General features: G+C 40.6%; 15 protein-coding genes across 31 annotated transcripts in view; 5 read left to right on the forward strand and 10 right to left on the reverse strand.

Moving 5' to 3' along the window:
- Positions 1-4181: 4181 nt before the first annotated feature.
- On the reverse strand, positions 4182-8237 carry LOC115756244 (proline--tRNA ligase, cytoplasmic). Its single transcript, XM_030695945.2, is given in 11 exon segments — positions 4182-4374; positions 5212-5276; positions 5407-5432; positions 5435-5528; positions 5912-5978; positions 6326-6513; positions 6632-6748; positions 7094-7186; positions 7595-7680; positions 7782-7835; positions 8072-8237. Coding segments are annotated over 10 exon segments (975 nt in total). The 5' UTR covers positions 7828-7835; positions 8072-8237.
- Positions 8238-10196: 1959 nt separating this feature from the next.
- On the reverse strand, positions 10197-15223 carry LOC115756261 (protein transport protein SEC23). Its single transcript, XM_030695962.2, has 6 exons — positions 14948-15223; positions 13820-14496; positions 11794-13614; positions 11053-11169; positions 10898-10969; positions 10197-10696 (listed from the first exon to the last, which is right to left on the reverse strand). Exons 2-6 carry the CDS (start codon positions 14294-14296, stop codon positions 10559-10561), a joined length of 2625 nt encoding a protein of 874 aa, XP_030551822.1. The 5' UTR covers positions 14297-14496; positions 14948-15223; the 3' UTR covers positions 10197-10558.
- Positions 15224-19986: 4763 nt separating this feature from the next.
- On the forward strand, positions 19987-23198 carry LOC115756241 (L-cysteine desulfhydrase). Of its 4 annotated transcripts, XR_004017211.2 has the most exons (4): positions 19987-21505; positions 22292-22414; positions 22805-22975; positions 23150-23198. XR_004017211.2 is itself a non-coding variant. In XM_030695939.2 (2 exons), the coding sequence occupies exon 1, from the start codon at positions 20121-20123 to the stop codon at positions 21498-21500; it is 1380 nt and encodes a 459-aa protein (XP_030551799.1). In that variant the 5' UTR covers positions 19987-20120; the 3' UTR covers positions 21501-21505; positions 22292-22652. The 4 variants fall into 4 exon arrangements, 3 of the variants coding, with proteins under 3 accessions (XP_030551799.1, XP_030551800.1, XP_030551802.1); XM_030695939.2 differs by lacking the exons at positions 22805-22975; positions 23150-23198 and having other exon boundaries at positions 22292-22652; XM_030695940.2 differs by lacking the exons at positions 22292-22414; positions 22805-22975; positions 23150-23198 and adding an exon at positions 21635-21759.
- Positions 23199-25862: 2664 nt separating this feature from the next.
- On the reverse strand, positions 25863-63734 carry LOC115756237 (ABC transporter B family member 4-like). 8 transcript variants are annotated; one of them, XM_048282874.1, is made up of 13 exons: positions 63664-63734; positions 31183-31558; positions 30933-30987; positions 30669-30844; positions 30335-30556; positions 30017-30255; positions 29257-29782; positions 28893-29166; positions 27851-28731; positions 27416-27682; positions 27021-27284; positions 26585-26878; positions 25863-26476 (listed from the first exon to the last, which is right to left on the reverse strand). In XM_048282874.1, the coding sequence occupies exons 2-13, from the start codon at positions 31483-31485 to the stop codon at positions 26120-26122; spliced, it is 3858 nt and encodes a 1285-aa protein (XP_048138831.1). In that variant the 5' UTR covers positions 31486-31558; positions 63664-63734; the 3' UTR covers positions 25863-26119. The 8 variants fall into 8 exon arrangements, with proteins under 8 accessions (XP_048138831.1, XP_030551796.1, XP_048138830.1 ...); XM_030695936.2 differs by lacking the exon at positions 63664-63734 and adding an exon at positions 32433-32516; XM_048282873.1 differs by lacking the exon at positions 63664-63734 and adding an exon at positions 31995-32402 and having other exon boundaries at positions 31183-31860.
- LOC125315862 (ABC transporter B family member 4-like) lies at positions 35950-36303 on the reverse strand. Its single transcript, XM_048281929.1, has one exon. It carries the CDS (start codon positions 36301-36303, stop codon positions 35950-35952), a length of 354 nt encoding a protein of 117 aa, XP_048137886.1.
- LOC115756238 (ABC transporter B family member 4-like) lies at positions 40696-63795 on the reverse strand. 5 transcript variants are annotated; one of them, XM_048282866.1, is made up of 13 exons: positions 63664-63795; positions 46248-46622; positions 45996-46050; positions 45734-45909; positions 45400-45621; positions 45077-45315; positions 44333-44858; positions 43967-44240; positions 42917-43800; positions 42493-42759; positions 42099-42362; positions 41664-41957; positions 40696-41554 (listed from the first exon to the last, which is right to left on the reverse strand). In XM_048282866.1, exons 2-13 carry the CDS (start codon positions 46551-46553, stop codon positions 41198-41200), a joined length of 3864 nt encoding a protein of 1287 aa, XP_048138823.1. In that variant the 5' UTR covers positions 46554-46622; positions 63664-63795; the 3' UTR covers positions 40696-41197. The 5 variants fall into 5 exon arrangements, with proteins under 5 accessions (XP_048138823.1, XP_048138826.1, XP_048138822.1 ...); XM_048282869.1 differs by lacking the exons at positions 42099-42362; positions 42493-42759; positions 42917-43800; ... (5 more) ...; positions 45996-46050; positions 46248-46622 and adding exons at positions 58482-58745; positions 58869-59135; positions 59300-60180; ... (5 more) ...; positions 62278-62332; positions 62515-62889 and having other exon boundaries at positions 63664-63780; XM_048282865.1 differs by lacking the exon at positions 63664-63795 and adding an exon at positions 47289-47447 and having other exon boundaries at positions 46248-46624.
- Positions 63796-65874: 2079 nt separating this feature from the next.
- Positions 65875-69601, forward strand: LOC115756243 (two-pore potassium channel 5). Of its 2 annotated transcripts, none has more exons than XM_048283037.1 (2): positions 65875-67052; positions 67166-67927. In XM_048283037.1, the coding sequence occupies exons 1-2, from the start codon at positions 66130-66132 to the stop codon at positions 67188-67190; spliced, it is 948 nt and encodes a 315-aa protein (XP_048138994.1). In that variant the 5' UTR covers positions 65875-66129; the 3' UTR covers positions 67191-67927. The 2 variants fall into 2 exon arrangements, with proteins under 2 accessions (XP_048138994.1, XP_030551804.1); XM_030695944.2 differs by lacking the exon at positions 67166-67927 and adding an exon at positions 67953-69601 and having other exon boundaries at positions 65885-67052.
- Positions 69602-70553: 952 nt separating this feature from the next.
- Positions 70554-73592, forward strand: LOC115756240. Its single transcript, XM_030695938.2, has 4 exons — positions 70554-70910; positions 71395-71975; positions 72490-73005; positions 73153-73592. Exons 1-4 carry the CDS (start codon positions 70646-70648, stop codon positions 73282-73284), a joined length of 1494 nt encoding a protein of 497 aa, XP_030551798.1. The 5' UTR covers positions 70554-70645; the 3' UTR covers positions 73285-73592.
- Positions 73593-73862: 270 nt separating this feature from the next.
- Positions 73863-77437, reverse strand: LOC115756242 (peptide chain release factor 1, mitochondrial). The gene is made up of 11 exons (XM_030695943.2): positions 77167-77437; positions 76566-76666; positions 76300-76398; positions 75913-76096; positions 75770-75818; positions 75601-75679; positions 75401-75475; positions 75226-75303; positions 74762-74920; positions 74332-74427; positions 73863-74238 (listed from the first exon to the last, which is right to left on the reverse strand). The coding sequence occupies exons 1-11, from the start codon at positions 77315-77317 to the stop codon at positions 74038-74040; spliced, it is 1272 nt and encodes a 423-aa protein (XP_030551803.1). The 5' UTR covers positions 77318-77437; the 3' UTR covers positions 73863-74037.
- A 2462-nt stretch (positions 77438-79899) lies between these two features.
- LOC115756267 (pectinesterase-like) lies at positions 79900-81858 on the forward strand. The gene is made up of 2 exons (XM_030695970.2): positions 79900-80971; positions 81074-81858. Exons 1-2 carry the CDS (start codon positions 79984-79986, stop codon positions 81757-81759), a joined length of 1674 nt encoding a protein of 557 aa, XP_030551830.1. The 5' UTR covers positions 79900-79983; the 3' UTR covers positions 81760-81858.
- A 6939-nt stretch (positions 81859-88797) lies between these two features.
- LOC115756259 (protein CAJ1) lies at positions 88798-90923 on the forward strand. Its single transcript, XM_030695961.2, has 6 exons — positions 88798-88914; positions 89518-89610; positions 89746-89776; positions 90245-90271; positions 90355-90487; positions 90591-90923. Exons 1-6 carry the CDS (start codon positions 88849-88851, stop codon positions 90643-90645), a joined length of 405 nt encoding a protein of 134 aa, XP_030551821.1. The 5' UTR covers positions 88798-88848; the 3' UTR covers positions 90646-90923.
- Positions 90924-91825: 902 nt separating this feature from the next.
- LOC115756256 lies at positions 91826-96033 on the reverse strand. 2 transcript variants are annotated; one of them, XM_048281689.1, is made up of 3 exons: positions 95648-96033; positions 93508-94963; positions 91826-91988 (listed from the first exon to the last, which is right to left on the reverse strand). In XM_048281689.1, the coding sequence occupies exons 1-3, from the start codon at positions 95973-95975 to the stop codon at positions 91862-91864; spliced, it is 1911 nt and encodes a 636-aa protein (XP_048137646.1). In that variant the 5' UTR covers positions 95976-96033; the 3' UTR covers positions 91826-91861. The 2 variants fall into 2 exon arrangements, with proteins under 2 accessions (XP_048137646.1, XP_030551819.1); XM_030695959.2 differs by lacking the exon at positions 91826-91988 and adding an exon at positions 92496-93383.
- Positions 96034-101989: 5956 nt separating this feature from the next.
- On the reverse strand, positions 101990-109283 carry LOC125315815 (pleiotropic drug resistance protein 3-like). Its single transcript, XM_048281688.1, has 22 exons — positions 109160-109283; positions 108511-108596; positions 108321-108405; positions 108021-108180; positions 107861-107937; positions 107703-107756; positions 107524-107614; positions 107106-107407; positions 106742-107023; positions 106333-106646; positions 106093-106253; positions 105913-106016; positions 105670-105823; positions 105224-105294; positions 104802-105134; positions 104095-104385; positions 103810-103893; positions 103474-103607; positions 103038-103265; positions 102742-102913; positions 102379-102633; positions 101990-102256 (listed from the first exon to the last, which is right to left on the reverse strand). Exons 3-22 carry the CDS (start codon positions 108402-108404, stop codon positions 101990-101992), a joined length of 3618 nt encoding a protein of 1205 aa, XP_048137645.1. The 5' UTR covers position 108405; positions 108511-108596; positions 109160-109283.
- Positions 109284-117600: 8317 nt separating this feature from the next.
- Positions 117601-125682, reverse strand: LOC125315814 (pleiotropic drug resistance protein 3-like). Its single transcript, XM_048281687.1, has 23 exons — positions 125283-125682; positions 125069-125192; positions 124182-124267; positions 123997-124081; positions 123761-123920; positions 123601-123677; positions 123448-123501; positions 123270-123360; positions 122860-123161; positions 122495-122776; positions 122086-122399; positions 121846-122006; positions 121666-121769; positions 121422-121575; positions 120979-121049; positions 120556-120888; positions 119799-120089; positions 119513-119596; positions 119133-119266; positions 118688-118912; positions 118395-118566; positions 118045-118299; positions 117601-117922 (listed from the first exon to the last, which is right to left on the reverse strand). Exons 1-23 carry the CDS (start codon positions 125672-125674, stop codon positions 117656-117658), a joined length of 4218 nt encoding a protein of 1405 aa, XP_048137644.1. The 5' UTR covers positions 125675-125682; the 3' UTR covers positions 117601-117655.
- Positions 125683-137474: 11792 nt separating this feature from the next.
- LOC115756254 (pleiotropic drug resistance protein 3-like) overlaps positions 137475-138136 on the reverse strand; it is a 9460-nt gene continuing 8798 nt past the window's right edge. Inside the window, exons 23-24 of the mRNA XM_048281686.1 lie at positions 137979-138136; positions 137475-137859 (exon numbers count right to left, since the gene is read on the reverse strand). The exon at positions 137979-138136 is cut by the window's right edge and continues 97 nt beyond it. Of these exons, the coding sequence (XP_048137643.1) occupies positions 137593-137859; positions 137979-138136 (425 nt within the window). The 3' untranslated portion in view covers positions 137475-137592. The remainder of the gene's footprint in view (positions 137860-137978) is intronic.

Consider the following 138136-nt stretch of genomic DNA (forward strand, 5'->3'; position numbering starts at 1 on the left):
ATGCCAATGCCAGTGCCTCTTGACTTCAAACCTATGCATAAAAAGGGACATGAGTGTCTCTCCATCATGTCCGATGAAATCATCAGACTTACTCTCTAGTCCTTGCTTGCGTTTCTTTCTTCGTTCCTAGCAGAAGACTCATTTTACATTTCGTAGTTCCATTTTTCTTTTCTTCTTTTTTGCTGGGTATTCTTAGTTCAATGTTGTTTGTATTTAAATAGTAAATTGCGCGGTTCCTGGGCTATTTCAACTTTCGAGATGATAAATTGCGTGTTTAGTTTCATGCGGCGTTGGCACGGGGCGAGTTCCAGGTTTGACTCCTACGGAATGTCCCGTTTCGCATCGTCTTGCTTGCACATGATGGATTTCGAGCATCCTTTCTCTCCTTTCTTTAAGGAGTAGTACATTGTTGAACAATTTAATGAGCATTTATAGCTTAAAGCTATGATACCGAAGTAGGGCGAGCTTTATGCGTCGCTTCACATGCCCAACATTCATATCGGCCTATATTTTTAAGGGTTTGTGTTGCGTTCTAATCATAATTTTAACTCGTGTGTATCTATCTTGAGCAGTGTGAGATATACCATGCCGCCGTCGTTCCTATTCATCTGCATACAGGAGAGATTGCTGCTTTCTATTCGACAAATAATTTAAAGTCGTTGAATGAACATGATATGAGAAAAAAGGATAAAGTTTCCTTCCGGAGCGGATCATCAGGCATGAAGATTATGGTCCTAGGCATCATCAAAGAGCTTAAGCAATCTGTTGCTTCGATTTGATTGATGTGGTGTTCCTTAACAGCTACAGAATAATCATCTGTAAACTCTAATTATGAGCGATTGTTCTGTGCCTTCTTCACCTATACACCTCCGACGCAATCAGTTTAACTACTCGGATGTCCCTAGACATGCATGTACACGCATAATAATTACAGACATTAGCTAGTGACGCGATTCTTGCATTTTCATGAATATGGGACATGCATTATCACCATCACTGATGTTATCATCTTCAACTTCACCAACTTTTGACAAGCATACACACACACATATATACATATAATTATTAAGGTATATGTATGTTCACTTATAAGTTTAGTTACCATATTAACAGAAAAAATTTCCTTGGGAATGTCCTCTTTATTATATTTACATAATTTGATGTACACATTACCCTACAAAGATCGATGCTTCTAACTAGTGTGCATTGAAGAACTTGCTCGCATGATTAGATTTGCTAAATCAGGGTTACGCCATGGATCAATCTTGCGGCTAACCTAACTATCATTTCTTTCGCGCGAAACGCTATCTTAGCTATCCTCAAGATAGCTAATGATTTGTTGATGCAATTCTTATGCTGCTGGACTCAAAGTCAAGGATCGAATCCACAACCATCCTCAAGGCTAGCTTCAACTCAATTGAGTTGGATCGGAGTGCGTTGACGCCGCCACTATTCATCTCCTAATTAAGTGACTACAATGGCCAAACCCTAATCACTCGTCGCTCGAAACAAGGGCCACTACATTGTAAACTCCTCATTGGGTAATTGAAAAGCCTAGTTATCATCCTAGTAATTAATCAACACAACCCCTTAATGGCAAGTCTATCTCGTAATTAGGTAGTGGATCGAGTTCAAAAGAAGGTCTCACGTACCCAAGATGCAAGCTAATACCAAATACTTGTAGCGCATATGCTTCAGGGAAAATCCTTCTATTCTTTTATCGACAAGAACCTTAACCAATGCTAAGGAGAGAGAGAGATCTCAAATCTTTATCCACACTGGTCAAGTACGTTAGCTAGCAAATACATATCCTTGAAATCACGCTCCTTGGTAGCTACCCAAGACATGAATAATTACACGTGTTGATGGGACAATTTCCTTGCTCTTATAAATATGAATCGTACTAGAAAAATGTCAATTATCATCGTCTGTCCGCAAACGCACAAATGGACCCCCTCAATGGGACACCAAGGCCAACCTAGTCTTGTCTTTAGCACATTAACAAACTTCAATAATGGAGATGGGAACATGAGCACCCATCACTATCCTCATGTGGGGGACACCCATAAATTGATTTGAATTGGAATTTCTTAAATAAATAAATAAAAACCACCTCTTACGTTGGGAATACGTCTCAAACATATCGTAGAATTCAATGTGCATCAAACCCTAAGTGTGAAATACGGTCTATAGTAGATTTATTTATATGGTCAATCCCATTAGGAATGGGGGCAAAAAATGTTAATGAGAATGACGGGCTTGGCTTATATCATTTAACTTATAAAGGAGGGAAGAATTCACATCCAAAAAAGGGTGCCCAATTTTACATTCTTTTTTTTCCGGACAATTCATTTTTTTCTCCAGTCGCTCATAAGGTATACAAGATTTAGCTGCTTAATTACGTGGAGGGGTCCTTTTGCTATAGGAACGTTATTAAACCTCTTCTAACATAGCCGTCAATCACGCCGTTAGCGATGATTAATCTGTCGATGGTACAAGGTCCTATTGGAATCACAATGACCTTTGCATCATATAATTGAATGGCCAAGAGTAAGAGTGGGGGTCTTATATCAGCAGAAGGAATACTGATGTTTGCACTTCGGAAGCATGGGTGTACACACGCACTTCACAAGACTTATGAACCTCGTCTTTCTATTAGGCCACCAATGACATATACATATATATATATATATACATATATATATTGACAACCGAGATGTCATGGCCAGCTTGCGAGCACTTCGACTATTCCTCGGGAGAAACTAGCACAGCAATCCACCGCCATGGTCCCCTACTTAAATCACAAGTGTTCAGCTGAGGAATCGAACTTAAAACTATTGTGCCTAATCACATAATTTCAAGTGCGCCCTAACCAATTGAGCCACCCATGGGTGGGTACCAATGACATATTTTATCTCTTCTTTTTCCGCTGAAAAATCAAAATTCTGTAGAAGAAAAAAAAAATCATCAATTGGTGGAAAAAAAAGAAAGGGAAGAGAATCACATGCTGTATTACCTTCCAAGTTCCAACCAAAGATTAATTGACAGAAGAGGCCAAATCATTCTTTGGGGAACCACCTGTGACTCCAGAACCCTAAAATAATTGCTCCAATCAGCAGCTACTGTTGTGTTTTCTATTCTTCTCTTTGCTGCTGTAACTTCAGATGCTAGGGTTTTGCCATTTGGCCACATTGCATTCTCCATTTTAAAAAACTCAGGATCTTGGCCGACTGTTGTTTGATGTTTGAATTATAAATTGTAATGGCTCCAAGATAAGCTGCTTTAATTTGTTCTCATGCTAATTATTATCGAATCAATTCGATAGTGGGCTCACAGCATGTACCAACTCCTTGGACCTTCCCAGATCTACCTACTCGTATTTATGCCTATGGAATCTGTTTATTAGAAGGTGGAAGGATGATCACGGGTGGGATTAGTGCCGCGGAAGGGATTAAAGAATGGATATTAATGCGATGTAGGAAAACGCTATTTCATAATTGTATAATGTGACATTCTGACATGACATCATAGATTCAATCAAGTTTTTGTTTTGTTTTTTTTTTAAGAATGAATTGAGGAATAAGTCATCTGGCTTCGTGGATTATGAGATAGATCATCGTGTTATGTGACGTAATGCAAAAGAGTTTCTTGCGTTGTTTTCTCACACGGACACGTACTTGGAATAACCACGTGAATTCCACAAGATTTCGACAAAGAGATGAAGGTTAATGAAATGACAGAAACTAGTGCTTAATCTTTGCCAATGTTCGAGCTTGATGCTTCATCTGCTACACAATATGGTTCAACTCTTTCTTCCGCTACTTCGTAACCTTTCACATGAGTTCCAAAATTCGATGAAATTGAAAACTTCTCATCTTTGTTTATGCAATTTAATAATGTGCATTTTGGGTGAAAAAGACAATAAGGAAGTCGAAATACGTAAATTGTTAGCATTTCAATATGTTTACGTTCGACCAAAAAAAAATATATATATGTTTATGAAATACTACCCAAACAGTCCCCGTAGAAAATATCTTAATAACTCCAACTATAAACCTTCCGTTGCAACATAAAATTATGTGAAAATTTCACAAACCATCTCCACCATGAGGAGTGATAATGCAGATCGATATGAGATCAAAACTTCAGGATGATCTTTTGAATTTCTCGTCAACTTTCATTTATTTCTTACTATACACATCTTGCTTGATCATGTAATCGATTACTATAAGTCTCAATGCCCATACATAAAAGGAGGAGTATGGAGTAGCTACGCAGACGTTCAGGGCTCCTCTTCTAGTCAGGTCAAAGCTCAGCTCGGAGGCTCGACTTATGATCGCTCGAGAAGCCGCTTCTCGGAGCAACACGTCGTAACTTCACACACATTTCCAATTATTCGATACAAGATCTCACAACATACAAGTACTTATAAACCAACAAGTAAGACTATGGCGAATACGCGTTGCAGATAACAAAAAAGTCAGAATTAGGACAGAATGTTCATTAGCAAACACGACAAGAAGAAACGAAAACATAACCGCACCTCTCTCATTGCTTGAAACTAGAGTAAATTATGTTTAAGATGTCAGAGTATCCACTCTCCAAAGACATTATCGACATGGAAAAATGAGTACCCGAGCAGCCTGTGGCTAGAGAAAAACTGATGTTTCACTTCTGGTTAACAAATGATCATTCCTATAAGGCTATCAAGTAAACCCGGCAATGAAGAAGAAAGACTTGAATTACTTCCTTGCAGAAACAAACAATTCTGAGGCACGTTTGAGATACTGAAACTAGCTGATCAACAAGGCCTAGTAACTTCTGCCCCAGTAGGACCATTTTTTGGCTGGCTTTCCCGACACAAAGCATTTAGTACCTGCATGCATAGTTAGATGCGGATATCATATGAATGACATTGCCATCTTATAACATGGTTGGTACGCAAATGAAATTTGGTGATGAAGGACCGAGTTAGACACACTCAACAATATGGATTGTAATATTACAACACCATGGAGTTTTGCAAGTTCAATTGTAGAGGTGCGTATGAAACAAGCAATTCATAATATAAATACCTTCGGATCTGTTAAATATGTCTTGAATTTTATGTACCCGAACCGGTTTATCACCCGACCCGAAATATTTTTGTGCGGCCCAAAAAAGTGGAGGAAAAATTGAGATTTAGTTCGCCACGCGGAGAATTGGCCCAACATATTCTGCCCCAGGCAATGCGAAGTTGCTCCTTGTATACCACGACCAGTGTCGGGAATGAACACCTGCCACATGATACCAAAAGGAAGTAATGGAGAGAATAATATTTGTATCAAAGCAAACAGCCACTTTGTTCAATAGAAAAGAAGAAAACAGAACAGGCACAAACTTTTTGCCATTTGGTTCTCAGGGTACCTCAACAGTCGTCGTGTAAGAACCACATCAAACTTTTCCAGCTCGCTTTTCTTTCCCTTTATGACCGGGACAGCTAAATATTCTTCATATATACGTCTGTAGAGTTCCAACATATCAAGAACCTGAAGAAAATTATGGACTACTTGTAAGTATTTCGATATGACATCAATTGCTCAGGGTCGCGCTTCTAACTGAAACTTAGTCAGGCACTGTTAGCAAATAATAAGTCACAAATAGAGGGGTCTAAGTCAAAGTTGACAGTGTTCACAATTACTTGTGAAATCTACTCAAGTTTTCAAGGGCCTTCTCATATGTTATTGGTTGTAATTTCACTTCAAATATATCATACACTTTACTAATAAAGAATTGCTCTTTTCCACAGAAATCTATCATAGTGTAGCACCGCAAAACCCCGAAATCAAACAGAGAAAATCAAATATTATCTTCTACACAAATTTTTACGCCAAAATCATATTATGAATCCAACAAATATAGAGAGGCAAACCTCTGCATCTGCCTCTTCTTTTGTTGCAAAAGCAGTATGACCTTCCTGCCAAAGAAACTCGCGACTCCTGCAGATAAAAGATTTATAGTTCACTCAAGAATCATCTTTCCAGTAGTGGACGAACTGTTATATAATGACTTATGCAATCAACTATGCTTGGGGCCAAAAGTAACTCCTGAAGGGGGAGAATTTTCATAGAAAGACTGTCAAACTATTTGGTGAAATAAACATTCCAGCTGACAAAACCAGCAGGATGTGAGAATCCCCAGTACTGTACCGTGTAGCATATACATTCACAAATTGGATTGTTGCAGAGCTTAAGTGATGAAAACTATAAAGCATCTCACTCTTTGACCTAACATCCACAAACATATGATAAAAACAACAAAACAGCCACATTATCCAGATAGAAACCTGATAAATGGAGTAGGATGGCTGAACTCCCATCAGACAACATTGCACCATTGATTGAGTTTCAAAGGTAAATCTCTGTGTCCTCTTATCCATTTTGAATAGTATGGGTGCATGACAGTCTCACTAGTTGGCCGGATCGCAATAGGCACTTCCAAATCAGATTCCCCTGATTTAGTTACCCAAGCAACCTGAAAGAGTCATTTTTATTCAGAAAAATATCGTGAATATTCCAGAAAAGTAACCCACAAGCTATCAATTTATGCCTACATTTTTTCAAGCATATGACAAGAGAGAAGCACATGTTACCTCCGGAGCAAAAACCTCTATGTGGTCCTTCTCCCTTTGTCAAACACCAGGAGAGACAAAAAGAGGGAAATAGCAGTTTTTAATTTTCATTTTCTTGATCTCTGCATCAAAAAATCCCTGCAAATAGAGCATTGCTATCAAATTATTTTCTTCGCCAAGTGAAGATAGCTTTGTGCCAATGGGATCAAGGTTAATGCATGGGAATATTTAGAGGAAAGAGAAAATAAATTATGACATAGATACTCAAAAATCAATATCACATAATTTAAGAAGAAAATATAGGTGAGAACAAAAGAAGGCGCTAATGTGAAACACACTCTTAAACTAAACCTGGAGATATAGCCAGAGAAATTGTGACTAATGAAAGAGAAGGACAGAGGAAAAAGAGTATGAATTAGCGAATTCAATAAAGAAAAAAAAACCTTTTTGACTCAGTTACAAGGAAACATGCTCAATACTCACTTGCATGATCTCCCAAATAGCCATTGCCCAAGGCCTCAAGATATAACAGCCAGATATATCATAGTATTCAATCATCTCGCCACTCACAACAACCTGCATTGTGTGAAGGAGCATAACCGATTAAAATGTCCAACCAAATATATCACTCCACATACTGCTGAGTGGCCCCAACCTGGTAAAATCAGATTTAATGTTTCTGAGGTCCCTACCAATATGCATGCAAGTTGTCAAAAAAATTTCATTTTCTGATATACCAAGAATTATGAATAGCAGATCACACTCCACTTCACACTCTGCAAACGCAATAATATCACAAGAACCCTTTTTTCCCTTAAACGGCACATGAAGAAGATCACAAATTTTGCATGAGTTCAATCTTTCTATCAAGATTCTTTAAGTAGATTATTTCCTTCGATTTGCAACCGACTACTCCATAGAAATGCTGGATATTTACAAAGTGATCGACACCACGTAGCCCCAAAGAAGGCAGTCAAAACATACCTCCAAATACCACTCTCCAAAGTTCTCATCCTTCTTGTTGGAGAGACCTAAACCAGTCTCCTTCTTCACCTCCTTCTTTTTCCCCCCTGTATATCACTAACACAGATCAGACACATCTTCACACCGAGCATTATCTCACAATATAATAGCACAAAACACCACTGCAATAACGTATGAGATCACTGACCGGCACCTGCATTTGCATTGGACTTCTTCGTTTCACCACCAGCCATACTCTGACCTGATCATTAGCCAATTCCCACAGAAAATGCAAAAGGGTTACCAAATTTACGCTAAAAATTGCTTCTTCACGACCAGAATCGACCGTCTCATGCATATATATCACAATTCTACTGAACTGTGCAAGGGAATTGAAGGTGCAAGAAAATTGAATCGACCCATTAATACATGGAAAAATTATTCATGCTGAGAGAGAGAGAGAGAGAGAGAGAGAGAGAGAGAGAGGAGGGTTCTTACTGGATAGTGTCTTGACAGGCCCGTCAATCGTTTCACAATCGAAGTGAAGGTGGTAAGATCACAGCCAAGCGAAGAAGTTGGCAGTTAAAAATAGGAGCTTGCTAAAACCCTAAATCAGAGGCTTCAAGTTCGTGAATCGTCAAAGATTTGGACAGGGCAGGGTTGACCAGCCAATCCCAACCAAAATGAAAATTAAAACTGGCCTATCTTTTCCTCTCTTTTTTTTGGTTATCTTTTCCTTCTTCGGTTTCTTAAAAAGTCTGCAAATTTCTTCTTCATTCTTCAATATTCCAAAATAAGCGTTTGGTGGTACCATAAGAAATTTACTTTAAGAGTTTTTCTTCTAGGTTACCACCAAGCCTACTGTTTGTTCATGGGCATGAAAGAAGATTCTTGACCTCCGCTCGGATTTTCACTTACAATTTCGATGGCGGATTGGGGATGGGTGCTCCACCTCGTTCTGGTTTGATCATTGGCACGACAGGGGTCCGCTGTACAAGTTCTTTTCCAATGCAGATATATATCAATCGGGCATCCCAAGGAAGGCCTCGGTTATGGACTTTGTGTCTTCGATGTAGCAACCTTCTTATGCGTTAACCACCTTCACTTCCCGGCCCGAGGATGCTCCAGTACTCACCACGGGACGAGTCGATCGATTCTCATGGGTGAATCATCACTCGGGCTCTTTCTCTATATCCTCGGCGTGGGAGGCCATCGGACACAAAGGGAATGTTGCCCCATGGTCTTCGTTCATATGGGATAGATGCATTATTCCGAGGCATGGTTTCCTCCTTTGGCTAGCCACCCTTAATCGACTACCGACCCGGGTATTTTTGTTAAATTACCGTAGAATTACGGAAGTTGTTTGCGGCTTTTGTCAATGTAGACCCGACTCGATCGATCATTTATTTTTCGCATGTAAAGCTACGGCCACCCTTGTCTTGGCCTGGGTTGAGAGATGCAATCTGATATGGCGTAACGCGAATTGGCAGGCCAATCTTGAATGGGTCATTCACAATACTAGGGGACAGCTTTTTCATCAACGGGTTGCTCGGTTATCCTTTGCGGCTACATGTTATATTATCCGGACAGAACGCAATCATATTCTATTCGGAGATCACACTTTCTATGGGCCCGCACTTTTGAAACATCTTGAGAGGGTCGTCCGAGACAAAGCCCTCACTTTTGATCATGTTGAGGATACCCCTCGTAATAGGCGGATGCAAATTAGTTGGGGGATCTCGTCGTCTATCTTTCACTAGGGAGTTCTTGCCCTTATTTGTGGCGTTTCTTCCCTGCGGGGTTGTATTTTAGCCGTTTATTACTATAGGCTGTGTATATGTGCTTCGGCCTTTCGCTTTGCTTTTGTTTAGCTGTAACACCTTTGCACCCACTATGAAACTTCCAAGTGTTGTAACGGGTACGAGGTTTTTGTGTTCGGCTACCCCTTTGTAAGTAGCGTTGTGAAAAGTTAATATATTTTTTACCTTACCAAAAAAAAAAAAGGAAATTTTTCTTGAGAACATTAATTTACAAAACTATTTTTGTCCTTAAAATAGGTTATTATTATCATTTTGCAAACACGTCCTCGAAAAATAAAAGATGAGAACATAATTCTTTTCGATACGTTATTAAATATATAACGAAATCGAATGAACGGCGACTAGTTAGCGCGGGGGCGTGACCAAGTACAAAAGAGAAGTATCCTTCGACTTCTCTCGTGTCAAATGCTTCATTTCCATTACCAGATGTTTTTCTAGGACCACGGGACCTTCCATATCCAGTGCCGTTCATTAGCATCTCCGAATTCTTCGTTCACTGTAAAAGCCAGTGGTAGCCTGACTTTCGCTGAATGGGTGTACCATCTGATGTTACCATGCCAAATGAGGGTGGTTGTCTTCCGGTGTTGTCGCCGTACAAAGAGGCACATCTGCCTTCTTACATTATGATTCATAGCTCCAACAAATGCTTACCAACAGACAAGCATAATTTGCATATGCCTTACCAATCTCTAGACCTTATAAATGGATGGGTCGAGTTGGATCGGCAACCTCATAGCCGTTAAAACTTTTCAATCTCCTACATGACATCATAAAACCTGAAAAGCATTGTAGTGCAACATTAGTTAAAGGACCAAATGAACAAATTTTTATTGCCCATGGGCTTCATAGAACTGTCATCTGTGAATTCGAATGGATAGACAACTTCAGCTACACATTCACCAACCAAAAAAAAAAATCAAATGTTTAGGGCAAAAATTTGTAAGGTCGGAAATGGTACTGCCAATCGATATACCCAACACTATCCCCCAGTGTTCTCGTATCCCCTGAAACTTTGCCAGGGAAAACCGAAAGTAAACAAGAAGAAACAGAAGTGGCCGAAAAACAATTAGGAACAGAAGATGGTCTCCTTTTGGCAATATGACGGTGCGAATCCAAGCATTTGAATTTGGAAATAACTTAGCCACAAAAAATCCACAGGACTGCATCAGCTGGCTTCGGGAGGAACCACCCTTAAGCTTCTCATCCACTCGCAGAAGCTAGGATCATCGAAGTGAAGGAAACTGCTTTTAAGCTTTGTCCTCTGTTCTGCCGTCAAACTTCGAAGTTGTTGGAATCTTGCTTCCTGCGAATCAAAATCAAATTGCATATTCAATCCACACTCTTAATCCTTGAACTTAGTATATCAAGCCTCACCTTAAAAACATGAAACAACATTTGGATGTACAGATAAGTGAGAGTAAATTTATGAATTTCCCATCAACAATAAAAAAACACAAAGGGAACGAATAAATAGTACGATGCGATGCTAGTTTTTACCACTTACCTGTTCATAAGGAGGATCCTTGTGTGCCGGAATCAAACGGGAAACAAAATACCGGGCCTGAGAGCTTCCCTCCTGTTGAACAAGAAACCAATAGCATTTTTATCACGTGAATAACGTACGGCGAATTAAACAAACGAGTGTGAAGGAGGAAAAACCTTAAATGCCAGTATTCTAGGAGCTGGAAATCGTGATTCTGTGATTTCTTCAGCCAATGTTCGGCAAGCAGCTAAAGTCGCTGCACTTTTCCCTTCGTCAGCAGCAAGTTCAGCACCCTTTATCAATAGATGGGAAAATTGTTAGCAAGCGGATTAGAAAAGAAAGGCTACAAGAGTGACAAAAAAATAGCGGGTAGCAATGCCCTATGCACAGAACTTATATTCAACAGTAAATTCAGGAATGTGCAGCAACTCCAACTGGGTTAGATACTAAGATCTAACCTTACATTTTTCTGTCATTTGTCAAGGTGTATACCGCATAATTACGGGTCTAACTGTTGCGTGAAGAAGGTTATATGTGCATGAAGGTGTCACAGGCATGTCCTTGCACAAGTGCTGTGGTGGAAAGACTAAAGGATTTCATAATTACGCATCAAACTCAAGCGATGAATAGGCTGGAGAAGCAGGCATAAACCCACTCAATACAAACAGATAAAGACTGTCTAGTGGTAGCATGAGGCTCTGGAAAAAGACACACGCAGACAGAGACACAATCCCACCCATGAAGACAAAGGATATGAAAAAATCCAGCAAGCAGCAAGAGAAGTTTCTCTGATAGTATTAAGAAAGAGCAAATTATTCCCAAGGACTACCCACTAGCAGCCTCAGATCCGACAAGCAACCAACAGAAAATGGCACCATCAAGTATGATAAATTAAGTGAAAGGTTGACATAGCTGACCATCCAAATGAAGACATCCGTGCCATGGTCCAGAACTACAGCCGTATCAGATTGCATTGCCAGGTCATAAGCCGGAAGTTCTTCAAAAGTGCCCCCATCTCGGTGCATAAGACATCGAGGAGCTACCATGCGAAGTGAGAGATCAAAAGATGCATTTAGAAACAAGTTCCTCAAGACAGACCTCTCATCTTCATGGCCAACTATGCTACCCAACAGAGGACCCCTTTTAAGATGAAACAGAAACTCCGGCAACGAAGAGAGCTCCTTTGGAAGCCGACAAAGCTTTGACTTTGGTATTTGGGACCCGAATTTCAGAGCGATATCCTTAATTCTTTCATCTATTGTTGCTCGCATGTCAATTGCATCTGAATGATTTTTCGCCCGCAATAGAGTTCGCTTGGCAATAAGAACTGCTGCCACTTCATCTTGGACACTCTCAAGATATGCTGAAACACTATCAACAGTGGGTAGTCTAACTGTAATCACCCTAGAGATATCGGCTTGATACACATTTGAATATTGTATTGCAAACTGAAAAAATACGTGATCACTTTTGATGTCGTTCTTTGTTTCCATGGAGATTGAGAAACTCTGGGTTTCTTCAACACTTAACATTTGGATCGATAGAGCAGCATCATTTTTAAAGCTTTCATGAGTGTCTACATGGGCCTCTTCACCGGGACCTACAACCTGAGAAATGAGAATATCATCTGAACAACGAATCTCCAGCAACCCGTGAGACCCAGCAGCTCTCGTAGCTGCTCTCTGCAAGTTCACACCAAATGCCTCCCCAAAGTCGTCATGAAGGATCAAGACACCACCAGAAGCTTTTGCTAGAGGCTGCAAGATAGGAACTCTCACAGGGCATGTTCCAGCACATAGAATATCAACCACTGTATTATTTCGATGAGCTTCACGACCCAGGTGTTCCATCCATTTTGTTGCTGTCTTTTCCATGTGGGCATAGTTAGGATGAGTGAAAGAATGTGGGATTGACCCAGGCCCGTAAGTACAAGGACCACCAGCACATACAATGATTCTGCCATTCCCTCCTGACCTTTTAACTATTCCCCGAGACATTTCTGCTGATGGCCCTTGAACTAGAGCAAGAGCAACTTCAAGCGCAGTACCGAGGCATCTGTCTCTAGAAACCTCGGGAACGTCCAACTTGTATGGCCTGAATGATGAAAACATTGAATGTGCCACAGGTAGTGAAGCATGCATTGGCGATAGGTATATCCCAGTCCCATATATTAGTGCTTTCAGGGATTCTTGAGTCGGCGATTTGTCACCAGGTAGCACATCAGCCGATGCAACCGACTCCTCTGAAAAGTCGTAGACTGAGACAGTGCGACCATAGAGTATAATTCCAATCCTTGTTGTGGCGGGAAGTGAATCAACGAAGGCATGTAATGAACTTTGTAAATGCTGGAGGTGCGGCTCATCTAGACACTCATCTATTACAAGCACAATGGGTGCAGACATTCGTGAATCTGACACTGGAATAAAACCGGGTCTTCTATTCCCTGTTTGCACATAATCAACCATTGGAGATGAAAGCTCCGGAAAATTCCTAAGTTCTTCCTTACTAGAAGCAATGTACTCTCCTTCACTAGCATTCAGCTTCCGACAAATAACACACTGCCACTGACCAGAGCCAATCAATAGGTTGCAATAAAAATTGGCATAAGCTCCACAGTTCTCGCAACGATGCGGGTCTCGTTGTAGTACTTGAGGGCCTGTTGATATCTCTCGTCCGGGAGAAACCAATGCGCCAAATGCCAAACTGGGCACATTAGCTTGTCTCTTCTGTTTCAATACCTAAACCAATAGCCAACAGAAGAAAAAAAAAGTGAGTGAGCAAATTGACTCTTCTGTATAGAATGAATGTGTTCAGAAACAAACTAATTATATGACCTAAATTTAACAGAAATAGTGACGTCTTTTATGACAAAATTTGCTCGTAGAAAGATCAAATGAATGACTAAAAAATTCAACTTTTAGCCAGAGAAAAGAGAACAGGTACCTTCTGAGCCGAAAACAATACATATGGTGCTTTCCCAGTAGATGTCAAGTCCTCTGCAGAATCAGAAACTTGGTGCTGCAAATCACCTGATCCATTTGAAAAGTGAGGAGGGGAAGAAGCTGGCAATGAGGACCCAGAAGAGAATGCAACAGGCTGTGGGGTTGCAGGAGAGCTTCGGAAAGGCACTGCGGCTGGCCTGACAGGCGAAGTAAAGACTGGAGGGCCTGGAGGTGTGCTCATATGAGGGGTCGGACTGCCAGAGTGAACTCCATTTGGTGGTGATTGCAAATTGGGGCTCCTGATTGAAGGAGAAGCGAGGTGTTCTTGCTGCGATTGCAAAGGAGGAAATCTAGGAGCTGCAGGAATCAACGGAGGAGGATGGATTGGACTTCTATCGGTATAAGAGGTTGACATTCCAGGATTTGATGGAGTCATGGTGATGGAGTATCCGGTTGAAGGTGGTCGTTGGTTAGCCATTGTAAGCGGAAGTTATCCTTATTGAAAACAACTTTCTCAAGATCTTCAAAGTATCTACACTAATACTTGAGGTGAACACACATGCCAGAATCCAAAGCTAAAACCATGACTCTTGACCATAAATAACCAAAATCCCCTTCAGAAGCATATGATGCAAATTGAGGATCTTGTTTTCTTGCGGAAATTTTGATGAGCTGAGCCTGTACAGTTGCAATCAAGAGAAGGTATTCATATGCAGCAATTAAATCATATCTAATACGTCAAAAGATTTCCCACCGTGAATAATCTCACTGAAGCTCATGAATAACCAAAACCCCCACTCAGAACTTCCGCCAGAGAACAGCAAAAACACAGAAAAAGAATGGATTTTGATCAAAACCCAGTTCAAGATACTAGCTGCACAGTCAAGAAGTCATTCATAAACTCAAGAAACACTAGATACCCGCGACCCCACATTACAATTCACCTCCTATCGAATCCCCATTCAAGAAACACTAGATACCCACGTCCCACATTATTATATAGATGCTCAATTTCAAAATTCCTAAAGAAGTCGGCACTACTTAAACAGAAGGATCTCTAGGGTTCGCGCAGAATTCCCGATCGCAAGCGGATCGAATGAGTCGAAAGGCGGGGAAAGTTCGAGCGTACCTGAGAAGGACGTGCGAATCCAATCCAGGCATAGAGCAACCTCAAACGAGAGCATCAGAAGGCCAATTGATCTTTGCTTGATCTTCGGTTTCCACTTCTGGTTTGACCCTTCGGGATTGACCTCTCTCTGACTTGGGAGGAGCCACTTCTCTCGCTCGCGCGCTCTCCGTTGGGCGTGCGCGTGTGCGGGGAATAATTAACCTCGTTCATCGAACTCAAAACATGGCCAAGCTTAAAGCTTGAGCCTTGAAGCGGAAAGTGCACCCCATGGAAACAAACGGTGAACCGAAGCGCAAACGAGGCCAAAAAGAAAAAAGAAAATTGTCATTGCTTGTGACGTCAGCCGGTCGAAGCTGCCTCGCTGGCAAGTGCTTCTGGATTCTGATTGGGCGTTGGTGATGCGCTGGCGATCTTGTGACGTGGATCGTCCAAAGCGAGGCCCACAAAGCATGATCGCCCGGCACCCTTTCAATTACTCACATTTTTGTTTCCAATCCATAGTATATAATGTGAAATCAGAAAAATGTCACGTTTGTTTGCGTGAATATGGTATGACTATGATATAATCATTTATTCATATTATACATAGAATGATATGTTTACGGTCGTTAATTACTAATGTAAAGGTATGAAAAACAATTGATGCATTTTTACCGGAGCATGATAGGAGATTGTTTTATGTCCGATTCGTTCCGTAAGTTTAGCAAACCTCGAAAAACGGGAATTCCATTGGAAATTACACATTATATGTATAACTAATAATATTTTACCGAAAAATCTATGAATTTTATATTCTATTTTATGATGTATTGTCCTGACAAAAAATCCAAATGACCGGACATAGCTCGAGATGAAGGTCGATATGTAAATGTTATTAGTTGCTTATAAAAGTTGGAAACTCTGAATATTATCGATAGGTTTTAGCAACATCATTGGTAAGACTCTAAATTACATTACAATAGGTTTTCATAATTTTTAAATTTGGAATTTGTCAGTGCTCATGGCCCTAGTCCCATAAATTAGATTGGCAATCATCCAAATTTATTTATGGATTATTTAATTGGTTCTACCCTTAACGTGCGCTTATTTCGAAATAAAATGAATGGTTTCGGAAATATCTTTCCCAAAGATAATCAATTGTATCACTTATAAAAACAATTCAACACAAAATATTTTCATCATTTACGAAAATATTTAGACATAAATTATAAGTATGTGCCTATATTATTGTCTTTTTTTTGTCAAGCTATATTATTGGCTTTAATCGGCGGTAATTTAATTTCTAGAAGGGTTAATATGACGAAAAACTTTAAACTAATACATTTGTGACAAATTTACTCCAAACTAGTTTTTTGACCACATAAAACTCCAAACCGGTACATATGTAATAAATTTTCTCAAAACTAATTTTTTGACCACCAAAAACCTTAAACTTATATATCTGTGATAAATTTACCCTAAATTGATACACTTGTGACAAATTTATTCTCCGTTAGTGTTACTTAAATTTTACCATCAAATTGCTGAATTAGATGATACGTGATAGTTGACGAGGTGTACCCACTTATGATTTTTATCATTTATTTGTCACATGTGTTTCAATTTGAGAATTTTCGTGATATAAACTCAATTTAACAAAAATTAACGGAATATAAATTTATTACAAATGTACTAATTTAGGATTTTTGGTGGTCAAAAAATAGTTTGAAGTAAATTTGTCATAGGTGTATACTTTGAGATTTTACATGGTTAAAAAAATAATTTGTGGTAAATTTGTCACGGGTATATCAATTTGAGGTTTTCCGTGATCAAAAAAATTATTTAGAGTAAATAGTAAATTTATTATAGGGTGTTTTTCGTGGTTTAACCCTTTCCAAAAATATGCTGCCAGTATATAAAAAAAAATTACTGACTACAGGAGGCAATTTTAGCACGTCTTGTCTATTTAAATAGATTTCAACTGGTATCTTGGTAGTGGCTGCCCTTGAATTTCTACTTGGATCACTAGAAAATTCAGTAATTATCATGTAAAAGTTCATAATGAATGATCAGTACTTTTCTCATTCATGCTTGATCAGTACTTTTTCTTCCGACCAAAAAAAAAAACATGAATCATACTTTTGACCGAAAAAAAAAAAGCATGAATAGTACTAGTAAGAACAATGAGCTACTGACCAGCGACCACAACATGTTACCTTTCCACTTTAAACTTATTAACCACTTGCAAATTTGATCATGAATTGTGTTCATGCGAAAAATCGACATTTGAAAGACAAAACAAAGCCATCTTGTTACTAGATTTTTATTTTTTTTTCCGTCGAATGTTACTAGATATTTGAATTGTTAAACGATTTGAAAGAAATTATGGGCAAGAAATACGAAACTTACAATTATTAAAGTGTGGGGAAAGATGTAAACATTTTAAGATTTCGATTTTTTTTTTAGCAAAATTATTATTGGATAGAAAATATTCAAATTTTGTTGCATGAACATGTGAGAAATTATCAGGGTGAACGTCCCATGGATTAGCCCAAATTGGCCGATCCTGGTTTGGTTCTCAGGGGGGATTAGGCCAATCCCTGATCCTGGGGCTGCAAACCTGTACTGTGTGGGTTAGGGGTTGTCAGCGGTTTGGTTCGGTTCGGTTTTTCAGAAAAACTGAATCGAACCGAACTGTTAGGATAAATAGCTAAGCCGAACCGAATTGCAAACCGAACTAAATATGAACCGAACCGAAAATCCAGTTCGGTTTGGTTCTGTTTTTCTGTTTTTCTTTCTATTTTTTCTTGCTTTTTTTTTTTCCTTTTTTGTTCAGATCTGGCATTGCTACTGTTGCATCTGCTAAATGCACTTTGAAAAGCCCTTTGTCGCTCCCAATTTTAATTCATCTTCACATATCCCAAAGTAAGATCGTGATTTCTTCAATCTCCCACCGATTGATCAATCATCCATGAGCCAGAGCCATCTCTACTTCGTTCGAATAGCAGTTCTATTTTGGCGTCCTTCTTTATTCCCTCTCGAGCTCTCCTCATGTGAAATCTCAGTTTTACTTCTCATTGTTTTTTCTTCTTTTGGTTCTCTCTTCTCAACTCCTTTTCCTTTTTTTTTCCTCTTAAGCAGATCCCATGACCACCTCCCCTGCTCACCCTGCTCCCTCCTTTTCCCTCGACTATTTTTGCTCTGTCTAGGTTGGACGAAGGATAGACTGAAAAATGAGGCCCCACCTTTTGTGGGCTCTCTGTTCTCCATGAAAGCAGACCTGTCGAGCTCTCTCATTGCTCAGAAGAAGAAGAAGGGCACTCCTTCGCTCTCTGTCTCTCACTAGCTCTCCCTGTTTCTGTTTTTTTTTTTTGTCTTTTTTGTTTCTTTCCCCAAGCTTTTTTGACCTCCCTCTGTCCGATTTCTTGAACTTTTGCCAGCCAACCTTGTTCTTTTCCCCCCGCCCCAGTAGATTCCTTTTAGTCTTATCTCCAACCATCTCAGCTTCAACGAGGTGCTGCGACCCCTCGCCCACGGCCGGCGAGGGTCGCCGGCCATCGGACCTCATCTAGTTTGGTCGGCGGCCCCTGGCCCTTTGCACCAAAATAGGGCAAAAAAAAAAAAAATGGAAAAGTAAAAAAAATTATTATTTTTTTCCAAATGGCTAATATTAAGTAGAAAAAAGATGTTTCGGTTCGCAGTTCGGTTAACCGAATCAAACCGAAATAACCCGAACTGAAAAATAAAGAATGGTTATTTTTCATTATGCGAACCGAAAACCGAACCGAACCGAAATGTGCAAAATTTTCGGTTCGGTATTTCGGTTTGGCTTTGACACCCCTAGTGTGGGCTGGTTTTTGGTCCTGTTGCAAATATATATATATATATATATATATATATATATATATATATATTAAAATTCTAGGTATATAACTTAAAGTTCCAACCCCTCCTCTCATTTTCTTTCGCCATTTTCCTGTTGCTTTCTCAAAGTCTCACTCTCACTCTCACTCTCTCCCTCAATCTCTTATTCTTCTCGACCTCTCGGCGGCTCTCTCTCTCTCTCTCTAGCAACAACTCTCTACCTCTTTGCGTGCTTGTTTATTCTTCGCTAGTGCCGATCATGAACAACAGGGACTCTAGGAACTTAACAATTTAGATTGGTCATCGTTCGCATGTCAAAATTTAGTATCTCCATATTCGGTTATGAGAGAAACAGAGGCCAATAATCTTAACTTGAATCGCCACATTCGTTGATGCAGTAGCCCCAAGTCATGTGATAGTCTCTCTCTGTTATTTAGGATTTCATCCGGATGTATCCGGGTTTGTTCGATCTGGAGGACGCTCCCGATCATCGGAAAAGATGATTTGTTATCTTATTCGGACTTTAAATTCGGATTGTCAAACGCACCTTAGCTAATAAAAAAACGTTTTAGAAAAGAAAAATAAAACGGCTTTTAAACGCGGCAGATCCTTCTTACTTTATGTAATAGTATAGATTTACTTAGACACAAAAACAGAAAAAGAAAAAAATCCGTGAAATCCATATTTAGAATGGAATATTGGTGGTGGACGGAAGGAAACCGTTTCATGTTGCCAATCCAATTTGAAGAAGGCTCAAATACCCACGTGTGGGGCAGAGCAAACGAATCGAAGATTATTAAGCTTTCCCAGATTCCCGGCCCGACTAAAATCCAGTTTTCACCGACCCGAGAAAAGCTCCAAAACCCGACCCACGTGTCTCCCAATCAAGAAGATGACGATTATGAGTCATCGGTTACCGGTCTGTTCGATTTTTATCTCCTAAATTAGAAATCGGACTAAAGAGATTGGTTTTTTTAAAAAAGAAAACTAAAATTAAAAACTAATCAATCCAGTCTAGACGGTTCGGGCGAACAATTCCACCTTATGAATCGAGAATCGGATCAACACTTCTTGATTTTTCATTTTGTGAAATCGGAATTCGAAAATCGGAAACCGGTTCGGTCCGATTCCATCGGTTATCTTTTATATCAGACACTAACGACGACATGGTTTTTGATTTAACCCCTCTCTCTCTCTCCTGTGGGCTCTGCAACAACAGTCACATGGTCTCCCACTTTTTAGCCCTAGACGTTCGCGGCAGCCCAATCCCGTCCGCTCGCGCTCCTCCGCTCCCCTCTGACTCACTGAGTCAAAGCGCCCCCTCCCCCAAATGGAGCGCGACGACCGCCACGGCTCGCGAAACGGCAATTGCGACCCCTGCCAGCGCTCCTGCAAGAAGGCCAGGCTCCCCGATCCTCCCCAGCCCATCTCCGACCCCGAGCTCCGGAGCGAGTTCTCCCACCACCAGCGCGGCGTCGCCCGGATCAACAACGGCAGCTTCGGCAGCTGCCCCGGCTCCGTCCTCGCCGCCCACCGGGACTGGCTGCTCCGGTTCCTCCAGCAGCCCGACGACTTCTACTGCAACTCGCTCCGTGAGGGTATACTCCGATCTCGGACCCTGATCAAGGACCTCATCAATGCCGACGACGTCGACGAGGTGTCGCTCGTCGATAATGTCACCACGGCCGCGGCCATCGTGCTCCAGCAGGTCGGCCGCGGGTTCGCCGAGTCGAGGTTCGCCCCCGGCGACGCGGTCCTGATGCTCCACTGCGTGTTTCAGGCCGTGAAGAAGTCGATTCAGGCGTACGTAGCGAGCGCAGGGGGCTCGATTGTGGAGGTCGAGTTGCCGTTCCCGGTGAGCTCGGACGAGGAGGTGATTGCAGCGTTTAGGAGAGGATTAGAGAGAGGGAAAAAGAATGGTAGGAGAGTGAGGTTGGCTATAATTGATCATATTACCTCGATGCCATCGGTGTTGATTCCAGTGAAGGAATTAGTTAAGATTTGTAGAGAGGAGGGCGTAGATCAGGTTTTTGTGGATGCTGCGCATGCGATTGGTAGTGTTGAGGTCGATGTGAAGGAGATTGGGGCTGACTTTTACGTGAGCAATTTACATAAGTGGTTCTTTTGCCCGCCTTCCGTGGCGTTCTTGTATTGCAGGAAATCGTCGGGTTTAGTGAGCAGCATGCACCATCCTGTGGTGACACATGAATACGGGAATGGATTACCAACAGAGAGCGCGTGGATTGGCACAAGGGATTATAGCTCTCAGCTTGTTGTGCCTGCGGTGTTTGAATTTGTGAAGAGATTCGAAGGAGGGATTCAGGGCATCATAAAGAGAAACCACGAGCAAGTTGTGAAAATGGGACAAATGTTGGCTGAATCTTGGGGGACGAATCTTGGTTCTCCACCAGAAATGTGTGCTAGTATGATCATGGTTGGTCTTCCTTCGAGGCTGTGTATTTTCAGTGGAGAGGACGCTCAGAGGCTAAGGTCGCATTTGCGGGTGAATCATGGGATCGAAGTGCCCATACACTATCAGCCTCCTGCTGATGGTGTTGATGGACCTAGGGACAAGGATGGAAGCATAACAGGATATGCTCGCATTTCTCATCAAGTTTACAACACTGGAGAAGATTATTTCAAGTTCAGGGATGCGATAAATGAACTGGTTGCGACTAATTTTACTTGCAAAAGGCTCCTTATCGAGTGAAAAAGGTACTCTTTTTCACCCATGGGATCATCTCATAAGAGGAACCATAGTATCTATTCTTCATGCCTTCAATGCCATGAACTTAGAGCCACTCATTTCCTACTTTATATCATCTTTCTTTTCATTGTGGATAGAATGTGCAGAGGTTGCTGTTCTATTCGTGGAACTGAGTTAAGCACAGCAGTTGCAATTTTGGACACATGGCTCATTTGAACTCTCTGATGATTGAAACCTCAGGTCTTTAGGCATTTTAGGACTATATGAGTTGCCTTTTGACTTTTTAGCATGAAGACGTGTAGTTCTTGGACTGAATGTTTATCTATTTTGTAATTTCTTTGCTCTGAGAGATTCCTATATTGAAATCCTTACGTTGAGCTGCAGTTATATGTGAGCAGTTTCCATCAAATGATTTACTTTCTTGAGGCCTATTTGAAATAAGAAAACCAGGACAATGGCGGTTTTAACCAGGCTGATTCTAACCCTAGGGGCGAGGTTTCAATCTGATGGCCTTTCACTTCTATCTTTGCCTAATTTTCTCTTTATGTAGGTTTCAAGTTTCAAGCATGTTGAAAGGTGGACGGAGAGACCACATTCCAATAGCTTGTGAATAAGTTATGGTTGACTTGCTGCGTGGATACTGATTTGCACTTAGAACGTATTTGAACTTCCTCTGCTTTCGTGCATTTATCTTAAATAAGTTGAAGGTGGAATTCATGTTTGTGAATGCATTTGTTTGGCTTGGCTAGAGTTTCTGAAAAAGCCTCTTCTTACTTTTCATGCTGTGGTGGCAGATCTGTTCGTGATTTGCAGTTGACAAGCCTTATTTGGGTTAATGCAACTCTTTCACCACAGTGTCAATGTCTGCGGCTTGTTATGGTTTGGCAACACGTGGATGGCCAGGTGAAATTGTACATGTGATCTTCAAATCCTTGATGGTTTTCCAAGAATAACTGCTATGAGCCGACACTTGTGGATGAGACATAGTCATATCGTATCGACATGAATGGTATATCTTAGAAATTTTGACCATTAGTTCCAATTGACTAAATCCTGCCAATGTGGTCCAACAGTAGCTTGGTAATTGACTTTTAGTTAGTCTTAGGGATTGATTGTCAAAATCTCTACCAGTGGAGACTATTCGATTATGGTGAAGCCATTTGCCTCTTCTATGTTGTATATGTGGTAATTCACTTTTGGATGTGAAATCCGGAATAAGGGTTGATGTACACAGATTCAACAATTTGCTGGAAATTAATTCAGCATGTTTTGTCAATGAATTGAAGCTTGGTTTCCAATGATTCCAGGGCAGACAACATTTTCATTTTCTTCTGCTCTCTATCCTTGTTTGTGATTGAAGATGACTCATCAAAGAAGACATCCATAAGGAAGATCCAGTAAAAGTTCCAAAGAAAGGTCATGAAACTGTAGAGCTCATGTGAAGAGCAACCAAGGATGCACAGAAATATGCAGCGGAGGTAAGAAATCTTCAAAACAGAATCAAGATTGTAATTAACTCGATTGGCAAAAAGTTTGATCCAATTGACAAGCAATGCGTGTATCGCATGAATTTTCTCGAAGCCAAATTAGTTGAGTCCCTCGTATCATCCATAACATAGATCATTGCCTAGCTAAATTCTGTAATGGTGAAGGGAAGTGTGGCTGAAATGGAGAGGACCGCCTAGAAACTGGATTCGGTTCTTTTTATTTTTATTTTTATTGGTCAGTAAGGATGGTTACTTTCATAAATAACTAGGTCGTGTCACAAGATTGTTCGAAATCAAAACATAATAAAGCCCAAAGATGGTTCGGGGGGCGGGGGAAGTGTTTAGTCAGCCAATTCGGAGCAAGAGAGTCCGTCCTATGGGTAAGTCGAGGACCACCGGAAAAAAAAGGGCCGAGGGCAAAGTCGAGGATGATGAGCAAGACTTCGCTCATCACATGCTTTACGGCATGGAACTGGAGGATAGGAAGAACTCCGTTCAAGAGGCTGATACTATCCTCTATGCCACTCGCTTAACACACCTGACAGTACTGGTCCGCGTTTGTGCTCCTAGTTCTCAGTCAAATTAGTAAGTTAAGATGTAGAAGTGGAACTATGCGATTTCCAAAACCAATTCATAAGAAAATTCAAACACGATTCCTCGTCTGTACCTCCCCACAACCAGCAAAGTCTAGCCAATCGAGGAAACGTCAGCAACGGCTTCAAAGGGACACCATCCATTTCAAGAAGAAATCTAACGGCATAACAGAGGGATGACCAGACATGCCGGTTCGATCCAAGAGCCGAATCGAACCAGCCGTACCTGATCTGTTTCGGACTTGCTCACAAGGAGACCTGTTTGGTTTTTGAGTAAAAATTGGAGAACCGCCCTTAACCGGTTCGTTTCCCGGTTTTTTGCTGTGAATTGGCCACCGGTTACACTGAGCACGGCCCTTGTTGGTTGGCGGGTATTCTGGGTAAAGTTGGTTTTCAACGGCTCAAAATCAAAACCCTGGGTATGTATAGCAGACAGAAATTGATGTAAAAAATGCTGCTGAGATAGGTTTGAGCACGAGGAGAGCCTAAATTGATGCGAGGAATGCTGAGACATTATCTCCAAAAACCGAAATATTATCACAGTGCGTACAGCAATATCAAAGGTTGCTCTTTTATTGTTGCATTGTCACCACTTTAAGCATATTGCAAGGAGACAATGTTTTCGGTAATTCGAGACATGTTGACTGCCATTTCATTTCGCTTGCATGCATGAGCCCTCCCCCATGTTCGCAGAGTTTCTCTGTTTCGGGCCTTGCTCTGCTCTCTGCTTTCTCTCTTCTCCATAGCTGTGTTGTCGGATCGGGCTACAAACCCGAATAGAAGTTTTCGATTCATCTTGGGTTTTGGTTCCTGCAGAGGTTTTATTTTAGGTTATTGTATTTTTACTGATCAAATGTTGCGACCAAACAAAAAGAGAGGGTGATTTAAGGTTTTCAAAAGTAGACTTGCCCTGCAACCTGTCTTGGAAGAAACCTTTCTTGTCATCAACATTCTACTCAAAAATGTTTTCCCTCTTAATTGATAGCAATTTTGGCCTTAACATGAATGCCATTCAATAATTGTGGATTAAACTGTGTTTGGCGCATGGTTTCCAAGATCGCATTCACTGAGATTTCATTGCAGGCAATGAACAGAACCATTTGCTGAGTTAAAAACCATTTTGGGAGCTCTGTTGTGGCATGTACACTTCGAGAAAATCTGGCCCTTCTCTGGGAGCATTCTCCATCTTCTTCTGTTGGCACGTACAAGATCGAGGTTCAATTCAACATTCTTTAGTTTAATATAAGCGAAGCTTGATGAATCTCAGTCAATGCAACATCACTCCGAACAGACGTAGACCATGCATTATCTCAGTGAATGCACTCTCACAAACCGTGCGCGATACTCATTTTCATCGGCAGTTATTTCACAGCAACTATATTTACTTAAGGCCAAAATCGCAATCAATTGAGAGGGAAAACATTTTGGAGTAGTCTTCATGTGGGATGAAGCACCTGCGTCAGGGAGCCATGCCTGGTCATCAGGATCAGAAGCCTTTCTGATGGCTCCGATACCATGAGTGTTCAGGAGTGGCTTCGGAATGAACAGGCCAACTTGCGGTCAATCTGAGAGCACTCTGCTTTGCAGAAGATATGCTTACAACTTCCAAATACAAGATGATAATACGGAGATTGCATGGATAAAACGCATAACAGCTCTCTCTTAGCTTTAAATAAATTAGATATAGAACAAAATAATCAACAAATTACTGTTACCTTGATTCTTGAGGTGGTTTCTTCTCAATCTACAGAAGCAACCACACGCCAAATCTTGTCTCTGCCCGTTTTTCTCAACGGTGAACCTACTTGAAGCAATGAAGCGTGGTCGATATTTCCGACCAAAAAAAAAAAAAAAAGTGCATGCTCGTTTTTTTAAGGCGTCATTATGAATAAGACAGATTACTAAAGTTCAGACATCTCGCAATGAAGCTGCCCTCTTCCTTAAGAAACCCAGGCAGTATAAGTTTGACCCTCTGTATTTTATTTTCTCTCAAAAGCAAACCCGTGAAGGCATGGAAATGTCTCCGTAACCGGAAAAACACCTTTGATTTCATCTCTGCATATATTATCAGCTAGATCATATAATGCGACTTTGACCGACAAAAGATAGTAAAATCCCTCTACTTCTTACTTTAATTTAGTCCTTCTCTTGGATATATCTTCCATTTGTAGCTTCAGACTTGAAAGCTAAAGATGCTCCCAAGAAACCATCAAATTTGAAGACCTCACCCACTGTATATAACTCCAGGGTATCTGCTGAACCTAAAAGAACATATCACTGGCGGTTTCAACAATGCCGAACATATTGTTACAGTTCCCTTCCCTTTAGATAGGACATACACAATCATGCCGTCACGAATACACTTATTCTTAAAGTTGCCATTTGCCACGTGTTTTCAATGCACTTTTACCATTCTCTCCCATCACCTTGCAGGTGATTTACATGAGGGAAATAAATGAACACCACCTACAAAAGAAACTGGTATGGTCACATATTACATGGGAAAGTAGGACACGACCGACATCGGTTGCACAAAACATAATTACGACGAAGCTGCGCTCATGTTAAGAGCAACCAAGGAAGCGTAGAAACCGTCTTTGATATTAATCAGAGAGTCGTGCTTTCCTTTCTCGACGATCACTCCATTTTTGACCACCGCGATCACGTCTGCATTTTTTATTGTAGATAGTCTATGCGCCACTATAACCGTAGTTCTATTGACCATGACTTTGTCTAATGCATCTTGAACCACTCTTTCAGATTCAGCATCCAATGCACTAGTAGCCTCGTCGAGGAGGAGTATCTTTGGATCCTTCACAATAGCACGTGCAATGGCCACCCGCTGCTTCTGCCCACCAGATAACTGGACTCCACGCTCGCCTACCAATGTGTCATAACCCTGCATAATCATTGAAATACCGGTAACTATGATTCTCTGCAAACATCCGTAGTTATTGCTTGCTTAACCCACATATGTCTATCTTATATAAGGGACGAGATAACTTGCCTGTTGCAAACTACTGATAAATTTATGGGCATTTGCCAACTCTGATGCAGTCATGATCTCAGTTTCTGTTGCCTCTCCATCCTTTCCATAGGCTATGTTGGCACGGATTGTGTTGTTGAACAGAACTGGTTCTTGGCTCACAAGGCCCATCTGCTGCCTAAACCACTTCAACTGAAGCTTCTGAATGTCGAACCCATCAAGTGTGATGTGACCAGAATCGGGGTCATAAAACCGTTGCAACAGAGCTATTACAGTCGATTTCCCACTCCCGCTCTCTCCAACTAGGGCAACTGTCTGAAAAAGGCAAAAATCACAGTCCATATGTGCATGTACTAATATCAGCACGTGTTTAGTGCATCATGGCTGGTCGGAACTCAGATAAGAATAGAAAAAGATCTTGCAAAGATAAAATGAAAGGGTTATCATAATGCTTTACTTTGCCGGAATGAATGGTCAAGCTAAGATCTTTGAAAATTTGTATATCCGGGCGAGAAGGATACTTGAAGCTGACGTTATGAAGGTCTATTTCTCCCTTCACATTTTCCAGCGTTTCTCCAGACTCATCACCAGGGTCTATTTTTGATTTTCTGTCTATGATTTCGAAAACTGAGGCAGTTGCGCTCCTGGCTTTGTTGGAGTCCTGAGTGATGGAACTTGACTGAGTAATTCCAACAGCTGCCATGGTCAGGGCAAAAAACACCTGGAAAGCACAAAATAGGTAAACCATCAAATGAATTACAGGACTTTAAATAGTCATATCCTTAATAATTTGGTGCAATGAACTCGAAAGTGTTTCAGGAAAACTGACAAAACAGGAAAAGATAATCTTACACGGAAAACTTCTGAAAATGTTGTCTTGCCATCCTGGACAAGTCGAGCTCCAGCATAGAAGCAGGTACCATAGACCGCAAAAAGTAAGAAGAAAGATAGGCCAAACCCGACTCCACTAATCAACCCTTGTCTAACTCCTGCTTTTATTGGCCCTTCACATTTTTTAGCATAAAGTTGCATGATCTTCTCTTCAGAGCAAAAAGAAGCAACAGTCCTGATGCTTCCAACTGCATCAGTAGCTACTTGACTGGCTTCCTCGTACATCATCTGTGTACATAGAAACTTTGATGAACACCGGTAATATCTAAATATCTGTCCAATTCACCGAAAATTTATGACAATTTTCAGCTGTTGGCTATCTAGAAACCTCAAGTGGACAGTGACTAGACATTGATAACTTATTAGGACCATAAATGGCAAACAAGGAATGCGTACCTTGGCATCTGCGCTAAATCCTTTCATGAATTTTACTTGGATGTATCCATTAACAAATATCAGAGGGAGCAACACAAGGACTATGATTGACAATTGCCAGCTAGCCGCAAAAGCGATGACTATACCAGCAACTGCAGATGCGCTGTTTTGAACAAGCTGGCCTAGGGCATCCCCAACTAAGGCCCGCACTGTTGCTGCATCTGCTGATAGTTTCGCGCCAATGACACCGCTGGAGTGCTCCGGCTCATCGAACCAACCCACCTCCATGTGTACCACCTTCTCAAAGCAGATAGATCTTATCCGCTGGATTAATCTGCAACCTGCTATCGAGAAGAAGTACGTACTTGCTGGATATACGACTAATGATGCCAGGCCAAGAGTCATGAACATCAATGCCCAAAACTTTGAATCTTTCCTCAGTTTATGAGGTACTTCATAAAATGTCTTGATCACAGTAGATAATAGTATGCCAAAAATGGGGAATACCACACCAGCAATGATCGCAAATATAGATCCTAGTAGTAGCACAGGAACTTCTGGTTTGTTAAGATATGCTAGCCGACAAATAGAAACTTCTGCAGCTGCTTCTTTTTTCTCCAAAGAAGAGGACTCTGTATTTGCTGGTGCACCATTAGGGACATTCAATCCTGTGGCCAGACGGAACGAGATAGATAAGGAATGGCGGCTGCTATTTCCCACGCCCGATGATCCCCGACTTATGGATTTCAAGGACAATCTTTGACTCGATTGTCTACCGTCAAGGAGATTTTCTGGTTTGTTTTGGTCATCTGTTGCTCGATCTTGCTCTGCATTTACTTGCTGGAGTCGTATTAGCTGACTGTACGCTCCATTGGGATCTTTTAGCAGTTCCGTGTGTGTACCTGACAAAATTTGCAAAAATATTAGCTCTAGCTCCGTTTGAGCCTGCACTCACTTATGTTTGTCAAGTTCCCACCGTTTAAACAGGATAATCATATCGGGTCAACTAGGTAGGATTGGCTTTCATTTGAGACAGGCTGGCGAAAAGTTCATGCTTTAGTACCTTTCTCCACTATCTTTCCTTGATGAATGACAGAGATCATATCAGCGTTCCTGATGGTGCTCAAACGGTGTGCTACAATGACAGTGGTTCGATTAGCCATTATCCTGTCCAATGCCTCTTGTACAATCCTCTCTGATTCTGCGTCTAGTGCACTTGTGGCCTCGTCTAAAAGCAAAATCCTAGGATCTTTTAGAATTGCTCTGGCAATGGCAACTCTTTGCTTCTGTCCTCCAGAGAGCTGAGTACCGTGTTCGCCGGCCATTGTGTCCAGTCCCTTGATGCAAAGATGCAAAAAAGTTTACTCACAATTCAATTAATCTCAGTTAGCTTAGAGGTAAATTGATCAAACTAAACATCTCTAGACCTTGGGCAATTTGTCAATGAATCTAGCAGCATTGGCTACTTCAGCGGCTGCTCTTATCTCTTCGATGGTTGCATTCTCTTTCCCATACGCAATGTTATCCTTGATGCTTGATGCAAACAACACAGGTTCCTGGCTCACAAGGCTGATCTTACTCCGTATCCATTTAAGCTGAAACTCCTTCAGATTTATGCCATCGATGAGCACTTCACCGGCTTGCGGATCATAAAACCTCTCTATAAGACTGATCACAGTGGACTTTCCACTTCCACTTTGCCCAACCAAGGCCGCAGTCATGCCGCTGGGTATGTAAAGAGAGAATCCGTTGAATATCAGCTCATCTGGTCTGGCTGGGTAGCTGAAATAAACATCATTAAGTTCTATGACTCCACGAATTTCGTCCAACGTCTTGCCACGGGTGTCGCAGGAATCAATCTCGGGCTTCCTGTTGATTGTCTCAAACATCTTAAATGCTGCAGCTTGGCCAGCGGCAAATGCGGTCATGCACGGAGAGGCCTGTCCTAAGGACCTGAGAAGTAAGCCAAACCAATTCACTTGTTACGAGTCTGCGGTAGCACAATCACAATAAAGCTACTCGCAATTGATTTACATTTGATCTCTCTTTGGTGTAAACATCCAATCTCTCGCGTGGTTTGTGAAAATAATCCATTATTAGCTTTTCCTTCCAAAAATAACAAGTATCCTTAACTCATCAAGATATATCGCGAATTGAAAGTTGAATGAAGTCCAAAGTGCAACTAACATTGAACCAGCTAAGACAGCGACGATGACATTAAGTACTTGACCCCCGGTATATCCTTTTTCCAGAATCATCTTTCCTCCGAACCATATTGCCAGTGAATAACTGCAGAAGAGAATCAACAAGGCTGTACCAAGACCTAGTCCAGCGGTCATGCCTTCATGAACTCCCGATTTATACGCATCCACAAGGAACTTGTTGTAAGTTGCTATCGCCAGCTTCTCCCCAGTAAATGATGCTACCTAATTGCACCAAGGGACAGCCATCATCTCAGAGACAAAATTATAAACCAATAGGCTTCATATATAGAATCCGACTTACTGTTCTAATTGACCCTATTGTTTGTTCTACAACATTTGCCGCTTTTGCATAAGCGCTTTGTCCTCGTGATGCCATCTTGGCTATGATCAGGGCCATGAGGCCACCAGAAACCACGATGGGAGGAATGGATGATAACATGACCAAAGTAAGTAGCCACCCTTTAGTAAATGCGACGACAAATCCTCCTATGAACGTCGACACAAGCTGTATGAACTTTCCTACCTGCAGAAATCCAAGAGATGTAATAAAACAATACACCATCACTTCCTGTATAGGAGGAAAATTTTCTGTGCTTCCTTCTCCGCTAGTGTCTGGCTTCAAGCTGAAATGTTACCTTCTCACCCATGGCATCTTGTATAAGAACGGTATCACCGGACATTCTTCCCACAACCTCTCCTGTGTTTGTTTCCTTATCAAAAAAGGCAATGTCTTGTCTCAATATAGTCCGCAGATACAACCCCCTAATCCGAGCGGCCTGTCTCTCTCCCGTGACCATCCAGAAAGTCACCTCTGACAAAACAACCGATTGCACAGTTCATTTCAGCTGGCTAACGAAAACTCCAGAACATTTTCTTCTTCAGGTGAGAGATATACTTACGAAGAAATGCCGTCACACCAGTAAACACTGCCAGGTAGATAAATTTCAGAGATACCTGAATTCAGAATATGGTGTAACATATCAGTAAGAAGGAAAGACCTGATCGTTACGAGAAATGACCCCTGGAATAGATAGTCCGACACCAATTTTTCATGCTTTTATTAATAACTGATTACTGTTGAGTACTCTGACGACTGGAACTCTAGCGTCCAGCATCAGGAAATGAACATTATGCTTCAAAGATAGTTACCTTGGAAACAAGATGCACCAAATTTCTGCTGTTCTGGTTAGTTCCAAATGAATCAATCAATTGCCCAAAAAGTACTGTCATGAGGGGCAAACCTAAGCCATTGCCAACAGCACCTATTGTACCCACAAGCATCAAAACCATATCGGTGAAATCTGCGAACAAGAACAACTTGTGAAATGGAACTGTATTAGTTTTCTCGTCTTCTTTGTTCTTTTCAGGTCTGTCCTCGGCCTTTGCATGACTCGTCGAATTAGTAGCCACACGCATTTCTATATCCACGTTCGAGCTGCGCTCCATAGACATTATACCAAATAGGAGATCACTCTATACTGCTTGTCGACTTGTTCATCCAATATGTCCACAAACTATCTTGCATCTGCAGAGCAAAGTCAACGACGGGAATCAATACTTAACAAGACAAGCCAGAAAAGTGGAGCTTCGAATGCTTTAAAAGATATACGTAAGTCATGCATCTGAATCAAACTGCCAGACCAGATCCGACAGCCAAAACACAGAACAAATATACTAGATGGCATGTCAATTTGAATGTTGTAGTCAGTAAACGATCTGAAGGAACTATCTTTCAGAATTGTAGGCACATCCAAGTAAATAAAGAGCAAAGAATGCTGGAGACACCAAATTTCCTTGCATTCGAGCATACAAGCCTTTGATCTGCTTCTGCTTATGTAAAAATGTCAACCTTGCAAGCAGGCCACACGGAACGAGTTAAACAGCTGTTGGAAAAAAGGAGGAAGAACCCCTTGGTTTCATTTCTTTTTTATACAGAAGCTGAAAAAGGAACACCAACCCACATCATCAACTAATTCAGAGTGGTTTCTTCATCTTCCTCCTTAAACCAATGCTCCTCCTTTTCCCATATGAAAGCCCTTAACCAAACTCGAAATCCAAGAAATGCTACTTCAAGAAATATTACAAAAAACGGGACAAGAGGTAGAATATAATATGTCATGATTCTCTGACTCTCTGATCTTATACAGACTATAAAATCACTAAATAAATGCAATGACCAACCGCAGAGGGTCCGATCTGATTGACCATCATCGAGATCCCCCCAGCTTAACACAATAATCATCATCATTTGACTGAAATAAACAAAACCCAAGATGCCATTTTCTTTCCACAACAAAGAGAAGAAAAAAGACACAGAAAGGAACAAAAATAAACCAGAGACAGATAGCTCAAAAAGGGCAGCTTTTAATGCAAGTACCAGCTGAGAAATTGTCACCTACTTCATCGAATGCTTTGAGAATTGCAAATCAGGGACTACTACTTCGCAAGCCCACTGCAAATGCTTGAGGACTAAGCATCATGGTTGATCAGTCGTTTGCTTGGCAGCATCATTGAACTCTCTCCTTTGTCAAACACGTGTATTTTTGTTTGTCTGAATAACTTCTGGAGCATGTCTTTCGGTGAGAATCATCATATTATGATGGTTTTCACCGAGCAGCACAATTAAACAACAACGCTAGAATATGCTTTTGGTTTTCAACTGTCATTGCTAGCGACATGACATTAGCCACTAAATTTTATTAATGAGTATCTTTCCTAAGAAACAAATAAAAAATTCTCTTGCTTGTCTTTACCGTCTACCTATTGGGGCATCAAAACCTGTAGCGGGCAGAAGCAAAGCCTTTCAAAAAATACGAACGACAGCTCTCGATTTCTGAGTAGCGTCATGCCAAAGCTGAGTGAATCTTGACTATCTGTTCTCCATTAAATTATTACTAATCTTGAATAATTTATTTCTAAAAGTTATTAAACAAGAAAAAGTTTTGTGTGCTTTCCCACAAACAAAAGTAGTCGCCATCCTAACGAGAGTAATATCTACTTAATCGCTGAAGTTCAATATTGACTTTATTTTTCTTTCTCCTATCAAACCTGCAATTTATATTGTCAAGAAAAGTTAATTGGCATTGAAACAATTTCTTGCCTTTTCGGATACATCTCTGTTTAATACCTTCTGATTTTATAAATCCATAAATATGTATAGAAGTAAGGGAAAATTTCAAATAAGAGCTTGAAATATTCTTATTTTCCCACATAAGGACCTGAAGTGGACCCGAAATGGACCTTATTTCAAATAAGAACCTTGAGTAGCCATGTCAATCTTAAAAAAGAGTCACGTTAGATCTTTGTCGATTTAGTCTTAAACTTTTTGCAAGAAAAGAAAGAAAATGAAAAAGAAAATAAATAAATAAAAATACAATAGTTCGAAAAAATATAAAAATATATTATTAAAAATAATGCTACATTAGCGTTAGCCACACTTCGTTAGCGACTTCCAGCCGGTATTGGTCGAAAAAGACTGAATTAGCACAAATATAAAGATTGAGGACTGAATTGACAAAAAAAAAATTTGTACTGAATTGGTACGATTACGATAGGTTCAGGGACTTTTTTGAATAATTTTATCAGACTTGGGAGATTGTGCAGATGGAGTACGTTTTGTTAAAATGGAAGCCAAAAAAAACCCTTTTTCTTTAAGAAAGAAAAACCTTGGCATTGACCCTTAAAGAAAAGAATGCAATCAATGATTACTTCCACTTCTTCTTGTAGCGGGTGTCTAAAATGATCAATGGCGATAAAACTTTGACAAAGCATATGATGTTATTATGCACAAGGGTCTTTTTTTTGGGGGGGTCCCCTTTAGGTTTTGTGATTTACAACTCACCGCAACGTGGCAATGCGACATACATCAAGCAAATAGATTACACTAAAAAATGGTTCTATGTCAACTCCTCTTGTAACATGGAAAAGAGTAATTTGCCGGCAACAGCCAGTCAAGAACGACTCATTAAGGTTAAACTAACACCAAGAAGAGGCAAAAAAATATGTGTGTTCTTCCGGTTTTCCCAAATAAGTTAATGCAAACAAGATTAAAGTTCATGATTTTCCAAAGTACGAATATATAAGATTAACAAGTCTCTGCTATACTTAGAGAAAATTACCAAAAAAATTCTAAATTTATTGCAATTGTATCAATTCAATCATAAATTTTTTTCTTTGCCAATTCAATTCTAAACCGTTTACATTTGTGCCAATTCTATCAATTTGACAGGTTGGCGCCGACGTGGCTAATCTTTAATAATCTCTAATAATTTTTTTTGACTTTTTTTTTTTTTAGCTTTTAACTTTTTTTCTTCCTTCTTCCTCCATCCGGAGTTTGGTGAGGTCGTTGCGCATCGCCATGGCTAGGCGAGGTGTGACCGCGCCGTCGCCGGTTGAGGTTAAGCCTAGCCCAACCATTGCGAGGCCGGCCTTCGCCTTTGGCCGGTTGCTGGGCTCGGAGGCCGGTTGGAGGAAGAAGGAAGAAAAAGAAAAGAAAAGAAAAGAAAATAAATAAATATAAGATTTTATGAAAATATTAAATTTGGCCATGTTAGTGCCAGCATCGTCACATCAGCGCTGGTTGGTAAAATGAGCTAAATTGATACAAATGAAAAAGGTTTATGATTGAATTGATAAAAAAAAAAAGACTTATTACTGAATTGATACAATTACAATATTTTTATGACTTTTTTTGGCCAATGGAGTATTGGACGAGTCGGTTGAGCTTCCCGAGCTTTAAATAGTTAAATTGATTAGGACTCGGGTTCGACTCCCAACGACCACGTCTTGGGGACTTACTTGGAGCCACTCCGATGAATAGTCCATTGCATATGGAAAACCTCGGTTATAAAAAAAAAAAAAAACTCAAAGAAAGTGAAGCAGTGAAGGGATAAAATTGACTTTTAACATTTTGTTTTCACAATTACCATTCAAAGATATCGATCATATCATGGAAAAAAACAATGATTTACGTCGAGTAAATATAGATGATAAATGAAAGAGGGAACGTTTTAGATGTTCAACAAACTCATTAGGCGTTCTCACCTCACTAAAAAAGAAAAAAAAAGAGAGCCCACCTTGCATTGCCTCTTGTGGATTCTAATATAAGAGAAACAACCACCAATCACTATGCAAGAAGCCATACACCCGAAATCCATTGTCCAAAACCACTGTTGAAGTCTAAATATCTTAAACCAAAGCAGACCTCTAGAGATGCTCATGACCCCTCCTTTTTAAGCTTTGCAAAAGTGGAAGCACCTTTGAAATCCGCCCATGTTGCTCAAGGCCCATCGGATATGACATTAGGGAGTTGACTTGGACAGGTAGGAAGCTTAGCTCCATAATTAGCATATTAATTGGACGAATAATAATGCTTAATTAGGCATTCTTTAACTGGTTGAATAACTGTTGCTAACTATTCCTGTTCACTTGCACATGTCCTTTCAAGAGCTTATGGCATCTTAGCTCTTTTGTAGGTAGAAAGGTTAGCTCAGTAAGAAGTCTGTCCTTTCATTGTGTAGTTTTCGTGATTTTCCGGGAAGTTAGTGAACATAATTCAGAAGAAGTTATGCTGCTCAATCAGCTTTTGGCTTGGCCGAAGCACGGTATGCAGATGGAACGTTTCACGTGCTAGATTGGCAGCGATAAGTAACGGTAAACTTGTCTCCTCATTGATTACTAGCCGCTGTCTTATGCAGTGAATCAAAGCATGTCATAGGCAAGCTGAAAGAAACATGCCGTTCGCTGATGTACTTACCGTTATAGTTTCCATTAGCCACCTGTTTCGATGCACTTTCGGCTTTCTTCCTCATCCCCTAGCAGGTGAATTACGTCATGGAACCCACAGGAAAAACTCGTATGGTCACCTGCTGCACGGGAAAGTAGGATATAAACAAAACAGGTAGCGTAAAAACATTATTAGGATGACGCTGCGCTCATGTGAAGAGCAACCAAGGACGCGCAGAAACCGCCTTTGATGTAAATCAGAGAGTTGCGCTTTCCTTTCTCGACGATCACTCCATTTTTTAGCACCACGATCACGTCTGCGTTTTTTATTGTTGATAATCTATGCGCCACCATGACTGTAGTTCTACTGACCATGACTTTGTCTGATGCACCTTGAGCCACTCTTTCGGATTCAGCATCCAATGCACTAGTAGCCTCGTCGAGGAGGAGTATCTTCGGATCCTTCACTATAGCACGTGGAATGGCCAGCCGCTGCTTCTGCCCCCTGGATAGCTGGACTCCACGCTCGCCTACCAAAGTTGACATCCACGGTCATAAACATTTTTTTTTTGAAAATCGGGTCAAAGCATTTATGCCTTTTTTGGTTAGGTGCATAACCAACAAACACACATCTTTTAGCTCTAGGATTAAGTTTACCACATTTCTATCATAGATGTGGACAAAGGCGGTACAAGATGGATTTTCTACGAGGGAAGCAGTAGCAAAATAATTACCTTTCTAGGCTAAGGAGCAAGATGGATTTAAAGAAGGTTGAATGAGTTCGTAAAAGTGCTCTAACTATTCCTTTGTGAATGGAAATGAAACTCACTTGATTTGCTCTTCCTCATTTGTTCCATCATCACCGCTCCTTCTCTGCCAACCTTCTTTTTTCCAATTCTGCAGTTTCCTATGAATTTTCCAATAGGTTTCTTTGGTATTCCATGGTTTATTGCAATGTTCACACCATGGTTTCTTCCATCTTCTTCATAATTAGGCCTCCGAGCTACAAGTACAAAATTTTCGGATATAGAGTTCTCATCTGTTTCCGAATCACACCTTCGAGCTTTTTCCCTTCTAACTTCAAAGAAAACCTTGCTAATGGATGACAAAGGTTTTTGACCAAGGATTCTACCTCTTACCTCTTCCAATCTTCGATTAAAGCCTGTTAGAAACATGTATACTCTATCGTTCTCTTCTCTCTTCATTTGTCGCTTGCAATTAACCGGACTTTCCCATGTATTATCATAGCATTAATCTCATTCGTGCCACAAATTCACCATTTCATTGTAGTAAACAGTGACCTCACGATCTCCTTGTCTTGATTGCCATAGCTTTGTCTTCAGTCCAAAGATTTGGGAAGAATTTTCCAAATCAGAACATGTTTCTCTCACATCGTCCCACGCATCTTTAGTTGTTGGAAGGAATATATGTGGTTTTCTAATTGCTGGCCCCATAGAATTGGTCAGCCAGGCAATCATTAAGGAGTTCTCGGATCTCCAAGATTTCCAATATAGATTGTTTTTTGCTGGTTCCCTCACCTCGCCTGTCAAGTGGCCTAACTTTCCTTTGCCATCGATTGAGCCCATTCCAAATAATTTTGGCCATTCAATCAGTGAACTGCTAATAGCAAGTTGGAGTTCTAGGAAAATTACACACCACTACTATTCGATTGTCCAGAGATATCAATTGAATATTTCTCTAGCACGACAACTGAAGAATCAGTGTCCTTAAGAGCTCTAGTGATTGCCGTTTTTAGTTTTTTTTACTACAGTGGGAGCCAGATTCTAAACCTTAGTTTTGATACCTTACATATTTCAAAGAAGAAAAGTAGTTTCTTCTAATTTTCATTGCTTATCATTCTTACAGAGAACATAGTATATAAATAGAACCTAGGACAGCTATGCAATAGAAATAGAATAAAAGCAGAAGAGAAAAAGATTTCCTACTTCCTAATGATCTACTTCCTAATTTTGAGAATTCAGAAATAAATGATCTCCAAGTCTAAGAAAAAAAAATGTTTGTCATGCCATATCCAAAGATTTTCTCCCGATTTCTCGAGATCTTCTCCTGATTCTTGGACGCTTTCTCTTTGTCAACTATATTATTGTTTGCAGGCATTTAGCAATGAATATTTTTCCTAAGAAACAAATAAAATTTCTACTGCTTGTCTTTCTCGTCTTCCCTTTTGGGCATCAAAACCGGTAGCGGGTAGAAGCAAAGCCTTCAAGAAAAAAAAAAAATACGAACGACAACTCTCGATTTTCGAGTTGCGTGAAGCCAAAGCTGGGTGAACGTTGACTTTCTGTTCTCAATAACACTATCACTATTCTAAGAGTAAGTTGTCTCTAAAAATATTCACAAATGAAAGGTGGGCGAGAGATTAACCCGAGGCGGGACCAAAGTATTGGAATTTACACGATGATTGGTTATGCCAGTCGCGACGACACTTATGCATAATTGAAATCCATAAAAGCTTTGAGATGTGAATACTATGATGATGATGATCATAGGGGAAAAAGAAGAGGCTCCATTCGAAAAAAGGAAGAGAGAGAGAGCAAAGCTTGTCGCAACTTGCAAGTGAGGTTTTTGTTTTTTCTATTTAGTGGCGACATCACATGTGATTTATATGGATACATTGTAAGAAAGATTCTCTTTTAAGAGTTGCTTTCAAGTGTGTAACCTAAGATTGTACACTAAAAGTGTCCCTTTCCTCGTTGCAAGGGACAGTTTTGCCTGCTTTCCCTAGTCGCCACCTCAAGGAGAGGTAATATCTACTTAATCGCTAATTTCAATACCAACTTTCCCAAGTGCCTTCCCACTTGAGAGAGGGGGCAGGTGGGGAGCTCGATTCCCCACCTTCTCAAGGGTTGAGGATGGAGACGCGTGAATGAGAGAGCAGCATTTCGCAACCTGCACACAACATATAGCGCATATAGATGTCAAGAAAAGTTAATTGGCATTGAAACAATTTCTTATCTTTTCAGATACATCTTTGTTTTAACCCTTCCAAATTTATAAATCCATAAATGTGTATATAAAAGTAATGCATCAAGCCATCTCTCGGTCATTTGGGAACAAAATAGAATAAGTTTTCTTAGAATGTCAGTAGGAATTTGAAGAGTACCCAGAAATCGTACATAAGTAACAACTATGGCAGTCATAGAAGATTGTGGATTTAAACGGCACAATTTATTTTTCTCTCAATTCTGATGGTAATTTCCCATTTATTGCTAAGATATACCTAGTTAAAAAATACTATAGATTTTCAATAGCTTTCTTTTTCTTAGTTTGATTTAATTTTTTAGAATGTTAAAACAGTTCACTTTGATTGCTGTTTTTCTTTGTTATTATTTTCCTTTTCAACTTTTCAACTTCTTTTCAACTATCTTTGAGATAGAAGGAAGGCACTAGTAAGAAGGTATGTGTGAAACAGAGCATTTAACTCTATATGTAGTTTCTAGACCTGTCAAAATGGGTCCAACACTCATTTAATAACCTACAAGCATTTAAATGAGTCATAATAAACTTAGCATGCCAGCATAATGGGTTTACAAAATAAAAAGAATAAAATAAGTGGGTTCTTAATTGATTCATTGTGAACTCATTTATAACCCACTTAAGATAACTCATTTAAAAGGCCTCTACCATTTCTTTTACTTTTTTTTTTCTTTCCTTTAATAAATCTGATTTTTTTTCTTCTAAGATCGGCGAGGGCCAATGATGACAGCCCTCGCTTGTGACGGTGAGGGCCCGATCCTCGCTTGCTGCCGACGAGGGCCCAACCATCGCCCAATACTCGGCAATCGTCACCGGCCCTCGCTGGTATTAGAATAGAAAATGGGAAAAATAAAAAAAAATAAACAAAATCTGATTGATAAAAAATTTAAGAAATCACATATATATTTTAAATCATAAGAAATATAAAAATCAGATCTTTTTAAATTATAAACAATGATTTAGCAATTTTTTTTTCAAAAATCTATAAGAAGTAAGTTTTTTTTTTTTTTTTTAGATTGGATTAAGCATAGAAGTGTTCTAGTAATATGAGTTGAGTCGGGTATGGGTTAAGAAATTTGCACTACACATAAATGGGTTAATTTGGCTCCAACCATTTATAATTTGACCCAAACCTGACCCAATCCACCCGTTTGAAAAGTCTGTTAGTTTAATTAACATATCGTTACTATATCATGCAATGTATATAATTTGTCAAAAAATTTATTCTAACAATTCTTTTTTTATTTATCGAGGATATTAATCCTGAAGCAAGTCTCCATCTAGTGAAAGAAAAATTATAATATAAAAACAGAATAGGGTGCCTATAGTGATGAAACAAATGAATCAATTTAATGATCCAGTAATAAATTGCTAAATTATGGTCTAGCGTATCCATGCATGCACATAGATACGCGCAACCTAGTGAGAAAAAAAAAGGAAAAAAAGGTGAAAATATGGTGGTATTTAGGATTACAAATTCCCATACTTCGAAGGGTACACTAACTTCGTCCGATTCGTATTAATCCGATTCAATAAGGAGTATCTGAATAGTAAATTTATTTGAACATTAATCGATACTTATGATTCAAGTCGCAAATTTTTTGGCATTTGTTTGGAATTTGGACGCTACATGGACTCTTGAATTTTACCATAATGAAAATATGAAGAAGTAGGGAGACAAGGGAGATTCAGCAGGTGGAGTTTGTTTTGTGTAAATGGAAGCCAAAAGTCCTTGTTCTTCTTCTTACCTTGGCATCGACCCTTGAAGAAAGGGATGCCATGATTTGTAGATTTAGGTTCTGCAAATGTGATCGCCTTCGGCGAATGAAGTTCATGTGCTAATTCGCCGAAGCGCTATACAGATCGGGGATCATAATCTGGCGAAGCGCTCTGCAGTGTCTGCACTTTGTCTGTTCGCATGTAAATGGCAGGTCTAATTTAGAAGACCACAAATGAGCCCCTCCTTTTGTTTGATCGCAACATTTGATCAGGAAAAGTATGGCGAAGCAATATAAAACACCTGCAGCAGCCGAACCCGCCATGGAACTGAAAACTTCAATTCAGGTATGTAACAACGATCTGAGAACACACCTATGGAGAAGCGAGAAAGCAGAGCAAAGCAAGGCAGGAACCAGAAAAGCTCGGCGAACTGGAGGGAGGGCTCTCAGTTCAGTTTCCAACTCATGGAACACAGGATGTGCAAGTGAAAGTGAGTTTAATATGCGGAGAAGAATCTAACTAGAAAGAAAAAGGGTCAAGCTGCATCAATCTAATGCTTTGAAGTGGAAACATGATGGAGCATAGGCCTTTCGATGCACTTTTGGCTTTCTTTCTCATCACCTTGCAGGTGAATTACATCATGGAACCCACATGAAGAACTGGCATGGCCACCTGCTACATGGGAAGGGAGGACATAAACAAAACAGGTAGCACAAAAACATAATTAGGATGACGCCGCGCTCATGTTAAGATCAACCAAGGATGCGTAGAAACCGTCTTTGATGTTAATCAGAGAGTCGTGCTTTCCTTTCTCGATGATCACTCCATTTTTGACCACCGCGATCACGTCTGCCTTCTTTATTGTTGATAATCTATGCGCCACTATAACCGTAGTTCTATTGACCATGGCTTTGTCTAATGCATCTTGAACCAGTCTTTCGGATTCAGCATCCAATGCACTGGTAGCCTCGTCGAGAAGGAGTATCTTCGGATCCTTCACTATAGCACGTGCAATGGCCACCCGCTGCTTCTGCCCACCGGATAACTGGACTCCACGCTCGCCTGCCAATGTGTCATAACCCTGCATAGTCATTGTGATACCAGTAACTACGATTCTCGGGAAACATCGGTAGTTATTGCTTGCTTAATCTGCATATGTCTATCTTATGCAAGAGACGAGATAAACTTGCCTGTTGCAAACTACTAATAAACTTATGGGCATTTGCCAACTCTGATGCAGTCAATATCTCCGCTTCTGTTGCCTCTCCATCCTTTCCATAGGCTATATTGGCACAGATTGTGTCATTGAACAGAGCTGGTTCTTGGCTCACAAGGCCCATCTGCTGCCTAAACCACTTCAACTGAAGCTTCTGAATTTCGATCCCATCAAGTGTGATGTGGCCAGAATCGGGGTCATAAAACCGTTGCAAAAGCGCTATTACAGTCGATTTCCCACTCCCACTCTCTCCTACTAAAGCAACAGTCTGAAAAAGCAAAATCACAGTCCAATATGTGCATGTTTTAATCTCAGCATGTGTTTATCACATAATAATTGGCTGGAACTTAGATAAGAACAGAAATAGATCGTTAAAAGAAAAAGTGAACTGATTATCATAAAGCTTTACTTTGCCGGAATGAATGGTCAAACTAAGATCTTTGAAAACTTGTATATCTGGGCGAGAAGGATATTTGAAGCTGATGTGATGAAGCTCTATTTCACCCTTCACATTTTCTAGTGTTTCTCCGGACTCATCACGGGGGTCTATTATCAATTTTCTGTCGATGATTTCGAAAACCGAGGCAGTTGCTCTCCTGGCTTTGGTGGAGTCCTGAGAGAGGGAACTTGTCTGGGTAATTGCAGTGGCTGCCATGGTCAGAGCAAAGAACACCTGCAAAGCACAAAATAAATAAATCATCAAATGAGATGCAGGAATTCAAGTTGTCCTCTCCTAAATATTTGGCTCAATGAACTCCTTAAGGTTTCAGGGAAACTGACAAAACAGGAAAAGATAATCTTACACGGAAAACTCCTGAAAATGTTGTCTTGCCATCCTGGACAAGTCGAGCTCCAGCGTAGAAGCAAGTACCATAGACTGCAAAAAGTATGAAGACCGATAGGCCAAACCCGACGCCACTAATCAAACCTTGTCTTATTCCTGCTTTCATCGGCCCTTCGCATTTCTTGGCGTAAAGTTGCAGGATTTTTTCTTCCGAACAAAACGAAGCAACTGTCCTGATGCTTCCAACTGCATCCGTAGCTAATTGACTTGCTTCCTGGTACATCATCTGCGAACAGAGAGACTTTGCTTAACAATGCCGATATTGAAATATCTATGCAGTTATGGCAATTTTTAGCTGTTGTCTCTCTTGAACACTCAAGTGGACACTGACTGTCTATGCATAAGTTATTAGGACCGTAAATGGCGAACTAAGGAATGTGTACCTTGGCGTCTGCACTGAATCCTTTAGTGAATTTTACTTGGATGACTCCATTAACAAATATCAGAGGGAGCAACACAAGGATGAGGAGCGCCAATTGCCAGCAAGTTGCAAAAGCGATGACTAAACCAGCAACTGCAGATGCACTGTTTTGAACGAGCTGGGCTACTGCATCCCCAACTAGGGCCCGCACTGTCGCTGCATCTGCTGATAGTCTTGTGCCAATGACACCGCTGGAGTGCTCCGGCTCATCGAACCAACCCACCTCCATGTGCACCACCTTCTCAAAACACATTGATCTTATCCGCTGGATTAATCTGCAACCTGCTATCGAGAAGAAGTACGTCCTTGCTGGATATGCCACTAATGACACCAGGCCGACAGTCACGAACATCAATGCCCAAAACTTTGAATCTTTCCTTAGTTTATGAGGTTCTTCATAAAATGTCTTGACAACACTAGATATTAGTACACCAAAAATGGGGAATACGATACCCGCAATGATTGCAAAAACAGATCCTATTAGTAGCACGGGAACTTCTGGCATATTAAGATATGCGAGACGACGGATAGAAACTTCCACAGCTGTTTCTGTTTTCTCCAAGGAAGAGAATTCTGGATTTCCAGGTGCGCCATTGGGGATATTCAGTCCCGTGGGAAGACCAAATGAGATAGATAAGGAGCGGCGGCTTCTACTTCCCTCACCTGATGATCCCTGACTTATGGATCTCAACAAGGACATTCTTTGACTAGATCGTCTACCGTCAAGGAGATTTTCTGGTGTATTTTGATCATCTGTCGCATGGTCTTGCTCTCTGTTTACTTGCTGGAGGCGTATCAGCTGACCATATGCTCCATTGGGATCTTTTAGCAGTTCTGAGTGTGTACCTGATCAAATTTGCGAAAATATTAGCTCTTGCTCTGCAGTTTTTTGAGCTTGCACTCGATTATAAATGTGAAGTTCCCACCATTCAAACAGGATATTCATATCAGGTCAACCAGGAATTGGCTTTCATTTGAGACATGTTATGGCTAAAAATTCATGATTTAGTACCTCTCTCCACTATCTTTCCTTGGTGAATGACGGTGATCATATTAGCATTCCTGACAGTGCTCAAACGATGTGCTACAATGACAGTGGTTCGATGTGCCATTATCCTGTCCAATGCCTCTTGTACTATCCTTTCTGATTCTGCGTCAAGTGCGCTCGTGGCCTCGTCTAAAAGCAAAATCCTAGGATCTTTTAGAATTGCTCTTGCAATGGCAACTCTTTGCTTCTGTCCTCCAGAGAGTTGACTACCGTGCTCACCGACCATCGTGTCCAGTCCCTTGATGCAAAGATGACAAGAAGTTGAGACTCACAATTTAATGAATCTCGCTTAGCGTAGAGGTAAAAGGATCAAACTAAATATCTAAAAACCTTGGGCAATTTATCAATGAATTTAGCAGCATTGGCTAGTTCTGCTGCAGCTCTTATCTCTTCCATGGTTGCATTCTCTTCTCCATAGGCAATGTTATCCTTGATGCTCGATGCAAACAACACAGGTTCCTGGCTCACAAGGCCGATCTTACTCCGTATCCATTTGAGCTGAAACTCCTTCAGATTTATGCCGTCAATGAGCACTTCACCCGCTTGCGGATCATAGAACCTCTCTATAAGACTTATCACGGTGGACTTTCCACTTCCACTTTGTCCAACCAAGGCCGCAGTTGTCCCGCTTGGTATGGAAAGAGAGAATCCATTGACTATCAGCTCATCTGGTCTGGCCGGATAGCTGAAGTAAACATCCTTAAGTTCTATGTCTCCACGAATCTCTTCCAACGTCCTGCCACAGGTGTCGCAAGAATCGATCTCGGGCTTCCTGTTGATGGTCTCAAACATCTTGTAAGCTGCAGCTTGACCAGCGACAAATGCGGTCATGCAGGTAGAAGCCTGTCCTAAGGACCTGAGAAGAAAGCCATACCCATTCATTTATGAGTCTGCTGTAACACAAATTAAATAATGCTATAAATTGATTTCTGTCTAATCTCTCTCCAATGTAAAGATCCTATTGCTTGCATGATTTGAAATAATCAATTATTAGCTTTCCGTTGAAACGGAGTAGCATGTATCCATAGCTCATCAATGTATTAAAAGTTGAATGAAGTCCAAAGTGCAACTAACGTTGAACCAGTTAAGACAGCGACAATGACATTGAGTACTTGACCCCCGGTATATCCTTTTTCCAGAATCATCCTTCCTCCGAACCATATTGCCAGTGCATAACTGCAGAAGATAATCAAAAAGGCTGTACCAAGACCTAATCCAGCGGCCATGCCTTCGTCAACTCCTGATTTGTATGCATCCACAAGGAACTTGTTGTAAGTTGCTATAGCCTGCTTCTCCCCAGTAAATGATGCTACCTGATTGCACCAAGTGACTGCCATCATCATCATCTCAGAGTCAAAATTTTACATCAAAAGGTTCTATATGTTTGATGGACTCACAGTTCTAATTGACCCAATTGTTTGGTCAACAACATTTGCCGCTTTTGCATAAGCGCTTTGTCCCCGTGATGCCATCTTGCCTATGATCAGGGACATGAGGGCACCAGAAGCCACAAGGGGAGGAATAGACGATAACATGACCAAAGTAAGCAGCCACCCTTTGGTAAATGCGATGATGAATCCTCCGATGAATGTCGACACGAGCTGTATGACCTTTCCTACCTGCAGAAATTACAGAGTTTAAAAATATAAGACACCATCCCTTGCTGTGTGGCAGGAAAAATCTTCCGTGCTTCCTTCTCTTCTAGTTCTGGCTTCCATTTAGAAATGTTACCTTCTCACCCATGGCATCTTGTATAAGAACGGTATCTCCAGACATTCTGCCCACAACCTCTCCCATCGTTGTTTCCTTATCGAAAAAGGCAATGTCCTGTCTCAGTATAGTCCGCAGATACAGTCCCCTAATCCGAGCGGCTTGTCTCTCTCCCGTGACCATCCAGAAAGTTACCTCTGACAAAACAAGTGATTCCACAGTTCATTCCCACTTGCTGATGCAAACTCCAGGATCTTTCTTTTTTGGGGAGAGATATACTTACGAAGAAATGCCATCACACCAGTAAACACTGCCAGGTAGATAAACTTCAGAGATATCTGGATTCACAGAGTGATGAGTGTACCATATCATTTAGAAGGATAGACTGCTCCTTATGAGTAAAGACACATAGAATTGACAACCAGGTACCTGTTTTCATGCTTTTATGAATAACTTATTCATGTTAAGTACTTTGATGACTTGAATTCTAGCGTCTAGCATCAGAATATGAACATTAGGCTTCAACAGTTGTTACCTTGGAAACAAGGTGGACCACATTTTTGTTGTGCTGGTTAGTTCCAAATGAATCAATCAATTGCCCGAGAAGTACTGTCATGAGGGGCATGCCTAAGCCATTGCCAACAGCACCCATTGTACCCACAAGCATAAAAAACATGTCGGTGAAATCTGCGAACAAGAACAGCTTGTGAAAGAGAACTGAATTAGTTTTCTCATCGTCTTTGCTCTTTTCAGGCCTGTCCTTGGCCTCTGCATGACTTGTCGAATTAGTAGCTACACGCATTTCTACATCCACGTTCGAGCTGCTTCGTATAGACATCATACCAGCTAGAATATCACCATATATTGCTCGCAACTACTTCATTGAGTTTGTCCAGAAACTATCTTGCATCTGTAGAAGAAAGTCAGCTACCGGAATCAATAACTTACAAGGCAAGCCAGGAAAGTAGAACGCTCGAATACGTGTCGTCAGTCAACAAGCGAAAACAAGCATCTTTTAGTACCACAGCCGCATCCAAGTTAACAATAATTAAAGAATACTGGAAATACCAAATTTCCTTGCGCTCAAGCATACCAACCTCTGGTCTGCTTCTGCTTACACAACCGGGAAAGTCAAGCTTAACGGAACGAATTAAACAACAGACGACAAAAAGGAGGGAGAAAATCATGGTAGTTTTTTTTTCTTTACCCAGAAGCTGAAAAAGGATCTCCAACTAAATCCAGAGTGGTTTCTTTATCTTCCGCCTTAAACCAATACTCTTCCTTTTCCAATGTTAAGGCCTTTCAACCAAACTCAAAATTCAAGAAATGCTACTTCAAGAAACATTACAAAAACAAGACGAGGTAGACTATAATATATCAAGAATCACTAACTCTCTGATCTTATACAAGTTATGAAGTTGCCAACGCCAACCACAATGGCCAACCGCAGAGGGTTTGATCTGATCGACCATCACTAATTACTCCCCTGCTTCAACGCCATAATCAACATCATTTTCTTTCCACAACAAAGAGACAGAGCAGAAAAAACTAACTGAAAAGAATTCAGTGCGATACCTTAGTACACCAGAGAGCTCAAAAGGGTAGTTTTTAATGCCGGTAGTAGCTGAGGAATCGCCCCTACTTCATCCAATGCCTTGCGGATTGCAATTCAGTTGTAAAGCCCACTGAAAATGCTTTGAGGGCCAAGCATCTTTGTGCCTTATAACCGAAAGATCGGTCACTCATTTCTTGGTCACAATCACTGGGACTCTCTCTTGTGTCAACCATAGTAGTTGTGTACTATCTTTTGTTTATATAAATGCTTATGTAACATGTCTTGTCGGTGAGAATCCCAATAACATAATGGTACTTTCTAGTTGCTCGTCTTTTGCTTCTTCTTTTGTAGGCATCAAAATGTGTAGTGGGTGAAAGCAATGCCTTTTAAAAAGATCCGCAACAATTGACTCGCCACAATACATAAACTGAATTGTTCATCACGCCGGCAAGTACCAATGATTCTCGATATTTGAAAAGTGTAAGGCCGAGATAATTATCCAAAAAGTCTTAAACCTATTGTACGGTAGTCCATTCAATACTAAAACTTTCAAATTTTGTCATTTTAGTCCTAAACCTTTTGAAGTTTTGTCAATTTAGTCATAAACATATTATTTGCATAATTCGCCAATAGAACTAAATTGTCAAATCATCAAAAATTTCAAAAGGTTAAGAACTTCAAAATGTTTAGGACTGAATTTGCCACCGTATAATAGGTTTAGGACTTATTGGACAATTTTCCCTTGCCAAGCCAAAGCTGGGTCAATCTTGACTACCTGTTCTCTATTTAGTTATTATTCTGTTTCTTAAAAACTTATCCCAACTCGCTTAGCCCCTAGCATGTATAGATTAATGGTAGGTGAGATTAACGTGAGGCGGGACTACAGTATTAGAATTTCACATGAGGATTAGTTATGTTACTTACGACAATTTTATGTTTAGATGAAATTGATAGAAGCTTTGGAACGTGAATCTATGATGATGATGATATGGCGCTAAAGACTAAAAGAGGACTATTATGCCGTAAAAGCTAGCAGAAACAATCGGGAATGCCGCTGGCAGTGGAGTTCGAAAGTGAACGTCATTTCAGCTTCTCAACGATAAAGAGGAACCCTACCGACAAAAGAAAAAGGAAAAAAAGTCGAGAGAAAAGGAGGACAATTACTAATTCAGTCAGAAACTTGTTGTATGCCACTTCAATTATGTAAGTTTCAATTTTACCAACGTAGTCCTAAATGTTTGCGTGAAATATAAATGCAATCTCTCCAGCCAATTGCCACTAGAAATTGTTGACGTGGAGATCCATAAGTTATTCATGTCGTCATTCCATGTAGGATGGCCTACAATGATTGAACGCCATCTTAGCAATTTTTTGTAGTAGTTGATAAGAAGAACCGCATTGAAATTTCACACAAAGGTTCAAGACTGCATTGATAAATTTGAAAATTTATGGCTGAATTGATATCCGTACAATAAGTTTAGGACTGATTTGGTAATTATCTCAAGAAAAGGTAAAGCTCGAGTGAGGTTTCAACCGGAATATGAAAGAAAAATACTCAAAAGATCAAATCATTAATGCATGAGAAAAGATAAACCCTCATCGAGTCTCGCAATATCGGATCTTATGTCTATTTTTAAATATATCATAACCGACGGTCCCTTTCTAGTCTTGCTTTTAAAAGTGTGACTAAGACTCGAATGGTCTCCTCTTCGTTGCCAGAAAAAGTTTCGTGCGCTTGACCATAAAAGTCGTGGCCGCCTTAGCAATAGTAATATCTATTTAATTTGTTTTTTCTATCTGCCCTATTTTTAACTCCCCTCTTTTTGACTTTTATTTTGTCTCTTTGCCAAGCGTGGGAGTCGAACCCCGCACCTATTATGATACATCTCTGTTTTATGCCTTCCAAATCTATTAATATGTAGTTCTCTTAAGATCTCATGTACGAATTTTGTGTAGTATATACAAATATATCGTAATTGTACCTTTAAATGTTTAATGTCATTATTGGATATTGTGGACTTAAATGGCATAATTCAGTTTCTGTTTAATTTTGATGTACTTCCTCATTTATTAAGGCAATTATATAAATATTTTAAATAGCTTTATTTGTTTGATTTATCATTATTTTTTTTCAAAATATTACAAGAGTTTCCTTTGTTTTTTTTTTCTTTTGTTATTCTTTTCTTCTCATTTTCAACTTCTTTTTCAACTATCTTCGAGATTCAATGGAGGCTATTAGTAACAGAATAAAGATTAAAAGTGACTAGCTTTTTTATACCATAGTTTGAATAATTCGTCAAATTTTGTGTGCTGAACATATTTTCTTTGATTATAAATAACAAGCATTGCAAGTCAAAATCCGTGCAAAGCGCGTCGTTCAATGGTTCACCAATAAAGTGCTAAGTTAAGGTCTAGCGAGAACAAAAGAGAAAAGGCTAAAAAAAATAAAAATTGGTGACAATTAGAATTACAAATACCCATACTTTCGATCGAAACATTGATTTTATCAAGTTGTATCAATTCGGTTCAATTTAAGTGAGCCAAATTCCTAACATGTTGAATGATAAATCTGTCGAACATGAACTAATACTTATGGACCAAGTCTTAAGTCTTCTGGCATCCGGTTTGGAATCTGGATGCTATAGCTGCTAGAATTTTGCCATAACCAAAATACAAAGTAGGGAGACTTGGGAGCTTGGGCAGATGGATTGTGTTATGTTTAATGGAAGCCAAAAACCTTTTGAAAATAAAACCTTGGCATGGAGGTAAAAGTGAACAACTCAATAAGGTTAAACTAAAAACAAGAAAAAGCGAAAAGAAAATGTTTTTTTTTTCCTGTTTTTCTCCGATAAGCAAATGCAAACATGATTAAACAGATTTTTCAAAGTATGACATATAAGGTTAATATCATAGAAAATCCCAAACTGTTACACCTGTGACAAATTTACCCCAAATTATTTTTTTGACCATCAAAAAGCCCAAACTGGTATACTTGTGATAAATTTACCCCAAACCGGTACGCTTGTAATAAATTTACTCTCCATTAATTTTTGTTAAATCTACCTGTCAAATTGTTAAATTGGATGGTATGTTACAATTCATGAGTGTACCAGTTTGGGATTTTTACCTTTTGTTTGTCACAAGGTTATCAATTTGGAATTTTTTCGTGTTATTAATCCAATTTAACGAAGGATAAATTTGTCATAGGTGTACTAAATTGGGGGTTTTTCTTGGTTAAAAAATTAGTTTTTAGTAAACTTATCACAAAAGTATTAGTTTAGAGTTTTTAAAGGGCAAAAAAATAGTTTGGGGTGAATTTGTCACGGATATACTAGTTTGGGGTATTTCATGATAAAAAAATAGTTCGAGATAAATTTGTCACATGTGTACCTGTTTGGGATTTTCCATGATATTAACCATAAAATATAAAATTAACAAGTAATGGCTATATCTAGGGAATATTACCAAAAAAGTCCTAAACCTATTTCAATTGTGTCAATTCAGTCCTAAATTCTTTTTTTTTTGGGCAAATTTAGTCCAATTTTTTTTGAGTTTATGCCAATTCAGGTCTTAAAATTTTGTATTTGCGTCAATTCAGTTCATCTAACTAATTTTAGCCGGATATTGCTGACGTGGCATTGCCGATATTGACGTGGCAATTTTAAATAATACTTTAATATATTATTGAATTTATTTTCTTTTTCTTCTTCTTTTTTCCCATCTTCTTCTCCCTCTAGCCAATTGCTCAAGCGACTCACCCACCCCCGGTGAGGTGCGACGTCGCCATCTCCGGACGAGGCTCGCCCTCGCCAATAGCCTGCGAACCATCGAACCTCGGCGATTGGCCGGAGGAAGAAGAAGATAGGAAAGAAAAAAAATTCAAAAAGTATTAAAATTCTATGTAAAAATTGCCACATCAGCAATTTCCTATCAAATTTGACCGGAATGACTAAATTGACACAAATGCAAAAGGTTTAGGATTGAATTAGGACAATTGCAATAGGTCTAAGATAATTTTGACAATGCTCTCGCTATAGCTACTATTAACTTTAAGTTAGTGAACTAGTTGAGGGATGATATTGACTTTTATCTTTTCATTGTTACACTTGCAATCCAAAGATTTCGGGTATATTATGCGATAGTTGTTTGAGTTTGAGCAAATATAGAAGATAGATGGAAGAGGGGATAGTTATTTTGAGAGAAAATGGATGAGAATTATTTAAATTGTTAACTAGCCCACTAAGGTTCGTTCGTTTAACGAGAAGTAGACTTTGCTAGAAAATATTTTCAAAGGAATTTATTTTCAAAGAAACTATACTTGGTTGAGTTTTGCAAATAATGCGGTGGTCACGCTTCCACGTTTGCTACAGGAAGGAGGGCTCTCAGTTCACTCCCCAACATAACGAGGGAGAATTACAAAAAAATCATAAATTTATTGTAATTATGTCAATTTAATCTTATTTTTTCTCAATTCAGTCCTTCACCTTTTGTATGAGTGTAAATTCAGTCATTTCCGACCAATGTCGGCTAGAATTGCTAATGAGGCGCAACCAATGCTAACATCAAGAATTTTATAATATTATAATATCTTTTCAATTATTTTATTGTTTATATTTCTTTTTTTCTTTCTTTGTCTTTTTTTTTTCTCTTCCCTTTCTTTTTCCTCTAGCTGGTCACCGGACCTCCACAATCGGCCCGAGGACGGGGCCGGTGAGGCTTGCCCTTACCGTGGGTCGACGAGGTCGACCTTGCCAGCCCTCGTCTATGGCTAGTCGTTGGACCTTAGCTTTCGAATGGAGGAAGAAGGAAGGAAAAAAAACAAAATCTAAGATTAAAATGAAATAATTACAATAAATTTAGGGCTCTTTTGGCAATTTTTTCCATGTATTGAACACCGGATGTGTAAGTGAACTTGAGTTTGATGCTGCCGAGTCTAATGAGCAATGATAAAGGGTCCAGCTGGATCAATCTCATGCATGCACGTTGTACCAAATGGCTGTCAGCAGGTCATGTTCTGTAATGTTGAGCGCTAGGTCAACAAAGAAGGAAAAATGGACTCTTCCGCCTTGGATAAAAGTTGAGCACGTACAGAAAGGTGAAAGGAAGAAAGAAAAGAAAAGAAAGAAAGGGAAAGAAAGGAAAGGAAAAGGAAAAGATGGCTTTTGTGCGAACACGCTACCGCGACCTCGCCGAGCCAAATTGACTTTCATTTCGCAATCCCCGATAAGGATTTGAACCCTTTGTTAACCTAACCGGAGAAAATCGAGGAAGTGAATTTTGAACCGTGGGATCCGATTTTGGAGTTGTTAAGCTATGGGGTCACATGAAAATGATATATTATTTTATAGTGTTGTAGAGCCACGGATTTTGATGAGAAATTGATTTGAAGTGACGTTTTAATTGGAGCGAAATTTTAAAGTTTTGAATATCTGCTTTGAACAAGCGTTTTGTTGGTGCGTAAGAGTTGTTTTGCCGGTGATTAAGCCTAGTTTTGGTGATTCATAATTGAGGCAGTGTTTCATTTGATATTTATTTTGTTTCTCGCTTATTTGATGGTGAGTTCAGCCATTCGAGTAACCTTGGTAATTTGGTTTTAGGCTTTCACAAGTGAGTGGTGTTATCTCTTCTTTGATTTTGTAAACTCATATTTCGAAAGTGATCCGGGTTAGATATAAAATTTAGATCATCGAGCATGTACTTTTTTTTTATTTTTTATGAATGGTTTTAGAAGGTGCTATGAGTAGTATTGTGAAAGTTTATACATATATCTGTGTGTGTGTGTGTGTTGCTTTGCGAATCTGGTTTAAGAAATGAATTCTAAAATGATATGAGAAATGCTTTATTAAATGTACTTTTGAAGGATGAGTTGAGTTGCAAAATGTTATCTTTATGGTTTGTGAAATATATTTTGGTTTATGAGATTGATTCTAGATTGGATTTTAGGTGTGGGAGGATAATTATAGGCCGATAATAAGTAGAGACATTGCGAAGGGGAATCTTGGTCGCCTTGTCACCGGGCGTTATGCTGTGATCATAGTTAGATATTGAGTGATAAATTGGTCAATGGAATGGACCATTGATGAATGATTTGATAGACATTGATCAATGGACTTTGATCATTATTTTTTTGAATTGTCATGGTGGATTAAATGAGTATTTCTGTTTTGTATAAAGTTTTATTGAAATGAATCAACTCACGTCTGATTTGATATGTGTATTTGTCTTGGGTGATGAGTTCCTAGTATTGCTTTATATGTGCATAATAGATACTCGATTTATTTAGAAAAGATGCATTACTAATTGGATTGTGGTTGCTCATGCCATTCATCTTAAATATTTTCCATGTTCCTTGGTTATCGGTAAATAAAGCACGAATATTGTGTTATTATATGGGGCATTCCAATAGAGATTTTTTTTTTAAACATGAGCTTAGTTAGTTGTATATATCTAAGCTGTATATGACTAAGATGAGTTTGCTCTTTCTAGTTGTTTGTTTGGTGATGTATATATTCTTTTGATGGATTATAGAAACTCCGATGTCATAATCAACCTGCTGGTAAATTGAGATATATATTTTGGTAATGGGTTGTTGGTTTGTATTTGAGGTTGCGCCCTTCAGGTAGAAGAATAACCGTGTCATTTCTCCATTCTTGTTGGATTTGGGAGGGTGACATGTTCTTTTCTTTCTCTAAGGTGAAAACATGGCAGAGCACAGGCCTATGTTACAAATCAATTTTGATTACCTCTTCGCCATGCCCCGTTATGAACGGAGAATTCTTCCAATTACGGCTTTAGAGAAATTAAAGCTCCTTCAAAAGTGGAGAAAAAGTTTTCCTAGAAAAACATTTTCCCTCTCTTTCCTCCATCCACTCCTTTAATTTCGTTTCCCTTTAACAATTTTTTTAAGAACTATTTAAAGAAATTTGAATTTTTTAATAACTTTTTTTTTATAATTTTATTTTTTTTAATCTTTTTCTTTTGTCTTCCGTCAATCGCCGGCCACAAGCGAGGCTCCAACTCGCCCATGGTCAGCAAGCGAGATCAAGCCTCGTTAGACTCGAGCGAGGCGAGGCTTGGCCTTGGCAACCTTGAGCTCGACCTCGCCTTGCCTGTTCGGATCTAGCGAGCCAAAGCTTGGCCTCGCTTGAGGCGAGGCTAGACCTCGAGTTTAGCCTCAATCGCCGGCCACGGGCAAGTAGAAGTCTTGCCTATAGCCGGTCGCTGGCCATGGCCATTGACCGGCGGAGGAAGAAACAAAAGAAAAAAAGAGAAAAAAAAAATAGAACATACTTAAAATATAAAAGTATTAAGAATAAAAATACTTAAAAATATAAAAACATTTAAAAAATTCACAATTTTCCTTACCAAACAACAGAAAATACTTTTCAGTTCATTTTCATGTTTTAGTCAAATATAAAAAAATATCTTCATTTTCCTAAATAACGGCTAGAAAATGTTTTCTAGAAACATCGCATTGTCCGCGAAACAAACGGAGCTAAGCACTTTGTCTACTCAAGATATATGTACGTGTTGTCCCCAGACCGCCTATTTCATCCTTATCAATTCCAAAAAGATGTACTATTCTTACATGATCATCCTATAGTATGTTGGCTTGAGTTTTAGCATATTTACTGATTGTTTTTTTCAAATTGTTAGCACATAAAATTTTGCTATGACCCAATCATGTATGTGAAGTAGGGCTAAGTATAATGGATAGATAGAACCAAGAACTGCCCGGACTGGACCGGTCAGGTTGGTACGGTCCCCAGAGGCTTATCCAGTTCCCTCTTGGAGAGGGAACTTGGCCACCTAAATATCTTTTATTTTTTAATTTTTTTTAAATATGAACATAAACTTAATTTAGCCTCACATCACATCTTTGTGAATGAGAAGATGGATTACTAGACCTCAATTACTTGTAGAAAGTCATTTTCTCAACAATTTTATAGCAAGTTATTCTTTCTTGTTATTGTCTCTTCATTGTCTCATGTCGATTAGGAGACACAATGAGAGAGAATGAATTGCTATAAGATAGCACGCGTAACTTACTTATTTTAATTTTCAATCGTTTCCTTTGGACTGCCCAGGAACGGATATCATGTCCCCGAGTTCCAAACACCTCGGTCCGGTCCTTGGTCCCCGAAATTGGGAATCGGAGCCACCATTCTGATCCTCGGCACTTGAGGAAATCGGACCAATCCGGACCATGCTCACCGCCAATGTGAAACCATATTCTCGTACAACGACTCTCTCCATATTTTTACACGAGCTCTAATGATCTTTCGCTGCTTCGCGGAGTGGCCAAAGAATGTCTCCCTTTAAGTCCAAATGGGCTTAACCTAGGGTTTGGTTTTGAACTGGTTCTACTCGGGAACTCGGCCTCAACCTGGGAACACGACAAGGTGAATGCTCGTGTAGAACGGGCGACTCCTTTAAAAATTCGGAAACCGAACTGATCAAGAAGGGTTCCTCAATTTTTTTTCCTGGGACCAAACCAGTTCCCATGTGAACCGGCTTGAAACCGGTTGGGTAAGATAGGTTCGGTTCGGCCTCTGACCGACCTGATTGCTCACTTCTCCCGACAACAGTCATATCAGCTGTTCTTGAAACCAGCTCTTGAAGAAAGTGCTTCATGAGGTGGGATCATGATGGAAGAGGATGTTACACATGTTGAGTTATTCAATGATTCACCAGATTGATCAACACCGCATGGAATTATTCTACGTTTGAGTAATTTTTCATAGCATCAAGCAATTGATCCTCATGTGGTATGGACAGTTTATCTGGTCTGCAAAGCAATTTCAAAAAATGGAGATGTCTTTAGTTTTTAATACAGCAGCACATAGATTTCCAGGATCCTTGAAAGAAAATGTCATTCCATCAAACACCAAAGGCCGAGCTATACAGACTCGTCCAGTGAGAGGATAGAAACACCTATTACCCTTATACTTATGCCTCTAGCCGATGAAAACACGAGGTGATGACCGTGGATCCAGCTTTGTTTCGAAATAGTCTCTAGTCGTTGGTTGAAGAGCTTCTCAAAAGGCGATGCCATATCTAATGCCCGTGAAGGTAGCCGATCAACCACACTGCAGTAGCAAATGCCTCAACCCAAAAGCGCTTACGACAGAAGTTTGAAACGTCTTACTTAATCCAAGTTCTGTAATGTTTCCACATTCGCGCTCTGCTAAGCCATTCTGTTCGGGCGTTTTTGGACAAGCTTTCATGTATTGAACGCTGTCTTCTCTAAAATAAGTTTAAACTCACTGCCATCACACTAGCTTCCTTCATCTGACTGAAAAAACTTTCATTCACATTTCAGACCGAGTTTGCATGAACTTATCGAAGCAATGAAGCACAATGAAAGAGTCAGATAATACTAAAGTTTCTGATTAGAAAGCACTGGAGATGATCTCCATAGATTACAGTTAATTTAGCAAAAGGCTCATTGCCAAATTCCTTGGTCAAGATTAAAGGCAAATGACAAGACTTGGCCATTTGGCAACTTTTACAAATGCTTTCTTCTGTATTCCTACTACTGACAGATTAATGTTATCATTCTTTGGAAATTCTAAACTCTGATCACGCAGGTGCGCAAGCCGTCGATGTGAAACTCAACCGCTTGTGTGAAACCTTTCGGAAAATAAAGCTTCCCTGTCATTTGGTCAATGAGTACAAGTCCCCATCTCTATCCCCCGTTGGTATCTCACTATTTCTCTGTACGGGTATTTTCGAGAGAAATGGCCTTTTCTTTTCTAAAGCTCTGAAACGAATTGAGTGTTTAAGAGTGGCTATTAACTGAATAGGCCAACTTGCTATCAATCTGAGAGCACTCTGTTTTATATGATTTATGCGGACAACTTCCAAAATACAAGATAACAACATGAATATTCCATGGAATACAAGTAAAAACGTGGGATGATTGGTTCCCAGTCTAGTCCGGTTCCAACCTAGACCCAGGAACCAGATCGGACTGGTCGCAGCTTTGAGTTGCTGAACTTCAGGAAACTTAAATCCGCTCCTCTTATTTGCTGAACCTTAAAGAACTTATAAATCGCAGCTCTGAGTTGCTGAGCTTTTTCTTCACAATTCCTTTTATTTTATATAGGACCTTTAACACAAACATGCTGTCATGGATATACTTACTTTTGTAGTTGCCATTAACTAGGTGTTTTCAATGCACTTTTGCCTTTCTTTCTCATCACCTTGCAGGAGATGTACATAAGTGAAATACATGAAGAGTACGCACAAGAAAAACTGGTACGGTCACCTGTTACATGGGAAAGTAGGACATAGACAGAACAGGTACCGCATGACATAATTATGATGACGCTGCGCTCATGTGAAGAGCAACCAAGGACGCGTAGAAACCGTCTTTGATATTAATCAGAGAGTCATGCTTTCCTTTCTCGACGATCATTCCATTTTTTACCACTGTGATCACGTCTGCATTTCTTATTGTTGATAATCTATGCGCAACTATAACCGTAGTTCTGTTGACCATGACTTTGTCTAATGCATCTTGAACCACTCGTTCGGATTCAGCATCCAATGCACTAGTAGCCTCGTCTAGAAGGAGTATCTTCGGATCCTTCACTATAGCACGTGCAATGGCCACCCGCTGCTTCTGCCCACCGGATAACTGGACTCCACGATCGCCCACCAATGTATCATAACCCTGCATAGCCATAGTGATATTGGTAACTATTTTTCTCAGGAAACTTGCGTACTTATTGCTTGCATAATATGCTTATATCTATACATTAGGGACGAGACTTGCCTGTTGCGAACTGCTGATGAACATATGGGCATTTGCCAACTCTGATGCAGTCAGTATCTCTGCTTCTGTTGCCTCTCCACCCTTTCCATAGGCTATATTGGCACGGATTGTGTCATTGAACAGAACTGGTTCTTGGCTCACGAGGCCCATCTGCTGCCTAAGCCACTTTAATTGTAGCTTCTGAATTTCGATCCCATCAAGCGTGATATGACCAAAATCAGGGTCATAAAACCGTTGCAACAGAGATATTACAGTCGATTTCCCACTCCCACTCTCTCCTACTAAAGCAACTGTCTGAAAAAGCGAAAATCACAATCCTTATGTATTTGTTTTAACATCAGTATGGGTTAGCGCATGATAATTGGCTGGAACTTAGAGAAAAATAGAAAAAAACTTTTGAAAGTAAAAGAGAAAGGGTTATCATAAAGCTTTACTTTGCCGGCATGAATGGTCAAGCTAAGATCTTTGAAAATTTGTACATCCGGGCGAGAAGGATACTTGAAGCTGATGTGATGAAGCTCTATTTCTCCCTTCAAATTATCTAGTGTTTCTCCGGACTCATCACTTGGGTCTAATTTCGATTCTCTGTTGATGATTTCGAAAACTGAGGCAGTTGCACTCCTGGCTTTGGTGGAGTCCTGAGTGAGGGAACTTGACTGAGTAATTGCAATGGCCGCATTAGTCAGGGCTAAAAACACCTGCAAAGCAGAAAGTACATAAACCATAAACTGAAGCGCAGAAATTAAACTAGTCCTCTCCTCAATAATTTGGCGCAAAGAACTCATTAGTGCTGCAGGGACACCGATAAAAGACAAACTTACACGGAAAACTTGTGAAAAGGTTGTCTTGCCTTCCTGGACAAGTCGAGCTCCAGCATAGAAGCAGGTGCTGTAGACTGCAAAAAGTGAGAAGAAAGATAGGCCAAACCCTGCTCCACTAATCAAACCTTGCCTAATGCCCGCTTTCATCGGTCCTTCGCATTTCTTGGCATATAGTTGCATGATCTTTTCTTCAGAACAAAAAGAAGCAACTGTCCTGATGCTTCCAACTGCATTGCTAGCTACTTGACTGGCTTCTTCGTACATCATCTGTGAACGGAGAGAATTTGATTAACACTGCTGATATCTGAATATCTTTCCAATGCACCGAATATTTAGGACAACAGCTGTTGGCTCTCTTGAACAACCAAGTGGACAGTTACCAGACACGCATAAATTATTAAGACCGCAAATGGCGAATATGGAATGCTTACCTTGGCGTCTGCGCTGAAACCTTTCATGAATTTTACTTGGACGTATCCATTAGCAAATATCAGAGGGAGCAATACAAGGACGATGAGCGCCAATTGCCAGCAAGCTGCAAAAGCGATGACTAAACCAGCAACTGCACATGCGCAGCTTTGAACGAGCTGGGATAATGCATCCCCAACTAGGGCCCGCACTGTTACTGCATCTGCTGATAGTCTTGCGCCAATGACACCACTGGCATGCTTCGGCTCATCGAACCAGGCCACCTCCATGTGCACTACTTTCTCAAAACACATTGATCTTATCCGCTGGATTAATCTGCAACCTGCTATCGAGAAGAAGTATGTCCTCGCTGGATATGCTACTAATGATACCAGGCCAAGAATAATAAACATCAATGCCCAAAACTTTGAATCTTTCCTTAGTTTATGAGGTACTTCATAAAATGTCTTGATCACAGTAGATAATAGTATGCCAAAAATGGGGAATATTACACCTGCAATGATTGCAAATATAGATCCTATCAGTAGCTCGGGAACTTCTGGCTTATTAAGATATGCGAGCCGAAGAACAGAAACTTCCACAGCTTTTTCTGTTTTCTCCAAAGAAGAGGACTCTGGATTTACAGGTGAACCATCGGGGACATTGAACCCCGGGGGCAGTCCAAACGAGATAGAGAAGGAATGGCGGCTGCTATTTCCCACACCCGATGATATCCGACTTATGGATCCCAAGGACATTCTTTGACTCAATTGTCTACCGTCAAGGAAATGTTCTGGTTTGTTTTGGTCATCTGTCGCTTGGTGTTGGTCTGAGTTTACTTGCTGGAGGTGTATTAGCTGGCTATATGGTCCATCGGGATCTTTTAGCAGTTCCGAGTGTGTCCCTGATCAAATTTGTGAGAAATTCAGCTCTTGCTCCACAATATTTTGAGATTGCGTTAAGTTATATATCTGAAGTTTCCGTGTTTAAACAGATTATTCATATCAGGTCAACTAGGCAGGATAGGTTTTCCTTTGAGACGTGATATGGATAAAAATTGATGCTTTAGTACCTCTCTCCACTATCTTTCCTTGATGAATGACAGCGATCATATTAGCGTTCCTGACGGTGCTCAAACAGTGTGCTACAATGACAGTGGTTCGATTACCCATTATCCTGTCCAATGCCTCTTGTACTATCCTCTCTGATTCTGCATCAAGGGCGCTTGTGGCCTCGTCTAAAAGCAAAATCCTAGGATCTTTTAGAATTGCTCTGGCAATGGCAACTCTTTGCTTCTGTCCTCCAGAGAGCTGAGTACCATGTTCACCCACCATCGTGTCCAGTCCCTTGATGCAAAGATGAAAAACAGTTTAGACTCAAATTTCGATGATATTCACTTAGGTTAGAGGTAAAGCGATCAAATTAAACGTCTCTGGACCTTGGGCAATTTATCAATGAATTTAGCCGCATTGGCTAGTTCAACAGAGGCTCTTATCTCTTCGACAGTGGCATTCTCTTTTCCGTACGCAATATTATCCCTGATGCTTGAGGCAAACAACACGGGTTCCTGGCTCACAAGGCCGATCTTACTCCGTATCCATTTGAGCTGAAACTCCTTCAGGTTTATGCTGTCGATGAGCACTTCACCTGCTCGCGGATCGTAGAACCTCTCTATAAGACTGACAACAGTGGACTTTCCACTTCCACTTTGTCCAACCAAGGCCGCAGTTGTCCCGTTTGGTATGTAAAGAGAGAATCCGTTGAATATCAGCTCATCTGGTCTGGCCGGGTAGCTGAAGTAGACATCCTTAAATTCGATGTCTCCACGAATTTTGTCCAACGTCTTGCCACTGGTGTCGCAAGAATCGATCTCGGGCTTCCTTTTGATGGTCTCAAACATCTTAAATGCTGCGGCTTGACCAGCGGCAAATGCAGTCATGCACGGAGACGCCTGTCCTAAGGACCTGAGGATTAATCCAAACCAATTCATTTATTATGAGTCTGCTGCAGCACCAACATAATAAAGCCATTTACAACTGATTTACGTATTGAAAGTTGAATGAAGTCCAAAGTGCAACTAACATCGAACCAGCTAAGACAGCCATGATGACATTCAGTACTTCACCCCCGGTATATCCTTTTTCCAGAATCATCTTTCCTCCGAACCATATTGCGAATGCGTAACTGCAGAAGACAATCAACAAGGCTGTACCAAGACCTAATCCAGCGGCCATGCCTTCGCGAACTCCCGACTTGTATGCATCCTCAAGGAACTCATTGTAATTTGCTATTGCCAGCTTTTCCCCAGTAAATGATGCTACCTAATTGCACCAAGTGACAGCCGTCGTCTCAGAGTCAAATTTATAAATAAAGGAGTTCTATATATTAAATTCACTTACAGTTCTAATTGACCCAATTGTTTGTTCAACGACATTTGCCGCTTTCGCATAAGCACTTTGTCCCCTTGAGGCCATCTTGGCTATGATCAGTGACATGAGGCCACCAGAAACCACAAGTGGAGGAATGGATGATAACATGACCAAAGTAAGTAGCCACCCTTTAATGAATGCTACGACGAATCCTCCAATGAATGTCGACATGAGCTGTATGAATTTTCCTACCTGCAGAAACAAGAGAGTTAATAATAAAAAACACCCTCACTTGGTGTAGCAGGAAAATTTTCTGTGCTTCCTTCTCCTCTAGTGCCTGGCTTTCAAGCCAAAATGTTACCTTCTCGCCCATGGCATCTTGTATAAGAACGGTATCACCAGACATTCTTCCCACAACCTCTCCTGTGTTTGTTTCCTTATCGAAAAAGGCAATGTCCTGTCTCAGGATCGTCCGCAGATACAATCCCCTTATTCGAGTGGCCTGTCTCTCTCCCGTGACCATCCAGAAAGTCACCTCTGACAAAACAAGCGATTCCTTGGTTCATTTCTGCTCGCTAATGACACTGCAGCATTTTTTTTTTTTTTTTGGGTGGGGCGAGAGTTGTACTTACGAAGAAATGCAGTCACACCAGTAAACACTGCCAAATAGATAAACCTCAGAGATACCTGAATTCAGAGTATGAGAGTCACATATAAGTAAGAAGGAAATACCTGTTCCTTACCAACGACACCCGCAATAGATTATCTGCTACCTATATTTCATGCTATTATTCATGTTATCTACTCTGATTACGAGAACTCCAGGGTCTAGCCTCAGAAAATGAACATTATGCTTCAAAGATTGTTACCTTGGAAACAAGATGTACCAAATTTCTGTTGTTCTGGTTAGTTCCAAATGAATCAATCAACTGCCCAAAAAGCACTGCCATGAGGGGCAATCCTAAGCCATTGCCAACAGCACCCATTGTACCCACAAGCATCAAAACCACGTCAGTGAAATCTGCGAACAAGAACAGCTTGTAAAATGGAACTTTATTGGTTTTCTCATCTTCTTTGTTCTTTGCAGGTCTGTCCTTGGCCTCTGCACGACTCATCGAACTAGTAGCCACAGGTACTTCTATATCCACGTTCGAGCTGCGCTCCATAGACATTATAACAAATAGATGAGCACTATATCTAGCTTGTCAACGAGCTATTGGATATGTCCATAGCCTATCTCGCACCTGCAGAACAAAGTTGGCTACAGGAATCAATACTTTACAAGACAAGCCAGAAAAGTGGAACGGTTCGAATGCTCCAAAAGATACAAGTCAGTCATGTACTGAATCAAACCGCCAGACAAAACCCCACAACCAAAAACCACAGGACTAATATACCGGATGGCCCAAATTACTCGAACTCTACAAGATAATTGATCAATCTCGTGTGATATTCAATAGTATAGTCAGTCAACAATCCAAAAGAAGCATCTTTTAAAGAACGCTGGAGACACCAAATTTCCCTGCATTCAAGCATACGAACGTGTGATCTGCTTCTGCTTATGCAAAAATGCCAACCATGAAAACCAGGCCAAACGGAACGAATTGAACTACAGTTGGCAAAGAGGAGGAAGAAAATCATGGTGACTTCATTTTTTTTTTTTAATCCAGAAGTCAGACAGAACACCAACTCCCATCTCCAAACTCGAAATTCAAGAACGCTACTTCAAGAAGCATTAAAAAAAGAAAGACGAGGTAGACTATAATATATCAAGAATCACTAACTCTCTGATCTTATACATGTTATAAAATCCCAAAAAGCTATGGCCAATCACAGAGGGTCTGATCTAATAAGCCATCATCGAGATCCCCATAGTTTAACACCATAATCAACATCACCAGACTCATATAAACCAGAAACCAAGATGCCATTTTCTTTCCATAACAAAGAGACAAAACAGAAACAAGTAGAAATTAAAAAAAAAAAAAAAGCACATGCACTGAAACGGATTTACTCACCAGAGGCAGAGAGCTCAAAGGGGTAGCCTTTACTGCCAGTAGCAGATGAGAAATTGTCCCCTACTTCGTCGAATGATTTGAGAACTGCAAAATGAACGACTACTGCATTATAAGCCCACAAAAAACACTTGAAGGTCAAGCACTATCATGCCTTGTACCCGAAATTGATCGGTCGTTTTCTGGTCAGGATCAACTCACTCCCAGTGACATGACATTAGCCACTACGTTTGAAAATTATTATCTTTCCACTAAGAAACAAAACAATTAGTATTTCTAGCTCTTTGTCCTATTTGCCTCCCTTTTGACATCGCGTGTAAAAGCAGAGCCTTAATAAAATCGAACAACGTTGGAATAGTCTGAGGCCAAAGCTGGCCGAATCTTGAGTATCTGTTTCTCTATTTGAATCATTGTTCGAGTCATTTTTTAAAGTTGCTTTAGGAATCAGAAGTCCGAGCTTGACAATTTCACGTGATGATTGATTATGTTACTTAATCATGCTACATTGAAATTAATGAAAGCTTTTAAAAAACTCAATCTTTACTGTTGCCTCAAATTAAGCACCGTTAACTTTCCGTCTCCCGTCGCAACATAGACAATTGTCGGTCGGAAAACGACTCAATAACGTCAAACTAATAACGTGAAAAAGCAAATGGTGTTTTCCCGTTTTTCGCTAATGAGTAAATGCAAACAGAGTATGAAGTACAAGATTAACAAGTACAAGGCTACAACTATAGTTGACTTTTAAGTTGAAAGAGCAGTCGAGGGATGATATTGACTTATGCTATTATCTACGGTCACACTTGCAATTCAAAGATCTATGCCTCGTAAAGATTGCTTTGGGGTTAAGCAAATAAAGATGATTACACTGTCAGAGTTTTTGTAATCCCTGAAAAGAATATGTCGCTTCAGAACTCAGCTAAACCTAACAACTGACATGGAACAGATTTGCAACTTCACACGCTGTGTCCATATCCAACTACAAGGAATTCTTGTTGATAGCGCTCTCGATTACACTGTCAGAGTTTTTATAATCCTCGAAAAGAATATGTCGCTTTGGAATTCAGCTAAACCTAAGAACTATCATAGGACAGATTTGCAACTTCTCATACACTGTGTCCATATCCAACTATAAGAAATTCCTGTTGACAACACTCTCGTTCTCTATGCCGCTAACTAAGGAACTTAAAATGGATGTAAGTTGAATGATATGAGAAACCACAGCTCATTGAGTTGTACATACCTTTTATAAGCAAATCAAGCATCCATTGTAAGTATTTATGAAATAATACCGGAACTCGTTATCCCAAATCCAGTATATAATAGATGCTCAGTGTAGAAAACCTAGCTATATCATTTCAATAACGGTTTATATGTATTAAATCAATTAGCAATAACAAAACCGACATCAATAGCCAATTTCATCGATTAATATCTATCAAATCACACACTAATGATTCGTTATATTAATCAATCTAATGCTCATTTCTAACCACGGTGACACTTTTTAATGCCTCGTGACAAAGTCGACCAAGATTATGCATACCCACAAACCCCTCAATTGGATTCAGAACACGACGGTAATGAGCATCAATCAAGTACAAACCCGTCCTCCAATAACTCGCAAATCAAATCTAGAATACATTTCATAATCCAGGTTCATAAACCTTCACAATTCACTTCATAGGCTATTTCCCAAACCATTCACAAGTATTCAGATCAAACTATTTCTAATGATCAAAATCAACTTCCATATACCGGTTTTCACACAAGCTAGCCTCAAGATAAAATCTGACCAGTTGGACTGAATTGCGAGTTTCATGAAGTTGCGAGCCGAATATCAAAACATGCTGAGCTAAAGAGTTTTAGGGGGCTTAAAGGGCTTTCCAAACATATAAATGTCATAATCTTCTAGCTTGGTTAGATAGGTCAATGAGGATTGCAAAGTCTTGATTTGGGTTGTAAATGTTGTTGAGCCCATTGCTTGTTCTTGCCTCGTGATGCTTGGCCCATGTCTTGTGACGTTCCTTTACCATGTAGGTGGTGGATTTGAATGTCCAAGGAAGGATCATCCCTTCTTGCCTTTTAGCCAAGAGGGTTAAGTGCGACGTCGTTGAACATGTCCGTGAAAGAAATGACTACGTTGAAAAAGAAGGTGGTGATCAGCACAGCCCCACCGGATAATGACAACAGCTAGCTAGCGCGGATGGATACCAGCCACCATTGACGAAGCTCCAAAAATCCTCAAAGTCTGTTGCTTTGCACGTCGTTTTCATCGTACTCTTTATCCTCGTCACCGAGCTCCATGTGGGGCCCCTCTCCAACCTCCGATGGGGCGTCCCTCACAAGTCTCTCTCTCCCTCTCTCTCCAGTGGTCCATGGTTTCTTCAAGAATGAAACGACGGGACGTTGCCATCTCTTTCGCGCTTTTGCCTTCGCTCTCTCTCGCGGACTCGCCCACGCGCGCGCATGGAGGACGAGCCCTTTCTCGCCTCCCAAACAGGGCCCCAACTTGAACGGATTGTTGAAGACCAGCACCCGTTTGCTCAATTCCACAACAAGAACAAGCAGAGCCTCCACCGATGCAGGACAGCCCCGGCGATGGCCGTGGTGAAGGACCTCAAGAAGAGGGCCACGACCCGCGACCCGAATCCGAGGCCCGGATCCGGATCCATAGTCGGGCAGGCTCTCTTCTTTCTCTGCATTTACCTCTTTCTCGGGGTCGGCATTTACGCGTTCAATAGGGACCATTTCTCTGGCGTTGAGACGCACCCTGTTGTGGATGCTCTGTACTTTTGCATCGTCACCATGTGCACTATAGGTTATGGGGACATTGCCCCCCTGACCCCCGAGTCCAAGGCCTTCGCTTGCGTGTTTGTGTTGGTGGGCTTTGGTTTCATAGACATATTGCTCAGTGGGGTAGTGAATTTCGTGCTCGATCTGCAAGAGAACATGATCCTCGCCACTGCAAGAGTGAGTGGTGAGAGTGGAGGGTCTGGTGCCGTGAATTACATCGTCGATGTTGAGAAGGGAAGGATGAGGATCAGGTTGAAGGTGGGTTTGGCACTCGGGGTGGTGGTTCTGTGCATTGGGATGGGGTCGTTGGTGCTCTGCTTTGTGGAGGGTTTGGATTGGTTGGACTCGGTTTATTTGGCGGTTATGTCTGTCACGACCGTTGGGTACGGGGACAAGGCCTTCAAGACTTTGCCGGGGCGGCTCTTCGCCGCGGTTTGGCTGCTTTTCTCGACGCTGGTGGTTGCGAGGGCGTTTCTTTATCTGGCCGAGGCGAGGATTAACAAGAGGCACCGGAGGATTTCGAAGCTGGTGTTGCAGAGGGATGTCACTGTCGAGGATTTGTTGGCAGCCAATCTAAACAACAATGGCTTCATCAGGTAGGATGCATGATTGCAGCTCCTTCTGTTAGTTACAAGTAAGTAGTTAGGTGTGTGTTAAGTGTTGACTGTTTTGAACAGATTCTAAAGGAAATTAATATGATAAGCTGCAGTGCTGCAGCAGATGAGTTGGGTTAGGGGTTGTCAACATCAATTAGAAAGAAGCATGTCATGGTTTGAGATATAATATCAATCATCCAACGAATTTATTTCTTAATGAGACAATGATGAACATGTGCGCTTTTATGTGGCAGATAGCTTTTGCTCCACAAGTGCTTTCTGATGTGTTGTCCAGTGCTGAGTCTTGCTTAAAAGTTGACTTGAAAGTGTTCTGATTTAACGAGATAACTACTCGAGGTCTTGTGAGTTGTTCGCTATCTATTCATATTTACACAAAAATATACCCTTTCGTGTTACTTCGATTGAAGATGCAATTTTAGAAGCACACTTCAAAATTTAAAGGCTTTGCTCTCTGTTAAAAGAGCATAAGCTAGAACTGGGGATGATTTGCCTTGTTAGTTGTGAAGAGATGGATGCATAATTTCAAACAGAATGGTGCATTAGCTTCTTCAAAAGCTTCTTTATGAATTATCTTCTCATCGTGTGCGTGCGTGTGTGTGTATATAAACAGCCTTTCGTTCACCGCTCATATCCTTGCTGAAAATCAAGAGAGGTACTTTTCCTCTTTTATAGGTAGAAGGCTTATATCAATAAGTCTGTCATTTCAATGTGTAGATTGCCTGATTTGGCGAGAAGTTATTCAATATTCTTCAGAAGTTGTTATGCTATTTAATCAACATTTGGCTTTTGGCCAAATCAGTGTATGCAGATCAAACGTTCCTTGTCCTAGACTTGCAGCAATAAGTAATGTTAAAGATTACAATCTCCTGTCTTGTGCAGTAAATCGGAGTATGTTATATACAAGCTGAAAGAAATGGAGAAGATCAGCGAGAAGGACATATTACAGATATGTGATCAGTTCAACAAGCTTGATCGAAACAACTCTGGAAAAATAACACTCCTACATCTCTTGGACAATCACCTGTGATGACGAAAGACAGGGGAAGTATTCATGAATATGCAAAAGATAACCCAAACATTGTCTTTGGTCCGATCGCCATAATAGTGCATGTTTTTCTTGCCCCAAAAGCTGTACATATGCTTTAAGTGTACATATCCGACGGTTCTCTAGGTTAAAGACAACGATCAGAAATTGAAAAGAGAGCACCTTTTCCCTCCACCATTGCTACTGATTGAGGAGTATAATCCAAGGAAGTGCTATCATAGTACCTGCTGTTAATTCTCTTTTCTTGCAAATGACATTGAAATCGGACAATGTCATTGGAGGAGACTTGATGCTTCAGTCGATAGCGTCCTTTTAATTTCCTTTTATCTAGTTTTTGCTATGGAAATCACATAGGATGTTTCTAATGATTGTACTGAAGCACGAAGGAATCATCTGGGTTGCTGGGGTATATAATCTTTATCAGGAGACTCCTTCCGCCATAGGCATGGATTGCCGCAAAATGTTTCAGGAATGTGCGGTGAATAATGCAGCTGCAGCAACTCGTAGTTGAAACTCAAAAACAACTGAAATCAATGGCCTTTAAGAGAACTAATAACTGGAAGGCTGACCAAGGATTGTGTCTGGCTTAAATGAATCCAAAAGGTGCAGAACAACTGGAGTTGCAGACCACACAAGCAAACTGTTTGGTAAATTAGCAAGACTCTGAAGAAGGGTTTCCATAGAACCTGCTTCACTGTCTGCTGCAAATGGAAACCATTTTGTCCATGTTTCCTTTTGACTACTTGTTCTTGCATGCAAGCTGGGCAGCAGAAAATCCTGCAAATCCGGACAAAGAAAGATTGGCAGACGTCATAGCCCCAATCTCTACACAAAAACAACTCCTAACAAACAACCCCACCGATGCACCAAATACATCCATGACACCCTGAACAAAAAGAGAATCTTCAAATAAAAAACAAGGAGCCCACAAAAGTAGAATTAAGACATATACCTGTGCCTCTTGTTTTTGCTAAGCAAGCAATGTGGAGCACTGAAGAGATCAACATTAAATTAGTAGCCTACACGATGGAATGGTATATCCTAGCTTAGATTTCGTGTATCGGACAGCTTCCCAGTTACGCATCCGCATCAAGACCGGAGTATACATGAGAGACTATTTCCTTGTCGCCTGGCCTCAAGTGAATTACCTTGTGCTGGAACCGATGCGTTTCTGGATCTCCAAATGCAGTCTTTTGACCATATATCCAGTCTTCTTATCCTTATCTGGTTTAATCTGTCTCACATTTGATGAGGATGGAGGGAGAGAAAAGGATGGTCTGGTCAATTTCATTAGGTTATGAGTTGTTATCTTCTGTTTTGTACTACTCAATACCTAATCCATCATCTTTTCCCTGACCATGATCAAAAGTTCTATCCTTCCCCAATATGCAGGGCCATTCATTTGTCAATTTATTTAACTATCAGTATTAGCGTCATGTTATCCACATTGAGAAGATTCGTCTGTGATGCAATTAGAAGGGAAATAACCAAATCGATTCGCTCGCTTCGATCACGGACAGTTGGGGTCTTACAAATTTTGCATACTGCTCTACTCAAACGTGTACCAGACGTAAAAGATTTCACCCTCATTTGCATGATCCATAAATTCTCAACCGAAATGAGATGTACTGCAAGAAACGAACAAGAACTATAATAAGACTAAGCCAAGTGCAGGAGAACTGGTTTTAGATCAAGTTGATTTAACCAACTCGATAAGCCTAGCTCACCAATATAGAAATGTGAGATCCGTTCTACTACTTAGGCCCTTTGACGAAGACCCCACATGTAACTAATGCTTTGATTTGGAGGGCCAATAATTTCACCAAGAAACGACCTACTCCTTTCGCGATTGCTTCGTGACTTCTGGCGCCAGAAAGTCAAAACTATCACTTTAGACCAAGATGCAGCTGCGGAGGCAAATGAAATGGGCATTTCCTTTCTTTTCCTAGAAGAGTAAATGTGAATTTCAACAGATTTGAATCGACACCGTCTGCTGTTCGAACTTGACCGGCTCGTTCCTAAAGATCCGTGCTTAAATTTGTGGAGCCTGAGGTCGATCGGACTAGTCTACGAACTCATTCGTGCAGGACCAGACTCAACCTCACTAAATTGTCTTATTCACACTCGCAAGCATATCAAAAGGCTTGGAAAACTGTATTTTGTTTGATCGAATCGAGCCTGAGAAAACTTAGTCCTATGAGCTGCAGGGTGGGTTCAACTGTTTCAACTCGACAAAAGTCGAGAGATGCCGAACCGTCGTCCGAAACAAGCACTTGGCGAGTAATCCGGTCGCAGCTTTCTAGCAGGGGGACAGTTGACACTACTCAATATAAAGTAATAACAAAATTCAAAACCTACTATTATGAGATTATGCATGGGAAAGGAAGGACAAGATGCGCTCATACAAGTAAGGGACCCATGTATGTTGCCCAGTTCCATATTCAACTTCATCCACATATATATAAGCATCATCATCTTCTCTGCTCACTTTTATCAAAACCAGAGACCCGTGGTAACTTCTTTAGCCATGAAGAGGCACTCTAGTTGGAACATTGCGCTCTTCGTCGGAAGCATGATGATGCTTCTTGGTCCTATCGCAACTGTGGCTCAATATGAATCTGCAGTCGGTGATCCTGGAATGAGAAGAGATGGTCTCAGAGTCGCCTTCGAAGCTTGGAATTTCTGCAATGAAGTTGGCATTGAAGCTCCTGGTATGGGGAGTCCAAGAGCAGCTGATTGTTTTGACCTCTCAGGCAGACACAGACACAGGAAGAGTGCAAGATTCCACAAAAGTGAGTCCCTTTTCTCTATTCCGCTCTTGTGTTTCTTTACGGAATTTTGGTTTAACATGTTTCAAGTGCCGATGTATTTTGTCTGCAAATGCAACAAGGTTATTCCATGACAAATGGTTTGTCATCTGCAGATTCACAACAACTTTGCCTTTTTTCATCTTTTGCTTTCAGTTTCTTTTTCTGCTTCGGAAACAAAGCAGAGCCATTCTGCAACTTTGTTTGAGAAATGTTGATAAACGCCACTACTGAAGGGAAATTTCCTTTTTCTCTCGCTTTCCTAGAGGACAAGCAACTTGTATTCTCACTTACTTCAGAATACATGAGGTTACCGATTTCACAAGCCAACGTCGAGTGCATCTTAAGCTGAAAGATCCGTGGCCAACCAGCTAATCATTTAACAGAATGAGAAATCAATACAACAACGACCAAACCTTTTTCTTCACTCTAACCGGTTAAATTTAACTCCTCATTCTTGTGGATGCAGACGTCACTCTGAGACACAAGGTCACAGAGGTTGATAACAGACTAGGATTAGGCAGTTCTTTCCCTGGTTTAAGCACAGACGTCCTAAACAATGCAAACCTCTATGCTGCGCATAAGGAGCTTTATCTGGGTTCTCTCTGTGAAGTCCAAGACATCCCGAAACCATGGCACTTTTGGATGATCATGCTAAAAAATGGCAACTTCGACACGAACTCTGGCTTATGTCCTCAAAATGGGAAAAAAGCGGCTCCTTTTAGTCCTGGAAAATTTCCATGCTTTGGAATCGGGTGTATGAACCAACCTATTCTGAACCATCGGCAGACTCAGATTCTAGGAAACGGTACTATGAGAGGAGGTTTCAATGGGACTTACGAACTGGGTGCGGACGTCACGGATGGTATAGATGATATCTCATTCTATGAAGTAATTTGGGAGAAGAAGATCGGTGCGGGGAGTTGGGTATTCCATCACAAGCTCAAGACTTCAAAGAAGTATCCATGGCTGATGCTGTATCTCAGAGCTGATGCAACCAAAGGGTTCTCTGGTGGGTACCATTACGACACCAGAGGGATGCTCAAAACTGTAAGCCTTTTTCGAACTTCGGAGATTTGAACTTACATTTCCCTCTGTTTCATTTTAGCAAATATGCTGTCATAGTTATGGAGGCAGTCGTAATTCAAGGTCTGAGTGACTACTCATTTATGAGAAAGAGAAATCTAATGATGCTGAAGGATTAAGTGCTTCTAACTAATCAGGTATGAAGATCAATAGATTGATAAGCAAATAGAACAACTGACCAGACAAAGCATCAGCAATTATGCTTGGAAAAAGGGGCTTCAGTTTTCATATGATCGTACAAAGTGGCTGAGTTGGTTGTTAAATGGAATGGTGTAGCATTGTTCACCTAATATATCTCCCTATCCCCTGTCGTTTGAAAAGGTTGCTGTCATTTTCATTTTGTCATGAAGTCTTCCCTATTGAATGTAGACTCTAAAGACTCAGAAACTGTTGATGATTAGGTCTTAGTCTGCTCTGTAGAATTAACAAATATGCTTTCTTCCATATGTTTGTGTGATCATGGAGTGACCTTTTTCAGCTTCCAGAGTCACCAAATTTCAAAGTTAGAATGACATTGGACATCAAAAGAGGTGGAGGCCCCAAGAGCCAGTTCTACCTCATAGACATCGGCAGCTGCTGGAAGAACAATGGCGAACCGTGCAACGGGGACGTGCTCACCGACGTCACAAGGTACAGTGAGATGATCATCAACCCGAAGACCCGTTCCTGGTGCAGCCCCACGAGTTTAGGCAGTTGTCCTCCGTACCACATCACACCAGATAACAAAAGAATTCACAGGAATGACACCGATAATTTCCCCTACTCGGCATATCACTATTACTGTGCACCCGGGAATGCCAAGTTTTTGGAGAGTCCCGCGAGCACGTGCGATCCTTATAGCAATCCCCAGGCACAAGAGCTTGTTCAATTGCTGCCTCACCCTGCGTGGGCCGGATATGGGTATCCAGCCACACAAGGTGATGGTTGGATCGGAGACGGAAGAACTTGGGAGCTCGATGTTGGTGGCCTATCGAGCCGACTCTACTTCTATCAGGTCCGTAGTAATATCCAACAGGCCAGAGAGGATAAAGAACCACATTAGATTCACTTTTGATAGAAGGAAGGTGGTAATGTGATCACTGTTTCATCTCACGGTAGAACAAAGAAGTTAAATAGCATATGATATATCTTTGAATTGCAGGATCCAGATACTACTCATGCTAGAAGAATTTGGACATCTCTTGATGTCGGCACGGAGATTTTCGTCAGCGACAAGGACGAAATGGCAGAGTGGACTCTCAGCGATTTCGATGTTCTTCTCACATCAACTTAATCCGTAGTTCCTATCGGGATTTGGGGGCATGTATGTCGTCTACTACTCCGAGCTTTTATCATTCTTTTAGATGCATGCAGAATAAAAGACCTAGTGTACAAAGGAAAGGCCTCGGCTGTATACATCAAGATATGGAGTTTCCACACTGGGAAGCGTGTAAGGACAAGGCTTCCTCAACAGGGTTGATAAGGCTCATGCCCGAGCAGATGCCGGGAAGTAGCCACTTTGTCGATCTGTTTTTTGGGACGAATCGAGAAAGCATCATCTCTAGATCGAGTGATTAACAATTAATTCTCTCCTTTCTGGTCGTGCAAACTTTTTGAAACAATTCTTATGCAGCTCATGCTCTCTTCAAAACAGAGAAAGTAATGTCTATCAGAAATACCCAGCTGAAGCCTGCTCTGATTCCCCCAAGGAAAGATGATGGTTCAATATGCCTCATACATTTTAACTCAAAGTTGCTTTTGCCATCAAACCAATCCAATCTCCTGTCCTGCACCAAAAGAATCTGTTCGACAATAAGAAGTCTTCACAGCAAATAGATTCCATTCGACGCAGTCATGAAATAATCGATTTTCTTATCTAAAAAATCGCGAGAATACAATTGACTCATGCTAAATGTATCATGACAAATGTCCTTGTAGATACAGGGGTTAAAAAGGGCCAAAAACAGAAAACAAATTGAAATCGGTAGATGTTCAAATATAGCACAGATGTCTTACGAAAGAAAAATTCCAAGCAAGAGAATCCCTACTAAGGATCACTTGTTGAACTGAAAGATGCAATTGCATCCATTTCCTGCCGCAAAAGAAGTGCATCAATAAAGGCATCCAATATTCCTCCCTGCAACATGTCATCTATTGCGTGATGTGTGATGCCAACACGATGATCAGTGACTCGTCCTTGGGGAAAGTTGTAAGTACGAATTCTCTCAGATCTATCCCCACTTCCAATCTGTTCAAGGTTATATATCTTTAATCACATTGCAAAGGAAAAGATACCAAACGCCAATGATAAATTAATGTCCATCGCCTGGTTGCTGCATACCTGCTCCGATCGAAGCTTACTACGATCCAAGTGAATTCTGGATCTCTCCAATTCATAAAGTCGTGCACACAGAACCTTAAGTGCTTTCGCTTTATTCTGTCAAAAAAGTGGGAAGAGGAGGGACTAAAGTAACTAGAATGACTAGATGGCTCAATCAAACAAGCTCCAACTTCCTAATCAGGTGATCTAGATCAGGAACATGTTTATTGACCAGAATTCATCACGTACATAAAAGATTCATCAACAGCATTGCTTCCTTCAGCTACCAAATCAGCAGGGGAAAAGAAACAGGAAATTTCAGAGACTGAAAATTAATTCTAATTGAAGAAAGTGCCATAATTTCTGGATGAAGGAACAGAAGGATAAGATTTGCGTGAAAGTTTTCTACAAACAAGTTCAGCAGAATTTACAGTATGTCAGAATCCTTTACCATATGTTGGGATCGTTCATCTTGGATGGACACAACCATGCCAGATGGAATATGAGTTATTCTAACAGCACTGTTGGTGGTATTTGCATGCTGGCCTCCTGAACCACCAGATCGATAAGTGTCAATTCTCAAGTCTTCATTCCTCAATTGCACATCTACCTGCAGAACCCAACACTTATCACGAAAATGGAAAAAGAAAAAAGTAAACTCCCAACTACTTAGCTTAGGTCAAGGAAATTGATCCATAAGAAGACAGAAGCCAGTAAGATATCTGAATTTTTTAAGTGCCAAGTGCAACATGGATTCCTGACTGTATAAGTGCCAAGTGCAACATGGATTCCTGACTGTATAAGTGCCAACTGCAATAAAGCAACTTCTTTCAAATCCCAAAGCTACCAAATAGAAGAGAAGGGAAACCAATCCTAGTAACAAAACCTTCATTGCCAAAATGAAAGTAACTAGACCTCATTTGCTTGAGGGAGGATTGCAACGGACACTGCGCTGGTGTGGACACGTCCAGACTTCTCGGTAACAGGAACTCGCTGCCACAAGAAATATGCCTTTAACCCCACATGCCAGCTCTCAGTGCACATGCATGCACACACACACGAATTTAGTCTAGAAACAAAAAAGTAATACCTGGACTCTGTGCACTCCACTCTCAAATTTGAGTTTCCCATAAACACCATTTCCGGAAATTGCTGCACTAGCTTCCTGGCATATCACATATACAATTACAACCTCATCATATGCAAGTGGCACATCTCATATATGAATCATCTAGCGCAACTTCTGAAGATGGGAAACCACGTATCTAGAACCAATTACGGAAACAGTACCTTGTATCCTCTCAGATCAGATTCCATTATATCTACTACTTCAAATTTCCATCCTTTCTTTTGTGAGTATCTCTCATACCTGTCCAAATTCAAGTTCTTCAAAGGATAAGTCTTGACCGTCTAGGACTTCACATCATTATAAAATCCGAGAAACTTCTTTTCAACTTACATCTTGAATATGTCCATTGCAAACAAGGAAGCCTCTTCACCTCCAGTTCCTGCTTACACATTTAAACAAGCAACTTGTGAAGTTGATCCCTACCAAAATCCCTTGAGTCTGCATTGAAACACCATAAAGTATACAACTATTACCTGCTCTCACCTCTAAAATGCAACCCCTCTCATCAGCATCATCTCTAGGAAGTAATGACTTCAGAAGCAACTGCTGTAATCTTTTCTCTTCTTTTACCGCCTGGTCCAATTCCTCAGTTACCATATCGAGCATGTCTCTGTCTTTTAGAGATTCATCCATCATGGTTTTCAGACCGTCAATATCCTGCATTGAGAGGAAGAGGACAAATTGCGTTTGGCATCAATAAATAGCCATGGTATTGCTCATTTTTTTGCCTCCAAAGGCAAACCATATAATGGCATGAGTAAAGTAATAGCTTATCATGTATCTAAAAGCCTAGAAGCTTCAAAATGAAAACATTCCCAAAGAAGCGAAGATGTGTCAGAAGTTCAAGAGTAACTCATCACCTTCTGTTTCGTCCTCAGCTCATTTATAAGCTCCATAGAATCCCTAAGTTTCCTAAGCTCCTTATTAGCCTTTGAATATTCAGTTGGGGATGCTTCTGGCTGTCTTAAACCAACAGAATTAATCATCAATGAAAGACCACCCACAACACCCTCAGCACTCAGCAGTTGCAAAAACACAGGAAACAGTGTTCATTGAAAAGCTAAAAACAGATACATATGGAAGGAAGAAATTAAAAAAAAAAAAAAAAAAAGGATCGCAGGGTTACCTGGTTAATGAGACTCTGAAGAAAAGCACTCCTATGTTCAATTGCTGATAGCCGTTGCTCCATTATCTTGATGAGATCAGGTGATGAATGAGGTTGCGCTTCTGTGAGGTGGGCAAGCATTTTGACACTCGAAATAGTTAAGAAGATGAAAGATTGAACCCAAAAGAAAAGAGAGAAAGAGAACTTGCTGCGAACAATAAGCATATAAATGGACAAACTATAATCAGCCTGTTTCCTCCAGAGAATGACAATCTGACACGAACTTTCCACAAATGATGGCGGAGGTAACCCAAACGACTAAACAGAGCAGAGCAACAACAAAGATGGCGAAATTAAACAACTACCACAGTTCCAAGATTCATTTTTTCCATGATCCAACTGATCATCCAAATCTTTTACCCAAGGAAAAAAGAAACAAATTTTTAAGTTAAAAACGCAACAAAATCTCTCTCACCCTAGAAGCCAAACAACCTATACGAGGAACGGAAGCTCAAAATGCACAAACTGACGATCATTTTTTACTGAACTGAGCTTGAAAGCTAGCGAAGATGGCGCCGTTCGAATTCATAGCACGTAAGCACGTACACAAGAAAATCTTTACCAGTTGAACAAAAACGAGAAAGGGAGAGGGAAGCTCTGGCGATTGGCGATCGTTGAAACGATGCTCTGATTTGAGGATTTGCGGGCAGAGCTTCGATTTCGCGCGTCGCCCACATCAATTTTCTCCACAAGAAACGCGAATTTCTTCCCATATTGGGATTTCACTCTTCCCCAATCCCTCTCTCTCGCTCGAGCGACTGAGGATCTATGGAGGCTGTTCGGGGTTTCAGTGCCGGTGCCAAAACTCTGAAACAACTATGAAGAGCAAATGGAGGCAGACATTATTAAAAGTGCCTAAGGTTTGTCAAAAGTTCTGGTCGGAATCTTCCTCTGCTTAAATATCATATTTTAATTGCTGAAAACACAATATTCTATTGATTTCTTCTATCAAAATGACTTATTAGGGTGCCCAATCAACATTATGTTCGACTAAACCACGTGGTCTACATATTTTGCAATTATAAACCCCTAAATTGAACAAATCAAGCATCTCTCCAGATTCCAAACCTAAATTCAGTTTTCCCCCAAAATTAACGGCCGAATCTTTCGCTTTCGTTTCGGCAGATGTATTATTCTACATTTTCTCAAAAGAAACATTTATTTCATCTCTTTCTTCCCCATCGACCATGACGCAGAAAATCCAGACCCAGCAAGGAGAAGGGCCGATGGTGGGCATTTGGGAAAGTCGAGCCGATCGGGTGTCTTTTTCATTCAATTGACGATACGTAAGAAGAATGAAATGAAGTGAGAGACCGGGGGATAGGAAAAGGAGTCGAGTCGATCAAGCTTCGAGAGAAGCAAAACGAAATCCGGATTTGGCCGAAAAGGAAGCTAGGCTTCAGCCGTTAATTTTGGGGGAGAACTGTTTTTAGGTTTGGCATATGGAGAAAATGCTTGATTCGTTCAATTTAGGGTTTATATTTGCAAAGTATAAAGACTGCGTTGTTTAGTGATATATCATGCTGACTGGGCACGCTAACGAGCCACTTCTTTTGCCCATGCTCTATTTCTCCATGCGAAAATAGAACTCTGTTTGTTCAGCTCTACAAAGAGAGAGAGAGAACTACTTGAAGTCTTGAACATTTACATATAGTGTGTGGACTAATTTAAACAAATATCAAAAGCTCAAGGATCATATTGAATAAATTAAAAGTTCATGGACCATATTGCACATAGAGTTAATGATCAAGGACCATTTGTGACGTTATATCTAATTAGAGCAATAGAGATTATACAGAAGTATTAAATTTGCACATTTGACCGGTGAACTTAATATTTATAAAATTGGTAATTATTGACATGGGATTTGCTACCTTGATAATCCGACAAGATCGCCATTATTTCTGACTCCAAGATATTTTTATTAATGAGTAATTTATACAAAACATGTAATAATAGTATGTGGATCTACGATCAGAAACAACTAACACTACCGTCATGGAAGCATTTCCCTATTGACATTGTGGGGGAGAAAAAATGATTGAGGTTCCTCAATCTTCTTTACTTTAAGTAATCATCTAGATTATTTATGACTCGATATCCAAACATTTTGGCTAGTTTGATTTTACATATATAAGCAAATCGCATTGCTTATGCACATCGGATGGAAGTGTTGGGATGTTATGCTGCTCAGTCTAACTCCCAGTCATTTACCAGAGATTAATTGTTATCTGATTTGATTTGATTTGATTTGTACATTCATTCTTTGTTTGGTAAAAGGCAGAGTTTTACTCCAACAACAATGACAAGTTTTATCCAATTAAATTAAATAGGCTGCTTAAAATTTCAACCAACCCCCCTAATAATTCTCTTTTGTACAAACGACCTCTATTACTGTCTTTAAATTGATGATCTAGATTTTTTTCACGACTTGGTTGGCCTGATGTTATTCTCACACTTTCTAGTAAATTCTCTTTTTTTTACCGTAGGCTTTAAAACGAGTCAAATCGATAAAAAATGTGGAAAAAAGATCCACATTAATTTTAATCCACCTAATTACGAATTCAACTCGAGTTCATAATTCCATAGTATTTTCTTCGGCATTCTTTTTTTGTACATATATTTTGCTAGATTCTTCGGTACGGGGCTAAGTATTAACAAATAAGTTCAATGTCAACTTGAGCTTATTATGATGTTATGGCGATCCAAACATAACCTAAACGAGTTAACGCGTATCGAGCATATCACCTCCATTCAATTCGAGCTTGCAAAATATAATTCTATCGAGTTCGATATTTCGAAAAAAGAACTTGTTCTTTTCTTTCCCGAAGAAAATGAACCAAATCGATCTCCAGACGTGATGAATAAAAACATGTTTCAATTGTTAACGACTTCAGTCTCATGGGAGCTCGATGTCATCTCACGAATTTCCCCCGCCACCTTAGAATTTATCATGCTAAAAATTTCCCTAAAATTCCGACACAAAATGTAAACGACAGAAAGAGATTATTCAGACAAAAAAAGAGAAAAAAAAGGAGCTATTGCCAATCGGATAATATGCAATGAACTGTTTTCTGCTATTTTAGGGTTTATCCCTTCACAACACCCCATCCATAGCAAGCGCTTCTCGCCCAAATCGTTGGCTTAAACACCGCTCAACCATCTAATCATGAAGATTAGCACCGCCAGCTCATTTGATTAGCTAAAAAGAAAATTCCTAATTTTAGGGAAACCCATGCAGTATAAAACTCCCCATGCATGGCCTTAACACCCTCAACTTTGTAGATAACAGAGAGAGAGAGATAATCCATCTCTCTTTCCCTAATCGCTTTTTGTGTGACTCTTCTCCGGCCCATCGCCGGTAAAGAACACCGTGAAAATGGTCGGTAAAGTAGTTGTATCGGTTATTTCCATCATCCTTGTCGTCGGCGTCGTCATCGGCGTCGTCGCGGGAGTCCACAAGTACGGGTCTGCTGGAGACTCCGCCGAGAAGTTGACGCCGCAGATGAAGGCGGTTTCCTCCATCTGCGCGCCGACCGACCACAAGGAGCTCTGCATGAAGAGCCTCGGCGCGTACGCCGCCAACGCCACCACCGACCCTAAGGAGCTCATCAAGGCCGCCGTGCTCGCCACCCTTGATGAGATGAAGGGCTCCTTCAACTTCTCCGAGTCTCTGGCCGCCAGTGCCACCGAAGCCCCGGTCAAGATGTCGCTGGATGACTGCAAGGACCTGTATCAGTTCGCCATCGACGAGCTCCAGGCGGCTTTCTCCTTCGTTGGGGACAGCGATCTCCACACCGTGAACGACCGCGTCGCCGAGGTCCAGAACTGGCTCAACGCCGTCGTGTCGTACCAGCAGTCCTGCTTGGATGGTGTCGACGACGCGAAGCTCAAGGCCGACTTGCAGAACAACCTCCAGAACGCGACGCAGCTCACGAGCAACGTGCTTGCCATCGTCTCGGAGATATCCAAGGTCCTCGCTGCCTTCGACATCAAGCTGAACCTCACTCCCAACTCCCGCAGGCTGATGAGCATGGACGAGGGCGGTTACCCTTCGTGGTTTTCGGCCGCGGACAGGAAGCTGTTGGCCAAGGTGGACAACAGGAGGATCGTCCCGAACGCGGTGGTGGCCAAGGACGGGAGCGGGCGGTTCAGGACAATCGCGGCGGCGCTTGCGGCATACCCCAAGGGGCACCGCGGGAGGTACGTGATCTACGTGAAGGCCGGCGTGTATGACGAGTACATCACGGTGAACAAGGACCAAGTGAACGTGTTCATGTACGGAGATGGGCCGAGGAGGACCATTGTGACCGGTCACAAGAACAAGGCCCTTGCCGGCATTTCGACATGGCAAAGCGCCACCTTCTGTGAGTTTTCTTTCCGCAACACACAAAACCAAATCAAAATCGAGACTCGCTCCATATGATAAATGACAAAAAAAAAAAAAATGAACGATTTTTTTAATGCAGCTGCCATCGGAAACGGATTCCTTTGCAAGTCCATGGGATTCCAGAACACAGCCGGATACAGGGGCGAGCAGGCGGTGGCGCTCCGCGTCCAGTCGGACATGTCCGCCTTCTTCAACTGCCGCATGGACGGTTACCAAGACACCCTCTACGTCCAGACCCACAGACAGTTCTACCGCAACTGCGTCATCTCCGGCACCGTGGACTTCATCTTCGGCGACTCGGCGACCGTCATCCAGAACTCCCTCATCATCGCCCGCAAGCCCGGCCCCGGCCAGCTCAACACCATCACCGCCCAGGGCCGCGAGGAGCGGTTCGAGACCACGGGGCTCGTCCTCCACAACTGCAGGATCGTCCCCGAGCAGAAGCTCTACCCGCAGCGGTTCGCCATCAAGACGTACCTCGGCCGCCCCTGGAAGCAGTACGCCCGGACCGTGATCATGGAGTCGACCCTTGGCGACTTCATCCACCCGGCCGGGTACCTGTCGTGGAACGGGGACAACACGTGCGTGTACGCGGAGTACGGCAACCGCGGCCCGGGGGCGCGGGCCAGCGGCAGGGTGAAGTGGAAGGGCGTCCGGGTGATCAGCAAGAAGGAGGCTCAGGCTTTCGCCGCCGGTCCGTTCCTTCAGGGACGCCTGTGGTTGAAGTACACCGGCTTCCCGTTCATGCTCGGGTTGAGGTACTAGGGACAGCAACCTCTTAGAGGATTGAGTGAAGAGTGATTGTACGGCCATTTGTACCTTCGAGGAATCCATGTGAAATTACGAAAATGCCCGAATTACTTGAATCCGCTACTTACATACAGATTTTTCATGAAAACATATAAGCACAACATTATAAACTTCAAGTTGACGAAATAGAAGCATAAACAACACTCGAGGGGAGCTTGAAGATGGACAACGAAATTGAGAATTCTAACGGATCTTTGCTTGAACATCGATGGCGGAATTAAGAAGGGCAATGCCAGCGTAATAAACTGATAGTACTGTTCCTGTCGATGAGTAATGGTGCATTATTGGCCACCCATCTTAGTTGTCGGAGAGGATGATTAGTTTCATATTTAAATACACAGGTGCATCAAGTTCTTGGAAGGAAAAGAAAATCGCGGGGGTAATTGAACTATACTTTTTTAAATGATAGATAATAAATTAAAGAATTCACGTAAGAAGAAAATTAAATATCAAACACGAATCGATTATTTTGGTTCGCGGACTTTCAAATTTCTCTAACTTTGAAAAAAAATGAAATTCACTGATTTCTCTTGATTCTAATTTCTCTTGCTTTTCCATATAGAAGACAACCCACTTATTCATAATTAATGATGGTGCAATTCTGACCATATATTTGTTTTACAAGTTCGTGGCAACCGGTTGGACTTGTGGAGGAATTTAAATGTCAATTTTATAAGATACACGTACATTATTTACATCTACGGTGGAAGCTAAACAAAAAAAGAGGGACAATGGCACCCTAAATTTTTCTGTTTAAATTGTTCATTATGTTGAAAAAATTTTCTATGGTCACCATTAAATGATGACATGATGTTGCAGTAGCATCTTCCATCGCTTTCAAAACTTTTTACAAATATGAGATAGAACAAATATAAAATTCCAGTTGGCACCACTACTAAGGAAAATCCCTAGAATTCTATATTTGGGAATTGATTGAGTAGTCGCATTATTGCTCCTTTTTTTTATACTAGCGGTGCGGAAACCGCTAATCTGTCAGTCCGACAATCTTGTTATTATTTCTAATTTTACGATTTGTCAATTAATGAATGTTTTATGCAAAACGCGTGATGATATTGTGTGAAACTATGGTTAAAAGTAACTGATAATGCTATTAAATTGTCATGGAAGCATTTTCCGTAACATGATCAATTAGAATTCTAAATGGCAAGGAGCTCGCTAAGTACACTCGAGGCCGAGCTCGTAGCTCGCGGGAGCCGCTAGCCTATGGGCACCAGCAAGTTTTGTGAGAGAGAGGAGAGAATGCGAGTCACCGGGGGCGAGGGGCCAAGCGGCGAGTGGGCAAGGGAAGTGGTGTCGGGAGACGGCGGCGGCAGCGGAAAGAGGTGGAGAAAGGATGTCACGCCCCGATCCCGGGCCCGCAACAACCCTACCAAAACACCTCAAGTCAAAATGGACGACGTCCCAAGTACGTCATCGACCCATTATTTTTATCTTTTATTAGCGCACGCGGAACGTGTAATTTCCCTAAACAAATATAAAATCTACGGGAATAGAAAAGTAGGATGTCAAACAAACAACCACATCAATTAATAACACAACGATCATTTTTATTTAATTATCTTGTTAATCCCGGGAAGTACGTACATACAAGCCCTACCTCGGGGCCACTTTCTCTGATCCTCAAAAATACCGGTTCATGGTTAGGGGTTAACACTACTCCATGCTAATAAAAAAGAAGCCATCCTTACTTCTAGCTTCCCACGCCTAATACCCGAAAAATGGTTAACAACAACGGGTGAGATATAAAATCTCCGTGAGTCGACGCCTAAGTCCGAGTAGGACATTGACTCGCTCAAGGCAACCTAAACATGCATGATAATATCGATAGCGGATCAATAGCGTGCGATTCACGCTATGCTATATCTACCACATGGCCAAGTACAATATCATAGCGAATCTTCAATCACATGCAAACTTACCCCACCATGGGCCACACAACGAACAGTTCATATCATAACAACCAACAACATATAAACCATGACACTCAACCGTAACACTCATCACAATCTCATACATAATGTATCACACGTGTTCCGGTTATTAAAAACCATCGAGCCCAGCGCACACGACCGGTGTGGCTTAACACTACGACCGGCAGTGTCACCGGGCATGACTAGGCTTCGTCTCTTACTTCCGGCGACGGCGTCCGATAGTCCGTAAGATTCGCACGACCGGCACGACACGGATCTACCAGGAATCCCTGTAGGGGCTTCGGTCCTTCACAAGCTGCGACCGGCGTCTAATAAGTCATGTTATTCCGCACGACCGGCACGGCACAAACTTATTAGGAAACCGTACGACCGACACGGTATAATCTCATCATATGACCACACAAGTACACCGGACAATCAAGCCAATTCTTATCTTTGCATTTAATCCAATGCATCCACAAGCGATCGTGCTCAAAACTTGGCTCGAGGCCATTTTTATGCTCAAAATTCGGTCCACACGTGGTCATATAGATATACAAATCAACCACAAGATTTTGCAACCATAAACGGGGTGATCACTCACATCAATCCAGACAAGTAGCAGTCATTATACAATCACCCAATAATAATACAATAACCGCCCAATAATAATAATCATAATCATACAGTAATAATTAAATTAACGTAATTAACTATCTCGATCACATTTAATTAATCCGACCCGATTAATTATTCCGGACTTCCATTAATAATACCAAAATACCAAAATATTTAGCTGATTAAGCTTCACGCAAGTAATTTGATCGCATGCAATTAAATTATCTGATTCCAATTAAAATAATCTAATTAGCAGTCAATAATATTAAATCTATCCTTAAACGCAAGAAACGCCCTATTCAGAGTTTAGGGGTTAACTCACAACTCATGCGTTCGATGTTGAGTCGGATTCTCGGATCGGCTTACGAACTCCCATATCGGATCGAGTCCACGTGGGACTTCGGGTTGGCTCAACCTTAGGTCGGAACCGTGGTGGCAACGGGGCAGCTATACTGTGGCTGGACAAAGATAAGGTTCGGGTTTAGGGGTTGCGGGTCAGAATTTCGGTTCGGGTGATTTGGGTCCTCAGGTTAGCGCCGCGACACGGATTTAAGCGTCGGAGCTAGCACATTCTCAGGTCCTCGGTTATTTTCGGATTTGGGACTACACTGTTTGGGTCTCGGGTGGCCGATAGAAGTGATGAACAGTGGAGGTTGGGATCGCGGCGTCACAAAACCGAGGGAACGTGGGCTGTGGTTCGTCGTCGGGACGCGGCGAGGTCAAGTGAAAGTGGTCGAGGATAGAGCACGGCGGCGTGAGCCGTGTTGGCTCTCAGTCCCTGAGATCCCACGAGTCCAAGATGGCGCGACGCCGTTGGGGTGGAGGCTGGCGCGGCGCTGAGCGGCGGAGGCAACGACTGGAGGTTGGTGCGTCGCAACGGCGAAGGCCGGAGGCGGCTGGGCAGTGAGACCGTCGGTGGTGGTCGTTGGTGGGGGCTGGTTCAAGCGAAACAGAAAGAAAGAAGAGGAACAAAGAAGCAAAGCGAAGAAGAAGAAGAGAAACAGTGCAGCAGGGGGTTTCTGTCACGTCACAACGCAAGAAGAAGGAGAAAGAACGAGGGAGAAAACGATGCAAAAGGAGGAGATGGGATTGTGGTGGGGCCGCGTCGTTAGGGGGGTCAGGGGGAGTGAAAAGAAGAAGACTAGAAAAAAGAAGAAGAGAAAGGGGAAAACGTGAGGTGGGGGAAACTTGGGCAGGAAGGGGGGGAGAAAAGTCAAAACTTGGGGAAGGGGGGTGATGAGGTGGGCAATGATGTCACCTTAACTAAAGTGGGTTTTTTTCCAATTTAATTTTTTTAAAAATAATATTTACAAAAATATTTTTTAAAAATAAATATTAACGGATTTGGGTCTCGCTCGGCAGTTGGGCTGCCGAAGCGAGGCCCGCTCGGCAGCCCAACTGCCGAGCAAGGCTTGCTCGGCAGCTGGGTCTGCCGAGCGGCTGGCCTGTGGTGGGCCGGCTTGGCTGCTCGGCAGCCCAACCGCCGAGCAGACCCACTTGCTCGGCAGCCCAGCTGCCGAGCAAGCCCATCCCCTTTTTTTTTTTTTATAAATTTCGTTTTTTAAGTGTTTTAATTATTTATATTTATAATATTTTCATATTTTTTAACATGTTTATATTTTTTTTTTTTTTTGCGAAGCTTATCTTTATAACATAATTAGTATTAATTAATACAAAAAATTATTAAGATTTATAATTCATAAATAATGTTGTAATTATGTAATTAATTGAAAATATTCACATAAGGAAAATCCTCAATACCAAACGAAAAGAAACCCTAGCCGCAATATAAAAAATAGAGCCAAAAAAAAAAAAATTCGGGGGCGTTGCCCCCGAACCCCCACGCCGATTTGTTCGCACCGCAAAGGAGATTTGTTCGCTTGCTCCAAGTTGGGCCTATCGGCCCAACTCTCCGCGTCGCGAACCAAATCTCAATTTTTCCTCCATTTTTTGGGCCGCACAAAAATATGTCGGGTCGGGTCATAAACCGGACCGGGTACATAAAATTCAAGACATATATTAACAATATATGAAATTAATTGAAAATATTCATAATATAAAATTGGTAAATATATTCATATAAATAATGTTGTAATTATGCAAATTCGGTCGGCTAAAAAGATTGAAAGAGGAGGAAAGAGGGAAATGAGGGTTCATTTAATATCGAGAAGTAACATCGAAGGGAAAAAAAATGCAAAATTGACAAGGTCAGGACAACAAAAAAAAGAAAAAGAAATGCAGACAATATAAAGGACGAATACACCTTTGGTCATGACCTTCTTTGAAATAGTGAGCACATATTGTGCCCTTATTTAAAATAATACTCACTTATTTAAAGCCCTTATTTGAAATTTTTCAAAAAGGAAAGTTCGCTCGGAAAAATATAAAAAGCATCTCCTTATTTTTTTTCTTATCACGAAAAGCTCAGCGTTTAGTGTCCCATCCACGCTATTAGAAACATCGATTTGGGCAGTAATTATTCCGCACCACTCACAATCAAAGGTTGGAAGATTGAAGAGCCCGTCACCACGGCCCTCACTAAGATATCGACGGTCATGAAGTCTCTTCACACAAGGTCCGTCGTAACTAGATGATGGAGAACGGGGACTGTCTCGGCGATCCGCTTGCAACGAGCGCGCGCACGTGGCCTCGTCAACCGCATTGATAGTAAAGAGTCTCGTGAATCCTTCCCGCAAAAATTAATTCACCGGTCAACGGTGTTTCGGCTGCAAGGATTGTATCGACTTGATAAAATTTAGGACTTGATTGCACTTCTTGAAATATTTTGAGACTCAACTGTAAATTTTTCGATAAGTTTTAAGATTCGATTGCACTTTCGTAATAAGTTTTAAGGTTTCGTTACGGGTACTTATTTTTTCAATTAACGAGCTATGAATGGTAGGACACGAAGGAAAGGTGAGAGGGTCCACCGCCGATGCTAGGTTGTAAAGAAGGCGTTGAAAATGGACCGGTTTTGCAAAATTTCCTCCATTTTTCCTTGTCCCGACCTTGTCAATTTTGCATTTTTTTTCCCTTCGATGTTACTTCTCGATATTAAATGAACCCTCATTTCCCTCTTTCCTCCTCTTTCAATCTTTTTAGCCGACCGAATTTGCATAATTACAACATTATTTATATGAATATATTTACCAATTTTATATTATGAATATTTTCAATTAATTTCATATATTGTTAATATATGTCTTGAATTTTATGTACCCGGTCCGGTTTATGACCCGACCCGACATATTTTTGTGCGGCCCAAAAAATGGAGGAAAAATTGAGATTTGGTTCATGATGCGGAGAGTTGGGCCGATAGGCCCAACTTGGAGCAAGCGAACAAATCTCCTTTGCGGTGCGAACAAATCGGCGTGGGGTTCGGGGGCAACGCCCCCGAATTTTTTTTTTTTGGGCTCTATTTTTTATATTGCGGCTAGGGTTTCTTTTCGTTTGGTATTGAGGATTTTCCTTATGTGAATATTTTCAATTAATTACATAATTACAACATTATTTATGAATTATAAATCTTAATAATTTTTTGTATTAATTAATACTAATTATGTTATAAAGATAAGCTTCGCAAAAAAAAAAAAAATATAAACATGTTAAAAAATATGAAAATATTATAAATATAAATAATTAAAACACTTAAAAAACGAAATTTATAAAAAAAAAAAAGGGGATGGGCTTGCTCGGCAGCCCAACCGCCGAGCAAGTGGGTCGCTTCGGCGGTTGGCCGCCGAGCAGCCAAGCCGGCCCACCAGGCCAGCCGGCGCTCGGCAGCCCAGCTGCCGAGCAAGCCTTGCTCGGCGGTTGAGCTGCCGAGCGAGACCCAAATCCGTTAATATTTATTTTTAAAAAATATTTTTGTAAATATTATTTTTAAAAAAATTAAATTGGAAAAAAACCCAACTAAAGTGGGGTGGCTGCATAAATTGGGGAGGGGAATTTCGACGGAAAAGGGGAGAGAATTGAGGCCCACATGACTTTTCACAAATTCCTTAATTCCCTTGTCTCAAGTGCATAAATTTCACGGGTAATTTGGTAATTTAATAAATAGGTATCGGACAGTCACTTGACTCAAATGACCGAGGGTAAAAATGATATTTTTGCATTTAGGGTTCGGACAAAATTAAATTTTTCACGCGACTATTCTCGATAAAACGAGTCAAAGTTTGACGATTCAAACTTGACTTTTTCTGACAACATCTCGGAACAACCAATCGTCGGCTTCTAAAATCTCAAGATCAAATTTCACTTTCCACGCTGGAATTATAATTTTTCCTATGGACATTGTAATTCCAGGACGTCACAAGGAAGAGTTTGTTGTGTGGATGTCCGAGGGAAGGCGAGAGGGAGAGAGAGAGCAAAGATGGGGCTAGAATTTAGGGATAAATGAGTCTTTTCACACGTTCTCTATTGGATCAGTGACATATGATAAAAATCACGATGGCCTAATAGGAAAGTGAAGAATAAGAGCAAGAACAGTGGCGAAATGCGGAGCGACGAAGCCAGAGACCTTCTGGGCTTCCCTCCAAATTCTTGCCCCACTCCTTCTCAGGTACTCCGATTCGATTTTCTCATTCCCCATCTTCCATTCTTACAAAATCCTGCGGGAAAGAGTTGATTTTGTCGTCGGGACTCGATCTGGGCCTTCGTCTTTTTCTCTTCTTGTTCTGATCCTTTCTTGATTGCTGGAATTCGTTTCACTCTGTCGCCAGTTCGCGTTCTTTTCTTGGTTTTTACCGTTTCTGAGCTCGATCTCTATCTGGGCCTTCGTCTTTTTTTCTTCTTGTTCCGATCCTTTCTTGATTGCTGGAATTCGTGTCCCTCTGTTGCCAATTCGCGTCCTTTTCTTGGTTTTTACTTTACCCATTCTGCTCGTCTCGTCGAGTTGATTCGGTGCACAGTTTTGGGCTGCTCGTTGGTCCATCTTGCTTCAGTTCATTCCATGTTTTATAGGGCAAGAGGTTCACGAGGTTGGTGACTTGTGTGTGTGATCATAGAATGGTGGGTCTAATCTTCACCTGCTTCGATTCAGTAAATATTGGACTATGTTGTGGCTCTTACTTAAGATTTGCTTATGCATGACCTGCATTTTGGTGGGAACTATGATGTTCGACTTTGATATGGGTATGTGGCGGTGGGTCAATTTGTTATATAGGTTAAAGCGGCTTTCAAGAAGAAGGTATGGGAGTCGCACCCTGATCTCTTCCCAATTAATGAAAAGAAAACGGCAGAATCTAAGTTCAAGCTGGTAACTACTATGGCTCCTGAAATGTTGGAGCTTTCCATTTTTTTTGTTCTTCTTTATTTCTTCCGCGTTCATTCTTCAGTTAGCTGCATTTTGGTAATATGAATTGGAATTGAGTTAATTTCTTATTCGTCGCAGATTTCAGAAGCTTACAACCGTCTGCTGTCTGGTAATTCTCTCTATCTTGAACAGTTGTTGTTTGGAAGACAAGGGCTTGCTCGATAAATTGCGTGCGTCCATTGTAATTCTAAGGGCATGAGTAGTTAGCTTGTAACGGACCCCTGCTAAAAGTTGCCTCCTTGACAGCTTTCTGAGTCCCTTCTTGTATGACAAAGCTGTTCATACTTGCTCTTGAGATATACTATGTCAACTTTTGTTATGACTCACTTAGTAAATTGAGAGACGGAACTACTCTTATTGCAATATTCTAATGAAGCCACCTAAAAGGTGGCATTAGTATATCAATGTCATCTTCTGATATTGGTAGTGATCTCGTCTTGGGTTGTCAAAGGATAAACAGTATCTAGGTTTGAGTTTGCAAAGCATGAGAGCGATGCTAGTGCCTGTCGGTAGAATCATGTTCCAGAGTCTTTCCCCTATTATGAATGTCTGACATTGTTTCACGTTTGCATCATAGGTGCGAAATGGGAATATTCAGAGTCAGGTAAGTTTGAAATTGCTGTGTCTATGTGCTGTGTGGGTGGTGGAGGGCGTTTGTGATGGCAGAATGATCTCGTTTTTCTACAGGTTCATATGTTCGTGTTGTGAGAAGGGGAGTTCCATCGACGAATGGTGCAAAAGGATATCGCGCACTCGTGGGGATACCTTTCCTATTCATCGTTCTGGGAACACTTGGACTCGGGGGATTTAATGCTTCCAGGTGTTTTTCCAGCTTTCAGATTGCCCGGCTCATGGGAACCCAATTTTTCAGTCACAGGCATGACTTAAGATGTACTCACCTTTTCATTTGTTTGTGTGTCTAGGGCATACAATAGGGAAAAGCGGAATTATCCATCTCATAATCCCTTTCTTCCCTGATTTGGGAACCGTAGCCGAAACTAAGTCGGATAAATTGTCTGGCATCATGGTCATGAAGTGCGTGTTCAACAGATAAGGCGCTAATGCGAAGAAACATATGATGTATCCTGTACATGTTTGTTAATCCTGTAAATGAATACACAATCAAGATCATCAATCTCCAGATTCACCCTCTTCCTTCTTTTTATCAGTCGTATACAATTTGTCTGCAGTCATTGGTCTTCCTCTCGTTTCTGCCCTTTTTTTGGGCCATTGGTCATCTTAGCTTGTTGATTAAATACTTCGCAAGATCCTTCTTCTTGGTGTATATTTTCTTTCTTTCTCATATATAACTATCAATTTTTTAGATTGTATGATCATCGATCCAAGATTTTACTACGCACTCATCTCTGGGAATAAGATACGAGAAAATGCACCATACTTCCGTGTATTCATTCTAAAGCACTTAAGTGAAATGAGATAAGAACGCTGCAAGTGCCGTAACTTTTGTAAGGCGCGTAATCGAGCATCACATTCTTCAAAAATCATGAACTTGAGTGCCTCCGTTGATTTGTCTCATTGGGAAATCTTATGCTGTCCTAATTATCGAACGTTGTTTGTTGACAATATGAAATCAACAAATGAGAAGTTAATTGACGTGGTTTATAGATCCATTTAAAGAACCCTAACTCAATTTAAGTAAATAGGGCAAAATTATGTCCAAGTTGGGGGAGAGGGAGAAGTCACTGTCGAAGAACCCTAACTCAAAACGAGTTTTTCTTCTACATTCTCTCTCAGAAGTCACCATTGCCATTCTTTTATTCCGTGATTTTGGGCGCTCAAAGGAAGTGCAAGGACAGAGAAGAGAAAGCGACAATGGACGCCAGCGGAGGAACACTGTCAAAGTCCGCGGACTATGCTTCCAAGACAAAGCAAGAGAGGAACAAAAAGCTTCTTAAATTTTTTCTGTGTCCACAATTTTGACAGAGAGACTTCCCAAAAAAAGCTTTGTTTGCTCTTGCCACATAAAATGAAAAAATTTCTACGTGAAGCTTCAATTCCTGTTACAAAAGCAAGCCAGATTCAAAAATACGGTTTAACAAGTCATGTAGGACGAATTGCTAGAGCAGGAACTCAAGGTGATTTTACACCGATGAGGCATTTGAATGAGCAGAGAAAAAGTTCCGGGAATATTCAATTAAGCGCTGTATGAAAATTATGACGTTTCTTGTATTCTTTATCCGGACGAAACTAGGGAAACTAGCATAGTCCAACGATACCGGCAAAGCACCCCCGAGCTAGGGAAGCATGTGCTCGGTTGGTCTTGACTATCAATCAGGAGAAGCTTAGGATTCCATGCGTATCTCTGAGTTATTAAAGCAAGAGGCTTACTTACAAGACCTACACCCTTCAAGAACAAGAAGGCAGGGAAAACTTAGGACTCCGGCGTAAGAACAAAAATCGAATCTTTTCCTCTTCCTACTATGCATTGCATCTTCCAACTTCGAGGCGGCAATAGTCATGCGCTTCAGCCGAAAATTTACATGCATGCAATGAATGTGGGAAGAACGTGGGCTCAACCTTGGCTGCCAGTTCGCCTCAAAGCTACTAAGGTTTATCATGCAATGCTCCATGCAAGAGTAGAACATCAAATCAAATTGACGAATTAGTCGGACATCCTTGGCAAAGTCAAAATAGTCCAGAAGATTTTAAAGTTTCAGTTTGGCCAAAAGGAAATAGAAATTGTGAGGCAGCAACAATTGGTCAAATTGCCCCAGCCACACAGGTCATTCCCTAATCGTACAGTTCTTTTTTCAGGGGTCAATCCGATAAATGGACATGTCGCGGGGTTCAATTTAACACTGTTGAGATTCATCTCTAACCAGAAATGGGTATACGAGAAACAGACGTAACTTCATAGAGGAAGATACAGGAAAGCTCCTGGATTGTAGGCTTTTTTCCCCATAATGTTCTACACAAACAGAAACACGTGTCCAAATAGTAACTAAACCTACCCAAAGACATTATCGGTTCAATACAAAAATACAGCCAGTAAAAAGCTTCTTCCCCAACTAGTACTGCAGTCAAGCATTGCATCAATAGCAATCCCTTCATCAATCACCCACCCACAAAGAACAGAACATGCTGATAGGACGTAAATGCGAACCTACATTCGACTGAGCATATTGTGAGCTTCCATCAAAACCTCCTGCAGACATAACAGATGTGCTGCAAATTCTTCCATGGCGACTCCATTGTAACTAACTGTGTTCAGGCATTTTCTATAAGCCCATATACTTGTCACAAAAGTAAGATCTTGTTGCACCATCTGAGTGCTGGGAATGAAAGCTCAACTTGTCCAGCATAAACAATTTGTATGCAATCTCAAGTGATTTCCTCAAAGAAGTTCTTGGCCTTGACCACATTATGGTTTTCAACCATGCAAAAACCAACAAGAAAGTTTGTTTGCGATGCAAACTATAGGTAGAGTACGTAACTAGTTTCTATTATATAGCTTCTTTAGCACCCGAAAGTCTAAATATTGATGCATTAATGATTTTGATCACCAAAATCAAGCTTCGACTGTACTATCCACATCACTTTTAGTCTCTGCAAGAGTAATAATAATCGGTTGCCATCCTATTTGGGGGTGAACAATCCAGTTCTTGATTGTAATTATCATGTTCAATAGCTGGATTACGTTGCCCAAAGGAAGATCTTTTAAGCAAGCTCTCTTGATAATTAAAGCTGCCTCGTACCTGTCAAGTATATTTGTTTAAATAGGAAGAACAGAGAGCAGTCGTATGAATAAGATGAAGGAGCAAACCGGTGAAATAATGATAAATGAGTATAAACTAGAATAAAGAAGAACAGTATGTTAACCTGGATCTCGTAGCAAACAAGGCTGATCTTCCAGCTGCAGATGACAGGAAACTTTCTATGCAGTCCCATATTTCTTGCCGGTAATCACCAGGAAGTCCACCAATAATGTTGACACAGTTCCATAATTTCTCATTTCTACCCACATATAACTGCAGCATCCCTAGATTTTGCTTTACAATCATACGTTGCTCAAGTGCACTAGCCAAGGCCTTTTTCACATCTATATTCTGGAACTTAGAATCCCCATAACGTACGCAATCCGTGATGTTTGCTTCAGTAGGAATAATTTTTTCTTCTTTCAAATTGTTCAATGCCAGTATTATAACACCAATAAGGCCTTGCACATACTCAGAAGGCGGTGTGTATCCCTGACTTCCCCAGACACCATTGCCAGAATCAACATTAACAATTTGAGAAGATGAAGATGAAAATTCAGGACCACTAGTGTATCTGCTGTCAGGTTGAAATTGTTGACCCATGGACACATGGCTTCTGTTCAATGTATTATAGCTAATTGAGTTAGTAGTTTCACCAAAGCTGGAATTATTCTCATATCTGTCCATTTGATTGCTGTATTGTGCATAGCTTGGGGATTCAGATAGCCTTCGATTGCCAATATTGGGCATACTCGTGAGTGGAACAGAAGGAGGTAGCAAAGTGTCAGGCCTTGGAGGAACCAGATTAAAGTCACGACTAGGGTTAGAACGCCGTGGGTTACCATGACCAAAATTAGGTTGCACTGGAGGGTTGTTTGGAGTAACTGGACGAGGATAGAGATTTTGTGGACAGCCGATAGTCCCATAAAAATCATGTTTGCTAGGAGAACTATTTGGTTCAGACCTACTGGCAGAGACAATGGACTCACCAGCACTAAAAAATTCATGAGGCGCTTTCTTAAACTGCTTTTCTTGTGTGAATTCCCACTTGTTATGATTAGTATTTTTGGTATCTCCATGCATGATACCAGGAAAACTAGCCGTTCTGGTCATGCTTGACGGCGTAGGAGATCTCCAAACCTGTTTTCCATTTGCACTGTGAGTGTTATCGCTAAGCCTCCCAGTAGTAGAAGTTTGGTACCTTAGTTGAGACATGGACATACTATCAGAAGTCAAGAGTTGACTTGTCTGGGTTGGTTCGTAAGTTGGGTCCTGTAGCATCCCACCGACGAATGGATAGTTACCATTAGCAAGCTGCAATGATTCAACACTTGCCAGAGGGGATTCTCCACCAGCAAGATTTGTCCACAACCATATGCTCTTCGCAGCAGCTACAAGTGGAGCAGATGCTTTTTGTGGTTGTGCCAAGAGTATATTATATCTTCTCATACGCAACTGATGGAGGGCGTTAGAAAAGTCCCTATCACCAGAAATCAGCAGATAATTTGCTGGAGCAGGATTATCCACAGCCCAAAACAGCATATCAACTAAAATCTTCTTGTCACTGGCATCCTTTACACCTGTTCATTCACATGAAAAATGTACATCAAAATGCCTACCCTTTGAAACCTTCCTTGGCAAATGGCAAAAATAGGAAACACACCATGAAACAATATACATGGCCCTACACATAGCAGATTGATTAAGCGGAAAGTCAAGAACTTTCTAGTTGTAGAACAAAATAAACACTTCAGAGCAATATCCAGAGATCACATCATTTGAATGAGTCCGTGACTCTGTCAAATAAATGACAATGTCATGTAAGTCCTCCAAATTCATCACAGCAAACAATTTTAATCCAAGTGGTTTCGATTTTGATGCCCAAGCCCATCCATTCTTACAGATGCCTTCCGAAAGGGGGAAAAAACATCTAAATATGACGAATGCACTGATTAAAGCAAGTGACCAAAATCGTCAAGTGTCCATTTTGGTTCAATAAAGGTTTCATTTGCAGAACATACGAGACAAACCGACTGGACATTTCATCGCTCGATAAGATACGAGACTACAACCACCAGTTCCTCACGCATAACACAAAGAAGAGAAAAGAAAACTTGATGAAGAACCTCAAAGAATCACACTATACCAGGCTAGGGTTATGCCTACACTAAATCACGCACTCGGCAATCACTACAGCAACAACCTCGCTCGACAAAGAACCATGAGTAAACATCAATTGACATGATAGGGTTCGACCATATTACCCGCCGGGACGTGATTCAACGTGATGCCGGTGCTAGAGAGCGCGTTCTGGATCGAACTAGGTATCCCGTTGGTGTCGCCGTAGGCGGAGATCGAGACAGGCCCGCAATAGTTCATCTTCACCAGAGCTGAACTTATGTTCTGAGCGATCGCATGAGGGTCGCACCCCTTGGGGACGTGGCAGTTCTCTATGTCCCACCACACCGACGTTTTCGCGCTCACGTACTGGGGCTCCGCCTTCACCGAGGACGACGACGGCGGGGCCGCCGATGTGGAGACGATTGCGGCCGTGGTGGAGGCGGCGATCGTCCCAGTCACATGTCCGACCATGGCTATCGGGGGGTGGCTACTGTACAGTCGCTGCTTCACGGGCTGAGAGACTGCATTTTGTGTGGAATCGCGTGGGTGTATATATTAGGAAGCGGACAGGACGACCAATTTACCGTGTTGACCCTGGTTGTTTTTTTTTTTTTTGGTCGGAAAGAAAGACCCTGGTTGTTTGACCATGCGGGAAGTGCCAATTGACGATCAATTTACCGTGTTGCCCCGGGACGTGTTTTCGGGGGGAAGAAAACGTACTTTCTAGGATGATTATTCATATTATTATATAAAATTGTTAAACGAAGAATATTTTTACTATCAATGTTAATTTATGTTTTAACATTTTCAACGAGACTTAGAATATTTTTTTTTCTGTGTTTGTTTTTTAAGTTAATTTAATTATTTAAAAATAAAACTTATAAACCTTTAATTTTTCTTGAAACAACTCGCCGAGTTATAAGAGTTTTAACTTGCGCTAAGATGCGAGTTTTAGGATAAACATGGCATCGCATTTACACAATGCGGTAATATTGGGGATGCATTTGTTCATTTCTCTTGAACTCGAGACTCTTTTTCTCTTACAAATAACTATAAAAATTTCATGATATGTGATTGTTAAATACATAAATTCTTGTAATTTTCATTGCTGTTGGTACTTTTTCGTGGCATTCAATTGTAACTAAATGGATGGCACAACATCTGACCAAAAAAAAAAAAAAAAATTGGATGGCACAACCCTGTTGAAATGCACAAGAAGGTATCATCATCAGACGAGGGTTTTTACTGATGAAATCCCAAAATTTCCAACATATTTAGGAAAATTATCGTTGTATAATAAAATTTACTAATTATCGATCTCGTTCAGAGGTTGATAGATGTTCTGAATTTTACAGGAGATTAATCATTTTTCTACTTGTTTGGGTGATCTAATTGTGATTTGCCTAATCTAATGCAAAATTCTAAGTTCAAATTTCTTTACCTTAGTGACAACATGCTGATGTAATGTACTAATTCAACATCCACATGAAAAAGGCGACGTGCGACCTAAGTCATCATTTCGAACCTTGGAATAAACTCTGTCTTAAGTAATTGTTTCATAATTCTGTACTTTAATTAGTTGTTATCTTTTGGTCGCGAAATACCCATTTTTCTTGTATTGATTTCTGTAAAATCGGTAGTAATAAACTAATAATATTACATGAAAAAGTATTTTCGAGGATCATTTGAAGGATTTAAATTAATATTTAATTCAATGGATGTGCCGTGAGTAATTATTAAATATGTATGAATTATGATAAAATGAGTGAGAGTAGCAAGTAGTAGAAATGTTAATTATCCCTTTGTTCTCGCCCGGGCTTTGCTGGGCCGGATAGCTTCGTCGCGACATTGCTGAGGATTTGTGCACGCACGCTGTGTCTGAGCAGCATCACCAGAAGGGCAAGTACCAGTTCATTATCTGACGCTGGAAGTAACTATTTGTTCATGCGATCATTTTTGGTCCCATTTATGTTGCTTCTTGTTGGAAAACATGTTGACGGAAGTTAGTAGAAGGAAGAAGCAAGCCGGGCTTAATCCAGAGCCAACCATAGACACTTCAATGTTTGCACAAATTTGAATTATGTGCGCTTGCTCGGTAGCGAGAAGTATGCGCTCTTGCATGGCAGCGAGATGTCCAGATGGTCCGAGGTTAGCGCCGACATGTTTATGTTTTTGGGAGTCCTTGGCGGGTAGTCTCCTAGAAAGGATCGGGCACAAAACTACTGGCATCACAAAGACTGGACTTATAATTTCATATCTCCAAGTGTCACGGAGTCCTTAACCATACTTGCATCCCCTTGTGAGCAAAGCTTGATGGTGTCATCGTGGTGAGTGAACGATGAAGACGGAAAGATGTAACTGGTTCATAGGACTAGCGTCGGGGTGGTTTGTACTAGGAGTTATAGGCTAGAACGAATATACTCTTAGGAGCTCTAAAGGCAGTACAAACTAGTAGGGAGCCGATCTTGCTCTTTTGATGAGATCATAGCAAGCCAAAATTAGTTGTGGTGCCTAAATTGTTATGCTCGTCTCGCTCGATCGATTGGATGCCCAAGCTTAGTTGGGCATGGTATGATCCTATAGGAGGAGGCTATTTGCCTTACATTGTTCTAAGGGGCAATAGGAGAAGGAAGGCCGATCTAGCGTCCTCGACTTGTCAGGTGCTGCATGGGTAATTTGGCAGCCAAATCTATCGCCCCGAGACAATATGGTATTAGAGCAAGAATTCCTCCAGAGGGTGGACGAGTCGGAGAAAACTTGTGGTTTGCCCACTCCAACGAGGGCGAAGAGTGAATCGTCGGAGAAAACCATGCTCAAACAAAGTGCGGCTCTTGAAACTAGCTTTCGGGATGCTAATGGGCACGGGAAAGAGCCGATTCCTCACCGACTAGGGATAACATTCTTGGAACAATGCAACGAATCTCAAGATGGGTCTACTACCACATTTCAACAAAGGGAGAAACCTCCATCAGCCAATTGGAAGTAGGAAGTGCTTAGAAGGCGAAAGAGGGTGCTGCTAAAAGGTGTAGTTGTCTCACAATGTCACACTTGAGAACTCAAGTAACCGAAGGAGCCCGAATGGCCTTTGATTGAAAGGAGCTACCGATGGAGATGAGTTGTTCTGTTGGGCAAGTGCCCTCCATTCATGTGAGTCTCCACAGCAGCGTTGAAGGTATCAAAGTAACGCAAGGAGGCGACGTAACGACCTACAATGAAGAAGTTGTGGAATTGAGTGGGGAAGGTTTTCATGGATCGGAAGTTCCGCGACCCCCAACACTACTCCTTCCCCCTTGTGAGTGAAGCTTAATGGTGTCATCATGGTGAGTGAGCGATGTAGAGAAGAAGACACAACTGGTTCATGGGAGTAGCGTCAAGGTAGCATCAAAGTGTTTTGTATTAGGAGTTCTAGGTTAGAATGTATATACTCTTTGAAGCTCTAAAGGCGGGATTGGCCTCCCGTATATAAACTAGTCGGGAGTTGATGCAGCTCTCCTAATTAGGCCATGGTAAGTTGAAACCGGTTGTGGCGCCTAAAGTGTTCCGCTTATCTTGTTCGATCGATTGGATGCCCGAGCTTAACTAGGCATCATACAGTCTAATACGAGGAAGCTATTCGCCTTATTATTCTAAGGGGCAGCACAAGAAGGAAGGCTGGCTTGGCTTTCTCGACTCTCCAAGCGTTGCACGGGCTAATTTAGTGGCCAAATCCATCGGCCCATGATAATATAGTGTCAAAGCGGGAATCCCTCTAGTAGGTGGGTAAGTCAGAAAAAACTTGTGGTTTACCCGGTCTCACAAGGGTGTAGAGTGAATCACTAGAGCAAACCGTGCTCGGGCAAAGTGCGGCTCTTGAAACTAGCTTCTAGGATGCTAATGGGGGCATAAGAAAGAACGTATTCCTCATTGACTAGGGATAAGATTCCTGGATCAATTTAGTGAATCTCAAGATGGGTCTGCGACTATGATTTTAACGGAAAAACCTTCATCGGTCTCTTGGAAGTATGAAGTGCTTAGTAGGCGAAAGAGGGTGCTGCCAAAAGGTGCGGTTGGCTCACAATGCCACACTTGAGAGCTTAAGTAACTAAAGGAGCTCGAATGGCCTTTGATCGAAAGGAGCTACAAATTGAGAAGAGTTGTTGTATTGAGCAAGCATCCGCCATTCATGTGAATCCCCATAACAGTGTTGATGGTACCGGAGTGACACATGGAGGTGACGTAACAACCTCCAATGAGGATGTTGCGGAATTGAGTGGGGGACGATGCTATGGACCAGAAGTTCCGTAACCCCCAACCCGTACTCGCATCCCCTTGTGAGTGAAGCTTGATGGTGTCATCATGCTGAGTGAGCGACGCAGAGAGGAAGATGCAATTGGTTCATGAGAGTAGCGCCAAGGTGGTATGTACTAGGATTTCTAGGTAAAAATGCATATACCTTTAGGAACTTTGAAGGTGGGGTTAGTCTCTTGTGTACAAACCGATCGGGAGTTGATGTCGCTCTCTAGATGAAGCCATGGCAAGCTGAAATCAATTGTGGTGCCTAAAGTATTCTACTCGTCTCGCTCAATTGATTGAATGCCCAAGCTTACCTCAACGTGGTACGATTTGAAACAGGGAGGCTATTCGCCTCATTGTTCCATGAGGCAACACGAAAAGGAAGGTTGGTCGGGCGTTCTCGACTCGCCCAGTACCACCCGAGCTAATTCTGCAGCCAAATCTACCGGCCCGTGATACAAGCACGTTTTTGAGAATGTTTAAAGAGTTTTCAATAGGAAACGAAACTAGAAGGGGGGGGGGGGGTGGAGGGGGAGGGGGTGAGAGCAACGAGAGTTGTGTGTAGGGGTGTGCAATCGGACCGGGTTTACTTAGAACTCGGATTGGAGCACCCAAAAAATAGGTTAGAGAATTGGTTCCCATTCAAACCGGCTCGGGAACCGGTTCTAAATTTTAGGAACCAATTGGAACCCGGCCGATTCTTGGTTCAAAGTATCAAAGAACCGGATCGATTTTGGAACCGATTTTTAGCTACTGTTAAAAAAAAAAAAAAGCTAGTCTCGTTTACCTCACATTTTCTATTTTTGGTGGATTGTAATTTCTATTGCTCATAATAGGGATTATTGCTTTGGGTAGATAGTGGGTTTTATTATTCATATTTACTTTAAATCATTTCATTGCGACTCATATTATTTTGCTGATTAAAAAAAATAGGTTCTTAGGTAAACCCCGTAATCGGACCGAAAAAACATGTTAGGTTCCAAAATAGGTGTTAGGATAAACATGGTAGATTCCATGTTTTAAAAATTTGGAACCGGTTATAATAGGGTTGGTTTTAGTGTCTAGGTCCAAAACCTACTCACCCGGCCCATGCTTACCTCTAGCTGTGTGAAGTGAGAAGAAATTGAACAAGAAATTTGAAGAGGTTTGCGATTGCGCACATACAATTGTAAGGGATGCAATGAACGGAAGAGATTTTTGGTCAACTGGTTAGTTTTATGTAAAATCGCGGCAAATTAGTTGCCTTCTCACTATTAGGATTAGGCATACATACCACAATAAAATAAAGAGTAAAAACAAGAAAGTGAATTCAAGATACAAGATTTATCGTGGTTTACTATTAAACTAAGGCATAACTTAAGGGCAACATCCAGCAGATGATTCCATTATAATTAGCACCTCCCATATCCTGTTACAATTCTCAATTATAAGAGAAAGTATTACACACACACATATGTAAATATTTATTCATGTGTTTAAGCCCAAGCTACTAATAAAATTCGAGCTCAATTATAAAAGTCCTCTTGCGTCACGAGAGTGTTATCCCCTTGCAACTCCCGCCGGGGTGGCTCTAGGACCTCCACCCGCTCATCGGGAAGTGTGGCCCTCGTGTCTTCTCGAGTCCACAAAAGTCAAAACCGAGAGCTCGCTACCGGTGCCTGGGTCCCTTATGCCCCGGTCGGGTCCATCGAGGCTGGGCTTAGGACATTGGTGCTCGTGCCCGGATCTCGAGGACAATGCCCGACAAGTCCTCAGTGACCATGCTTGGTTCCATTGAAGCAGGTCCAGGGCTCCGAAATGGCCCGGCCTGGGTCGCCAACACCCACGACCGGTTCATTAAGGCTGGGCCCAACATATATATCACAAGATTCTAACGTTTGAAGGGCACAAATACATGCTCTATCATAGAAGGCTAATTGTGTGCCACTCGGCTCTCGGCTTGGTGATTTAGGATCGAGAAGTGTTGGGAAATGAAATATCGGGGTCGAGGGCACTCGGGTAATTGCTGGCTTTTGCAAATGAGATTGATCCATCTCTTTAAATAATGAGTATGTTGGGAACCAAGACCTTTTCCTTAGGTGCATTCCAACCGGTCGGTTTATAGTCGTGTCTCCATACATTGCTTGAGTCCGATGACAAAGGATGTTTCTTGTCTGAAACTACATGATCTTTCTAGGTGGAAGTACAAAATGAAGCAGGCTATCCACTTCTTTTCATCTCCTTTGGAAGTTCACTTTTGCAATGGCACAGGCGAATATAGACGTGAAAATGAGCGGAAAGGCCAAAAGCACGATGGCTACGACATATAGTTGATCGTAGTGATATCCAAAGTAACTTTCCAGGAAGGCGCTGATCGTCGACTGTTGTCCATGAACTGTGATCTCTTTATGAATGTCTCCGTATTGCGAGCTAAGCAGACCTCTCAGTGACCACGCGTTCGGACATATTCGGTAACACCAATGCCACCACACCGGAATATCCTGCCGCAAGGGATGGAAAAAGATTAGATGTGTTGAGTCACAACTAATATCCATGACTCAACGTGACAGATATGCTTCCGTCGCTCCTTGATGGGGTTGCAAAAGTTGAATTAGAGACTTACGGGTCCGGGAATGAGGAACCCAGAGAATAGACTGAAGAGGTTGTAAGAAAAACTCGCGAACAATGCAGCCACTTGGTACGTCGGTGTCAGCGAAACCAGCATCATTCCGAAGTAGTTGTAATAGAGCATTGTACAAAACATAATGTAGAAGTACCAAAAGACTTTGTAGAACGAGACGTAGAAACCTATGGCAGGGAATGTGATCAGCACAAACAGAACCGCTTGCAGGAATATGTATGGAATTTCGATAACCACCTGCAACATACTTGAGGGGCATGATATCTTCGTTAAGATACGGAAGAACAAGAAATATATCAGTAATGAGTCCGGAGAATAAATAGTGAAGGAGCATGAATCAGTGACCTGAGCAAATGAATAGGACCACGACGAGTACATTCCTGCGAATCTTTCCCTGTAGACAACGATACGCTCGGTAGCAACAAATGGCAGAACTGAAGTGCTGTTGCCTACCCCCGTGAATTGCAAAAAGATAAACATCGATCCAAGTATGTTGAGAAGATCCTGCTCGTCATTTCTTCAAAACAAAGAATCATGTTTGAGCATCTTAGATGGTGAGTTTTACAAGCTCCTAATCCTGATGTTTGACAAGCTACAAAAGATTTTCCCCGGACTAAGTAGGTTAACGAACAACAACTTACATTTCCTTTCCTTTCTGCCAAAGGAGAGCGGCACACAACAAGGAAGACGCTGTAATGAAAAGCGGGCGCACCAGGTTGTATTTAGGGCTTCTCCAGTAGGTTAAATGTTGTTTCCACAAGCATGTTTTGAACTGCTCCCAACTATTTTGCGGGAAGCGTGCAGAGAAACATGTTTCTTTTGTGCCAGGTGCCGGCAAACTTAGTTCTCTAACTAGTTCTTGGTTCATCCTACAGAGATCAACAAAATACATCAACAGACATCACTCATACCCCGTAGCAAGCACAAGAAGCATCATTTATGAGCACATGTTGTCATTTTCTGGGCAGCACTCCAAGTTAGAATCACATGAGAGACAGATTTTACAAATTGTGTGCCCAATGAGCACATAATGCATGCTTAACATGTGCTTTGAACATTCTTCTAATGTGTGCTTACCTGCACTGATCAGACTCCTTATAAATGACGCTGTAGTCTATACCAAGTTGAGATTCTAGCGAAGGACTAGTGATCTCCAGCATCCACGTTGCAGGGTTGTAATTATCCTTGATTTTTGGCACTCCAGGAATACTCTGGACGAGGGAAATACACGGATTCATTAGTCAAGCTATCTTAATTCAGTTTAAGTTTTTTCGTCTCCAGTGTAGTACCTGATAAGACCAATAGTTTAGGCATTGGTTGCAGCTTATAATAGAAACAATTCATAATTAATGACGTGCAAATTATGAAAGAGAAGTAAAATTGAAGAGCTCACGCCTGAGATGTAACACTTACCTCAAAATATTTAATAAGCTTGTTTGAATGCTCGCCAAGCTCTCCAGAGTATATCATTTGACCCCCTCTTTTCAACAGGATCAGCTGCATTGTTTATCAAATGCGATGTGTTTCAGTCATGTTCTTCTCAGTTATTAATGCACCTAAGGAAAATATGTGGAGTGAGTTGTGCATCGTGCAAGAGCTGACATGTGAATACGATGTATACCGAAACTCTATTGTCTAAGCATGTAATTACAGCAATTAAAATAAACTGTTGTAGGAATAAACACATTAGCAAGTTACCTCGTCAAAAGCCTCAAATATGTCAATGCTTGGCTGGTGAATAGTGCACACAATTGTCCTCCCTGTGCTAACAATATTCTTCACGACTCGCATTACAATGGCGGCTGCTCTGGCATCAAGACCAGAAGTAGGTTCATCCATGAATATGATTGACGGGTTAGAAACAAGCTCCACTGCTATAGTCAGTCGTTTACGCTGCTCAGTTGATATACCGGTCACACCAGGAACACCAACTATAGCACCTTTTATATCATCTAGCTCAATCATTTCGAGTACTGCAGCCACAAATTCCTGATTGACAACATACAATTTAGTTTATGCAGATTTAGCTACTAACTAGTGCAAAATTTCATCACTCAACATGTGACGCGAGACCAAATTTTATTTTTTCGTGCTTCCTAGACATCAGCTAATTATAGAGACATACCCTACTGCCAGCCATCACTACAAAATGACTAGATAGCATATTCGGTGTATTTGAAGAAATTCTGACTGCCATTCAGAATGTCAACAACTTTTATCCAACAATTAGTAAAGAATTGAAATTCTCGTCTCAAAATGTGATGTACAAAAAACTTCCGGTTTTATCCACTCATTGAAAGCTTTGATGCTGAATTTGTTTGTTGCAAGTTCTGGTCCTGCTCAAAATATCAAGAAATAGAGCATTAAAATGATTGCCATATTCTATCCAGATGAAGAAATCTTACGGCTCTCGTATTTTTGTCAGTGTGGGCCGGCAACCTTAACCAAGCTGAGTATGCCACCGATTCCTCAATTGTAACTTGTGGAGAATGTATGTCGGTTTGCTCACAGTAGCCAGATATTCTGGCATATGTGGCTTGAACTTTAGGATACCCTCCAACCTTTATATCTCCTTCGACAGAACCACCAGTTTTCCTTCCCGAAAGAACATCCATCAATGTTGTTTTCCCAGCTCCACTAATGCCCATCAATGCCGTTAGGACACCGGGTCTGAATGCTCCGGTAATATCTTGGAGAAGTTGTAGTCTTTTCTCTGGGAAACCTTGTTCTCTCAGTTTCTGGGAAACATTGGAGGTTCTGTTATGCCAATCATTACTTTACATGACGGGCACAACAATACTGATGTTCAGCAACTGAAATGCCTCACCTTGTTTGGCTTGATGAAGTACCGAACGTTTTCGAATGTTAAAGTCGTGGGTTCAAATGGTAAAACCATCCCTATACAATTTCAAAATTGCAATTGTCATTGGTGCCTAAGGTAAGATAACCTTACCTTAAACTTTTCACTAGTACTCACTAATGACTGATGTCCACCTTTCTTTTGCAGTTTTGCTGATTTTGGAAAGAAGACAATTGACTAACTGCTTATGATTCTTCTCACCTCTAATTTTTGTTTCTGTGGTATCTTTGTTTGCCACCTGCTCCCCTGGAGTAGGATGGCCAATGTCTCTGTCCTTATCCAGCTGGGAGTGCTTCTTACTGGAGACAACAGCTCGAGATCTACTTGGAGCTGTGATTAGCCAACAAATGCACATTTTTTGGTGAAAAAATGTCAACCTGCTGAGAATATTCTTAGGTTGCATTTTCTATTACCTCTAGAAAAACTCAGAGCGCAGGTGAACCCAATGTTGAAAAACAACCAGAATCCAATCAATGACCCAACTGATATCCAGTAAAAATAGTCACTAAAATCTAAACCACGCTGTTTGAGCACTTGTTGCCCCAAAGTGCCATTAAGAGATGAAACCTGCAAAGGATAATTAAGCCTGTTAAATGCTAAACACAGCCATCTTCATGCGAAATCCATTCATGATGGTTTGTTCTTCAAGATGTCACCTTTTGCCACCTCGGAGCAAGAAACTCATTAACTGAAGCACCTATTTCTGCATATGACAATGGAGATAACCAGAATCCCCACTTCAACCAACCTGGCAGAGAAGCTGCAGACAGAAGGTTGCTAAGTTCCTGTCACTTTTCTAAAGTCACTACCATTGGAACCGGTAAAACTGAACTTACGTTTTGAGATGACAAAGCCACCGAACAAAAACAAAACAAGTAAAGAGAATAAACTGCAAATTGCTGCGACAGGGGGATTTCGAACCACGGAAGCTATCAATCGGAACATTGATAGTGATACTTGATGCAATAGGAAGAGCAGGATGAATTGATAAAAGAACCTGACAGTCAACAAAAAGTTGGAAGTGAGAATGGCTAAAATCCTTATCAGCTCTCTGATATAGTGAATGTCAGAATTACCTCTGTGGCTCGGGACTATAACCAACTCCATAATAGGTAATAGCTGTCCACAGAAACGCATCAAGTAAAGAGAATGGAATTTTCAGTATGGCTGCTGGAATGGTATAAGCCCATGCAGGATAGAAAAAAAAATCTCGTTGCTTGTAAAAGACACTAAGTCTAGAAACAGTCATTGCCAACTCCTGAATGCCAATAACCACGAGTCGGATGAGAGCGTAATACAGGGAACCCATGAAAAGATCTGCATGCACCAAATCGAGTTTCATTCGTGGGCGCCAGAAGACGGTCACTGTTATAACTGCAACGACCACAATCTGCAAAGAGAAACCACCAACTCAATGAATCCCGCATACATCACTCATTAACCATGTGTTGTGACTGCACATTTTGAGTCCCAGCAGGCAACTACCTGTGCTGATTTGAAGACATGAAAGAACCAGTTGCGCTTCATGAGGAGCCATTCTCTCGAAAGGCACGCTTTGAACAACTCCCACTTTTTTAACGAGTAAATTCCGAAAGATAAGGCACTTCCGTGAAGCTCAGTTTTCTTGAAAGGCCTGGCAAGTTCCTCATCTAGGTTCTTTCCCATTGGAAATTCTTTAAACATCCTTGCAAACGTGCTTGGAGATATGAAATTATAAGTCCGATCTTTGTGATGCCAGTATTGTGCCTGGTCCTTTTTAGAAACTACCTGCCAAGAATTCCCAATATCAGATGTTATTGCTAAGCTTGCACAGGCTGCACACATCGCTTTAGTAAATGAGAGTGCATACCTCTTGAAGAAAGTCAGCAATGCCTTTTCTGGTCGGGCAATTGAAACCACAGTGTCCAAAGAACTCGAGAACATCGGTCCGAGGCCCATGGTACACTTGATGTCCCTCTGCCATTAGAATTATGTCATCAAAGAGATCAAAAGTTTCAGGTGTTGGCTGAAGAAGCGACACCAAAATAGTGGATTCTGTTATGTGTGCCAATTGCTGCAAGCATGTAATGGTCCGAAAGGTAGTGGAGCTGTCCAAGCCATTTGATATCTCGTCCATAAATAACACTCTCGCCGGACCAATTATAATTTCCCCTGGAAGAGAGACCACTGTGAACGATCTGTACTGAAGCCTAAAACTTCCAATGTGACATTTGAACCTGTTCCTATAAGTTCCTCATCATTTGCTGAGAAATTCACGTAATACTTACCAGTTGTGAGCCTTCTCTTTTCACCACCAGAAATTCCTCTGTTCATGGCATCCCCTACAACTGTATTTGCACAGATGTCAAGTCCAAGAACCTGAAAAGGCGAAAAATGATTACAATACAGTGAAAAAATATTCGTGAAAAATATATTTCATAATTCATCTTCTCACTGCAAAAATTACCTTCAATATGTAGTCCGTTTGGAGTGTCCTTTTCAATCCTCCTATTGATATTGCCTGTTCATATTGCATAAAATCATCAGAAACTGGAATTTGCCAATCGCCTCAGTAACTGGAAAATGTAAAAAAGGAAAAAATTCCAACTTTGTGCCAACATTAACCTTCATGTATGTGTCTATGCTTGGCTCTGGATTAATTCCTGCTTGCTTCTCCCTTTTACTAACTTCTTTCAATATGTCTTCACCCAAAGGCAACACAAATAGGATCAGAAATGATCACCGGAATAAACAATAACTTCCAGGTTGGAGAATAAACTGGTACCTGCCCTTCCTCCAATGCCCTGACATCGAGCAGAGAAGTCAAGCGTCTCCCTCACAGTCATCTCTGAAATATGCAGATCATATTGGCTTATATAGGCTGAAGTCTTCTGAGGAACAAACTCATTCAGCTTGTAACCATTGTAGGAAATCTCTCCCTTGACCTTGATCATACATCATTTTGTCAATTTCGCCAATCTTACTTATATGCATAATCATTTACGTCTCGATATAGTTTGAGTGTAGAAGCTATTCTCGTCAGTATGGAACATCTACAATAGACTGAATACCGAAAAGGTAATACCTTGAGCAATTTCTCTGATTTGCCTGCTAATGCTTGTAATAAGGTGGTCTTTCCGCATCCCGGTGGACCTAGCAATAGTGTCATCCTGCAACAACTCCTAGAGATGTAGATTATGCCGCATAGCAGCATCATAGAAATGAGCTTGTGAATCTAAATCAGTACATATGCTAAGCTAAGCTGTAATACTAACCTCGCAGGCTTAAGGACACCGCTAATGTTCTTGAGAATTCTTGTCCTCTTCCCCTGATACCTGCGGCCAACCTTATTTGTTGGAGCCTGTCACAGAGAAAAATGGATCATGGTTCCTGTGCTTATGTCCTATCATTTTTACCAGGATGGATTACAATAGCTTGATGGAATACAGAAGCAGTTCCATGAGCTAATAAATTTGATATCCAATAAGCCAATTCAAGATAGTAAAAATCCATTAGAAAGAGTTGTATTAATCTGTTGCAATTTTAAAGTAGTTGCAGCTGGATTTTCCGTGGGTTTCAATAGGAATTTCTCTTGCAAAAATGTCGCACCCCATCGACGTATGATAAGCGAGAGATTTGAAATTAGGTTTTTTTAAGGTATGTCCCATTGAGACATGGATGTTCTAAAGCTGCCAATTTTCTAACAGTAGGATCCATCAGCATCGCGTGGCCAGTTCGCTGTCCTTCTCTAATGTCTCAAAAATGACTTCCTTTGAAGTTCCAAGCTACAGAAAGTTTCAAAAGTAATAGGCTGTGATATACAAACATACTGCTTAGTGTTTACAACATAGAATTTGTTCTTTGACTTCGATAAATCTTATAAACCTCAGAGGAGAGGGAAGAAGATAGAGAAGAAAATCGCACGTAGAAGATGGACTTGATTGCGTGCCAAAGAGTTGGGATGTGTTCTCCATGAACGGATTTGCTATCTGCTTCTATGCACAGATTCTGATATCTCACTTCCACGGTCGGCAATTCAAGGCCCACTCTAAACAATTAAATATCAAATTAGCTGCACTTTGGCGTATAGAATAATTCAAGAAAACATGATGGTCATCTGATGTCTGCCTTTTACTAGAACTGTAACGTTAGAGCAGGTACAAAATCATAAAATGCCTGCCTCTGCACTCGATCACGGAGCTTCTGGAGAAGCCCGAGATTGTCCTCTTCGATCGTCTTTAACAGGCCGTCCACGAACAACCGCCTCTCCGAGTCCCTGAGCTTTGCCACGTCCACCACCTTGCGGTTGAGCACTGCCGCCCTCAGCCGCTGGAACGTCAGCAGCCTCTCGATCACCGCCTGCTGCAGCTCCAGCTCGTCATCCTCACGCCGACGATCCTCGCCGAACATTGATGGCGTCTGGTCCTCTGAATTAGCGACACCGCTGAAGCTACTGGAGGTGCGGTGGCGCAGCGACAAAGAGAGGCTTTGGCTTTGTATCCGCTCAATCTCGGTGAGCTCAATCCTCATAGACGTGGCTGGCTGGTTGGTCATCGGGGACGACTGTGCCATTTCGATTGTTTTGATCTTTTTCGCCAAATGCCGGTGAACTTTCTTATATAATGTGATCAGAAACATTAGTACGTCTGCATCATTATAGCTGGGAAAAATAAGTTTTGCGACCCCCATATCTCAAGTCAAAGATCTCGGCACATATAATGAATGTGAATTTGGTGCTTGCGTAAAGGCATGCTCGAGGTCTAGTTTAAGTATTGAGAAAAATGACAACATGATGGCCATCTGATGTGCATATAATGTGCAAGCTAGGCATTTACATGAAGATTGAGAACGGTTTCTGATGACTTTGTACTGTATGAACAGGCATTATCAAATAGGAGGACTGCAAGAATTACCAAGTTACTCTTTCACACATAATCTTGCACTTTTTTGCTACCATTTTTCGCCTTTTAAGATTCTTGGACTCGACATCTACGCAGATACAATTGTAGGGGATGCGATGAACAGAGGAATTTCGGGTGCTTGTCAAGTACCAGGTGAGACGATGAAGTAATTTGCAATCTGATTTTCAGGCTAACTGAAGAAAAAGAACTTCTAACAAGATCTCCAGTTGGTCATTGTTGAAAAAGAACAGATTGGAATCTGCGCAAGTGATTATAAAATCACAAGTATGTCTCCATCATTACAGAATGGGAATCAGTTTTGGAATCCCTAGATCTAAAGTCAATGATCTCAGTGCATATTATAAAATTGAATTTCGCCCACGCGTAATGTATGCTCGAGGTCTAGTTTGAGTGCTGAGAAGAATCACAACATCAATTCCCTCAGGTGTGTAGACGATTTACTGCTTTGCATTAGTGTGAATAGACGAACTAATATGCTTCAGTCACTTCTTGACGGGTAACCCCAAGAGTAAAACTGAACATGGTGTAGGAAAAACTTGCGAACATCGCAGCCACTTGGTACAATTGGTGCCAGTGAAACAAGCATCATTCCGAAGTAGTTGAAATAGAGCAGTGTTGATAACATGTTGTAGAACTACCAGAACACTGTATAAAATAAGGCATAGAAACATATCGCAGGGAAATGTGATTAGTGCAAACAGAACTACTTGCAGTAATATGTATGGAATTTGATAACCACCTCCAGCACATTTGACGGGCAGAACATCTTTGTTGAAATATGAAAGAACAAGAAACTAATCAGTACTTAGTCGAGAGAATACATAGTGTTAGAGTAATTAAATATTAAACCATGCTTTCATCTAACAGCTTAAGCTTTTAGAATAGTTCATCAAATGAATAGGACCACCATGAGCTCATTTGGCAAATCTTTTCCCGTAGGCAACTATAGATTGGTAGCAACAAATGGCAGAAACAAAGTACAGTTGCCTATCCCCATGAACAAAGATAAATATCATCCAAGTATGTTGAAAAGATCCTGCTCATCATTTGTTCACAACAAACAATCAGTTTCGGCATCTTTGGTGGTAAGTTTTACAGGCTCCTATTGTCAATGTCTAACAAGCTACAAAAGATTTTTCCCAAACTAACCAGGTTGCATGAACAACAACTTACATTTCTTTTCGAAGGCACGGTAATTAGGTGGCACCAGGTTTTATTTGGGGCTTGTTGAGTAGATTAGATGTAGTTACCACAAGCATGTTTTGAACTGCTCCCATCTATTTTTTGTGTGTGAGCTTAAATAGTTTTATAGAAATGAGATGATACTATTGGGTTAGTTGAGTTCTAGAATGTATAGTTTCTTTTTTCTGGATTATAGAAACTCGGATACTATAACCAAATTGCTGATTAATCAGATCATACATAACTGGAAATATATATATATATATATATATATATATATATATATATATATATTTTGATAACAGGTTGATATTGGTTTGTGTATGAGGCTAGGAGGGATGGCCATATCAATTCCCTATTCTTATTGGAGTTAAGAGTGTGATATTGGTTGCCATTAGAGCTTAGGTTATGGTCTTTTGGGTGCAGATTTTATAGGACGTTGTGAGGTTGTTTGTTAGTTTATAACGAGCTAATCTTTAAGTTGCTAAGGACATGTTCCATTGTGGGTCCAGGTGATTATAGGTTCTGATTCGGAGACACTTGCTTTGCTTCGTAAGAATTGTAAAGGCAAGTGACCCATTACATCTAATAGTAGAGATATGTCCGAAGGATCTGGAAACATGGCTTCAATTATCAAAATCTATATTGCAGGAAGTAAGAGACGAGCAACAACAGCCTATCACCCTAGCTAGTCTATTTGGAACTTGTCAAGGAGTGGCTTATTTCTGTTGTCAAATGAAAGAATTGAGTAGAAGTGGAGTTGCTGCGCTTCAGAATGATAGAGAATGCATGTTTGCACTGTTTAGACCGGCAAACCCCCTCACATATGAAGGGAAATCGGAAAATTCTCATGGTCAAACATTATATTAGAAAAGTAGCGTGACACCCTGGAAATTAAGCCCTCTGTTAAGAGACCAAATTCAATAAAAAGGATTATTATTGAATTCCAGTTGATATAAAATTTCGGATAGTAAGGACGTAAGCGATAAATTTTGGACGATTATAGAAATATCGATCGGTTAAGATTAGGTCTCGAAAATCTTAGTCCTCGTGTTTTAGGATCTATTTCCTCTCGCTCGAGCCTAATTCCGAAGGAGTCCGATCTGTGCAAAGACCAAAATGATTTTCTATCTGTTGAGCTAAATGTCCAATCAATCCTATATTACTTGATATTCAAAATTACCTTAAGATATTTGTGCACTAAAATTCAAGAGGTTGATGGTGATGGGACACCACTTGTCCCATCACCACCAACCAATCAAGTCTCTCTCTCTCTCTCCTCCCCCTCCCTCTCTCTCCATCAGCCGGCCCCCCCCCCCACCCACTCTCTCTCTCTCTCTCTCTCTCTCTCTTTTCTTTTTCCTTCTGCCGTGCGAACCCCAACCTAGACATGGCTGGTTCTTTGGAACCGGCAGGTCCGGGTCGGTTCCCCGGCCCGTTCCAGTTCCGATTTGGAACCAGCGGTTCCGAGCCGGTTCCCGGACCGATTCCGGTTCCGTTTTTTAATTTTAATTTTTAAAATAATAAATAATAAAATAAATATAATAAATTATAAAATATAAAATATAATCAAATTGTACATTGTAATAAAATATGGGGAAAAAAGAAAGAGAGGAGGAATGGGCTTGAATTTAATGAATTATTATTAAACGCCTACATATCTTCTTGGGGATAGAAGAATCAAAACCCATGTAGTTTTTATGTGGAAAGAGGGACACATCGTGTGATTGTCCTTCGCAAAGGCACGCTCTAGTTGATAATAGATCATGCTATCTATGGATCACCGGTGTTGAAGTTGCTGTCTCACATCACTCGACAATAGGTTCTATATGCTCTTTATATTCATGTAGTCTCCCTCCATTTGTCGGTTTAAGCATTTGTGTTGGATTTTCTAACATGGTATCAGAGCCTGTGTTGTCCCTTTTGCGAATATGCGTCCACCCTCCATTAGTCATAAATTTTGGGTTGGACTTTCTAACAACTGGGACACTAGAAAAAAGACCTTTCGATCTAGTGGAGTTGGATATTCAAGATTTTAATGTTATTTTGGGAATGAATTGGTTATTTATATATCATGCCACTATTAATTACCTTTTTATTGTCTTTGGACTTCCAAATGAGCATGAATTCTCTTTTTCCAAAGGTTGTAAAGGCACTCTTCAGGAGAATTGTCCAAAAAGTCTTAAACCTATTCTACTTTTTTCCATTGAGTCATAAACTTTTCAATTTTGTCAATTGAATCCTAAACCTTTTCACATTTGCTAGTAAGCCTATCTTGTCAATTTTGGCCGAAATTCGCTGATTTGATGCCACTCATCTTACGTGGCATGGCTAGTCCCGACGTGGACAATACTTAATATTATTTAAAAAATTTGTGATTTTTATTTTTTTTTTCCTTTCTTCTTTCTTTCACTAGTAGTCGAGCGGGCTGGCCTTGCCTAGGCGAGGGTCGTCGTCACCCACCACAAGCGAGGCCTAGTCGGGCGAGGGTGAACCTAGGTTAACCCTTATTGGGCCTCACTTGGGTGAGGGCGATCCTTAGCAAGGGCTCCCCTCACTAGATTGGGCAAGGCCGGCCCTCGCCTAGGCCAGGGCACCCTTGCTTGGTCCGGCTAGGGGAGCCCTCGTCGGGGCTCGCCCTAGTCCAACCGGGCCTTGCCTACCATAGATGAGGCTAGCACTCTTCGCGATGATGGTCACCTGTGGCTAGTGGCCAGCAACTATCAAAAGGAAGACAAAATCATTAAAAATTAATAAAAAATTGAAATTTATTCGAATATTATTAAAATTTATTTACGTCAGCACCAGCAGTGCCACGTAGGATGGTTGGTGTCAATATCAGCAACTTTTGGCCAAAATTGACTGGATGGACTCAATTGGCAAAGTGTAAAAAGGTTTAGGACTTAATTGGCAAAATTTAAAGGTTTAGGTCTGAATTGACGAAAATACAATAGATTTAGGACTTTGATGATAATCTTCATCCACTTTTCCAAGATTAATCTCAACTCCACAAACGAGGAGACTTTGAAAAAAAGGATTGTTATGGTTATCTAGCTGGTGTAAAAAAAAAATAAAATAAAACAAGAAGGGATGTTGTAAAGCTGGAAAATGTTCCTACTGTCAAAGAGTTTCCATAATTGTTTCTTGTAAATATACCGGGTTTGCCTCGTAATAGAGAGATTAAGTTCCGTATTGATTTGAAGTCCAGTACAATGCCCATCTCTAAAGCACCATTAGGCACCTTCTAAGGTAAAAGAGTTAAAACATAATTGCAAGAGTTCTTGCATAAGGCTTTGATTATTCGCAATGTTTCACCATGGGGAGCTCTTGCCTTATGTATAAAAAAGGCCGATAGCAGGAGGTTTTGTATAGACTAACGGGAAATTAACAAGGTAATGATAAAAACGGATATCATTTGCCCCGAATTGTTGATCTATTTGATCAATTTTAGGAACTTGAGTGTTTTTATATATCAACCTTCGTTTTGAGATAAAAGCAAATAATGTGCCTAAAGCGGCTTTCATAATAGGGTATGGCTATTCTGAATTTTTTTCATGCCTTTTGGATTGACGAATGCACTTGTGCTTTCATAGATTTGAAGAACACTGTGTTCAAGGAATATCTAGACAAATTTATTGCAGTGTTCATCAATGACATTTTGATGTATTCTAGGAGATTGGAGGAGCACAAGTAACACTTGAGGATTGTTTTACAAACTTTGCATGAAAAGAAGTTGTATGCTAAATTTTGTAAATGTTATTTCTAGCTTGATCATATAGAGTTCTTGGGCCATGTTATCTCAAAGAATTGCATTTTAGTTGACCCGAAAAAAAGTTGAAGTGGTTGTTCAGTGGAATTGCCCTACTAATATTACAAAAGTGAGATGTTTTCTTAAGTTAACAGATTATTAGAGACACTTTGTGAAGGGATTCTCCAAAATTGTTGGTCCACATACTTGCCTAACTCAGAAAGGAATCAAATTTGTATGGTCTGATTAATGTGAGCATAGTTTCCAAAAGTTAAAGAGATGGCTTTGCCTTCGGGAATTGGTGGCTTCACGATCCACTTTAATTCGTATATAGAAAGTTTAGGCTGTGTTTTTATTCAATATGATAAAATTGTTGCCTATGCCTTTATTCTCAATCTCCAGTTAAAAAATATTAATCTGAGTATAATCTTCAAATGGATCGTGGAAAAGTTGATCAAATGTACGTCTTTGAAAGGATATCTGTGTTTCCGCCTAATTACCCTATTTCTTCCTCCGTTAGGAAGAAAGTGAACTAAAGATAATGTCTCTATCGGCAAAGCTTCTCAATTGCGCACTTGAATTTAATAGTAAACATTTGCCCCACAAAAAAATTTAATAGTAAATAATATATCCATATCTGTGACATGAAATTTAGATTGATTAACTGTAAAAGTACACAATTGAGTACAGCCGATATCGAAAAGACCAAAGTACAATCTTTTTTAACGTAAGCTTTGTTTGTTTCATAAAATATAAATAATCTTTCAATATAATCATTTATATCGTTTCAAATAATATGTCTATACATTATAGTGGCCATCGAAAATATTTTCGATTATTCAGTTTAATAATATGTCTAAATATTGGCATGTAGAGAAGGCCGGTTCGACGGAACCGGCGGTTCCGGTTCCAAAAAAAGGTGGAACCGCCGGTTCCGGGCCGGTTCCGGTTCCGGTTCGGAACCGCCGGTTCCAAAGCACAATTGATTTTTTTTATCAAACCTACTTCCTTTTTTAAAAAAAAAAAAAAAACCGGCCCGGAACCGGCGGTTCCGGGCCGGTTCCAACAATTTACAAACCGGAACCAGCCCTTGAGGGCGGGTTTCGGTTCCGGGTTGGAACCGTGGGCCCGGTCAACGGGCTGGTTCCGGGCCCACGGGTCCGTTTGGCATCCTCTATTGGCATGGACGTTAAAAATATTTTCGATCATTAATTTTTGTAAGCGATATAAGCGATCATTTTTAGGAAATATGTTTCAAATAGTTTGTTTTCTGCGAAACAAATGCATACATAATTTAATGAATCTCATACATATATGAAAAAAAATCTAAACTCACTATAATAATGAGCGTCATTGAATCCACGGTCCCAGGTTCATTTTTATCTATTTTAACCAAGTCATTTCTCACAAAGAGTTGTCCCTACTTATAGTAGTACCAGGCTACTAGCGCACGTAATTGCTAGAGAAATTGTCCAAAAATTCTTAAACCTATTGCATTTTTGTCAATTTAGTCATAAATCTTATAAGTTTGCCAATTGAGTTCATCTGGCCAATTTTGACAGAAAATCATTGACGTGGATGCTGGCCGTCTTACATTGCATGGCCGGAGTTGACGTGAACAATTTGCAATAATATATTATTTTTTAATTTTTTTCTTTTCTTTGTTTTTTTAGAATTGAGGATCGCCGGCCACAAGTGAGGGCTATGACTCCCTTGCCCAGACTGCTCTTGCCTGTGACCGGTCACCTTGTTGGAAAAAAGAACAAAAATCTAAAAATTTAAAATTAAAATTAAAATTAAAATTAAAATTAAATTTATCATTGAAAAATTGTCGGCGTCGGCGTTGGCCGTCCTAGGCTTGCTATATAGAACAGTCAGCATTCATGTCAATAATTTTAGGTCGGACTCAAATGACAAAATGATAAAAGGTTTATGACTCAATTGGCAAAATCAAAAGTTGTAGGATTGAATTGACAGAAGTACAATAGGTTTCGGATTTTTTGAATAATTTTCCCCGCAGCTACAGTTAGCTTAATTAAAGTAGAGTTGGGATCATTGACTTTGCTATGTCTCGCATGTCTAATTAGCTTAAAGTGGGGCTGGAATTCTTGACTTGGGCACATCAACACACCATAATTTAACTTCCTGTCTCAGTACATTGCTGGAGTGTGATGACAGAGGATGATCCTTGTTTCTGGACCTTGGCCCCCGTGGAAATCAGATAATTCAACGACAATAATTCACTTCTCACTTCCAAAACACATGCGCAACGTTTAGAGATACAAGTTCATTACAAGAGAAACCATGCGCAGCAAATGAAAAGGATAAATTGCCTTTTCTCTTGGACTTCCAAAATTTGTACAAGATACTTTTATGCCAGAAGAGTTCGAAAACACTCCTTTCAAGGTGATTTCAATTAGATCGACCTTTCAGATTTTAAAATCAATCATTTAACGGAAATAATGATGTACAACATTACAGGCCGATGAATCGGGCGCACAATACTGTCGGAAACTACATTATCTTTCTAAGTGGAAGTATACAATGAACCAGTCTCTACACTCCATTTCATCTCTTTTGGAAGTTCACTTTTGCAATGGCACAAGCAAATATAGACGTGAAAATCAGCGGAAAGGCCGAAAGCACGATGGCTACGATATAGAGTTGATCGTAGTGATATCCAAAATAATTTTCCAGGAAGGCGCTGATTGTCATTTGTTGTCCCTGAACTGTGATCTCTTTATGAATGTCTCCGTATTGCGAACTAAGTAAGCCTCTCAATGACCACGCGTTTGGGCATATCCAGTAACACCAACGCCACCACACCGGAATATCCTGCGAAAAGTATCGGAAAAAGATTAGATGTGTTAAGTGACAACTAATAGTCGTGATTTTGCGTGACAGATCTGCTTCCGTCGTTTCTTGACGGGGTAGCAGAAGTTGAATTAGAGACTTACGGGTCCAGGAATGAGGAACCCAGCAAACAGATTGAATGTCGTGTAGAAAAAACTCGCGAACAACACAGCCACTTGGTACGTCGGTGTCAGTGAAACCAGCATCATTCCGAAGTAGTTGAAATAGAGCAGCGTACAGAACATGGTGTAGAAGTACCAGAACACTTTATAGAATGAGACATAGAAGCCTATGGCAGGGAATGTGATCAGCACAAACAGAACCGTTTGCAGGAATACGTACGGAATTTCAATAACCACCTGCAACATACTTGAGGGGCATAATATCTTTGTTAAGATTTGGAAGAACGAGAAATATATCACTAATTAGTCGAGAAGGAGCATGAATCATTGACCTGAGCAAATGAATAGGACCAAGACGAGTACATTCCGGCGAATCTTTCCCTGTAGACAACAATCCGTTCGGTAGCAACAAATGGAAGCACCGAATTGCAGTTGCCTATCCCTGTCATTTGCACGAAGATAAACATCGATCCAAGTATGTTGAGAAGATCCTGCTCGTCATTTCTACAGAACAAAGAATCATGTTTTAGCATCTTAGATGGTGAGTTTTACAAGCTTCTAATCCTGATGTTTGACAAGTTACAAAATATTTTTCCCGGAGTAACTAGGTTTATGAACAACTTACATTTCCTTTCCTTTCTGCCAAAGGAGAGCAGCACACAACAAGGAAGATGCCGTAATGAAAAGCAGGCGCACCAGGTTGTACTTAGGGCTTCTCCAGTAGGTTAAATGTTGTTTCCACAGGCATGTTTTGAACTGCACCCACCTATTTTGTGGGAACCGCGCAGCGAAGCATATTTCTTTGCCAGTCACGGGCAAGCTTAGCTCTCTGACTAATTCTTGGCTCGTCCTATAGAGATCAACAAAATGTATCAGCAGACATCATTTTTTTTTTTCCCTAGCAAGCACAGGAAGCATCATTTATGAGAACATGTTGTCATTTTCCGGTTAGCACGCCAAGTTAGCATCACTTGGGAGACAGAAGCATTGAAGTTTGCAGATTGTGCGCTTAATGAGCACTTGATTTGTGCTTAACACGTGTTTTGAAGATTAGTCTACTATATGCTTACCTGCACTGGTCAGACTCCTTATATATGACGCCGTAGTCTATACCAAGTTGAGATTCTACCGAAGAACTTGTGATCTCCAGCATCCACGTTGCAGGGTTGTAATTATCCTTTATTTTTGGCACTCCGGGAATACTCTGGATAAGAGAAATGTAGGGATTCATTAGCTAATCTTTCTTAACTCAATTTAAGTTTTTTCATCTCCAGCGTGGAGTACCTGGTAAGACTATTCAATAGTTTTGCCAATTTCGCATATCTTTCTTCCTTTTGGTTATGTCAGCATGGTTTGTAGCTGATAATAGGAGCAATTCATACTTAATGATGTGCAAATTATGAAAAAGAAGTATAAAGTGAAGAGCTCACACCCGAGGGGTGACACTTACCTCAAAATATTTAATAAGCTTATTTGAATGCTCGCCAAGCTCTCCAGAGTATATCATTTGACCCCCTCTTTTCAACAGGATCAGCTGCATTGTTTATCAAATGCGATATATTTCAGTCATGTTCTTCTCATCAGTTATTAATGCACTCAAGGAAAGTATATGGACGGAGTTGTGCATCGTGTGAGAGTTGATGTATGAATGCGATTTCCACAGAAACTCTACTGTCTAAGCATAATTACAGAGAGCAGAATAGACAGTTATAGGGGAAAAAGCATTAAAAAGTTACCTCATCAAAAGCCTCAAATACGTCAATGCTTGGCTGGTGAATTGTGCACACAATTGTCCTCCCTGTGCTTACAATATTCTTCACGACTCGCATTACGATGGCTGCTGCTCTGGCATCAAGACCAGAAGTAGGTTCGTCCATGAACAAGATCGATGGGTTAGAAACAAGCTCCACTGCTATAGTCAGCCGTTTACGCTGCTCTGTTGATATGCTGGTCACACCAGGAACACCAACTATAGCACCTTTTATGTCATCTAGCTCAATCATTTCAAGTACTGCAGCCACAAATTCCTGATTGACAACATGTAATTCAGTTGGGATGCAGATATAGGTACTAAGCAGTTCCAAATCTCATCACTCAATATGTGATGTGAGAGACCCAATTTAGTTTTTGTCTGCTTGCTGGTTTGATCAGCACGAGAATATCTAGTGTACACAAGTTCTTTGTGCTTCCTAGACATCAGCTAATTATAGATAGATACAAATGATATGCTAAAATCTGTCCAGTTGAGCACAAGATTTAGCCATTGATTGGCACATATCTGGTCAAGACTGCCAACAAGTTTTATCCGACAATTAGTAGAAAAAAATTGCATTTCATGTCTCAAAATGTGATGTATGAAAAACTTCCAGTTTTATTCACTTATTGAATGCTCTGATGCTCAATCCGTTTGTTCCAAGTTCGAGTCCTGCTCAAACATCAATGAATAGGGTATCAAAATGATCGGCATATTCTATCCGGATGAAGAAAAATTACGGCTCTTGTATTTGTGTCAATGTGGGCCGGCAACCTTAACCAAGCTGAGTATGCCACCGATTCCTCAATTGTAACTTGTGGAGAATGTATGTCGGTTTGCTCACAGTAGCCAGATATTCTGGCATACGCGACTTGAACTTTAGGATACCCTCCAACCTTTATATCTCCTTCGATAGAACCGCTAGTTTTTCTTCCCGAAAGAACATCCATCAACGTAGTTTTCCCTGCTCCACTGATACCCATCAAGGCCGTTAGGACTCCAGGTCTGAATGCTCCGGTAATATCTTGAAGAAGTTGTAGTCTTCTCTCTTTAACACCATGCTCTCTCAGTTTCTGGGGAAACATTGGAGGTTCTGTTATGCCAATCAATAATTGATAAGATAGGCACAAGAATACTTATGTTCAGCAACTGAAATGCCTCACCTTGGGTGTTTCCACGAAGTACTGAATGTTTTCGAATGTTAGAGTTGTGGGTTCAAATGTTAAAACCATCCCTATACAATTTCGAAATTGTAATTGTCACTGGTGCCGAAGGTAATATAATCTTACTTAAACTTATCATTTGTACTCATGAGTGAACTACGTCCACCTTTCTTTGCAGTAGTGCTGATTTTCGAAAGAGGATAATGACTAACTGCTTATGATTCTTCTCACCTCTAATTTTTGTTTCAGTGGTATCTTTGTTGGCCACCTGTTCTCCTGGAGTAAGATGGCTAATGTCTCTGTCTTTATCCAACTGGGAGTGCTTCTTACTGGAGACAACAGCTCGAGGTCTACTGGGAGCTGTGGTTTGCCGATACATACATGTATTTCAGCGAAAGAATGTCAACCTGCTGAGAATATCCTTAGGTTTCATTTTCAATTACCTATAGAAAAACTCAGAGCACACGTGAACCCAATGTTGAAAACCATCCAGAATCCAATCAATGACCCGACTGATATCCAGTAGAAATAGTCAGTAAAATCTAGACCACGCTGTCTTAGCACTTGTTGCCCCAGAGTGCCATCAAGAGATGAAACCTGCGAAGGACAAATTAGCCTGTTACATACTAAACCCAACCATCTTCATAATCCATTCAGGTGAGACTGGTTAGTTCTTTAAGACGTCACCTTTTGCCACCTCGGAGCGAGAAACTCATTAATTGAAGCACCTATTTCTGCATATGACAATGGAGATAACCAGAAGCCCCACTTCAACCAACCTGGCAGAGAAGCTGCAGACAGAAGGTTGCTAAGTTCCTGTCACTTTTCTAAAGTCACTACCATTAGAAGCAGTAAAACAGAACTTACGTTTTGAGATGACAAAGCCACCGAACAAAAACAAAACAAGTAAAGAGAATAAACTGCAAATTGCTGCAACAGGGGGATTTCGAACCACGGAAGCTATCAATCGGAACATTGATAGTGATACTTGATGCAATAGGAAGAGCAGGATGAATTGATAAAAGAACCTGACAGTCAACAAAAAATTGGAAGTGAAAATGGCTAAAATCCATATCAGCTCTCTGATATAGTGAATGTCGGAATTACCTCTGTGGCTCAGGACTATAACCAACTCCATAATAGGTAATAGCTGTCCACAGAAACGCATCAAGTAAAGAGAATGGAATTTTCAGTATGGCCGCTGGAATGGTATAAGCCCATGCAGGGTAGAAGAAAAAATCACGTTGCTTGTAAAAGACACTAAGTCTAGAAACAGTCATTGCCAGCTCCTGAATGCCAATAACCATGAGTCGGATGAGAGCATAATACAGGGAACCCATGAAAAGATCTGCATGCACCAAATCGAGTTTCATTCGTGGGCGCCAGAAGACGGTGACTGTCATAACTGCAATGACCACAAGCTGCAAAGAGAAACCACCAACTCGATGAATCCCGCGTACATTTCTCATTAACCATGTGTCGTGACTACACATTTTGAGTCCCAATAGGCAATTACCTGTGCTGATTTGAAGACATGAACAAAACAGTTGCGCTTCATGAGGAGCCATTCTCTCGAAAGGCACGCTTTGAACAGCTCCCACTTTTTCAACGAGTAAATTTCGAAAGTTAAGGCACTTCTGTGAAGGTCAGTTTTCTTTAAAGGCCTGGCAAGTTCCTCGTCTAGGTTCTTTCCCATTGGAAATTCTTGAAACATCCTCGCAAACGTGCTTGGAGATATGAAACAATAAGTCTGGTCTTTGTGATGCCAGTATTGTGCCTGGTCCTTTTTAGAAACTACCTGCCGAGAATTCCCAATAACAGAACATATTATCGCTAAGCTTGCACAGGTTGGACATAACTTCAATAAATGAGAGTGCATACTTCTTGGAGAAAGTCAGCAATGCCTTTTCTGGTCGGGCACTTGAAACCACAGTGTCCAAAGAAATTGAGAACATTGGTCCGAGGTCCATGGTACACTACATGTCCCTCTGCCATTAGAATTATGTCATCAAAGAGATCAAAAGTCTCTGGTGCTGGCTGAAGAAGCGACACCAAAATTGTGTACTCTGTTATGTGTGCCAGTTGCTGCAAGCATGTAATGATCTGAAAGGTGGTGGAGCTGTCCAAGCCTGTTGAAATCTCGTCCATAAATAGAACTCTCGCTGGACCAATAATCATTTCCCCTGAAGAGAGAACACTGAAAGATCAGTAACGAAATCTAAAACTTTCAATGTGACATAACTGGTCCTATAAGTTTCTCATCATTCGCTGAGACTTCACGTAATGCTAACCAGTTGTCAGCCTTCTCTTTTGACCACCAGAAATTCCTCTGATCATTGCATCCCCTACAACTGTATCTGCGCAGATGTCAAGTCCGAGAACCTGAAAAGGCAAAAGATGAGAGCAACAGTGCAAAAAACCTGCACGAACAATATACTTCATAATTTGTTTCCTCATTGGAAAGGTTACCTTCAATATGTAGTCTGTTTGGAGGGTCCTTTTCAGTCCCCCTATCGATATGGCCTGTTCTTGTTGCATAAAGTCATCAGAAACTGGAATTTGCCAATCGCCACTGTAACTGGAAAATGGGAAAATTAAATCCAAATTTGTGCGAACATTAACCTTCATGTAGGTGTCTATGCTTGTGTCTGGATTAATTCCCATTTGCTTCTCCCTTTTACTGACTTCTTTCAACATGTCTTCAACAAAAAGCAACATAAATTGGATCAGAAATGATTACCGGAACAAATAGTTACTTCCAGGTTGTAGAATAAACTGGTACCTGCCCTTCCTCCAATGCCCTGACATCGCGCAGAGAAGTCAAGCGTCTCCCTCACAGTCATCTCGGAAATATGAACATCATATTGGCTTGTATAGGCTGAAGTCTTCTGAGGAACAAACTCATTCAGCTTGTAACCATTGTAGGAGATCTGTCCCTTGACCTTGATCAGACATCATTTGTCAGTTCCGCCATTCTCACATATATGCATAATGATTTGCGTCTGAACAAGGTAGTACCTCGAGCGATTTCTCTGATTTGCCTGCTAATGCTTGTAATAAGGTGGTCTTCCCGCATCCCGGTGGCCCTAGCAATAGTGTCATCCTGCAACAACTCCCAGAGATGTAGATTGCACCGTATAGCAGCTTCATAGAATTCAACTGGTGAATCTAAATCAGTTCATATGCTAAGCTTTAATAGTAACCTCGCAGGCTTAAGGATGCCGCCAATGTTCTCGAGAATTCTTATCTTGTTCCCCTGATACCTGCAGCCAACCTTATTTGTTGGAGCCTGTCACAGAGAAAAATGGATCATGGTTCCTGTGTTTATGTCCTATCATTTTTATCAGGATGGGTTACAATAGCTTGAAGGAACAGAGAAGCAGTAGCATGAGATAATATCAAATAAGCCAATTAAAGATAATAAAAATCAAGTTAAATAGAGTTGTATTGAAGCTCCTAAGTTACAAATCAAGTTACAAAAGGTAATTTTTTATTTTACTTCAGTTATATCGACCTGGATGAATCTTTAAAAAACTTACGAGCTTGGTGGAGAGAGAAGAAGATAGAGAAGAAAATCTCACGTAGAAAATGGACAATGATATTGACATCAAATACACAAATTAAAGACAATACAAATCAGATTCCTCATAAAACTCTTGAGAACATTAAGTAGGTGCAACTGGATTCCGCATGGGTTTCATTAGGAACTTGTCTTGTGAAAAATATGTACTTAATTTTCTGTACAAAGATGCGGTGCAACCCGTATGTCGCGCGCCGTCGATTCAGGATAAGCGAAACATTTGAAAGCAGATTCTTTTCAATCTTGTCCCATTGAGACATTGATGTCCTAAAACTGCCAATTTCCCGACAGTAAGATCCATCTGGAACTCGCGGCTAATCTCAATGTCCTGTCCTAATGTCTCGAAAAATGAAGCTCTTCGGAACTCCGACTTTCAACGGAAGTGTCAAAACTTGTGGGCTGTGTTACCCAAACATACTGTTCACAACTGATAATTTGTTCTTTGACTTCAGTTGTAACCTCCAACAGAAGTGCCAAACATACTGTTCACAACAGAGAAGAATATCTCACGTAGAAAATGGTTTTGAGTGCGTTCCAAAGAGTTGGGATGTGTTCCCCGTGAACGGCTTCGCTTTCTGCTTCTATGCACAGATTCTGATACCTCACTTCCACCGTCGGCAATTCAAGGCCCACTCTAAACAATTAAATAGCATATTAGCTACACTTTGGCTTATTAAAATAATTGAATGCGCATGGGAAAAAAAAAAAGTTACAGAATGCCTGCCTCTGCACTCGCTCCCGGATATTCTGGAGAAGCCGGAGATTGTCCTCTTCGATCCTCTTCAACAGGCCGTCCACGAACACCCGCCCCTCCGAGTCCCCGACCTTCATCACGTCCACCACCTCGCGGCCGAGCACTGCCGCCCTCAGCCGCCGGAACGTCGGCAGCCTATGGATCGCCGCCCATTGCAGCTCCAGCTCGTCATCCTCCTGCCGGTGATCCTCGCCGAACGTCGACGGCTTCTGGTCCCCTGAGTCAGCGACGCTGCTGAAGCTGCTCGAGGCGCGGTGGTGCAGAGGCGAAGAGAAGCTTTGGCTTTGTATCCCCTCTGTCTCGGAGAGCTCAATCCCCATGGGCGAGGCTGGCTCGTTGCTCGTCGTGGACGACTGTGCCATTTTAGTTATTTTAGATCTTTATAGGCCAAACGAAGTCGAACGTTTTCTTTGTATGCGATCATTAAAGGAAAATGCTGAGATGACCCTCCCATTAGCTAGGAATATGGTCGATCAACTCTCAACCTCACGTTTTCTATCTTCATAATGGGAGATTTATTGAACAGGTTTCTTATTTTTATTATGTCATAGTGCCTTTTCCAAAGCAGGTCACGATCGAATATGTTAAGGAAATATTCATCAAGGTTCCGATTGTTTAGAATCATTTATGTGGAGACTTGCTTAACAGTTTTTTTCTCTTATTTGAAGGAACATAATAATATTCAAACAATAAGGAATACATGAAGAACTTTGTTGCAACTTCTAAACTAGCAGATGTTACTCTCCGGCCAAATAAAAATATTATGTGGATATTGTTCCCAAATTACAAATAAAACCTTAATAACCAAAAAATAGGAATTTAATTATATTGTATACTTTGAACTTCCGATTATTGTAGGATCTTGTGTTTGAATAAGTCATGACTATGAAGAAAGGTTCTTTAATCTCTGCTTCTTTGATTGTAAGAAAATAAGAGGTATTTTGTATCTTTGAATTTTAGTTTGCATCTATATATTTTAGACATATAATGCTAAAGTTTTCCTCCAAATCTCATCCATATGAATGGAATTCGTGTTGATAGCAACTTCGCTCATGAAAATAGCGGGGGTGACGAAGATGAAATGAACAATGCAACCGAAGACGCTAGTGACGAAAGCATCACGACACCAGAGGACATGAAATGCGGACCTTGCATGGGTATGGAGTTTATTTCATGTGATGAGGTTTATGCATTCTATAATGATTATGCTAAAGAAGCAGGACTTGGAATTGGAGTGTTAAATGCGTATAAAAGAAAAGGCAACGAGAAAAATCGTGGTGCGGTATTTTGTTGCAGCCGTCAAGGGTACAAGATGGAAATGGAGTCAGTCAAATCAAGATCAGGGAAAAAATGCGGTTGTCCAACAATCATTAAGTACATCTAGCGGAGTCTTAGGAGTGGGAAATAACATAAGTTGTTCTCACTCATAATCATTTCAGAACTCCTCAAAGTGCTAGATTCTTCACATCACACGAGATCATTGACTCCCGAACAGAAAGTGTAATATGTGAGTTATTTTTGACTAGGTCAAAATAAGTGGTGGGACCCACTTGTATTAAAAAAAAGAAAAAAAGAAAATGGAGCAGTTGGTTTCTCTTAAAAGAGGCATTGGGAGCCTTCCATCGCATAGAGAGAAGAAAAGGAAAATAGAAAGGGGAAAGGAAGAAAAGGAGAGAAAGAAGAGAAGAAAGAAGGAGAAAGGAGAAAGGGAAAAAGAAAGAAAAAAAAAATAAAGCCACATGCGCGCCACCCTCCACGAGAGCCTCGCTGAAGTCGTTTCACTACATGTCGTAGCGCTTGGTAAGTGCTCGCCCTCTCTTCCCTCCTATTGGAGTGATTTTTCGGATTTATGGCAAAATTCGGATTTTTGAGGAAACTGAGCTGTTGTGTCTGATCTCATGGGCGATTGGCTGCGTTTTTGTTTGGGAATGAAACTTTAGGATGTTATGGACCCGTAGGATTCGACGGATCTTAATTTGACAATACGGTTTACCCGAAACAAGATTTTCAATTCTGATGCGCTACAGTACAACACAAACAGTAAACTTCGAGGCCTGATTTCGTTAGTTTCCAGTTATCGGCTGAGGTTGACTATGTTGAGACCTTTGTAGTACGTTGAACAAGCTTCGCGTGGACAGTAAGATGGCTTGAAACGGAGTTCGATGGAGGAAGTTATGGCCTTAACGGTTTTGGCGCCCGAGCTGTCCATAGCAGACAGCATTGAATTTCTGTTAGGGATAAGTTTCTGTTGGTGCGTAGTTGTTGTTTTGTCACTAAATAAGTGTAGTTTAGCTAAGTCGTACATTAGGATGACTTGTTACTCGATTTGATCCATTTTTCTATATATTGGATAGGGATTCGGATGAGCCAGTTCAAGTGACTACGATAGATTGGATTACGACTTTTTAAGGTGAGGTGTACTTTATTTTCTAAGAATTTATAAAACTCATGCTTTAAAGATGAGCACGTGTACTGTGGTTTGATTTTCTTGACAATGTTAAGTAAGGTGAAGTTTCAAGCATTATTTTTACATAAACAGGATCGAGTTATTACTACCCCTTTGATTATTTGATATGGTTATTGATGATTGTTTTACTGAAATGCTGTTTGAGGAACATATTTCTGAGCAAGGCTATGTATTTGATTTGTTGAACTGGATTGTTGTGGTTTTCTGGATTTTGGCATTGTGATTAATGCTCATGTCTCTATGATTAGAACCCGCTGAGGTGGGGGTAGTATGCATACTGTCAGGACATCATTGAGCCGAACCACCGGCTAAAATGGGTGGTAGACCTAACCAAGAGGGGTAAACTTGGTCGCCTTGTCACGATATTAAACGTGGCCATAGTTGATTATGAGTACTAGATTCTTCGATGGATGGACCATCGAAAGGTGATTTGATGAGATTAATCAATGGATTAGACCACCGATAGTTTGTTATTACTATGAGTTGCTATTTCTTTTACTTTGATGAATGCATAGTGATTTCTCGATCCGTTTACAAGATATTGTACTTCTCACTGAGCTGTGGTTGCTCACTCTGTTATCTCTTTTCCTTTTCAGGTTCTTCGGCGAGCCGCAAGTAGGATCGAGCGTCCGTTAGTTGTAGGACTTTTGGGATAGTAGGGATATATTTTTGGATAAGTTGTGTATAGTTGGTGAGTTCGAGCTAAATGGAAAGCTATGTGTGTTTGTCTTTCCGTTTTGGGAGATGAGCTCTGAATTTTTTGTGAACATGTGACCTGTTTATCATATATATGTGAAGGTATATATTATGGATATCAGGTTTTTGTTCTTACTATGAGGCTGCGTCCTTTGAGTAAAGAAGGACGGCCGTGTCATGCCCTTTTTCTCGGAGAATTGGGATGTGATAGAAAGAAAAACCGGAGTTGCACTGTGATGCAGAGATTAGAACCAATAAATCATTTCAAGCATTGGTTGAGGAAGAAGGAGGGCATGAGAACTTAAATTTTGAAGAGAAAGGTGTTAGAAATCATGTTACAACGTACAAAAGGTTGAAATTTCAAGAAAGCGATGGGCAAGCACTTTTAAATTATTTTTTATCCATGCATTTGAAGGATTCCAATTTTTATTTTGTGCTTGATTTGGATGATGAACAGAGACTGCATAATGTTTTTGGGCGGACACAAGATCAAGACTCATACAGGTATTTTAGAGATGTAGTGACATTTGATACCACTTATTTGACAAATAAACATGACATGCCTTTTGCTCCATTTGTTGGTGTCAACCCCCATGGTCAGTCAGTTTTATTAGGACGAAGTTTGCTTGCAGATGAGACAGTAAAGCTCTTTGGTATGGTTGTTTAAGGATTGGCTTGATTGTGAGAGAATAACATCATGAGTGTTCAAAGTTGTATATGACGCTCATTTTAGTGCTTAAAGTTTCCCTCGGATCACTTAAGTAACTATTTTTTTAAAAAAGGATCACTCAAGTACTAACTCCGATCCACTTGGCCAGAAATCCGGCATGGCATTTTTTTTTTTATACTAATATTTGAATCTGACGTGGTTCGTCGGAGGTCCAACCAGCAATAAAAAAAAGAAGCTAAAAGCTGCAAAATATAATAAAAAAATTACAAACCTAATTAGATTAAAAAAATAAAAAGCCTAAAAACTTAAAAAAAAAAAAAGGCATGTGTACTAGAGGTCCTAAAATTTGTTACAACCGTGTAATTAAGTCATGAAACTTACAAAAAGTGCATTCAAGTCCTAAAACTTGTCAAATTAGTGCAATCGAATCCTTCCTTTGATTCCGTCAATTTGGACTAACGAAAAATACTTACTTTTTAAATATTTTATCGTGCCTACATTGTAATGTCGTGGCTAAGATGATGTCATTTTTATTCAAATCCAATATGTAATACAAATTTTATTTAAAATAAATTTTAAAATAAGCTCAAAATTAAAAAAAGAAAAAACATAGATTACGTTAGAATCAAGCAGCGAGGTTCGTCAAGCCTCGGCCATGTTCCACCCTTGTCGGCCATTACCGATGACAGTGGGGCGGCGGCAATGAGGGCTATGCATGCCTCGTATTTTATTTCAAATAAAATTTGTTTTTTAAAATAATTTATCTTTTAGCTTATTTTTAAATTTAAATTTAATTTATATATATTTTTTAAGTTTGGAAGTCCACGTGGGCTTAACGTCTTTTTACAAATGCCATGTTATATTAAAAATTTAAATAGAAATGCCACGTATGAATTTTGGCCAAAATATCTCGCCGGAGGAACTTAAATGATTGTTTTTTCTCCAATCGGACACATAAGTCATTTGGCGAAAACTTTGGCACTAAACTGAGCATTGTGCGCAAATTTTGGACTTCTAGTGTTCTTATTTGCTTGATTGCATCTCAGGAACGCTCCTCAAGCTATTATTACTGACCAGTGTAAAGTAATGTAGAATTGCAATTTCTGAAGTATTTCGTTTGCTCGTCATCGCCTTTGTTTATGGCATATTATGCAAAAATTAGGGAACAAAAGTACAACAGGAGTAATAATATTTGTGTATGGCGCTCACTTTGGTTCCAATATATTTTTTTTATCAATTAAGTGCCAAATGGGAAAAAAGCAATCGTCGAAGTGCTAATTCCTGTCAAAAATTATTATTTAAGTGCCAATTCCGGTCAAACAATACACATGATTTTTTATTATTAATTTTTTAGTACTACATGTCAATTTTTTTAACAAAATCAACCCACGTGGCATCCACATGGACTGTTCAACTTAAAAATAGTTAAGTTTTTTAAAAAATAAAATTAAATAGAAAAATAGCCTAAAAAAAAAAAGGAAGCCCGAGTTTGCAACGATGAGGGCTGTGAGCTCTCGCCGCCGCCGCCGCCCCCACCATTGCAGGCAATGGACGAGCGAAGGGTGGGGGATGGCCGAGGGGGGTAGCCAAGCCCCGGCGACCCCCACCAAGGCCTCACCAAGGTTGGCAAGGCAGACCTCACCTAGATCTAGGCAAGGTTAAGCCTTGCCATGGCTAGGTGCGGCCGGCCTCGCCTAGCAATGGCTCGGCGAGGCTTGGCCATTGCTAGGTGAGGCCGACCGTGCCCCACCACAAAGAGGCTGGCCACGAGCAGGCCTTGCCGATCCCGGCGAGGCCTCGGCAGGGGTCACCGGGGCTCGGCGACACCCTTTGGCTATCCCCCACCCCTCGCAAGCCATTACTGATGATGGTGGGGCTGGCGGCGGCAAGGGCTCATAGCCCTCACCGCTGCACCAGGCCTCTTTAATTTTTTTAATTTTTTTAATGTTTTTAACTTTTGGCTTTTTTTATTGCTACTTTGGAAGCTCCAGCGAGTCACGTAGGATTTTCAGTGAAGCTCACCAGAGTTGATACTAAAATAATCATTTTTCAAAAAAAACTGGCACTTAAGTGATCCAAAAAAAAATATCAGCACTAAAGTGAGTGCCGTACATAAATATTGACACTCGTGCTATACTTTTGCCAATTAGGGGGTATAAAGTTAGCAATAGAAAGAGCATTTTACGACTCACTATATGTGAGTGATTTGAGACTGCTTGGAAGGAGCTAATTGATGCACATGGACTCCATGGTAGTGGCTGGCTTCGAACATTGTATGAGGAACGGGAAAAATGGGTGCCAATATATATTTGAAAAATACATTTTTGGAGGGCATGTCAACTACCGAAAGAAGTGAGAATATGAATGCTTTTTTCGATGGATATGCACAAAGACACACATGTTTGAGTGATTTCGTCTCTAAATATGATATTGTACTCAAAGACAAGTATAAAAAAGAAGCCCATGCCGATTTTGATTCTAGGCAATAAAAAAAGTGGTCAAGTGTTATTATATAGATGGAGTAGCATCAGTTTTCAGAATAAAAGAGTGTCGAGGTGATCATGATAATGGTACCTCCAACATTGTCGATTTTGAGATTTTGCGTTGTAGCACGGGAAGTGAAGTTCACTGCATCTATTGGATGTTTGCCTTTAAGGGCTATCTTTGCAGACATGCGCTAGGTGTTCTTCATCACATTGGAATAAATGAGATACTGAACAATTACATATTATCTTGATGGAGAAAGGATTTTAAGCCCTCGTATCTTTTGAGCTACATATCTAACGATGTCAATTTTGACAATCCAAATGGCTGTTATGATCGCTTTGTTTCGCTGAAATTTGTTCCCATAACAAAATATCTTTCATCGAAAGTAGTTCTTCGATTTTTAAACATAAATGAAGGGTTCTATGGCAATTCCGGACATGAATAATGTAGATGAGTATGGAAATCAATGATTCAATTCCAATAATATTGTATAGACATAAACCAACCAGAGTTTGAATTTACAGGATGGTTCAAAAAGCACAACTAGCACAAACAGACCAACATAGACAAACTTTGACGGAATTTGACTCAACGACAAAGCCTGAGAACACACCGCAGTTTAACTTGATGACAAAACACCAAGGATAAATATACATGCTAGAGTTCGAGAGGACGACGAAAATCTGAGAACTACGGCTAGGGAAATTTAAAATACATGCAAGAAATGTAAAGATAATTAAAAGATAGCATTTGGTTTGTTTTGGGAAGGGGGGGGGTCTTTCGTTGGTTGACTGGTGGTATTTATAATGACTCTATGTAACCGTGCCTCGACGGTTCTGAGCGGTTGCATCTTCTTAGGTAACTTCCATCAATTGCAGCCACATTCCTTTATTTCCGAAAGTTTCTCCTCGTGTTTATGAACAGTTATCTTCATCATGTATGTATCATTTTGTAACCATCACTATTCCACAACTAGGTTTTCAACTTAGCAACTACTCTCTCCAGAGGGGAAAAGTACATTAGAAGTGTCATAACTTTTGTACGACTTTCACTTGAGTACCATAACTTTCAAAACGTTTACTTAAGTGTCATAACTTTCAAAAATCTTTCACTTGAGTGCCATGTTGACATGGACGCTGGAAAAGCTAACGTGGTATGCCGGAAAGCTGATGTGGCTCGCCGGAAAACTGGCATGGCACATCGGAAAGCTAACGTGGCACGTCGGAAAAGTTACTGTAGCACTTAAGTGAACGATTTTGCTCTGACGTGGCACTCAAGTGAACGATTTTTGAAAGTTATGGCACTTAAGTAAACGTTTTGAAAGTTATGGCACTCAAGTGAATGCCGTACACAAGTTATGGCACTCATGGTGTGCTTATCCACCCTCCAAAGCATGCATCTCAGGCTCCGGCCATTATGATAATTTCAAGTTTTAAGCAACATTCCAATAAGTTGTTCACCGTCGGCACCCATATTGGTGGTTCTACACTATTTGTCGTCATATTTCAACAACTGAATATGTGGAATTAGAGTTCGACCGAAATATATATAGGTGGACAATTAGCATTAATTCTTCTGCGATGGGTATGAATCAGTGACCTAAGCAAATGAATAGGACCAGCATGAGTACGTTCCGGCGAATCTTTTCCTGTAGACGATGATAGTTCGGTAGCAACAAATGGCGATAACGAAGTGCAGTTGCTTGTCCCCGTGAATTGCACAAAGATAAACAGCATCTTATGCTGAAAGGATCCTGCTCATCATTTGTTCACAACAAAGAATCATATTTCCGCATCTTGGGTGGTAAGTTTTACAAGCTCCAACTTTGTTTGACAATCTACAAAAGATTTTTCCCAAACTAACTACGTTGCAAGAATAACAACTTACATTCCTTTTCCTTTCTGCCAAAAGAAGAGCCGCACATGACAAGGACGACGCGGTGATCAAATTTAGGCGGCACCAGGTTGTATTTGGGGCTTTTCCAATAGATCAGATGTAGTACCACAAGCATGTTTTGAACTGCTCCCGTCTATCTTGAGGGAAGGAGAAACACATTTCTTTTGTCTCAACTTGGGCAAACGTAGCTCTCTAGCTAATTTGTGGTTTGCCCTACATAGGCCAACAACAAAATGCATCGTAAGACAACATTAAGTCCTAAAATTTTTAAAAAGTACAATTAAGTTATATAACTTATCAAGTTGGTGCAATCAAGTGCTTCCATTAACTCCATCCAACTTGGCTCACAGAAAATGCTGACATGTTTTTTTTACTATTTTCTATCTCCTACGTGGCTTTGACGAAACTAAAACAAGAATAACAAGGCCAAAACGACGTCGTTTTATTCCAAATCCAATTTTTGATTAATATTATTTAAATTAAATTAAACATTAAAAAATAAATAATTTTTTTATTAAAACAAAAAAGAGTAAGGAAAAAGAGAGCGAGGGTCGGTTGGGGCCACCGGGTCCTAGCCAGTGGCCAACAACCATGGCCGATCGCAAGCGAGGGTGGGGGTTGCGACCTTGCTAGTGGCGGCTCTCGGCCGGATCTAGGAAAGGCCACTATTCTAGCCTAGATTCAAGTGAGGGCCGCCTTGCCTATTGTTGGCCGGGGCCGACCACAGCCAACCCTCGGCCCACCATATGTGGGTAGGGCCGCCTCGACCAAGTCTAACCAATCCCGGTTGACCCTCGCACCACCATTGTCGGCCCTTTCTGGCGATGGCGGGGTGGTGGAGGCAAGGACCCCTTGCTCGATGAGCTCCTTCCCTTTTTTTAATTTTGCTTATATTTAATCTAATACAAATAATATTTGACTTATAAAATCAAATTTAGACCAAAACGATTTCATTTTCGCCTTGTCATTCATGATTTAGCCACATTAGCACCACGTAGGATAGAGGAAATAGTACAAAAAACAAGTCAATGTTTTCTGTTCGTTAAGTTGGACGGAGTTAATGGAAGGATTTGACTCACTTTTTGAAAGTTTTACAACTTAATTGTACTTTTGTGATAAGTTTTAGGACTTCCATTGCATTTATCCTTTCTTTTTAATAGCAAGTATGAGAAGCGTCGTTTACAAGCACATATTGACAATCTCGGGTCATTATTAGTGAAGTACCAAAGCAAATCGCAAATATCAGCTTGATCGTAGTACAAGTCTCTCGCTATGATCAATGCGAACGCAATTTCCCAAAGATAAAATGGCGGCTAGTGTTAGCTCCTGCATTGATCTTGCCTTTGAGAACTTGTGGCTTCACTATCTATTGTGATGCATTTAAAGAAGGTTTAGATTGTGTTGTTATGCAAAAAGATAAAGTAATAGCAATGCCTCTTTCTCAATCTGCAGTTAAAAAATATTAATTTGAGTGTAATCTTCTAATGGATTGTTTCATTGGAAAAGTTAATCCAATGTATGTGCCAGTCTAGTTACTCTATTTCCATTTCGAGGAAGAAAGAAAAACCAAATACTATATGTCTATGGGCAAAACTACTCAATTGCGCACTTAAATTTAAAAGTAAATTATATGTCCATATGTTTGAAATGAGGTTTAGAATGATTAAGGGTTAATATCACGAAAAGCTTCAAACTGTTATACCTACGATAAGTTTACCCCAAACTAATTTTTTGACCATCAATAACCCCAAATGGGTACAAATGTGACGAATTTACCACAAACTATTTTTGACCACCAAAATCCCGAATTGGTAAACATGTGACAAATTTATCCTCATTTAGTTTTCATTAAATTGGGTTTACAACGCGAAAACTCCCAAACCAATACACCCGTGACTAACAAAGAATGAACCACAAACTGGTAAACACATCCACCGTCACATGTCATCCGACTCGGCAATTTGAAGGTAAAATTCAACATGAACTAACATATAAAAAATTAGTTTGGAATATATATGTCATAAGTTTACCAGTTTTGGATTTTTCATGATATTAATCCATTGATTAACTTTAACCGTGCAGAATTAAGTACACCCCATGTCAAAAAGACCAAAGTGCAATCCTTATTTTTAATGTCAGCTCCGTTTTTTTCTTCTGAAAAAAATATTTGAAACTCAAAAATAATCCCTCATATTGCTTTAAATAATTAGTCAATGAAAAATATTTCAATTATTGACAACAATGTACGTCTAAACATTTTCGTGGAAGTTGAAAATATTTTCATTCATTTAGTTTTATAAGGAATATAAGAAATCATTTTTAGAAAAATATCTTTCGAATCATTCATTTTCACAAAATAAACACACCCGTAGTTTGAGGAATCCCTATACATATATTAAAATAAATTCAAATCACTATATAGTGAGGTTCATCGATCCACGGTCCAGTTCATTTTATCTAGGGAAAATGACACAAATGGTCTTTGAACTTTGATTCGATGCACAATGTGATTCCTAAACTTTTAATTTGTTAAATGTGATCATTGAACTTTAGCCCACTGTATAATGTGGCCCTGAAATTTTAATTTGTTCAATTTAGTTCCTAAATTTTTGGTGCATGTTCAATTTAGTATATCTAGACTATATTGTCTCTAATCTTAAATTAGTGGGAGAACTACATTGAACATCTTCATTCGGGGTCTACATTGAACATATATCAAAAGTCCATGGATCACATTAAACAAGTTAAAAGATCAAGGACCACACTATACATTAAGATAAAGTTCGGAGACCACATTGCACATTGAGTTAAAGTTTATGGATCATTTATGCCATTATCATTTTTATCAATTTCTCCCAAAAGGGTTGCCCCCCTATTTGCAGTAGTACAAGGCCACCGGTAGTACTACGCTACCAGCGCACACAACTGCAATTAGCTTAAGTAGAGTTGGAATCATCGACTTTGCTATGCCTCGCATCCGTAATTAGCTTAAAGTAGGGCTGGAATTCACCGACTTGTGGGGAGAAGTGTCAAAAAAGTCATAAACCTATTGCATTAGTGCCAATTTAGTCCTAAATCTTTTTTGGTACCAATTCAGTTATAAACCTTTTGTATTTGTGCCAATTAAGTCCTAAACCTTCCGTATTGTTGTCGATTCAGTCCTAAATCTTTTATATTTATACCAATTGAGTTAATCCAGTCAATTTTGATCGAAAATCGCTGACGTGGATATCGATTTTCCTACATGGCATGGCCAGAACTAACTTGGATATTTTTAAATATTATTTAAATATTTTAAATAATTTTTTAGCATTTTTTTGGTTTTTTTTCAAAATTATTTAAAATATCAAAAAAAAAAATATCCACGTTAGCGCTAACCGTGCCATGTAGGATAATTGACGTCCATGCCGGTGATTTTCAATCAAAATTGGCCGAATTGACTCAATTGACATAAATGCAAAATTTTTAGGACTTAATTGGCACTATTGTAAAAGGTTTAGAACTGAATTGACACTAATAAAAGGTTTAAGAATTAATTGATACAAATACAAAAGATTTAGAACTGAATTGGTATTAATGCAATAGGTTTAGGACTTTTTGACACTTTTCGCTTGACTTGTGCATTTCAACACACCATAGATAACATCGTGCCAACCAGTCTAGTCACGTCTCAGTACAATGCTTCAGCGAGATGGTAAAAGGATGGTGCTTGTCTCGGCACCTAGGCCTTCCAGGAAATCAGATAATTCAACCACAATAATTCACTTCTCACTACCAAAACTCATGCAAAACGAAAACAATGTCCAGCAAAAGAAATGGATAATTTGCCTTTTTAACTAGGTCTTCAAAATTGAATAAGAAACTTTGTGGCCAAAAGAGGTTGAAAACACTCCTTTCAAGGTAATTTCAATTAGAACCGCCTTTCAAAATTTTCAAATTACTCATTTAACGGAAATGATGATGTACAACATCACACGGCCCGTGAATCGAGGGCGCGATATTACCGGAAACTACTTTATCTTTCTAAGTGGAAGTATACGATGAACCTGTCTCTACGCTCCTTTTCATCTGTTTTGGAAGTTCACTTTGGCAATGGCACAAGCGAATATAGACGTGAAAATTAGCGGGAAGGCCAAAAGCACGATGGCTACGATATAGAGTTGATCGTAGTGATATCCGAAATAACTTTCCAGGAAGGCGCTGATCGTCGTTTGTTGTCCATAAGCCGTGATCTCCTTATGGATGTCTCCGTATTGCGAACTAAGCAGACCTCTCAAGGACCACGCGTTCGGGCATATCCAGTAAAACCAACGCCACCACGCTGGAATTTCCTGCCAAAAGGGGTGGAAAAAGACGAGCAGTTAGATGTGTTGAATGATAACTATTGCTGATGATTTAGCCCGACAGATATACTTCCGTCGTTTGATGATGGGTTGAATAAGAGACTTACGGGTCCAGGAATGAGGAACCCTGAGAATAGACCGAAGATGGTGTAGAAAAAACTCGCGAACAACGCAGCCACTTGGTACGTCGGTGTCAGTGAAACCAGCATCATTCCAAAGTAGTTGAAATAGAGCAGTGTACAAAACATGGAGTACAAGTACCAGA

The sequence above is a fragment of the Rhodamnia argentea genome, chromosome 7, assembly GCF_020921035.1.
Source record: "Rhodamnia argentea isolate NSW1041297 chromosome 7, ASM2092103v1, whole genome shotgun sequence".
Taxonomy (NCBI): Eukaryota; Viridiplantae; Streptophyta; class Magnoliopsida; order Myrtales; family Myrtaceae; genus Rhodamnia; species Rhodamnia argentea.

What these genes read in the sequence shown, in the direction of transcription:
- LOC115756240 (XM_030695938.2), top strand. Translation starts at nt 70,646, where the DNA reads ATGAAGAGGCACTCTAGTTGGAACATTGCGCTCTTCGTCGGAAGCATG. An exon ending in CCAGAGGGATGCTCAAAACT is followed by an intron (nt 71,976 to 72,489) that starts GTAAGCCTTTTT and finishes GACCTTTTTCAG; the next exon opens with CTTCCAGAGTCACCAAATTT. An exon ending in GCCGACTCTACTTCTATCAG is followed by an intron (nt 73,006 to 73,152) that starts GTCCGTAGTAAT and finishes TTTGAATTGCAG; the next exon opens with GATCCAGATACTACTCATGC.
- LOC115756267 (XM_030695970.2), top strand. Translation starts at nt 79,984, where the DNA reads ATGGTCGGTAAAGTAGTTGTATCGGTTATTTCCATCATCCTTGTCGTC. An exon ending in ATGGCAAAGCGCCACCTTCT is followed by an intron (nt 80,972 to 81,073) that starts GTGAGTTTTCTT and finishes TTTTTAATGCAG; the next exon opens with CTGCCATCGGAAACGGATTC.
- LOC115756261 (XM_030695962.2), bottom strand. Translation starts at nt 14,296, where the DNA reads ATGGCTAACCAACGACCACCTTCAACCGGATACTCCATCACCATGACT. An exon ending in TATTGTTTTCGGCTCAGAAG is followed by an intron (nt 13,615 to 13,819) that starts GTACCTGTTCTC and finishes CTATTGGTTTAG; the next exon opens with GTATTGAAACAGAAGAGACA. An exon ending in CGGATGTCTTCATTTGGATG is followed by an intron (nt 11,170 to 11,793) that starts GTCAGCTATGTC and finishes CTATTGATAAAG; the next exon opens with GGTGCTGAACTTGCTGCTGA.
- LOC115756237 (XM_048282874.1), bottom strand. Translation starts at nt 31,485, where the DNA reads ATGTCTATGGAGCGCAGCTCGAACGTGGATATAGAAATGCGTGTGGCT. An exon ending in GCTGTCTTAGCTGGTTCAAT is followed by an intron (nt 29,783 to 30,016) that starts GTTAGTTGCACT and finishes CTTACTTCTCAG; the next exon opens with GTCCTTAGGACAGGCCTCTC. An exon ending in GATTTAGCGCAGATGCCAAG is followed by an intron (nt 27,683 to 27,850) that starts GTACGCATTCCT and finishes CTATGTACACAG; the next exon opens with ATGATGTACGAGGAAGCCAG.
- LOC115756242 (XM_030695943.2), bottom strand. Translation starts at nt 77,317, where the DNA reads ATGGGAAGAAATTCGCGTTTCTTGTGGAGAAAATTGATGTGGGCGACG. An exon ending in TTCAGAGTCTCATTAACCAG is followed by an intron (nt 76,399 to 76,565) that starts GTAACCCTGCGA and finishes GGTTTAAGACAG; the next exon opens with CCAGAAGCATCCCCAACTGA. An exon ending in CATTTTAGAGGTGAGAGCAG is followed by an intron (nt 75,819 to 75,912) that starts GTAATAGTTGTA and finishes ATGTGTAAGCAG; the next exon opens with GAACTGGAGGTGAAGAGGCT.
- LOC115756238 (XM_048282866.1), bottom strand. Translation starts at nt 46,553, where the DNA reads ATGATGTCTATACGAAGCAGCTCGAACGTGGATGTAGAAATGCGTGTA. An exon ending in AAGATGCCATGGGTGAGAAG is followed by an intron (nt 45,622 to 45,733) that starts GTAACATTTCTA and finishes TAATTTCTGCAG; the next exon opens with GTAGGAAAGGTCATACAGCT. An exon ending in GCTGTCTTAACTGGTTCAAC is followed by an intron (nt 44,859 to 45,076) that starts GTTAGTTGCACT and finishes CTTTCTTCTCAG; the next exon opens with GTCCTTAGGACAGGCTTCTA.
- LOC125315862 (XM_048281929.1), bottom strand. Translation starts at nt 36,303, where the DNA reads ATGTCAACTTTGGTAGGCGAGCGTGGAGTCCAGCTATCCAGGGGGCAG.
- LOC115756256 (XM_030695959.2), bottom strand. Translation starts at nt 95,975, where the DNA reads ATGGTCGGACATGTGACTGGGACGATCGCCGCCTCCACCACGGCCGCA. An exon ending in GTTGAATCACGTCCCGGCGG is followed by an intron (nt 94,964 to 95,647) that starts GTAATATGGTCG and finishes GTGAATGAACAG; the next exon opens with GTGTAAAGGATGCCAGTGAC. An exon ending in TTGTTTGCTACGAGATCCAG is followed by an intron (nt 93,384 to 93,507) that starts GTTAACATACTG and finishes TATACTTGACAG; the next exon opens with GTACGAGGCAGCTTTAATTA.
- LOC125315815 (XM_048281688.1), bottom strand. Translation starts at nt 108,404, where the DNA reads ATGACACTATTGCTAGGTCCACCGGGATGCGGAAAGACCACCTTATTA. An exon ending in TTGCTGACTTTCTTCAAGAG is followed by an intron (nt 107,024 to 107,105) that starts GTATGCACTCTC and finishes AATTCTTGGCAG; the next exon opens with GTAGTTTCTAAAAAGGACCA. An exon ending in TTGCTCCGAGGTGGCAAAAG is followed by an intron (nt 105,824 to 105,912) that starts GTGACATCTTGA and finishes TATCCTTTGCAG; the next exon opens with GTTTCATCTCTTAATGGCAC.
- LOC115756241 (XM_030695939.2), top strand. Translation starts at nt 20,121, where the DNA reads ATGGAGCGCGACGACCGCCACGGCTCGCGAAACGGCAATTGCGACCCC.
- LOC115756243 (XM_030695944.2), top strand. Translation starts at nt 66,130, where the DNA reads ATGGAGGACGAGCCCTTTCTCGCCTCCCAAACAGGGCCCCAACTTGAA. An exon ending in AACAACAATGGCTTCATCAG is followed by an intron (nt 67,053 to 67,952) that starts GTAGGATGCATG and finishes TGTCTTGTGCAG; the next exon opens with TAAATCGGAGTATGTTATAT.
- LOC115756259 (XM_030695961.2), top strand. Translation starts at nt 88,849, where the DNA reads ATGCGGAGCGACGAAGCCAGAGACCTTCTGGGCTTCCCTCCAAATTCT. An exon ending in CTTGCCCCACTCCTTCTCAG is followed by an intron (nt 88,915 to 89,517) that starts GTACTCCGATTC and finishes TTTGTTATATAG; the next exon opens with GTTAAAGCGGCTTTCAAGAA. An exon ending in GGGGGATTTAATGCTTCCAG is followed by an intron (nt 90,488 to 90,590) that starts GTGTTTTTCCAG and finishes TTGTGTGTCTAG; the next exon opens with GGCATACAATAGGGAAAAGC.
- LOC125315814 (XM_048281687.1), bottom strand. Translation starts at nt 125,674, where the DNA reads ATGGCACAGTCGTCCACGACGAGCAACGAGCCAGCCTCGCCCATGGGG. An exon ending in AATCAGAGAAATCGCTCGAG is followed by an intron (nt 123,921 to 123,996) that starts GTACTACCTTGT and finishes TGTCTGATCAAG; the next exon opens with GTCAAGGGACAGATCTCCTA. An exon ending in TGCTCTGAGTTTTTCTATAG is followed by an intron (nt 121,050 to 121,421) that starts GTAATTGAAAAT and finishes GAAATTGTATAG; the next exon opens with GGATGGTTTTAACATTTGAA.